Raw genomic sequence first — 144,179 nt, 5'->3', positions numbered from 1 at the left:
ATAATTAACTACATTACAATGTAACAAAGTTGCGGATTGATAGCAATAATTTAGCTATCTTTGCTGTATAATAAATGCACAAATGACGCCAAAGAACCGAATATTTTGTTTTTACGTCATTTGATCAACGTCATGTAATTGGTATTTACTGCAATTAGTATTCTACAATTATGTCAGTCGCTTTAACTAGTATTCTTAAGCTAATTTCTGCCATTAGAGCCTAAGTAGCTTCTCACCAACATTGATATCCAATATCTTAGGCAGCTAAGCACACTGAGTAGAGAAAATGAACATAGAGTACCATGCAAAAACCAAAATTCTGAGTACTTTTACTTCGTATGGGCAGTCATTTACTGTTAAGCGACTTTCTCACCATCAAGAAATATGGTATATAATATAAACGAATAAAAAATAAATACTCTTACTTTAGCAGTACATTAAGATTGAAATTAATGAAATATATTTAAAAATAAATAACGTCGACGGGTAAAAGTTTTGTTCCATCTTTCATACATATTTAAAATCAGCACTTTATTCTGTGTTTTTTGTATCTCGTTAAAAATTTTCGAATAAGTCGCTTAAGTCAATTCCTTTCACCCGTCGACGTGATAACAAAATGTCGCTTCTATTAAACTATTCTTTATCAAGACCGAATATCGCAGAGTGGCGACCATTGTTAAAATTAACCAACGCGTGTATTTACGTTTCAATTGTGCGTAATGGCGAATAAAGGATCTCTGTTGAGTTTTACACGAGGCATACCTCAGAGCAGCGGGGCGTCTTTATTGGTCATGATCTAAGTAATGCGAAAGTTTGCGAAGATGTTTAGATGTAAGAAAAGGAATTGAAAATTCACGCATATCATGTATTTTATAAAAAAAGATACGTAGGACTTTTGTGATTCAAACATGGGCGAAAAATACCTTTATAAAAAAGTATAGCTCGGATTTTTTTATTAAATCTCGACAGTGTGTCATCACTAGGGGTCGCAAACCGGTATCCCGGATTTCGAAAATACCGGAATACCGGACCAAATTCAGAACTTCGAAATACCGGTATTGTTTTTACAAAAACCGGGATTTTCGGTATTTTATAAAAATAATATTCAGTACAAAATGTGTGTATAATTATTAATTTCTCGAGTTTTAAATCGCAAAAATTTAAGCTGCTAGCAATTTCATTCATTCGTATAGGCGTATATTCTATAAAGAGCGAGCAAAATACATGGCTTATGGCTATATTGCTACTTTTATTTTGTTCTAAGAATAGCGGTGTTAACTGTTAATTGTTATTTTTATTAGAACTTATTAGAAATATTTTTTGTTCTTTAAAGTCTATCCTCATTATTCAAAGACGTTATTTATCTAAGGACGGAGCATTGCTGTGATAACAAGTCTGTTTCTCAGTGCTGACGGCATGGCAGCCTTCGCAGTGCATAGACGTAGGACCGTTCTAATTGGCTAATATTGTGATACAACTTGAATCTAGTTGGCTGTCAGATTAACAAAGCTAAATAAACAGCAAGCTGTCAGATAAACAAAGCTGAGAAACATAACAGGGGGAATAGATGTAAAATACAACCTGTTTAAAAGTCTTGAGCTGCCTACAATAATCGCCTGGTATTTCCTGGCAATTTCGCGGGGTTTACCGAAAGGCCGAAATTGTCGGACCAATTTTTGATATAAGTCAAGTTCTTATTTATCCTATCTACAGCTGCGGACACACAATCGACTTGCTCCTGAGAATAAATTTGCAAGTCATCAGCATACAGATGGTACGCACATTGAAGATTTTGTGTTAAGAGGTTTATGAAGATAGAGAACAATAATGGGGGGAGTATGCCGCCTTGAGGGACGCCACAGTCTATATCACGTTAGCTAGACGAATAATCGTCTGTTGGCGTCCCTGAAGATATGACGAGAACCAATTCAGTGCCGTGGGCGATCATAAGGTGGGAGAGGTTTGCAAGAAGAATGTCGTGACTGACTATATTGAAGGCGTTTGAGAAATCAACCAAAGCCAAAACAACGACTTTGGAATCCTCCATGCCCGCCCTAATATCGCCAGTCACTTTGAGGATTGCAGTAATAGTGCTATGGCCAGGCCTGAAGCCAGACTGGAGTGGGCACAGTAGGTTGTTTCGGTGCACATGCTCAGACAGTTGCTCGTGAGCACAGGCCACGAGCACTTTCGAGAGAAAAGGAAGAATGGATATGGGACGAAAATGCTTAGCAAGTGATGGGTTAGGGATTTTAGGAAGAGGGATAGCAATAGCTCTCCGCCACAAAGACGGAAAGATACCAGTGTTGAGGGAGGCGTTAATGATATGGAACATGATTGGTAGAAGTTGGTCCAGAATAGGGATTATCATGCGACGACTGATGTTGTCACAGCCAGTGGCATTGGATTTAATGGACAGGTTGACTTTTCTAATTTCGCCCAACGGCACGGAAGAAAAATGAAAAGTATTAATGTTAGGCCTGGATAGACCCGCTAAGAAATCCATGGTACGACGCATAGTTTGGTGATCAATCATGGTAACAGATTTGAAATGTGGATTAATGACATCCAAACCAATAGTCGCACCGTGGAGATCTATGTTTTTAACTTTGCCAATACCCAGAGTTCCGAGGAATCTCCAGATACTGGCTGGCGAGGAAGAAGAAATATTACTGAGAATGTGTCGGCGTTTAGCATTACGTACCATCTGGTTACACCGATTCCTTGCAGCCTTAAAAAGGCACCAGTTCACCTCCGAACGATCTCTATACTGGCGAAAAGCCCGATCTCTTCGTCTCATCGCCATCCTAACCCCATGTGTAATCCATGGTGCAGGAGGACGTTTTAATTTAATTTTCTTTAAAGGGGCATGGGTATCAAAGAGTGAAGTGACAGCGCGGTTAAAAATTGCGACTTTATGGTCAACAGAGGTGGCTGCCAATAGGTGATCCCAGTTAAAGTTAGCAGCGTCTCCTTTCAGCTTATCCGCATCAATGCGACCAAAATTACGCAAGTGCAATATCTTTGAGGGGAACTTCAGAGGTTTTAGGGCGTAAGACATGTAGATGAGATCATGGTGAGAGAAGCCAGGAGCGGGAAAATGACCATGGAAGAAAACAAGGGAAGGAGCAGAGGTGAGGATAATGTCAAGCCAAGAGTCATGACCATCCATTTTATGGTGAGTGGCTTGCAGTGGTACGACATGCAGTATAGCAGAGTCAAGGACAGTAAGGAGCTTACGAGTTCGGGAAGAGTAACTGGCAAGGAGATCAGTATTTAAATCACCCATGATGATGTGATGAGTCTATTCTGGTTTTATAGATTCCAGAACTGTTTCCAGACTGGAGAAGTAATCAAGAGATGGGGGACAGTAAATAACACCTAGTAAGGTTTTCACTCTCTTGATCCAAACCTCAAGATACAGAAATTTCGCATAAGCAGAATAAGAAGCAGAGAAAGATATTACAGTTTTATATTTCAGGTCGCTACGTAAATATATAGCGACTTTGCCCCCTCTCCTGTCAACTCGATTATTTCTAATCAAAATGAAACCAGGGAGGGGGTAAAGGGTAAAAGGAAGGTGAGGTTTGAGCCAGCTCTCAGAAATCAGAACAGCGTGAACGTTGGCTTAAGAAAATAGTCTCTTTTCATTCAGCCTTTAACTAATACTAAGCTGTCATTAAAATTTGACATTTAATTATTAACTTAAATGTAAGTATATTTCCTATTTTTCTAATATTTCTTCACATACCGGAAATACCGAAAATACCGGAATACCGGAATTTACTTTAGGTCAATACCGAAAATACCGGTTTTAAAAAATGGTCCGGTATTGCGACCCCTAGTCATCACTGACTCATGTTAAGTAAAATGAAACCTAAAGAAAATATTCTACAATTGATTAACGATTGATAATTGTTTGAGATGTTGTTTTTTAAATGCTCAAAGATTTTTTTACGCCGATAGAACCAACAGCAAAAACCTACGCACGCTTTAAACTGTAACGAATTGGTAAAATAAGCCGGTTGCATGAATTCATTGGTGTACATCCAAGAGAGTGGATGGGGATTGTGAAATGCTGAACTATTTCCCTTTGCAAAAGATATAGGATAATATGGTAATTTGCCTGTCTTCACTTGGAGCACACACACATCACGAATTTATCTCCGAAGGGGTATGCAGAGGCGCACCCAAGGCATGCACTTTTCGCTTGTGCTCCGTCCCATGATGTGATATGGGGCGAGCCTATTACCATATCGGGCACAAATTCCAGTCTCCGGGCTGATACTGAGCAAAAAAAAGCCAAATATTACTATGCTCGACTCGAGATTCGAACCCAAGACCTTAGAGCGCTGCCGTACCGCGCATACAGTCAACCTGATTTTAAAGTAGCCAGATAAAGTATAATGTGAAGAAGAAATGACAGCTCAGGTTTATTTACTAAATAGTTCAATACTTTAAACGTCTACTTAAAATTGTACACAAAGGCAGGATCGGTTTATTAATACGACTGTAAGTCTCAAAATGTCCAATAATGTATCAGTATTTAGAGACATATTTGTGCGTTTGTTTCATGCTCAAAGCAGGAAAAAGTAACAAATTATACAACTGCAAAAAAATCATTAAATTAGTAATTATTGTATCAGCTTAAGCAAAGTTTGTATACTTTCTATAACGAATGTGTAATTTAAATGTTTTTGGCATATTATTTGTTCTTAATCTTGCAATTAATTTCATGGTTGAATTTTGTAAACTTTTTGAAATATTTTTTTCTACCTTACATAAACACTGAATTACTTTTTAATGCTAAGCTTTAAAGAGCGTCAATAATATATTTAAAGTAGTATAAATAAAAACCTAAAATATTTTATTTTAAATCATTTATTCAATTTATCCGATTCTTTTCAAAATTATGGTCTCTGACTGACAAAGACTAAAAAAAAGATGTAAAAAATTACAAGTCTACATACGAATGCATATAAAATCTATATAAACTAAATAAAGAAACAGCACAAACACAATTATCACGTAATGTCTGTTCAAACGTTTGTTATAATTTGTTATTGTTACATTGTTGCTAAGTCTTGTTATGTTTGTTAGATAAATAGTTATTACAGTGTCTGTGAAAGTGTGATAGTGTTGTTATGGAATCCGGTTATATGTAGATTGTAACATTGTAATTATATCAGTGGGTATTTTGAAATACGCCTTTAAATCTGGGTAGGCAGAAATTTACTGCACCCAAGTTTAGCCGACATTACAACTTTCCTAAGATTGGTATGGCAAACATTGGCGAAGAGAGAAATTTTCCAATACCCTACACAACATATAGGTACTAATATGTATAAATGCAGTCTGCCAATCGTTCTGAAAATTTACATTATATAAATTATGAAAGAGAAGCCGGCAGGAATCGGGTTGTATTCCCTTCGCCACTGATCGCGACCCTATTAATGAGATGAGCGGAATAAAATATAATTAGGTATATATTTTTTTATTATTTTTTTTTAACAGAGTCAAAATCAATTCTAGTACAGCCGCTTGGTCATGGCCGACTTGAATTTAGCAATGTCTGTCGATAAAGCCATTGTTTCTGTGGGCAAGAATACAGTGGGTGCTGTGACTAACTTTAACGTGGCCAAGACGTAGCGACCACAAATCAAAAATTAAAGTTACATTTACTACCTATTCTTATTTTTTAAGCTTCTTCCGCCGTAATGTCCGTTACCATATGTTATACATGCAGAAAAAAACTTGTTATTAGAGAAAAAAATCGTAAGAAATTAGAGCCTTTTAAAGGAATCTTTCAGAGATCATCCAGATGAAACGAAAACAAATTTTCCATATTTATAGATTTACTTTATGGATGTACTAGATGTTACTCGCGGCTTCGCCTGCGTCGAAGGCTTTTTCCGGTATACTACTCCCATTATGTACTTTTCCGAAACAAATAAAAAAGTATCATCAAAATCGGTTCACCCAGTCAAAGGTTTTGGGGTAACAGACATAAAAAAATATAGTAGAATTGAGAACCTCCTCCCATTTTTTGAAGTCGTTAGTAAAAAGTCATCGAAAAACGAATGTAACTCGCTAACCCCTCTAACTGTTGAGCTCCAACGCCACTTATAAAAAATTAGATCGATATTTCCTATGGGAACAAACAAAAAAGTAGCCTATTTTCCTATCTAGGAAATTGCCTACGCGTGCGCCAAATTTCATCGAAATCTAAACAGCACATCCTGAAAAGGATGAAACAAATTAAACCTTTAACAAAACTCCATCGTGTCACAAGGTAGGGGCAATATGAGGTACCCCATCTATTTAATGTTGTATAAATGACAGCCGTAAAAAGCGGCGATAGCGTAGTTGGTTGTGGAACGAACTGCTGAGACGAATGTCAGCAGGTTCAAATCCCAAGGGCACACACCTCTGACTTTTCTAAAAAATGATGTGTGTACTCTTTGTCAATTATCGCTTGCTTTATTGGTGAATGAAAACATCGTGAGGAAACCTGCATGCCTGAGAAGTTGCCTATAGGAATTTCGAGGGTGTGTGAAGTCTACCAAACTGCAGCATGGTGGACTAAGGCCTAATCCCTCTCTGCAGTAGAGGAGGCCCGTGCCCAAAAGTGGGACAGTATATAATACAGGGCTGATGATGAAATGACAGCCAATGACCCAATTCCTCACCCAAAGCAACAAAGAAGCAAGAATACACGTGTATTACGTATAAAAACAATGAAAACGTATAACAGAGCGATGTCTGATAAAGCCCTATGTTTATACGAGAATGATGATGGTTTTGGAAAGACAAACACAGCTCGCTCTACTTATTTTTATAGCTGATTGTGTTGCAATAGTGAGGAATGGTAGTATTTATGAGTGACGTTTTTATTCTTTTTGCTATTTAATTTGTTGCGGTGTACATAGTACATATATCAATGGTTGTATATAACCATTGATATATGTACTATGTACACCGCACACACAATATTTTCTTTGCTTTGAATGACGAGACAAGCTTTCCCTTCGCCTGTTGGTAAGCAATACAATCATAAACAGTAGTCATCATCCAATACCTTGAATTACAAAGTATGTTTTGGTATTCCACTACGTTTTCCATACTGAGACGTGAGATGTTGAGTCTTTATGTCCAGTAGTTACACTGGATACAATGTCCTTCGAATCGAAAGACAACAATGACTACACGCTGCTGCTTGGCGGCAGAAATAGACATTGCGGATCACCGCATATCAATACAGGCGGACTCTCACATATGAGAGACCTACCACAAGTAGATGAATACCATGTCATTATCCGTGTGCATGTCAAAGGATGTCACAATGTTTTCCTACGGCGTACCTACAGCATGGTGTTTGCTTAACATCAAATTTTCATTGCGTTAGTACTGGCGTCCACAAAACTCATTTCACTTTAACCATCAGTGGTTATAAGCATACTATTAATTTATGGCGTGCGTGTTGTTCACAAACAAACGCTATTAACCTATCTAACCGACTTAAATTTTGTATTTAGATCCAACTTGAAGGTAAGGATAGTTTTGTATACGATAAAGGCGCTATTGTGGAGATATAAAAAGGAAGACGCAGTCCAAATAAAATGTGGTTTATGTAGAAGGTTGTCTGTGGTACTAGATTATAAATAGTTACATGACTTAACCATGAAATACTGATTTTTCTGGTGATAGGATATATTTTACATCCACCGGGATAGCGACAACCGTATACAAGGTATTAAAACCCTCCATAATGGCCCATGTAAGTGTGTTTCGTTCCGGGGTCAGCCTGTATATATCCGGTTCCAATAGACCGGCATAATTTTGTCAACCGCCGAGAGGTAATCATCTCTCGTCAGTCGATATTCTGTTGGATTCCATTCCACTTACCATCAGGTGCTGAGGAGTCACCGCCGTGCTAATATAAAAAATAATTAAATTGTAAAAATAAAATCACATAAATAGTTTGCGTCCGAATATACCTGCAACTACCAAAACAATGTGAACAGTTTGTTTTTACAGATATGATAAATTTATGTCGTTATAATTTGTTTAGCTCTCATACGAGTTAATGCTTGCGAAACCGTTTATGACAACACATTCTTGCAATTTTCAATCTTTTGGGGTAGTAATAAATGAATCTCATCTTCGAGTTGATCTTAAGTTGACATTACAACCGGCAAGCGCAGCGTTGGACCTCCACTTGCAACGTGGACAGACTACTTGATAAACGTCGCAGGAATATGCAGGCCGCTTTCGACAGGTCCGTCTGGAAATCTTTAGAGGAGGCCTATGGTCAGCAGTGGACTTTATGTGGCTGATTATGATGATGATGATGATGAACTATTTAATAATCAAAGCTTAAGTTGTTATTTAAGGACTTGTTATCAGCTGAGTCGGTGTAGTTTAATAAAATATATAAATTTGCATGCTGTGGTCTCCTATAATTGAAGAGGCACGTCACATTGTGAATTGTACAAATACTACCACATTGTATTTATTATATGCCGTGTATCTTTCGTTGGAGGTCCTTAAATAAATAAATAAAACTCAGCTGTAAGACGTCACACGCTGAAACTTAAGATATCGTTTGAGATCCTGTTGATTTTTAAAGAGCAAGGACTTTAAAATTCTGACTGATTTAACAGCATCTCAGCTGGTATCACTTCAGAGCGAAACTGAGCACCGATTAAGACGGCCTTTAGTAAGATTGAGAATTGCTATCGTAATGCTGGACACAGACCAAGAACTTAAGCACCTTTTGTAGTTGAAAATTTTGTCCCCCGTTTGTTATAGAGAGAAGTAAAAAAAAATATATTTCTAACTCCTCCGTATCTTTTTGATTAATATCTTTGCGGGTTGAGACTCGGCTCACAGACTGAGCTCTCTGTGTCTCATATTATCTCATAAGCCAGTTGCAGTGGCTGATGTGAGGGATGGGAAATCTGTTATACAGGCACAATGAATTTTTCCCACTGCATCTTCTGGTAAGTGGAGTACGGTTCAAACAGTGTCTACTAACGATAGATGATTCATCATCATTTCAGCCGGGAATCGTCCACTGCTGGACATAGGACCCCCATGAGCGCCATAGCGACCTGATGAGGGCCGTCCTCATCTATCTGACTCCGGCCACCCTCACCAGGTCGTCGGTCCATCTCGTAGAGGGCCTGTCTACGCTGCGTCTTCCGGTTCGTGGTCGCCACTCCAGAATATTTCCGACCCCAGATGATTACTCGCTAGTCAACAAAATTATAACGGACTGTGTGAAGTCTCTTACAGTATCACGAGTTCGAATGATGATAAAAAGAACTCCCCCCCCTCTCTTTAAATACTCGTGACTCGAAACACTTGTATAATCTTTATATCGAACTGTTTGCGTACATTTCGGTATTGTTTTAAAAAAACAAAAGTAGTTTTGCACACGTTTTTCAAAATGTTCAAACAATTTCACTGCAAATTCAAGGATTTTGTGTTTTGTCGTTTTACCTTCATTTGTATTTACGTACGAGCGGTGAAAAATAATTATTGTAATAATATATATTATAGCATTGTATTTATTATACTGTCAATTGTTATTGGACCTCATCTACCGTTGGTAGAGTTTAGGCCTTAGTCCACCACGCTGGCCCAGTGCGGGTTGGTAGACTTCACATACCTCCTAAATTCTTTAAAGAATTCTCTGGTAGTTTTTTTTATGGTCACGACAAAGTGACCGCACTGCCTGATGGTAAGTCGAGTGGGGTGAAATAGAATATCGACTGACGAGAGATGATTACCCCTCAACAGTCGATACAATTGTGCCGGCCTGTTGGAATCGGATATACACAAGCTGATCTCGGAACGGGACACATTTATGTGGGCCATGATGGCAGGTTTTAACATATTGTGTACGGTCGGATATAAAAGATATCCTACCACTAGTAAAAACAAAGCCTCCCTTGCGATATTCCTTCACTGTCAAAGTGAATAATAATTGATAAACAATAACAAATACTTTCATAAAAACACCCATACAAATTAAGAGTTCACTTTTCAACCTTCAAATTAATACGCAACAGATAACATTGTAGTTTCAATTTATGGAATATTAAACTAATTAAACATATTCATAGAACGAATAACTTAAATTGCTGTGAACCAGACCCTAAAACTAATTTGTAGTCGAATTATAAGTCGTAGTTCCTGTGTGTCGGTTAGGCTGTTACTTGGCGAACAAGGTAAAATAGGTGTTTTTATATGTTGGTTGCCAGTGACGAAGATTAAAATTTTCCGAAAAGGAACGCGACGCAAACTATAGGTACTAATATTATGCATAAGTATTGTTTGCAAATTGTTTTAATGATAATTATAATTCACCTAAATTACGAAAGGTAAGCCGGCAGATCTCGGACTATATGGACCTTTCACCATTGTTGATTGCCATACTGTATTAAAAAAATATTGGGTATTGTACCAGTAGAAATTCTACAAGGAACCCCAAAAGTTTCGAATCGAAATCCACAAAAATTAATTATTCTTATATTTTCTCAACTGTACAATAATATTTTATTTGCACAGACGTGGTACGCGGAACTTGTAACTTATATAACGAATTTCATTCTTATTATTTGTCAATTAAGGTGGTCATAGACCGATGGGGATTTGAATAATAATTTATATAAAATATAAATTGTGGCCTTGATGATAGATAGATAGATAGATGACGCCTTATTAGCCCCAGAGAGACACGCAGAAGCGCAACTAGTGCACTCGCGCTTATAATATTAATAATATCAGCCCTGTATTATATACTGTCCCACTGTTGGGCACAAGCCTCCTCTACTATTGAGAGGGATTAGGCCTTAGTCTACCGCTCTGGCCTAATGTGGATTGATAGACTTCACACACCCTCGAAATTCTTATAGAGAACTTTTTAGGTGTGCTTGTTTCCTCACGATGTTTTCCTTCACCGTTAAAGCAAGCGATAATTAACAAATAATACACACATATTTTTTTAGAAAAGTCAGAGGTGTGTGCCTTTGCGATTTGAACCTGCGGACATTCGTCTCAGCAGTCCGTTCTACAACCAACCAGGCTTTTGCCACTAATACTCGCACTTCGTCTAGCTTATAGCGGTAATAAAGACATAGAAGATTTAGATCTTAGGGATATAGGTTTTAGAGAACTATACACAATACTGTTTTGTAAATTTAAATTTTATGCACTATGTTATTTAAAAATTTCGTGATAAAAAGAGGCTTAAAGCCTAGAATGGCATTTGCAAAAACAAATACAATCCTACGGCTAAGGGTAATCATCTCTCGTCAGTCGACGTTCTAGTGGACCCCACTACATTTACCATCAGGTGCAAATTGCAGGGTCAATGAAAAAAAAAAAAACTTTCTCTCAAAACTACAGTTAAGTGAGTTTCGCGCCTAAATTCAATATAAATCAATAATCTATATAGGTATTATATTAACAGTAAGTAAAATAAGTGAAATTTATTCGACAATGTCGTTTAAGTTAATATTATTCTTGTCGGAAAATATATTTATTAACGACACAGCTGTGCAAATTGTATTCTGTGGAAATTTACAGAAAGCGCATCAACTAGCCTCAAATTAATAAAAATATTTTCACTTTCGTTAAATACAGGGTCATTTTGACACTGCGTTTCTAAATGAAAACACATACTTATCCACTTGGAAATAACACTTTACAAAAAGTTACATGAGTCATAGATGTAAAATAAAAAAGTGAAAATATCGAACAAAATAAATATTAATAAAAAGTAACTTAAATTTTACGCGCCCTAATGCCATTACTACTACTCTTAGATAATTCGTCGCAGCGGCAACATCATACTTTCAGTCAGAAATACACCCACGCACACGCCATATTCGCATTTAACTACAATATGATCTGAAAAATCAGAAAACTAAAACCAGGATTTTTGGGGAAAATATTCATTAATAATGGAAAATTTTTGACACAATGTCAGCAAAGGTGAAGACGAGTATGTGGTTTCATTTAGTAACGCAATGTCAAAATGACCCTGTATATTGTTGAACACCCTCGCTTCACAAAAGAACAGGCAGAACTGCACGCATCTTAGTACTAAGCCGCTCAGTGGCGAAAAGTTAAATTTATTGAAAGGTAACTACACAACATATAGCTACTAATATGATAAATGCGGTCTGCAAATTTCTCTAATAATAATTTTATATAAATTACAAAAGGGAAGCCGGCACGAATCGGGCTATATGGACCTTTCACCACTGAAGCCACTACTTCTGTTAGTAAGCGCTGACAGACCCTGTCGCAATTTCTACTAGGGCAAATCCTTATAATATAAAATATCTAGAAATGTATATAATAACAAATAACAACAAAACTTCTATTAGCTGTTGAACCCAAATTGAAACCCAAAAATATATTTCTTTTAACATAACTTCAGAAAATATTAAGTTTTTCCATATCCTGATTTTTTACATTTTCAGACATGAGCGTTCGAAATTGCATATTCAATTATATTTCAGTTACTTAATATTCGCCCTCTTAGTAAAATAATGACCCATTCCAAAATTGCCAATTTGTGGGAATCGTCAAACAACCAATTTCTGTTTGCGACCTTTTAGTTTTTTCCCTTTTTTTATCATGCTATAAGTTTCATTATTTACCTATCTTTAATAAGCTCAATTATATAGCAACTTCAATAAAAATGTAGCAAACAAAAATTAGTTTTCCGACGACTGCCACAAATTAACAATTTTGAAATAGGTCATTATTTTATTAAGAGTGCGATGTATTTCTCTGGGCCACCCAACTACAGCACGGCGTAATGACGTAATTCGCCGTATCAGAGCGTGATAGCGTCCGTAATCCGGGAGCTTTTGTCGCAGTGTGTTTAGCCCACCTCACACGATGAATAATATGTACTGGGTTTAAAGGGATTGATATTTGGTTATCACCTTTGGTCTCGTGTTTATTACCGGGAGGTCCTGGCTTCGATTCCCTGGTCGAAAATACTATACAGTTCTGATGGTTTGCCTGTGATTGGAACGGTGCTGAATTTGCTCTAATGATTATGTTTACCTGGAGGTCCTGGCTTCGATTCCCTGGTCGATAATACTACAGTTCTGATAATATTTCTGTGATTGGTACAGATCTTCAAGTAAAGCAAGTTGTCACGACCCCTTATATACTAAAATAAGTAAGAGAAATTGTTTCTCCAAGTGTTCTGCCGCTCTCAAACTGGTGTCGGATCTGAGCAGATCAAAAATGAATGCCTCAGTGGCGTAGTTTTATTACGGTGCGTCTGCAGTGCTGAAATCTCAGGTTCGATCCCCGGGTCGGGCAGTGATATTGGGATTTTGTGCTATTAGCCCAGAGTCTGAAATTTATGCCCGATATGGCGATGGGCTCGCCCCTATCACATTATGGGATAGATTACACACGGCGGAAATAGGTGTATTTGTTACGTCTCTGCCTACCCGGGGATAAAACTCATGTGTGCAATTCAATAAATTATAAAAATATACTTTATTACGATTGATTTAGTACCATATTTCAATGTTATTTTTTGTTACCACCGAAGGCAGACAAGCTAACACCTCCCCTCCCCATAATAGTAAGTGGTCATCATCGCTTTGGACATTGGCAATCTTAGGATTATAGCCACGCCGTTGTACACCTTAAAAATCTTTGTGCATATAATACTGACTATATTCCGCAAGATGTCGCTCGGCAGGCGTTGTACCCACTGCAAAGCGCAAGGCTCGCTTATTTTCAAATCAAATCAGCTGGAGATTTCCAAACCTGTCACCTTAAAAATACTTACACAATTCAAAATTATGTCCTGTGTTTAGTCTTTAAAATACGTTTAGAAGTTCATGGCCAATGTGATTAAGGCATTAGACATTTTTTTATAAAATGAGGTGTAAAAATATCGTGCAATCTTTTGATTCTATGTAGAATCATTATTTTTATTCACGTTTTAGTTATTTATGGCTAATATAGGTCTTTATATTTTTTATTACATTTAATAGGTAAGTTATTGTTTCAATAAAAAAATCTTGCAATCTTGCTTCTACGCAGATTTTTTTTCACACTGCACCTACCTACTTGCAATCTTTTGCTTTTATGTAGAATACCTATTTCTTTTCATTTCACCTGATGGTAAATAGCCTTAAATTTAGACAAAGTGTCGACTGGAGATAATTGTCTATCGCTAGTCGACACAATTATGCCGGCCTGTTTGAAAGTGATGGTGATCCCGTATTTTCACGATGCGACGGCCGATAACGTTCCAAAGCGACGCGGCCGACGGCTTAAGCCGACACGACGTCCTTTAGCAAAATAAGATTACCTGCTTATTAAAAAAAATATATAATATAGTTCATACGTTCTCAATTAGTAACAAAATGTATTTTAACTGTTAATTAAACACACATCACGCGTTTATCTCCGATGGGCTATGCAGAGGCGCAACCAGGACACCCACTCTTCGCCAAGTGTGTTCCATCCTATGATATGATAGGAGGCGAGCCTATCACTATATCGGGCATAAATTCCAGACTCCGGGCTGATACTTGGCGGAAAAACCCAAATATCACTTTGCCCGATCCGGTATTCGAACCCAGGACCTCACAGCGCTGCCGTATCGTGCATACAGTACAACTACGCCACCAAGGCAGTCGGTTTTATTTGTTAATTATTATAATTACTCGGTTAACAGTTAACTGTTAATTATTCGGTTAAAATAATGTTTACTCAAGTGCGAAATTTTCGCAGTTACTTTGATCGTTTTTACATAATTATTGTAACTGACATACTTCCAAATTAATGTAATAGTGTTGACCCCACAGATATGTCGTTGCTATAAAAACAATGGTACAGTATGTTTTCAAACGCAAATAAAAACATCTTACCATTTTTAACTGTTCTAGGATATTTTAATATTAAAATTAAATAACGGAACAGTATATTTTCAAACGCATAATAAAAAACATATTATGAAGTAACCGTTTTGGGTGTTTTTTTTATACGAAGAACGGAAAATGAACTCACGATCTTTGTTACGCAAGGCGCAGTGTGGCGGCTTAGAATCAAATCCTGTCTTAGAAACCTTCTCACTAAAAAAATACTGAAATGAAAAAAACGGGGGAAATATTTCACTTTGTAACATTATTCACATTATAACAACCTATTAAATATGAAAGAACATGTTATATCGAAAATAAATGATGATGTATTTTTATAATTTAAGAAAAAAAGGAACTTCAAAAGTAAATAGGTAAATGAAATGTATTCGTTTAACTTTAATAACGGAGGTTAAAAACAATATTCCTGGTAGTTATATTACTACAATAACTGTGTACACCGCAGTAAGTTTATAGAGATTAAAATTAAACTGTTTTTTTTTTTTATTTCAACGCGGTTTTTATATTTTAATTCTCCCTCTTTTGAAGACTTTGCAGACTTGGAGCTGAGTCCCGCCGTCACCACGAAGGCTGCAAACTCTTCGAAACGTCAAGAGAATACTAAAATATTAAACCCGCGATAATATCTGAAAAATAGTTTAATTTTAATGTCTAACATTCGCGTAAACATAAGAAATCATTAAGTTTATAGAGAGGTATAGTTAAATTTGTAGGGGTAATCTCGGAGTCTAAATACCTGTAATTACATAAAAATTCCTTTACTCACTGTATTAACACCATTTTATACACCATTTATCAGAATTAGATATTTATCTTTTTTTTATTTCGGAAAAAGACCGACGCAGCGGCAGTAAATTCAATCACAGTGATAAATGAAAATAAAATATACATTACAGTTCATATTATTTTATATTTATATCCTTATTGTTACATGTTACACAAAAATATACTACAATTATCATAACATTTGGATACATCGTGACCCACTAAATCGAATTCCACACATTTGTTCAACGGCAGAAAAAACGCAGCGTTTAAACGCGCATGAAAAAGACCAAGTTGCCACTCGCCTACACTAAATATTGCATAACTACTTACGATAAAAAAATATTTACAATGAGACTTACAATTTTACAATTATTGAACCTACTTTGTACATAGAATGACTAGAGATATTTAAACACTATCTTGGCATTTCTTTTGCATAACAAAATACATTTAATAATATGTATAGTGCAATTTCATTAAAGAACGCTTGAATTTACATTATAAAAACAAGTTTTAAAATATCACATAAACTGCAGCGAAAAATAAAAAAGAACAGTTAAATATTTAAAAGATTGTTACTACTATTTTCTTTTTAAAACCCCTTTAGCATAGAATATATAATTTAGCACAGTAATCTTAACCATAATATAACGGACGAATGTCTTTTTTAATTTTAAACAACATAAATTAAATTAAAAACCGTTTAAAACCATGCATTAAAGTATACTTACTTTCATACCATTAACTATTAAATTAACAAAATACCGCGGTAACTTTTCAATTTGGTCAATTTTTATGATTAATTCAAGAAACCGTTGGAAATCATTGTCTCTGATACAGCACGATATTAACACCTCATATCATTCATAGTTGGCACATCAGTCAGTTTGCGAGGAACGTAGAGTCCGGCGGTGCGTTTCAAAACGGCGAAGGTGTGGAAACTCCCCCGTTCAGATACATTCACCTGGCCCAGTCGTCTGGGGGGCTATTCCCCTGATGCAGCGGCGAGAACGCACTTCTTCTCGGCTCCGACACTGTGTCTTGGGATCCAATTATGGACTCTATGGAGAATCCATTCCTCGAGCGCTTGTTTCGCGGCTCTGTCATCTCAGACACTCTGGGAGGCAGGGGAACTGGACGCAATGCTGCCGGCGGCGGGCGAGGCAGGGTCAACAGCGGTGTTGGAGGCAGGTAGCACGGCAGAGGCAGCAGGGGAGCGTACGCCTCCCGCGCCAGCATAGCCACTACAGCATGAGCGTGCTGCAGGGACGGCGCTGGCCGCTTGTACCTCTTCCGACGCCGCAGAAAGCTGCCATTGTCGAACATGTCTTCAGCCAGCGGGTCCAGCGTCCAGTAATTTCCCTTTCCAGGATTCCCTGGCTCTCGCGGGATTTTTATAAAGCAATCGTTCAAACTAAGGTTATGTCTGATAGAGTTCTGCCAGGCTGGAAACTTTTCTCTATAGTACGGAAACCGAGTCATTATGAATTCACAAATGCCACTTAGAGTCAGTTTCTTGTGAGGCGATTGCAGTATGGCCATCGTGATGAGCGCTATGTAAGAATATGGCGGCTTAATCAACTGTGACGAGGACTTCTGCTTCGGCTTCTTAGGAGAGGAGGGTTTCTTGTCCGTCGGGCTGGAGGCGTCGTACCTCTCCGAGTCGCTGGACGGCGGCGGCAACTCCGGCGTATCTTCATCCACGGAAACGTACGTATCGTCCTGAGGATATTCAGCGTCGCGATCATCACGTAAATAATGCGGGAGATAGAGCCTCGGCGGGGGCCTGAGGTCCAGCGGCAGCTCGCCTTCAATGATCATGTCGCGGTATTGGGCGAGCTCACAATCTTCCATGTTGGGTCACATGACATGCGGTGGGTCGCAAGGCCCGGCGCTGACTGCGCGGAGGCCCGCCGCGGCGCCCTCTGGCAGCGGCCCCGCCCACCGAGGGGTGGCCCGCGGCCCGGCCACGTTTACGTTCCACTAAACACAACAATTGTCGTTATTATTACTGCGGGTCGGGGCTTTGTGCATGAATTTCAGGCCGACGACTAATAATTATTAGGCAGCTCGGAGCTTATCGATTCAAAACTTTGTTGCGGTATTTATTGTTCGCTTTGTGTCGGTTTTCGTTTTATTTTCGCTGTTGTTAATGTTTCGTTTGATTAAGATCTGTTTGGATTTTTTTGTAACTGGGGAAATTATGATAAATTATTATTATTCCGAATTTATGCATATACACTCACATAAGCTATATAAAGTAATATTATGTTATTTTAAACGAAACTAATGCTACAAAATTATATGTAGTCGAAAGTCTTTTAACTAAAGCCTTATCATTTACAAATACCATATTAATTTATATTCAGAAAAAATATTAAAAAATATTAATAGTTTATGCAATACTTAAACAGAAAAATCAGAGAACAAAATATAAAATGCAGTTAATAACACCATTGTCCAGTAGTATGCAGTACTACGATAGTCGGATGTAAGCGAATTAACGCAATAAATAAAAGTATCAAACATATTTGCCTCATCCTTCAAAACGACCTCAAAAACGCATAAACGCCAACAAGACAACAGCCAAGTAGGACATTAAACAGAATCCTAACGAATATCTCATTCCATCAAAGCGAATGTTTACACTCGTAATCCATTGCAAAAAAAATATGCTCATAAAAGCAAAATTCTACCACTCCACTCAGGTAGAATATCTTCAAATGAAACACGCGTAAAAAATATTTCTGAAAGTAGCGGATTGACAATGCGAACGGAGCTCTACAAACCCCTCGTATATGTTTCCTAGCATAATATTTACCCCTCGGGCGTTGAGGGGTGCGCTACGTGCCAGAAAGAGACAAAACACACCACGACAGAGAGGCACGACGGTAACGACCAATCGTAAATGGCCGGCGACTGGGTGGAGTCTCCCAAAGCTAACATGTCAGGGCGTGGCATTAGATCCTATTATTGTCTGGCAAGGCAAATAATATTTTGCACAATGTACACATTCGGGTAAAGGGGGTGGGAGCGGGTGGTGCGGGGTGGTTGCTAATTTATTCCCAACTTCGGTTACGGCTTGTTTTTCAGCTTTGCAAGCTTGTTATTTAAATTGGACGCTGGCTCGTGTACTATGTGGGAAGAAACACGCTTTTATGTATTGAAAGGCGATATGTCGGTTTTGCTTTAGGAGCTCTTTGTCTATTGCAAAATGGGTTTTGTTTGGCGAAGTAAAAAACTCAACATTGGTCATTGTTGGAATGTTTTGAAAATGACTCGTGAATTTTATTTTACAGATGTTTTTATAATTATTTGTTGGCAGTTTTTTTTATTAATGTTTTTAGTAAGTTTGTTCTTATTTGTTAGTTGAATTATGGAAGTCGATGGAGATTTTCATAAGCTCAGTCGGGCTTTACCATTTTGGGATTGTCTCGCGTTGAATCCACGCTCTTTCATTTCTCAACCGGGTGACAGATTATTATACCTTGTCTAAAACTAATTATTTACTAGCCTTGCCTGCAGCTTCGTTCTACTTATTAAATTAAATCAGAGTTTTATTTTATCAAAATCTTCGCACTACTAATTAGTTTATTTTATTTTATCAAACTCCAAAAAGGTATTTAGTTTTATTTAATTAGACTGATGACTTCGAAGAATAAATAAAGTAATATTGTTTAAATTATTTGTTTTATAAATACCTTATGCTCGCGGCTCTACCAGCGTGAACGTTCTTACGGGATAAAAGTCCCGATATATATCCCTTGGATAAATATAGCCTATTTATTACAAATTATATACGATATTTAATGTTAAATGTTATCCCAATGTACAGGCATTGCCTACTTTGGATACCCCTGGTAAATACTTTATTTTTGTTTATGAAATTTGTTTTGTTAAATCACTTTTTATAACTGTAAAACACATTATGTTATTTTTCAATAAAACTTTATTATTATATCCATTATTTCTAAGGTCTCAAACTATCTCCATTCTCAAATGAAATCCGTTTGGTAGTTTGAATTTATTACTTTCAGACAGACGCGTTGGAGACTTTGTTTTATAATATGTAAAGATAATTAATTTAGTAGTTAGTTACTTTACAATTAAGGGTGGAAAATTGTATGTCGTTTGAAATTACTTCAGCTATCAACAAAATCTGTCTTAAACTAATTTGAGAATAAAGTGACGGGTTACAAAGGTATTTATTATTTCATCATCTCAGCCACAGGAAGTCCACTGCTGAACATAGGCCTCCCCCAAGGATCTCCACGTCGACCTGTTGGAAGCGGCCTGCATCCAGCGACTTCCTGCGACCTTAGCCAGCTCGTCCGTCCACCTTGTAGGTGGGCGTCCGACATTTCGCTTGCCTGTACGTGGCCTCCACTCTAGAAACTTTCGACCCCAACGACCCAACGGTGTTTATTATTTAGGTTATTAAATTGTGTAACTGTTTGTTATCTCCAGATTAATAAATAAATTTAAAAACGATTAGGTTGGACAAAGAAGCGTAAAATTTCTCGACGCCTGTGCTTTTTGTATCTAAGTCGAGAACCCCACTTAATTTTTTTACCCGCCTGCGACAACGCTAAAGAAGGATCATTGCCACATATCTAAATTTTTTCATATATTTTCATAGCTTGCAAATTACATGGTGTAGCAAATAATATCCTATTATTATTTGCTACACCTTTATTATTTCCGACGCTCAGTAAAATACATATTATCACAGCACCCAAGTCAGATACAGAACTCCAACATCGTCTGCCTTACCTTAATTAATATATTTTATATTTATTATTATTATTTAGTAACTTAGTAATAATTATGTGTCAATATAGGACTACAATCTAGAATAAAACCCAATATACATGTATCTTAAAATATACTGATTGTAATGTATTTTGTTGCCCACATAAATTAATTAAATGTGTCTAATTCTTCAAGAGGTCCACTTTGTTGGAGACTAGCTGTGCTTACAAATGGTCTGCTAGGGCTTGTCATACCCCGATACACTCCCATATAACGCAGAAAATGCGCGACGCGTGAGGCCCGTTCCTGCCATGTTCCCATCTATCCCAATTTCCCCTGTTACGCAAAATAACGCTTAATATTTATAAGTAACTAGCTCTTACCTGCAACTCCGCCTGCATTTAAAATTTGTCCGGGATAAATGTTTTCCAGGGATAAATAATAATATTCAGGAGTAATGAAACTTCCTATTAGAGAAAAAAAATCAATATCGGTTTAGTAGTTTTAAGATTAGCGCGTTATAACAAACTCTTCAGGTTTATATATTAATGGAGATTAGACTTTAAATACAATGATTGGTGCTTGATACGCCAACGAACAAACGGAGAAATTAATATAAGAACAGACAAGAAAGTAAAAATATTTTTTACATGTTGGAATTAGGTACAAAATGTAATGCTGAAATGTTGAGACGAAATTTGGAGCAAGACTTAAATTATATTACTTACAATATTTTACTTATCTCTAAAAAAACATACCCTAATGATTTCTTATGTTTACGCGAATGTAAGACATCGAAATAAAATTAATTTTCGGGTTTTAGCGCGGTTTTTTATATTTCAATTCTCTCCCAAAGTTAGACTTTGCAGCCTTATGATCTCGGGGCGGACTGAGGTGTTGGTCGTCCGAAAAGTCAACGAAATAATATCTACGTTTACTTAATTAATTTAATTGCACAAAATGTGTGTAAAGTGTAAAGAGTATCGTGGAAATTTTATTCTGAGTAAGATTTTTTACGCAGGCGTAGCCATTTATAACAGCTCGCACATCTAATAAAAGGACTCAATTTAGACTTTACTTCTAAAAGAATAATATCAGAGAATTCGCTATAATCCGAAGTGGGTAAAAAAGTGCTTTATAACTTTTGACAGCTTCACCTAGTAATCTTTAGGGTAGACTTATGTTCGGCAGTTAACTTAAAAAAATAACGTAGTTTAATTTATCATTTTTTTGTACTTCCATTTGATAACATTTTATATAATATATTAGCGTTAATGTAAATAATATTTAACATTTTACAAATTCAAATAAATTATTTCAAGCAAACACACCATACCACTATCCCCGAAGGGTATGTAGAGGTGAAACTAGGACACCTACTTTTCGCCAAGCGTTCTGCCCCATGATATACTTAATGGGGCGTATCTATCACCACATCGGGCACAAATACTAAAATCTAAATTCTAGGGGTATCAAGAGGTGAAACGAGGACACCTACTTTTCGCCAAGCATTCCGTTCCATGATGTGATAGGGGCACGTCTATCGCCATATCGGGCACATATATCAAACCAGGCTGATACTAAGCAAAAAATCACTTTTCCCGACTCGGGGTTTGAACTCGAAACCTCAGCATTACAGTATCGTAATACAACGCCACCGAGGCTGTAATAAAAATTTTAATTTACATTTTACAGATTCAAATGAATTATTTCATTTCATTTCAAAACAATATTACTCTCGGAAAATCTTGCTTTCTACCCCTAGTTTAAGGATTATATGAAAGTTATAACTTAAAGAGCTTTACGTAGCTTTACATTATTTTTGAGCAACATTCCTCTACTTTCTCGACTTTTACTTTTGAACTTTCTCGAAATATCAATACTCTTTATTTGTATTATACAATTAAAATAATGTGAAATGTTCTAAACTTGTTACTGAGTTACGCAAAATTTTGATTCTCGAATGTTCTTTCTAATATTTTTTTTCTGAATTTTAGGAGTTGAAAACACAAACCAAATTATAGTCGTGTCCAATTTGGAACGTATTAAACTTGACGAAACGTATATGTAAAGACAGTCACAATATCTGAAGAAATTCAAAAAACCAAATCATCTATACACGATAAATTCCATTGAATTTTTATTTTTACCAAAATAAAACTCAATTCAATTTTTAATTTCGTGAAGATATTTAAAAAACGGTCACCAAAGTATATAGGCAATTTGAATATTGAATTTGTTTAATTATTTTTGCGGCTATAGTGCGCTAAAAAGTGTCGAGGTGCGAAAAGAGTGACTGAATGAAACACTTGTATACAACATATACAGAAAAATTAATACAATTATTACATTATAAAAATGTGCACCAATAGGCGATCTTATCCCTAAAAAGCATCGATATATATATGTACTACGTACTAGATCTGGCGGTCCGTACGCTAATTGTCTTCAATTCAAATGTACTGCAATCCGTACACCTGACATTAGTATGATTTCAACATCGACAGTGTGTGGTTATGTACGGAATGACGCTCATAATATAAGAACTCGAGTCTAAGTGTAAACCTGAACGTGAATGAAAAATATCAGTCGAATAAGTAAACTTATTTGTTGTTCAAGTGAATAAATAGGTAATAACAGTGACGTTTTGGTTGCCATTTTAGATTCGACTTTGAACAAATAGTTTATATGGACCTCAGAACTTATGGACGTTTGTGTCTATATAATATACGTCAATGCTAAAAAGCGATGTCTTTCAGACAACCTGATATTAAAAAACACTATAGATAGCCACTTTACCGATATTTTTATCCTTAATCCTTATATCCTTCACCGTGTAACCCAACAAAGATCGATGAAGCTAATATAAAAAACAAAGCATTGTCACTCTTAAGTTTTGTTAAAAAAAGTTCAATAGCAGTACTTACGTGGTATCTTACATTACTTATGTATAAAAATACGTTGAGAACATATAGGCTACATTAAACATTTTTTCCTTGACGAAAAGATGTCTAATATTTGTGAATGGATGAATCTCGGTGTTTACCTTTACGTAGTCTGCACTGACATTACAAAGAGATCTGTAAGAATTTAAAATTGTTTGTAAGACGTAATCTCTGAAATTACTTAAACGATTCTAAAAATGATTTCACTAATAGAAGCATACCTATCTCCTTAGTTCTCGGGGAATAAGATAACTAAGGTGCCCTAGGGTAATACCGGATCACGGGGTAATTACATCATTCATTCAGACTGACTCGATGGCGTAGTTGTAATTGTACATGGTACAAGTACGACTGCCGCGCTAAGGTCCTGGGTTCGAATCCCGGGTGTGACTGGGATTTTCCATCTTAAAATTACTCAGTCGCGGCTCGGAGTCAGGAAGTTGTCGGTGTGATACCCCCGTGCCTCGGAAAGCACGTAAATCCGTTGTTCATGCGCCTGATCTCTCTCCGGTAATGTCGGCTTGCCGTCTCACCGGACTATGATAGTGAAGGAACAGAGAGTGCACATGTGTATTATGCACATTTGCACTATAATATAAACTGCGTACCTGACTGATCTCCGTTGAGATTGGCCGCCGTGGCCGAAATTCGGCTAGGAGGGTTCATTCACATTTAAGATTCCTGTTAAACTATAACTAAAACTAATAATGCAAACAAATGTGGTACATTAAAAATAGCAGTTTACTTTGACCTGTGTCGTTTATATTAGAAAATATTGTGGATTTAGCAGTAATTTGGAAATAACGGGATTACTCCGTAATTCGGTATTACCCAAATGCGCCCAATTGATTTTTTTATTCAACTACGCAAAATGCCTGCACTGTACCTGACGTAAGCGCGATGCCGTCCAAATAAATCGATTGGCAACAGATGGCAATCTCATGCGATTGGACACAATCATATCGGCCTGCTAAGATGCCTTCTTCACGCTACGACGGGAGGATTTAGGATTATAGGAAGGAGGAAACATGCGCCTAGACAAACTATTCTAGAAAATAATAATAATTATTATTATACATATTTTTATATACATGTTTTTTTTTTAAACATTTACATATACAATGTAAAAATGTAAAAGTACCTTTAAAGTAAAGAGAATTGACCATAACTATACTAAATAGATTGGCTATTATTAAGAAAATGCTGCGGTCATCACACCGTAATACTTATGCTTTCGTATTCAACATTCATTCATTTGCTGGTAGTAGGATATATTTTATATCCTCCCGCATAGCGACGATCGTACACAAGGTAGGTATTAAGACCCGCTATAGTGGCTCACGTAAGTTTGTCACATTCCGAGATCTGCCTGTGTATATATGGCTCCAAAAGGTCGGCATGATAGTGTCGACTGCCGAGGGATAATCTCTGTGTCACGTGTCGAGATCAGCCTGTGTATATCCGGCTCCAAAAGGTCATCGCAATTGTATCGACTGCTGAGGAGTAATCAACTCTCGTCAGTCGACATTCTATTGGACTCTACTCCATTTACCATCAGGTGCAGTAGGATCGTATTGCCTTGCCAATATAAAAAAAAATCATCCTACATATTTCCTTCTACACCAGACACAACGATACGCTTCTTAAAAGTATGTTAAAAGTGCTGCAAAGACTTATTTTAAAATTTAAAATCACCTTGAACAAACAAGATAATCCATCAACTCGTCAGACGTGGACAAACATTTCAATTCGCAAGATAAGCAAGGGGGATTACCAGCCTCCTCTGTAAACTTTCAACGGCTTAGCGCCTAGATCTTGTAGCATGGAGGATACGCTTAGTCCTGCAGTTAGCCAATGTTAAAAGAAACTGTGTCTTACGTCTATGTTGTAATGTCAGATACAAAAGTAGCTGAACAGATTAGAATTTCAAATCGCCTTTAATATTTCGTGTTATTAAAAATCGTGTTTTTTTTCTCTGAAATAAACTTCAGTTTATTTAAAATAATTTATAATTTCATATATATAGATTGAAGTATTTCAAATTGTGTTTATTCCTTTAATGTTTCGTGTTATTCAAAAACCTTTTTTCTTTACTAAAATACTACACTTCAAAGGGTTTATTTTAGATAGTGAAACAAAATTATATCGATTGAAATTAATGTGTTAGGGTTATGAATTGAATTTGGTCATACGTACATACATTTTTGGCTGTACGTAGTGGTACATAATAAGACGGTTATAATAGACTAAGGGCTGATCATTAGTCATCAGAAAAAAATATTCATAGGATAAAAATACAGGACAAACAAAATAGGTGTTTTTATTTTAGTGCAGCAATACAGCAATTCGATGATCTTATCGTAAACGATCACGACATATACATCTATAAATATAATAAAACTATAGAACCTACTGCATTTAGTATATTGAAATAATAGTAATAAAAGGACTAATGAGCAATAACACACAATTCTGTGTGTCTGTTTCCTGTTTGCTTGCTAGCGAACATCTCCGAAACTACTGAATGCATTTTGAAATTATTAAAGGGATCAAAAGTAGGCTTTCTGTCTTTAAAATCAGATATCGGAAAAATTTACGCCATATTGAAAGAAGTATTTGTAATTTTCTTTACAACTTTCCAAGCTCAAATAAATCTAAATCCAGGCAGATAAAGTTATGGGCACAGTAATACGATATGCTTGCAGTGCGGAGGTCCTTAGGTATCGAGTTTTACTTTCGGCTCAAGTAAAATTATGTGGAGTTTTTTGCACAATACGATAAAAGTCATGTCGGGTAAAAGTCAGGAATTTTATATTATCATAATATTATGATGATGATAATATTATGATATTGTATTAATTTTCCTATGTAGTCGTCAATCAAAATAACTGATTTGATTTGAAATGTATAATATTTAATAAACCCGATACTTACGCCCTCTATTGCATAAGTAACTAAATTGGAATAACGTCATCTAGCATTTGCTTTGGACAACATTTCTAATGTTTTAAGTTATAACTTGTATGGATAGGTGGCGCGTATTTTTGGTGCCATAAATTTTCCTATGAACAAAAAAATTATAATCATGCAGCCTTACATGCAATTAATATTATATTTAATTGTTGACAAAGCGTTATGTTAAAAATGTATTATGAATATTGTTTAAGCGCCATCTATGCAAACACATGAGTACTAATTAGAGTAATGCATGGTTAGTTTTACTTCCCATTACTATAAAGCCAACAGATGGCACTAAGGACAATTATTTTACACGTAAAATTAACACGATGAAGGTTTATTTTCTGATCATCACTCCTCATACACTCTCCAGGAAGCAAGACAAGGCATCGTGAAGGCGAGAGTATTAACACCCTTGCCTGTTTTGATCTTACTTGGCCTCAGCTCTTTCACGCTCCATTGGCTATTTAGTGTAACATTTTCCAGAGGCCCTGTATTCTAGAGCTTAAATTGTTCTCATGATTATTGGAGATTTAGGTATACTTTTGGAATTTATAAAAATCAACGTCAAAGAGAATTATAATATATATGGAAAATCAACGTCTAACATTCATGTAAATACAAGAAATCATTATTATAATGATACTTTTACTGGCAAATATTGTATTTGATTACGTCAAAAACTGCGTAGTAACAAGCAAAAGTTTGATTTGATATGACTGATGGTTTACGTACTTTGTCTAAAAGCCGATTTTTCAATTGACATATAAAAGTTTTTCTAAAAATAAATTATAATCTGGCTGAATAGAAAAGTCACGTAATTGATTAACCTTTTTTTATCCATGCAGATGCATTTTATTTGTTGTATTTTTTCCTATACGATGATTGAAGATTAAACCCTTGGTTTATAATAACACAGTCTTGATCGGTTACTCCACAATCAACAAATGTCCTCATTCTCGAGTCGTGGATAATATAAAGAAGTACTTCGAAATATAATCGGTGGCAAGCAACTAGAACACACTACCACGTGGTGAGGGCTTTTTGTACGTTAGTGCAGCTCTACACTTAACAAAAGAGATTCCTACTACGCAGTAGTGGATTCAAGTGGTTTGGCATCTATTAAGTATATCTTCTGATCCTACAATGCCCAGACTCGAATGGAATTTGACCGAGCTATACCAAAATGCACTTACTTTTAAACATTTCTGGATTCTTATTTGTTAAGTACAGCTTGATTTTTCAATGTATAAAAACATTGTGTGGATAGGTTCAAACATACTCATTTTATTTATTTATTTTATTTAAAGATCGCCAGCATGACAAACAATCAAATTAGTAATGAATGTATCAGTTAATAATAGTTTTAATTTAAATGTTGTCACAATTTATAGGCGCATACGGCATGCACACGAAGAAGAATAAATGTTATATAGAGTTGAAAATGATTTTTTTTTTTTTGTCAGATATGAATAAATTTTAGTGTGTTTTGAAGGAACAGTAAAGTATGGAAATCGATCCCGTGGAGCCACATTCACAGCCACCTCACCAACCGCTGCGCTGCGGTGACTATACGAATTCCCTTACTAGGTTTGAACTATAATTGTATAAAAAAATCTCTACACGTTACTACACGTTCTATAACACCGCTGTAGTGTCGTTTCAATATTTTTTTGCAAATCAAGAATATTACTTAAATATTATTATATCAATACTGCATTTACACGAGCAAATGGCCTTATGTTAAAACTGATTCGATCCTCGGAAATATACTTAATATTAAAAAGTCACAAAAAAAATTGTTTCTTGTTTGTCCCGGGTAAAAAACTGAAGTCCCGTATTTTTTTACTCATTTAAGCATTTGTCCCTTATAGACTGAAAAAAATCTGGCAACCCTAGTGTCAACGTACTTATTGCGTGCGCGATACGACACTGCCGTGAGGTCTTAGCTTCGAAAGGCGAGTCGAGCAGAGCTCGTTAAACGAGGTATACCACCCATATTACCGATACCGAAATTAGGGAATTATCTTCTTCCCACATGCTAAAAAAGGAAAAAAAAGTGATGCTATGGAGTCAGCAATAAAAATCCTAAGAAATTCCAGCTTAAAAATACAGTAGGCAATAGGTAGCATTTACTTTTCGTCGACTTTAGCCGGTTAATCAACCAACCAGATAAGTAAGCGCTTAAAAACAAATCACATTCCAATTAACCAAGTTATTATATCCAATCTCTCTAGTAGTCTTTAATCTCCTACTTATGTAAATAATAAATCCACAGGTGTCGCGTCTTAGCTACCGACGCGGCATTCCTTTGCCGATCTTTAAAAAAACCTTTTGTCATATCAAATCTTTAGACAGCCCTTTGGAAACTGAAGCGAGAAAAATAACTCAAGCGTTATTGTTACGGAAGCGTAAAATGTAATCGATTTACTATTTTATAAGTATGGCTTCATCCTGTCAAAAAAGATTTTTGAAGAAATGGAACAAGTTGGAATTAAAAAACATAACCTCAAATCCAGCTTTGGTAAATAAAAAAATACTAGTTACAAAAAAAGTTTTTAATTAAGAAAAGTTATAATTAAAAGTGTGGATGTTTACAGTGAGTATATTTTATGTATACATCTCAGTTTGTTGTTTATAAGTCATAGTGACGCGGTATTCCACTATCCCCGACTTTAACTGATTCATTATCTCACGCACTTATGATTTTTATTCCCAGAGGGATAGGCAGAGTCGCAGTAGCACAGTACGTTTTTATTATTCCTTCTTACCGCGCACGTGTAAACTTTGGAATGAACTCCCTGTATCGGTGTACTCCGAGTGCTATGATTTGTCCTTTAAACGAGGCTTACAAAGTGCTCACCTCCCGGTAGGCAACGGCTTGCTGTGCCTCTGGTATTACAAAGTCCATGGGCGGCGAATGCTGCTTACCACCAGGCGGACCGTTAGCTCTTTGCCTTCTAAGGCAATAAAAAAAATAATAAGTACTTACATTTATAATTCGCTACGTGTATTCTGTCCCATGAGTCCCCTAGTTTATCGGCCAATTTGTCATAAATATATAACACAAATATTGGGGTCAGGCTGATATTGAGCTGAATAACTTAATAGTATAGTCTATAACTTTCGACCCTGGATCGAACCCGACACACGATCATGGCAATCGTACCCCAATACAACAGCTACAGAACCGAGGCAATGTCTTATTTATTATGAATACACAACAAAATAAAAATATGAGGTGGGTGGGTGCTTGCTTATTTAAAAAAATTATAACGAATTAATTAAGTAACCTTTTATTTTTTTAAGTTACCTATTAAGTATACACATTAGAATTAAACCCTACATAATATTGTGATTGTAATAAATGCAGAAATTATATATGTGTAATTAAACGGCGCACTTTTAATTTGTATGTTTTTACTGATAACCGACCTTAGTCATTGGCAAAACGCAACAAATTTAAAACACGCAGCTGTCATTGATGGTGTGAATTTAGTAGCGAGCTCTCTAATGTAGCGGAGCCGGCCCGTCCGTTTCCGAACGAACAGTTAGCGCGCGCATGCGTTCAGTGTTTGACGTGTGAGTAGTGCAATTTTTTCGTCCGTCGTTTCATAACATCGATAAAGTGTACCGTGTTTATAAATATTGTATTGTTTGATATAAAATAACTAACAAAATGGACAGAAACGAGCGTAAAACGAACTCTCGCAATCATTCGATCACGATTGACCGTGATTCTATGGTGGTACTAAGGAAAATAATTGCGGATTTCATTATATTATTTTGCGGTAAGTTTAAAATAATTGTTTTAAAACTTCAAATATAAATAAGAATTCGCTTATCTTTTTTATGTTTATATTGTGCACAGTAACTTGTTTGGTTGTTAAGTTAATTGGAGCGAATATTGAACATTACCTACCTACATTCTCAAAAAATACAAAAAAACGAGTTTGGCAAAAACGTGTAAATTTTTATCGCTTGGTAATCATCATTACTGTATCGTAGGTAATTGATAGATATATTGTGGTTAAGAAGGAAAAGGCATGCGATTAATTAACAACATAATGATAACTCCGCTTTTATATAATGGAAAAAAACAACATTTTTAAAGTTGGATATGAAATATCTTTAGTAAGAAATAATATAATGGAAGTTTGAACCTTCGGCTTTCGAAACACTAAAACCTCTTTTTGCTTAACATTATATTTAGACCAAATACCCTCAGGTTCAATATAGCTGCTTTACTATCCTTGGAAAATAAATAAAAATGCAAAATCACTTCTAAACTATTACAAAAATGCTATCATTTTGTCTTTATTCAGTTAATCTGTCTTAATTTCTCTAATAATATAAGGCAGTTATTTTATATCTTATCTCATACTTGGAATGTGTTCTTAGTATCATCATAACAGATAACAAATTCATGGTTAAATTGTATCATTTTTACTAATATAACAAACATGCCTTTACATCATTCATAGCAAAGAAACAGACATCTTTATGTTTGTATTTTAAATTTAGACCATGCACACATACCATTAAATTTCATTAAAGTAATATATTTTCTTAATTTTCTTTTTGTCAATAGGTTTTAGAAAAGGAATCATAAGTTTTTGTCTAATTAGATTCTGTATTAGCTTTTACTCAATTTTTTTCACTTAATTTTTAGTTATAAATATGTGTATGTATTGAATATTTATTTTTTAAACAATTCATTTCCATTTATTATATTTTTAAAATCATTTTATTTGTAAAAATAATAATATATTCATAGTATAAACAACAATGGCGATGATATATATATGATATATATATCATATATATATATATAATCATATATATATATATATGATATATGGCGATGGCGGCGATAGCCTAGTTGGGTGTGGAACGGACTGCCAAGACGAATGTCCGCAGGTTCAAATCCCAAGGGCACACACCTCTGACTTTTCTAAAAAATCATGTGTGTATTCTTTGTGAATTTATCGTTCGCTTTAACGGTGAAGGAAAACATCGTGAGGAAACCTGCACATCTGAGAAGTTCTCTATAGGAATTTCGAAGGTGTGTGTAGTCCACCAATCCGCACTAGGCCAGCGTGGTGGACTAAGGCCTAAACCCTCTCAGTAGTAGAGGAGGCCCGTGCTCAGCAGTGGGCAAGTATATAATACAGGGCTGATATTATTATTATTATTATTATATAAACAACAAAATCAGACTCCAAAACCAATTCAATCAAAGAAATAATTAAACTTATTAAGTACCAATCAAAAAGAATTTATTAAAACACAAGCAGTGATTTCTTTTAAATTTGTTATTTTATCTTTATATACATATTAAGGTATTTATTGAAGTCAGTGCCTTACTTAATTAATTGTTTAAAAATATTTCTTCGTTACTCAGCTTAACTGGCAATTTAAATTAGGCATTTACTTAAAAAGTCTAATCCATACTATTATATAAAGCTGAAGGTTTGTTTATTTGAACTCTCTAACCTCAGCAATTACTGTTTGAAATTGAAAAAATCTTTTAGAGTTAGATACCCGATTTATTGAGGAAGGCTATAGGCTATATATGCTATGACCAATACGAGAGGAGCACCAATGTGCATATAAACATAAAAATACGATTTGTAACTAATAAACGAACGATTCACATTCACTAACATGTTTTGATACTACAATATGTACATTATAGTGGATGTAACAACATTTACACATTAGCGCCTGGATGTTGTCATGAGCACAGCGGATCCATTGATACAGCCCCATCTGTTGACCCTGTGACCATTCTATCGATGCTGGGTTACGTATCATTGTGATGGGTTAATTATTTCAGTTAGAGTACCTATGGCTCAAAAATAATTGTAAAAATATTAAAAAAATACAATAGCTTATGTTGATGTGAATATTAGATATATAAATCAATATATTTTTCAGATTTTTCGTTTTTTTTATAATATTTTCAAAGTCTTTGCAGACTTCACGTTAACGGTGGGATCGAGATGTTAAAACCGTGATAAAAATCGAAAAATAGTTTATGTCACACACAATAATCTTGATTTTTTTAAGTGGGTCAAAAAGAAATTATAATAGCACTTTGAGTATTATAGTACATAATATAAATGTTTTTTTAGGTATACTATTTTTCCTGTGACATATTTTTATTAATTTCCCCATATTGATAATGTAAAAATTATTAAAATGCATGTAACAATATTAATATATACATTAGGCATTATGTATTATGGCGTTATCAAATGAATGTTCGGCATGACTTAATTAGTACATAATATTTCATTTTTGCATGCATTGTAAATTACGTTATTGCTAATAAATGAATTCACAAGGTCGACATAATGATTGTACAATAGAAATATTTAATTACAGTGCGCTATTTTCGCTTCAAATTTTTTGTTACATGTATAAATTTTTTCCATATTTATAATCAATGCTGTACTATGTCTGTTTGTCTGTTGTGCTTTGAAAATTGGACCAATTTCAATGTATTTTGGTAAGGAGTAAGCTTGAACCCTAAGAAAGGATATAGGCTATTTTTATATTTGTCCATATCCAATATATAAATATATATTAAGTATGTATTATATACATGTAGAACTTCATTACCCACTGCCTTCGTTAATGGCCCCCAATGTGTGAACCCTCTGGAATGGACTATGACTTCGAAAAGTACTCAACGGAATGTCGATTAAATCATGTTAAAATTACAAACAGATTACTCAACCTGGGACTCGAACCCAAGACGTCCTAGTACCCGTACACGCACCAGACCATGAAGGCGTGCTCCTAAGTCCTAACGTTACACTATCTCTATATTTTTGAACGTAAATTGCTGAAACAGAGGCTTACTGATTATAACATTGTATAATTTATCATCACTGCAACAGTGCTGGTACAACACCGCCGTTGTGTCGGGTGCATTGACAGCGATACTTGGAACTGATTGTCATGATGTATAGAATGTAGGGTTGGAGATCCCCATACAGTATTTCAAGGTACAGGCAGCCTAGTTTGGGTAACTCTGGTAAATACATTTTTGTTAGAAATTCGTTTTGTTAAACCACTGTCTGTGAATATTGTGTAATTTTTCAATAAAAAGCTTTCTTACTTATTATTATTTTATTAGTGTAAAAAATGCTTTAATTTAGCTCACATCAAATACTTAGATATATGTTGTTCGACTGGACAGCGTTCACAAAGAAAATGTTTCAGATTTATAATTTCTTTGGCCACTCCTTCATGGTCATAAAATTTTCAGAAAGTTAGGCTTATTTGGGTCGGTACTATTTTAAATATATCGCCCTTAGCCGCGGGCTATAAGGCGTATTGACAAATCCAACACTGGGAATAACGCCACATAAGAAATGGTTTTGATGATTGACCTTCCGAATTCCATTACATGAGTTCACGCCCAAGCAGTCTGATTGCAATGACAACTAACAACGCAGGATCTTAAAGTAATTGCGAAGAACGCGTCGTATGAAATAGTTTAACGAATGACGTTCTATTCCATGAAGACGCGCCCAAGTAGTCGATTTCAATGAAAACTAACAACGCGGGATCTTAAAGTAAATTTTTCCACCAAAAACACGAAAACAAAACTTATTTTTAACGGAGTATGAGGCATAGCGGATAATGCGTTGGTTGTGAGACGGAAGGTTGTAGATTCGATTTTCATACTGAACAAAACGTTTAATAATAATATCAGCCCTGTATTAGTAGACCTCACACACCCTCGAAATTCCTATAGAGAACTTCTCAGGTATACAGGTTTCCTAACAATGTTTTACTTCACCATTAGAGCAAGCGATAATTCACAAAGAATACACACATTATTTTAGAAAAGTCAGAGGTGTGTGCCTTTGGGATTTGAACCTGCGGACATTCGTCTCGGCAGTTCTACTCCCAACTAGGCTATCGCCGCTAACATGTTAAAAATTTTGTATGATGAACAAATATCTGTCCTAATTATACAAAGTTAAGTGGTCTTATAACTCATAATAGGATGCCACAAAGTGCGTGGATTAAGTGTGTAACCGGAAACGGAACGAAATTTCGTTGAATGTCTTCAACATAGATATGATTCACATAGATTTATCGCTGGTCCACTATGACAAGGTTCTATATTATTCACTTATGTTGCAATGAGATTAAAAAAGAATCTGTTGGTAAAAATTTGAAAAGCCTACAATTCTTGGTTCTCCTTTTATTTATCTTTCGGGATTATTGGAAGTTTTCTTCGAAAAAAAAAGAATCTACCTACTGACTAACAAAAAAAACAAAAATACAGTTGAATTCAAAACTCTACCTTTTTTTGAAGTCGGTTAAAAAGTTGTAGAAATTAGAATCGTGTGATATATTCGATTCGCACATCACTACATAGTATAAAGCAAAGTCGCTTTCTCTGTCCCTTTGTATGCTTAAATCTTTAAAACTACGCAACGGATTTTGATGCGGTTTTTTTTAATAGATAGAGTGATTCAAGAGGAAGGTTTATATGTATAATAACACCCATTAAATAGTCAGCATTGCACCCGTGCGAAGCCGGGGCGGGTCGCTAGTTAAATATAACACAGAACCTTGTAATAGAGGGCCAGCGAAATATCAGTAAGTTTCGTCATAACCTTTATGAATCTCTTATTATAATGACCGATATCCGTGATGGATAAAAACTCCGAACTAAATAAAGAATAAAAGTAACCTATTTCGATGCAGAGATAAGCCGAATGCGTTTTCATTCTACGCTTTATCTGTTATCAGAATTTTTATAATCGCATTGATTTTCGATTATAGAGTACGTAAATCGATTACGATTTGATATACATGTTGGCTGATTCATGTTTTTTTTGCTAGAATTATGATAATATTGGTGGTAGGTCTTTCGTATGTGAGAGAATGCCTGGGTAGGTACCGCAATGTTTATTTCTGCCGCCAAGCAGCAGTGTGTAGTCACTGTTATGTTCCGATTTGAAAGACATGTCTCATGTCTCAGGATGGCGAGCGCAGTGGAATACCAAACAATACATTGTAATTAAAGGTGTTGGATGGTGATTCTACTGTTTACATGTGGTCGTATCGCTTACCATCAGGCAAACGGCAAGTAGTCTCGTCATTCAAAGCAATAAAAATATATATGTATATTTGAGATCAAAGCTGCCAGCAAAACGAAGATGTAGTAGATGTAGCTAATTATTGGTTACTTAATGTTAATGCCTTTCTGCTAAAGGTTCTTACGTAGTCCCAAGAAAAAGCCTCTAATTACCATCTGCAATCATCATTGAATATGCAATACAGAATTGGATGTAAGTATGCGAGAAGAAACCACTCTGCAGAACCCTGTTGATAGTTGAAATAATTAAGTTGGATAAAGCTAAGGAAACGTGTTTTATGTCTCCTTAATCTTATTATACAAAGGTTTAGTAGTTTTGGTGGTAGAAAATGCGATTTGAGCCTGTTCTGTATACTTGTTTTACTAGACGAGCGTTGGTTCTTTTCAGCATACTACATCCAATTATTCATTAAGTTAGGGCTACTTATTTGTTTCTACGAAGTGAAGTTTGTTTATTTTATGTTTCTTCGGCTTGGTTTGTTGATAAACATTAGAAACGCCTACCGGGAATACCCAGTGGAAATGTTTTTATGCCGTGCGATGACCTATAAATGTCATTCTGTATGGCAGTGTGTCAGAATTTCGGGTGGAGCTGATGGTTATTGGGATCATAGATTATTTGCTTAAATACCATGAAAAGGTTAAGAATATTACTTAGTGCGTATTATATCAGCCCTGTATTTAATACGTTCTTACTACTGGGCACGGGTTATTTCCACTATTGAGTAGGCCATAGTCCACCACGCTGGCCTAGTGACCTAGCAGACTTCACATACCCTCAAAATTATTACAAATTATAATTTTTTATTTTACTGATCGTAAATGGGTTTTGATGATTGCAGCAAAGAATTGTCAATAGTCGTGCGTTTGTAGATTAATTTTTGCTGTGATTTTGTGGATTAATTTCAAGTCTGCGTTTGGTAGGACTGCAATGTTTAGTACGATCTGTTACACGATACAAGACTTTCACCTTATTGTATGATCAGGAGCACCTCATGTATCACTATTAGGTGTAATTACTGGGCATTATAAGACTTAATATTTTGTAATAGGTTGACGTGTACTCCACACTGCTTTGTAGTCCAATGTTGCTGGTATTGCTACTAATGATGGATAGTTGTAACGCTTACCATCAGGCAACTTGCTTGTCTCAACAAAAAAAAAACTACATCCAAATTCCAAAATAATTCAGCCACGTCCAAGGCAAGACCGAATCTCGTCCAAGCAGGATGTGAACCGCGGGGCACACGCCGCCAGGCCAGCAGGTAATTGCCGCGCTGTCAAAACATCCGACGACTCCCGACCTGTCGGATTAGCCGTATCCGTTAAGCAGCCTGTGGGCCGACAGCCGCTCTCATGAAAAATATCCGACGCGATCTCGTTCCGACATCAGTTACGGTCGATTTGCGATTCGTTGGTTTTGTTTTTGCACTGTTGTGGTGTATGTTCTTTTTTTTGAAGAAATTGCGTTTACTGTTAACGGTTTGAGTAAAGAGTACGTTACTTTGTTGAGAATCTGACATTGCTTCGTTTAATCGTGCTGCCAAACAGCAGTGCAAACTGATAAAGTACTAACTTCAGTGCTAAACATATGTATTGTAGCTGGTGTAATTATTTAATGTCTCAAGGCTGCAAGTGCAGTACTTTGTTATCCAAAGTCTTGTGCGATGTTTATAGCGATAGTGAATGGGTGCTTAATAAACGATTTATCTTTTTGCATTAATTTTGAAAGTAAAAATTATAAGTCTGACGGAATTTCATGTTAAGGTTTCCATACTTTGCCCCCTTCCTTTAAATTCAGCTAAATCTCAATGCCCTTTATATATCAGATGACATTTAAGACGTACATTACTAAATACCTCATAAGAATGTTTTTAAATCGTATTCCGCTTATCATTACATTGTGATGTACCATTAAACGTATTTATGGTACCTCATTAACCTACTGCAAGTAAGTAACGTTAATTGCGTACGCAGTAATAGCGTAACATTTAAAGATTATTGGGAAAGGGAAATCAGCAATATAAAAGTAATGACATGAAGAGGATTAGGAGCATGCCTATAATATTAGTATTGGTGTTAATAGTTTAGCTAAGATTGTGAAATTAGGTACTAGTGTTAGACCATTGCTCTGCCCGTGTTGAACTTCGTACCCAGGATAAAAATTAGCTTATAAAACAACGTATTAGCAGTTTTGTATCATATGATGGGTAAGACTGTGTGGAATTTTTACAATAGAATTTACTCTGGGACAGATTGAAGGGTTGATTTTCGGTGTGCCACCAGTCGCAAAAACTCAGCTTTTCTACAAACACGTTTCGTAATATGAATGAGCTGCATCGACCCTGTGTTGGAATGGAAAAAGAGCATTGAAAGAATAATAATTTAATTGAAACAATTTTGATTTATTTATAATTAGATATCATTTCTTCATATCAACCTTTATCCTCTACATACTTGCAAACATCGTCTACGATTCTCAACTTTGATTTGGCAATAAACTCGACTTAACTCACCCCGCATTAAGCGGATAGTGTGTTTAAAACACCGGTTAAAGCCTTTTAAGTGGTTGTTTAATGAGCTTAAGTGGCCAGAGCATTGCAAGTGAAGGCTCGGCTATCTTTACTGCGGGAACGCGACGCCTTGACGTAATTAGGTGTTGCATTGATGTGCATTTATTTGTTAAGTAAGGATTGGTTTTATGTATGGAGGAACAGAATAAAATTATTAAGCTTTGTATCTGGGTTCCGTTTGCGTGAACTCCACAATGTAAGACACTGCATTTATTCTGGGATACGTATGCCTAATTAAATCCATATTCATTCAGCTGTTCTCGCGTTTTTTTTTTCTTACATGTATTTGAATATAAAGACATTCGCGTAAATATAATATTAGTAAGATTGTTTTTGATTATCCCTCTTTATTTCAGTAAATTACGGTTGCACTTTTAGATAGAAGTAATCATACAAACACATGGGTAAATGATGTTTTATTTACAAGCTATTTTAACTATAAAATGAAGGTTCCGATGAGCAATTTACATCTCTCTCACAGAAAATCTACATGAAGTGAAAATGTTGTTGTTTCGTAAGGTCAGCGTGATTACCAGAGGCCAAAACGACCAGATCCCTTCATTAAAAGTCGCAACTTACCCACGAATCGTTATGGTCGTAATGAGCTGTGGTTCACTTACCATCGACTGACCCAAATAGTGAGCTAGAAACTTTAGGGACTTTCTCGCCCTCACACCCAACTACAACTCCTGTAAGCCAGGATCAGCAGTGGCACGCATTTTATAACACCGAGAAGTGAAGCTTGGCGAGTCTCAGGGAAAACTAATTTGTCATTATCCCGCAAAGACATTAAATAGAAAGATAGGCAGGAGTTGGAAATGTTAATTGTCCACTTCCCTCCACAGCAAAAGCCCATGGTGATCTACTGAGTTAGACTGATAACATATTAAACCGGTGGCTCGAAATGCAATTTTTGTTGCACAAATTCTTTATACAACGAAAAGAAAGTGTTTTGCAAACATTGACTAAAGATGTTTATGAAATTCCAGATATTTGCAAAATGGCAACTTTAAAATGGATAGAGTACAAGTATTGCTTATAGTTACGCATCTCTGATGCAAATTATATTATTAATGGTAATATCTAAATTACTTAAAGCAATTAAGTTCAATTAACCTAATAGAAATGAAATAAGAAATAATGAATTGCTTTTATACAGTAATAGTTATTACTGAGGCGTGGTCGTAATTGTGTAGTTATTAAGCGGCCCGTTGGCTTAAGACATAAATATTAGTTATTGTAACAGTTTTGTTATATTTTCCATATCAATTAACATGGGTACTAATAGATAGGTCCCCGCCTATTTGTATACAGGGCAATTCCATTATCCAGTAGTGTTTCCATTCTTAAGGTGCTTCCCTATTACAGGGTACCGGACTCATTTTTGTTCTTTACTATTATCAAATATTTACATCATATAAATTATAACACACAGGGAATTATTAAAATCCGGTAAAATATCAACAAGTTATAAGTCTTTGAATTTCGGTGGAAGGGTTAATTTACAAGAAACAGAAAAGAGACGAAATACCCACATGTGACGTCATCGGTAATTACGACGCGTGCAAAAGAAAGAGATGAAACGATATCCCCACAAGGCGCCCAGCTCTGCATGTTACAATATTTGAAATATGAATTACTCGCTCATTTTTTAACCAATTTTTATGCAAATTTCGCAGGCGTGCTTCTTTTTCGTATTATTAACCATTACATATAGAATAATATACAAAATCAAACGTAGGCCGGTCCCCTATTATTAGAAGCTATCTACTCGAAATTAATAATACATATAGAAGAAAAAAAAAACATATTTCTACATGTTATCTTAAATTTGATAGTTTCAGTTTTTTTTATTATGTGGATATTGTGCCCGTTTATTCACGATAAAAATTACCCAAAAAGATTGATTTCGTGCATCTCCTAACGTATAACACATTATTTCAATCTGCAACTATAAAATAGATAATTTTATTAGGAATATTTGCGGTAGTTTAAATTTTTCGAAAAGACCTAAAATTATTTTCTTTTTTCTTAACAAATTATTCGTAAATCTTTACATAACTCCGTAACTCGTGCGCCGAAAATGTATAGAACGAATGCTCAAGGCCAGTTGCTCGGGGGATGGTCTTAATTTGTTCCCTTTAAAAGCTGCTTAGCGGCTTCTTTAGAGTTATAATGGTCTTAAACTTCTTTTTAAAGCTTTCCATTACCATAATCTTTGTTTCTCTTTTTCACTTCTTTTGTCTTTCTCAGCTTACCGGCATCTTTGAAGACATTTAATATGTAACAGATGTTACAAAAGTAGGTTTATTTATATCTGAGTTCCCACGTCTGCGGCGCTATCAGTGTTTGCATCTACCTTGCATTATCAGTTAATAAGTATCACTTCACGCCAGCTGCGTGGCCATTTATCAGCGTGCCACTTCTGTACCACAATCTGAATTAATATTGAGATGAAAAGTGATGATGCTATTGTGTTTGTTATTGTCATGGAAGATTTTATGTATATATTATTAATTGAAGAAATGCATTAATTTCAGTGCAGTATTTTTTAGTTTAATTATTGTTAAATACTTAACGTCTACTTTATCAAATGATCAATTTCTACGAAGAAATCGTTAAAATGTTCATCGTAACCATTATCAGACCTTTTAAGGATTGCTAGATCTGCAACTTCCGTAAAACACACCATTAACCCGGAACTTTACTCGTCTCGTCCAGCAGCCACCAGCCTTAACGAATTCGCCCATAAGTCACCCACGATTAATGACTGTACCACTAACAATAATTCCGTAACGATTTATAAGTATAGTATTTACGACTTAGTTGGAACACCAAACAATAGGCCAGTCGTGTACATTACTTGTTTATTAACAACGCCCAGTGAGGGAACGTTAATGGATGTAAAACGTGCCTTTCTTTTAATTGCTTTAGTGTGACCTCATTTGTTTGCGCGTTTTCCTAATGCAGCAAAATAATCATCTGTGACTATTATTGTAACTTACAGATTGTGCCAGTGTGTAAGTTCAATGAAGAAAAATAGCAAATTTTTAATGTAGATTTATAAACATCTCTGTATAACATCAGGGACAGTTCCTTTACAATGTTTGCAGAAAACGTTAATTAACAATAATGTTATATTGTTGAAAATCAGTCTCCGTGACGGCATTCGTACTAAATTGTATGTAATCATTGAAATACCTGTGGCAACTAAAAGAGCTAAATCTATTTAGTTTTCAACGTTGTTTTGACACGTTCGATATCATATTTCCAGTTCAAGTTTTCGGATTGTTTTTTGCGGTACAGTCTTTGTATACTATAAGCGATTTTTCATTTCATTGAAATACACTGCATCGCCCTAGATTACTTTTTGTAATGCATTACACAATATCAATGGTTTCCTTATTCGTTCTAATCAATTTAACATCCACGGAGACCGATTGCTCCCAATTGAGGAATTGTGGTTCAAACGATGTCATCCGTCTGTAGGAATGTGGGCGGGCGATTTCAGGATATTGCTGCAGTCTAAAATTAGTGCGCACCAATTAATAGTAAAGTGATGGGAGGAAATTAAATATCCTTATTGCAGTGCCAATTCTGGATTGCGAAAATTAGAGCAGTAGGAAATGTTCCACATGCAGAGTGTTTAGTTCGTTTCCGTTGTTGAAAATGAAAGTATGGGGTGACAGATGAATTATGTAGAATGGGGCAACGACCTACGGACAGAACGGATAGGCACGTGACACAAATTTATGAATGGACTAAACATAGGTCCCTGATTATCCAATAATTGTGATAGTAGGCTGATAATATTAAATATCATAAAGACCTTCTTTCTCATTGAGAATAATATGTTATACTGCAGTTCCGGCGATGTTGAACGAGGACCACCCATCATTTTGAATACTCTTTAGATCCCATTCTTAATTTTTGGAAACATTGCATTTCATTGCGTTAAAATTTATCTTCAATCATCAGATGGATATGTATTTCAATGTGTTCTATATTTAGTATCTTAATTTTTGTTACTTGGCTACTCATTAGTAGCACTTCAAATGCACTGAGTACCGTACTGACTCTGGAAGATAAGAATAGTGCAGTCCGGTTTTACGTACAGTGGTACAAATAAAAATAATATTTGGAGTCTCATATTACTGCGCAGTGTCTTGTTCCTTCATTTATGCACTTTGTCATTGGCGTCGTCTCTGAGCTAAAATTAGGATGAGTTTTATAATTGCAAACAACATTTTGCTTTTGACAATGTTACAAATAATAACCGTACTTCTCACATTGTGCGGAAAGAATTCAATGATATTTGTTTGGTCACGTACGCATTAAAATAGCTCTTAATGTCAATGTTATTTAGTGTTAATTTCTTGCACGCAAGTCTTTTGGTGTAGAATGAATATCACTTTTATTATCATCGCAAACTCACGAATCCTCATCGATCCACTATCCGTAAGCTATAACTTGCGCTCTAGAATCTTCAGCTACAATAACACGTTTCAAACACTAGTCTACTATCAATTACGTGTTACCAAACAAGCTTCACGGCACGTTATCGTGATGCAGTGCACCGTAGTTAGGTATTGTTACTGCTGATTTCACTGCGATGCGCGATCTCGGATTATTCTTAATAAGATCTCGTGCCAGGGTTGTCACGTTTGCAGTTTTTTTAAATTGTACTAGTTCTGACACGTAATTTTAGGTAATATGTCTCACCAAGCCCATTAGACAAGGGTCCAATTTGGCCATATTTAATTTTATTCGTTCCTCAAATATAGTATGCTCGTTTGAAATAAATAATATTTGGATACACGTTACATCCAAAGTAATTATACGCAGTAACAAGTAATAGGTACTAATGAGCCAAGCATATGTCCTTGTACAGACGCCTACACCTATAACCTATTAACTTCATCTTATCTCAATCTAATTGATGAAGTACGGTAGCGCATAAAATAAGAACAAACATTGATTTTTATACATTAGATATTGCACAACGTAATCCCGGTATAGTACACATCTCTTGTCTAGATCAGTTCTTACGAAATCGCTGGTAACAACAGCTTGTGTAACATAAATTTTACGCGAAGTCATTGTGGTATTCGCAGCCCATTGAAAGCGAACGCCACTTCCAACCACTGGCAATGGTCCAACGATGTTAGATACAATTAATTACTTGACCCAAACTCAAAAGCAATGCTATCACATTCATCAGGATCTCTGATGACAGATGAACAAGGTCAACATCTATTAACGCTACAAAAGACTAACTTCAATTAAAATTCCATTATTTTCATTCCAAATTGGCCGTTTAACAATAATTGTCGCAGATGTGTGTTATTTGCAGTATAAGTTATGTTATTAACTTCTATTAATACAATTTATTACCTATTACTCGTTAATGATACTATCAGTACTGTATTATATACTGTCCCACTGCTGAGTACAAGCCTCCCTCTAATATCCCTCTCAGTAGTAGACTAAGAGGGATGATTACTTGTTAGCCTAAAATATTACGAATATTTCAAAGGTACGTTTCAACATTTTGTACAACATTACAATGCCGACCCTGTTCAAGCCACTTTACTCCAGAGGAAGTTATGAAATTATTACATCCGTGCTCGCCATCTAATTGTACAATACGGCGGTACGCGATGTAAAATGAGATAAATACATAGCTGTGCGATTTTCTGGATTTTCTAACACAAATATCATTTCAAATTCCCATTTAAAACTGATCATTATCTTAATTTGCAAAGTAATGAAACAATAATCATTAAAATCCATTATAACTTTCACAATAATCGACGTAAGTGGATCTATTTTATCGTAATGGTTAGCTTTTATTTTAACTTGAGTATTTATTTAATCACATAGATTTGTGGCAAAATTACAGGGCCTAGAGTTCACTTTCTAAGAATCAAATTCGATATAAATGGTTAATAGAAGTTTTAATGTCAGCGAATGTCTTCCCCGTTCCCTCTTGATAGATATTTGTTTCAATTAAATCATTAATCACTGCAATTAATCCGCCAATACTATCTGATTTATGATTCTGAATGTATCTACCAAACACTACAGCAAGAACAGGTGTAATAACTTGTTTGACAGTATCTATAATATCAATAAATTTATTCGTTTGATGCAATTTTTTTTAAGAATTTATACATAAATCAATAACTTCATTTAAATATAACAACATTAAAGAGACTACGATATATTTATGACCCTTGATTTGTAAATATAACCAAACAAATCGAATTTACATTCATTCATAACTCATTTTAACAGCTCAATCAATGCAATAACTGACCGACCAACAGGAAAAAGTTAATAAAAAATAATACTGTTATTCTGAATCGCGAATCAACATAATATACTTGTTGTAGTTTAATCAAACCGGTTAATCAATAAGCCTATTTTAATATAATTTATAAAACAGATATGACGGTAAATCTTTATAATGTTAGAACTTTGTCGGCAGTTTGCTCTTATGCTTATAATGTTGAATAAGTTTTACTTGGGACGATAAAAAAGCAGTCTTGATCGATAAAAAACAGCCTTCGACGGTTAAATGATGAAATACTATTCCACAACATCTCTGATAACAAACATCTTTAAAACAAACTCTGCAACTGCAATTTACTAAATGCTCACTTACATCTTCCCAATTTACTCATTAAGTTTTATTTGCTTGATTGTCCTGGTCAGTTGTTAATAAGATAATCATATAAACGTTTTCATGATCAAAAATACGTCTGACCCGTCCTCTTTTAATTACTTTTGTAAACTTATAGATACGTAAAAGCCAATGTTCTATTAGGCCTCTTAAAATTCCCTCGCACCCGTTCCAAAAAACTAACAAATATAACACGTTGAACTCAACACATACGCTGAAAGCAGGAAGCGTCCCTAATAATCGTCAAAAAAACCCAAAGGTGTTGATCAAGATCCATAAATCAGCCTCAAACATTATCGCTCAGTGTAATGAAATAAAACGCCTTACATAAGACTCTTCGGAGGAGTAATAATTAATGCCTACACAAGATTTATGATTTCTTAATGCTACACCCACGCGATTTGAAGTTATCGCAGTCGTAACTTTATTCGAAGCGACAGGTACAGCCAGAGGACCCGCAAGGAATTTATGAAAGTGATCCTTATCTAAATAGTAATAAGGATTAGCGAAGATTGTGGTGATAATGTATGGGTTTCCAACTCGGCGAGGTGTAGCGTGAAATATAAATGGCCTTCGATGACATAAATGAACGAGCATTAATGCGCCCGGCGAGGCTTTGTTCGTACCGTGGTGTTCATTTGCACATTTTGATTTGATTGTATTTTTCATTTGGCTATTTGCATGCATGACATGTTGTTTATAACTGGTTCGTATTTACATGTTGAGTTTAAAGAGTTGGTAACAGTTTCTTAGTAGGTAAAAAGTGACTTTTTTGATAATTTGTAACAATTAACTACGTCCGTTGCTATGATACGTTTGTTATGATATGAAGTACAGATCTCTTTAAATACGTTGTTGTAGATATTTTACGAATCTTCTAAACTACATTCGACATCAACTATAAGCATTGATTGATCGATGTAAAAATTACATTTTATCTCAAAGAGAATACCACCCATACAAAAACATACATAATCTTGTACAATAAAATTGTCTTTAATAAACCATCCGGCCGATACACCATCACAAAAAATAATTCAATTCGTACAATCGTCTCTCGGGACGTTATCTGCGATACGACTGTTTTTATTAATGGGTTGGGAGGTGCCTCGCCTGCGCTTGCGCCGCCTCTGCTCCGCTGTCAGGTTCGTGCGTGGAAATATATTGCATTTTCATAGCTGCATTAGCGGATGTTAAATGCATAAAGTTTTATTATTACCATAACTGGTGTTGTGTAATAAACCATGGTGTCATTTTGGTTAATGTATATGGGATGGGAAAAGATATTTACGGATTTCGTGTTTTGGAATCGGCGCATGCAACACGTGGTAGCTGGGTAACAGAAATACTGGTTTTATTTAGGGCTAAAGAATCACGAAGGATGAGAAAGAATAAACAGAAAAAGGTAACAAAACTTCAGTTTATTATACGTAAGTAAAGAAAAAAGACCAATGTATTCTCCAGCTTTCGATTGGCAATCACAAGAGTCTTGTTCTTTCGAAACTGTTTTACATTTGAAAGTAGTGGACGATAAATAGTATGTAATAAACTAAACCAATTACATTAGTAAGTGACATTTTAGGTTACTATAAAATATCGGAACAGTAACATAAAATGAAAATAGAGGTATCAAGCGGATCTTTATCGAAACAAATGAATCCATGCAGTAATATAATAAACAGTTAATGGAAACAAATTTAAATAACGAGACGTAAATACATCTAATCAAATTCTATTTTCGTGTTTAAGAACAGGTTGTGGCAGGAAGGAAATACTACAACAACACTAAGGACAAATTTACAACCGTGTACAGATAATCTAATCTAAACCACGACCGAATCAAAAATAACTGGCACCAAATAATTGGACGCAGGGCAAAGGGAAACGATCGTAAAACGCATTTGATTAGTAATGATGATGATAAGGAGCTCTGACGAGTAAATGATAATATGGGTGTCGTTGATTTATGGCACGGCGTATTACACGATGTTAAGGGTCTGGATGTGACGGAATGTTTAAAAAATAAATTCGATTCTAGAAATTGTTTAGATTAAACAAACAGCTAGAGTAGTATAAAAAGTTAATGGGCAAGCGTTAATGGAAAAATTCGCGTTAATTCGGCCCATCGCACCACCAAGCATTTGGCATGCCATGCAACTTAACAATAATTTGAACAAGTTATTACTTTGCAGTCTAAGTGCTTTTTATTATTAATATAATTTATCCTATAGTATCATAAACGTAGACATCATATAGTAACTACAGAATCTTATCAACATTTAAAGGTAGTGTAGTGGTGTTTCCGCCAAAACAAATCGGTGACATGAACTTCGTCACCAGTGCCTTAATACAATTTCTAATCACAGCTGTTTATCTCTCACGAACGCTTTGTAAATAATGACTCATTAATGAAGCGGTTCGATTGACCAATGTCAATGTCGCGTCCACGCCGACGGGAAAACTCATGTTTACCGTTGTACTAATGTGTTTCGAAACATGCTTAATTTCTATTGATACGATGGGAGTGAAATTTATCGTGTTGGAATTTTAATGTTTAAGTGCCAGGGAAATGTGGCGTTCGAGGTTTGTGAACTTTTTCGTTTGGGTCAGATGTCACTTTCTTGTAAATGTCGTTGGTGGTGTGGAGTTTCGATGGATATTATAAGTATTAAATAAAATATTGTTCCCGTTCCTTCGATGATGTTTTCTATTTTGTTCTAGAGTATAGAAATAAGCGAGTGCACGATGAGCCATTTTAATAGACTCAGCTGTCAAACTGTCCAAAATGAGTACTAAAGCAACTTGTTCAAAAGCACATCCATCAATAAGTCAGTTTTGGATCTTATTCCGTCTGAAGCACTCATTATTCAACTGTCTGACCTTGTGAAGTTAGTCAATATGACACATGTATGTCTTTGTCTGCCATATTTAGTTTGAATTGGAAGGATAGGGTTTGTGCTTCATGAAAACATAAATAAGCGCGCGCCGATGCTCTCTTACATTTATGGTTATCTTTTCTAGCTTCCGTAGTAGCGTTTTTTAATCATCAATATCAGCCTTTTGCAGTCCACTGGTCGCCATAAGCCTCTACTAAGATACGCCAAAGTGTCCGGTCTGCTGCATTATGTATCCAATCCCTGCCTGCCCTCTTGTGTAAGTCGTCCCGCTATCTAGCCTGAAGACGTTTCGTCCAATATTTTTTGTGATACTAATTAGGTTTAAGTCAATTAGGTTTATCATGTGGACTAGTTGAAAGTTGGTATATTGAAAGCAATATACCAACTTTCAACCAAGATTGAAGTTTACATTGAAGAGATTAAGTTATTTAAGATTGAAAATTTTACCTGCTAGAGTAATGTGAATTGACAAGTCAGGTCACTTTTGTGAATATTATTAGTATCTGTGGATAGCGTTGTAGATAGCACATTATTCAATCTCAAAATATATTTATAACTTAACTTATTTATAATGTACTATGTTATCCTGAATAAATAAAAAAGATATAAATATTTTCCTTAATTATAGGGTAGTAGACAAAACTATTAACGATTTAACTCCAAACATAGATATTAAAACATCCAAAGTCGTAAACGAATGCAGCACTACTAACAATAGTTGTATGTTTAGTACTTGTTGATTTAAAATCACTAAATCATTCGTTTCAACTGACGAGATCCGTGTCCCCATCGCCGTGGAACAACAGTCTCTATTTTAGCGTTGTCTTTTAACAACATCCCATAAGGGTGTAAAGCCGGCAGATTTACTGCTTTACGTTTATTGTGGTGTGAATGGAAACGTTGATTTTGATCTAGTACTTTTTATTGATGTGCAGCGGCTTTGTGATACTCTATTGCAGCTATACTCTAAGTGTGTTCCGCGGAACCCTAGGGTTCCGTGATACCTCTGTCGGGGTTCCGCAAGAATTTAGAAAAAAAAAATCAAAACACCTCTCTCAATAATAATTAGTAACTGTGACATTGTACTTTTATTATGCTGATTAATAAAAATACACTTATAAAAACAACTGTTTTATTGTAGGGTTCCATCAAGTATTTTGCTTCCCAAAAGGGTTCCGTCATTTAAAAAGTTTGAGAACCACTGCTCTATTGCATTGTTTAAAGGGTATAAATTTGAAGGCTTTTTTCCTTAATTATGATGTTTAACCTGTTTTACCTGTTTGTTAGCTGCAGCGACTTTACAACTCGACTAAGAGTACTTTTAATAGTTGTGGTTCTGAGTTTTCGTTTATGTATGTGTTTTGGTATATAAGTGGTTAAAAAAGTATATTTTAATAAATATGGTTTCAAGGACTATTTTACACATGAACGTGGCACTACAAAGGCTTTACTGATTATATAAACAAGATCGAAACTACTATAAGCGACTGCGTTGTAGCTAAAATTTATAAACCAATGTGTCGATAAACATTTGTTTATTTCTGTTTACGGATTGTTATATGGTGCGAATTTTATATTTAAAATTATGAATATAGCTACCGAGACCATCTTGGACCGTTTCCTTATCTTCTAGATTTATCACATACATTAAAAGATAAAGGTGAGAGCTGTATGGACTCCATTCGTCCCGCTTTCTATAGTTCCCTGTATTCTTTATAACCAATAATCATATGTATGCCAATTTGAACGGGATCAGCAAAAAGACGAAACGAGTTTTCTCTCCATATACCAAGATCATTGCCATTTACAGTCCCCGACTTATGAAGTCATTAAAGTTGAACCACAATATAAGTTTCTGCTATCATCAGCCGCAGCGGCTAATAAAGTTTCACTGTTTTTTGCTTTGCGTTGACGTACCTTGAGAAACGCCTACAGCTATGAGAGATAGACTAGGTAATGATTGCAATTTAATAAGAATATTTATTGCATCTTTATTCGAATCTTGTTTTTGCTAGGATATGGAGAGTTAAAAATAAATTATCGAATGCTGAAAATGCAATCGACTTACAAAGATACAGTCTTGGAATTTTTTCGTCATGTTTAATTTAATGACATTAGTTTCTAACGGCTTATGAAAAAATTCAATGCCACACCACCAACGTCGATTCAAATTACATTTAATTTTGTACACATTTGACAAACAAAAGGCGCACGTTCGATCCGTATGCTCTGAATTACAAAATGGCCCCTCGCTTAAAGTTTGAATTTTAATGAAACGCTATTATTTTCAACGTCTAATTTACAATCGATGATTGGAATTCGCGACAATTACGTATTCTCACCGTATCATTGTTTCGGTGGGTTTTCAATAAAGGTGTCAAACTATGGACCACCCAGCTATGCAATCTAAATGGGATTTAGTGTGGACATTTGGCACCGCTCGCTGTGTGAATACGTAATGTCAAATTTAATTTAATTATTGTGATTTTAAATGAGGAATTTTGTATTACGTTAGTATTTACGGAAAACAACATTCCGGATGCGAGGCGTAGTGAATCAATTAAGATTTTTTAATGTGTCGCGTCTAATGGGACGCCATTATGTTTTGGCATGTTGATGCAACGTTGTTATTTAATTATATTATTGCCTTTTTATTTCTTCTTTCCAGCTAGTCCGAGATGTTTTCTTTACTTACTTTTGTACTCTTATTTTATGTCCAAAATAAATTGTCTGTAGTTATATAAGCGACTGGAGGAACAATTATAATTAAATATTCTCATGTAGTACCTTGACTTATAAGCGCAACTATATTCGCCTACGTGGTGAATAAAGAATTTTATTTTATTTATTTTATTATCGTTCCTTTTATTATTTGTGGTGCTTAATCGAAATTTTAAAATTAAAAAAATAGCTCGGGTTAAATAGATCGCAATGGATTTGGCGAAATATATGCTTGTCAGGTAATGCTACCGTTGGTTTGATTAGTCGAATAAGAACCCTAGATATTTGTACCTTCAGCAGCTGAATTAAAACGGCAGTGTTCTTATATTCTATATACATAAAGCAGATAACTCTGATTAGTTCCGGAAATACCGTTGCAGTGATAAAATACACAGATATCATGCAATAAAATATCACCTTAATAACCCGTGTAAATTCTAGCGATATGATGGCGATAGGCTCGCTCCTATCACATCATGGGACGGAACACACTTGGCGTAAAGTGGGTGCCCTGGTTGCCCCTCTGCATACCCCTTGGCGGATAAGCGCGTGATGTGTGTGTTTGTGAATTCTGCCCACAAGAAACATGTCTCGGGCATAGCGCTATTTTGATTTTATTGGATTCTAAAATTCTTATGTCTAATTGATTGCGTTGTTTAGACGCTTCAAAGGGGCTTTAGCAATGTGGAAGTGCCACAATTAATCCATCAAAGACTATTTATAATGGCATTCAAATCGTTTAGTGTTCAGATCAATGCTCAAGTTCGCGTATGGTGGCGCCACAGTCGCTCGTTGTTCGATTTTCAAATTTTTAAAGTTTATTTCAATTATTTTTAGTTAGTTCCAAATTGTGCCGCTCATCGTCTTAAGAACTTAATGAGTATTGGATTGTAACTATTAAAATACTCATAAAGACGAATGTGTGCGTGCAAGCTTTGACATTTTAACCAGCCGCTACGTTTGATTAATTGTTCGGCTTTAATAGAACAATTATGCTTGTATCGAGCTAATAGGTTTCACTGGCCTTGTTTGGTACCGCTACTGCGCTGTTGTTTTTAACTGAAATTGTTTTTAGTCTATTTACCAGGCTATTTATTATCTAGTCACAAAAAAGATTCCATGAACAATTCATAAATTAACCTATTAAAGCTATCAGAAGCCGATACGAAAATGTATTCTTAAAACTATGTAGCTATTGACGAATTTACCATGACATAGCCAAATTGACACTCGTGAAGTTGGTTATCAATATGACCTGACGTATATCATTAATCGCGTTTATATCTAGATACGAATAATCTGTTTATATTATTGATATTTGAATGCCATGACGGTTACATCACTTATTGATGATGCTTAGTTATATTGCCCGCGTCACAGTTCGGTGAAATGCGGAAGCACGTGTAGCGCTTATTACTATATCTTTGTTAACATCTTATAGATATTTAACGACTTTTCTAGGGACCTCTGGATTAGTCCAAAATATAGGAGGTCGGGGAGTCTCTATAAATTGGTAATTTGAGGGAATTATATAGACGGCAGCGCTTCAATGCGATTTGCGGGTTAATGAGATGAAAATATAGGTGTAAACTTGCCAATGCCTTGGTTGCAATCGTCATTTATTTCTCCTTTTTATCGTGCACGTCAAAGGGATCGCACTACACCTGATGGTAAGTGAAGTGGGGACCAATAGAATGTCAACTGATGGGAGACGGTGGCAGTCGACACAATTATGCCCGCTGTTGGAACGGGATATACAGTCTGATCCCGGAACGCGACACACTTACGTGGGCCCCTATTGCGGGTTTTATCACCTTATGTACGGTGGGCGCTATCCGGGCGGATATAAAATATATCCTATCGCCAGCAAACTAAAACCACAGCCGACTTGAACTTCATTCCAAAGAAAACTTTAGTTCAGTGATAGGCAGAAGCTTTAAAATTAAACTATTTTTCGGATTTTATCCCGGTTTTTTAAAATCAAATGCTGATAAACTCTGTCTTTAATTCATAGGATATAATTTCAACACAATTATTTATGTATGGTCGGATCGTGTTTCCTGTATGGTAGCTCGTAAGAGTTTTGTACTCGCCTGGTTAAGAATTTTAGCGCTTCCTCGTATGTTTTTCTTAGGTGATAGCTTGACACACGTAGGGATGAGATTGTGGTCACGACATCTCTTGAAGAAATTCAATGATGTGCAGAATCTTGCGCGCTTAGTTTTCAAATTCTTCAACCGGCGTATTTTGTTGGCAAGTTCCAGTCCGTACTGGTTTGCATAATGATTTCTTATGTTTACTCGAATGTTAGACGTTAAACGTAAGAAATCATTAGGCAGAAGCTTTAACCAAAATCTAAACACATCAGCACCTGACCTTTTAAATATAACAATGTAGAAAGTTATGAAATGCATGTTTTCGTCTCCTATTCCTCACATAAGTCAAGAGAAAATCTTCGGTTATGTTACGTTTGTATTCATACAAATGCATTGCACTATTGTTATTATAATTTATGTTAAACCTTGTTGTGTGAGTAACGCCCTGCGGCCGATTCATTTGCACCATAGATTTAGGGTTGTCAGTATTCTTATAGGTGTAATAAGTCATTTCAATTCAATATGAAACAATGATGAAAGCGTTTAAGTAGAAATGAAGTTATATTGATTTTATTTGGTTCCTCCTTTGAATGAATGAAACACTTTACTGTGTACCAAATACAGAAAAATGAATACAATTACTATATCATATAAAAAAGTGCACCAATAGGCTGACTCTTCGCTTAAAAGCCTTTAAGTGTGATTATAGCATATAAAAATCTTGCAGAATTAATCTTTGTAAATAAATTATGTAGATATCGATCTCCGAAATAGACGGCGAATATACATAATGTGATAAGACGTGATAATACGTGACACATTCTTATAGAAGCCTATATCAAGACTGACTCAACCGGACTAATATTACTTAGTTATAGATAACTGAAGTCAAAAAGATTACAAATTGACTCAACGCAACGACAATTCTTTTGGTTTTGTCCGTTAATGATAATTAAGCTTCAAATGTACGTATGCTGGTGACAGCGACCACTGTACACAAGGTGTTAAAACCCGTCATAGTGGTCCACGTCAGTGTGTCGCGTTCCGGGATCAGCCTGTGTATATCCAGTTCCAACAGGCCGGCATAGTTGTATCGACTGTCAAGGAGTAATCATGTCTCGTCAGTCAACATTGTATTGGACTCCACTTACCATCAGGTGTAGTGTAGTCACTGAGGAGCACGTATAAAAAAAAATCCTGCTCGTTTGAAAACCTGCTGTTCCAAAATACACACAATAATCAATTTGTAAGGTTTATTTTCGTTTATTCCTAAGTTGTTGCGTGATAATGAGCTATCGGACACCTGGCAGCCCTGCCACCGGCGCTCGGTGCACGCTACAAAAACAAAGCACTGCTTTGTTTGTTTATTTCGCTTTTTGAACGTACGCGTCTATTTTCTTTTAGTTTCATTTCGAACAGGCTTTATGTGTAATGCGTGTATTGACGTTGAAGTGTCTTTGGCGGATGATCACTATAACTTGTTTAAGAGTAATTGTTGTCATTTTGTTGTGTGTAATAGTGGGTTTTAAATTCGAGTTTTACTCGTTTATCTATACATATTTTAACACAGAGCCCCTCAAAGCTATGTGTCTGTATGTGATCGAATTTCTAAAAATCTACTGAACGGATATTTGTACGGTTTTTACTAAAGGATAGGGCAATTCTTGACGAAGGTTTAGGTTAATAGTACATTACGGTTTTATGTTAATTGAATGAAATATAACGATTACTATTGAAGTGGTTGTAAAAATCTCGTGGGTAGAGATTTACGCGGGATAAACTTTGTGAAACATTGATTACCACGCAGGCGAAGCCGTGGGTACAGCTAGTATTAAACTAAAGAAGGAAGTTGGACTGAACTATTTCTACTTCTATCGTATTCTATTGGTATTAGTAAGGTTCAATCAACGTTTTATTTAGAAAGCTTTACAGTTTAACATAAGAGGCAAAACATTACTCAAGATTACACAGTTCTCTGCTTTAAAGGCGCCAACAAAACTCGCATTTTCATCGAACTAATTCCTTTTTCAAAAACGTCGGGAGAAAATCAAAATATAAAACCGCAATAAAATCCGAAAAATAGTTTAATTTTAATGTGTAACATTCGCGTAAGCATAAGAAATCATAATTCCTTTTTAATTAGCTCTTTATCAACAAACTTTACTCTTTATTATAATTAATACCCATAAATCGAATTAGTTAAACAATTGTTAATTATCAATCTATCATTCTTTTATGGAAGACGCTATACGTAAACAAAACAGTATCTTGACTGATTGACCAGCTGACAGACAACGCACAGTGTGAGATGGAAACGTGTTTAATAGATTTATGTTTTGACTGAAGGATAGTAAGGAGAGTAGACCACGTGTGTGATTATTCAAAATTGAACCCTAAAGGTGAAATGTTTATATAATTGCAAATTGCTTGTAGTAGGATGTATTTTATATCCGCCTGGATAGCGACCAGCGTACACAAGGTATCCGCTATAGTGGCCCACGTAAGTGTGTTGCCTTCCGGGATCAGCCTGTCTATCGGGTTCCAACAGGCCGGCATAATTGTGTCGACTGCCGAGAGGTAATCATTTCTCGTCAGTTGACATTCTATTGGACGCAACTCTACTTTCTATCAGGTGCAGTGGGGCAATTTTCAATGCCCGTTTAGAAAAATATATTTTGTAAGACATATAATTGATAGTTACATAGAAATACTTCTTTACATAGAAAATTTTTTGATGTTAAAATCGTATATAATATTCAAACGCCTATTTTAATAACTGTTTTTAATCTGAACTGACTGCAAAACTAAAGTCTTTAATTTGTTTCCTAGGTATTAAAATTGCAGTATAAATTAACGTCTGTTAAAATTCAAAGTCAAAATGATGTTTATTTAAATTGTATTTTTTCAAAACACTTTTAAATCGTCATGATTATACCACATTTATTGTTATAAATTAAAGTCCTGAACGTTATCAGTCGTAAACTTTATGTCAGGCGTTTACCATCGGGAGAGCGACAAACCTTCATTCGATAAAATAAAAAATACCCATAAGGTAGCGAAGAAATTTAAATAAATACCAGAATGATATCAATACATTAACATAATGGAAAACGTTACACTCCAAGCGTCTTAACCCTAAAAGGCGATATTATTTATGGGTACAGTTATTGGTCGTTTATACCCAAAGATAAGTGGACGATGAATCCAATAGATTTATTTTTCGGTTGTAAATATATTTTTTTGTTTGATCGATTAGTCAATTTAGTTAGTATTGGCATATTTTAATACATGCCTAGTTTAAGATGTGTCTGATTTTTGATTGTTTATAAGGTATAATTACTTTAACATTTTGTTTGACAATAAAATGTTAAATAAAAAATAAAATACTTATATAAGGCTAACCCGTCGCGATCCCCACCGGTGAGGATATGAGCCCTAACCGAGCTACCCAACCAAGTTAAAACTGCAAAGTTATTTAAGTTAAACTATTTTACGAATTTTATCGCGGTTTTAATATTTTACTTTTCTCCCGACGTTTCGAAGACTTTGCAGCCTTCATGGTCACTGGTGGGGGGGGGGCTAGTCTCTCATTACTGCAATAATACTTATTACTGCAAAGTTATTTTCCCGATTCTATATTAACCCTAACTAAATAATAAATAATCAGTCTTAATTATAAACATGTTTTAGCGTTAAGAGGTGGTTAAGAATTGCTTAAGTAGCTGTCAAAAACATCGCCGGTTTCCTAGTTTATTAAAAGCAAGATGGCGGGTTTTGACTTACAGCTGATCGAGTAAATTTGTGTTTTAACTAAGCATAAGTGTGAAATTTTTATAAGGAAGACTATATGTTAAAATTTTGACTTAATCAAAGAAGACATTTTATATAAGGTACTTATAAATCCGCAAGCATAGCTTTGCGAGTTTTTTATATATAAGACTGTAAATGTTAAATGTTTAATTTAATCAAGGAAGCCATATCGTATTAGATCCTTATAAACTCCTCAAACAGCGTCCAAATGTAAGTCGCGCCCATGTTCCCATCCCAGCGGCGGGGTCATTGCGCGATCGGCACCATTAAGTGACCACCAACCCGCTCCCGATTACGTGTCGCGATGGATATTACGGATAGGAATGGGACACGTTTTATTAAAGTTATTGACGGGTCGAATTGATCGTATCGCGTGCGGTCCTGCGAGCTCACGGGTTGAAATTAATTGATTTGAGTAGTGGGAATTTGAGATTCTTAAGTCGTGTTAGTGTATTAGAATGTTTAAGATGCTTTATAAATATCTCTCTCTCTTCACTCAGCCCCTTATTCTTAGGACCGTGATTCCGTCCAAGGTCATTCAGTAATCTTCTCCACGAGGCGCGATCTTCTTGGTGCACCGCTACGCTCATTGGCATATTTAGGGAGTTAGCGACCTGGCCCGACCAGCGCTTCGGTTTACGCCCTCTTGGTCTATAAATATTTAAGTAGGGAAATTATGAAGGAGCGAACCTGAGTTTATCGAAGTAAGAAAATTGTGAGCAAGTCTCCATACCTGAAATTCTTCGAATATTTTAGTTTTCAATCAACCAACCCGTGGTAGCGTGGTTTAAAACTTTATCTATTTCGATCGTGAAAAATGCTTGTTACATGTTCTGCAGCAATGTGTAAAAGAGATACTAGTGTTAATTTCTCGTTAGGTAACGTGGATTTTATAATAATTTTGTAACTTCCTTTAACTGATGAAATCAACAGGGCATAGAAGTTGTTTTTCGCAGTGTATGCCTCATATTATTGAAGTATCCTGCTAGGTATGTTCGAATGTAATGTATTTCCGTATAGTGGTTACACAAGGTAATTTTGACATTGCGTTACTAAATGAAACCACATACTTATCTTCTTGAAAATAGCACCACAATTACTCAAACCATAGATGTAAATTAAAAAGCGTAGCTCTCTAGCAAAATAAATATCAATAAAAAATATTTTAATTTTACTCGCTCTAAAGCCACTAGTCACTACTACTATACTAAGAGAATTCGTCGCAGCGGCAACATCACACTTTCATTCAGAAATACACTCACGCACAAGCCGTATCTCACTAAACTACAAAGTGATAAAAATCAGAAAACCTTGATTTATGGCGAAAATATTTGTCAATTATGGATGATTTTTGGCACAATGTTAGCAGAGGAAAAGACGAATATGTGCTTTAATATTAACGCAATATCTAAACACTGTATAATTTAATGATAGTATACCGTTATGTAACATAGATTATAAATTGTCACAATCATAATCATACTAATAATGTATTACAATATCAAATTACTTAAAACATCTCACGTCATGAATATCTGAAATCATTGGCAGTTTATCATAGATGCGTATAACATTACATGGGTGAAATATAGTGATATCAATTAACTTGTGAATAATGAATTAGAATACAACTATAATTTTAAGTTAACTAGTTGTGCGGTTAAGTGAAGCGTTAAATTTTCGATTTATGTTATTGGGTATGATAAAGTTACTTCTTTGGAGATTTTTGTGTTATTTTAATAAAAAAAAAGTGTTTTTTTTTTCATACGTTCACGGGAAAGTGCCCCCACTGCACCTGATGGTAAGTGGAGTGGGGTTCAATAGAATGTCGACTGACGAGAGATGATTATCCCTCGACAGTCGACACAGTTATGCCGGCCTATTCAAACCAGATATACACAGTAAATGTATTGTATATGTGACTTTCTTATATGAACAAAGTAGAAAGACCAGCATTATCCTTGCGAGAGAAGCAAATCTCTTGTTAGTCGTTAGTTAAGCAGAAAGCAGTGTCTCGGAGTAATAGTTACTTGTGTATACCGTCTAGAGTAATTTAGTGTTCGACATCAAATCTTGATTGTGCATTGACCTGATGAATTCTCGTGTCACGTTATTTAAAGATAAGCTAATCAGTACTATACCTACTATCATCATTAAAACGCAAACCAAATCGAATATTGACAAGTGACTGATTTTATACATATTAATACATAATTACATACATAACTTCACACCCTTATTCCTGAAGTGGTAAACAGAGGAGCATTGTTTTTATCTCTCGTAGGATATGATGCAAAGCTAATCGCCATATCAATAAATTCCCATTCCGTCATGTTATGTTATCAAATCAAGGACTAACTTTAACTACCCGTCTTCGGAATCAAATTTTAAATCTCACCCAGCACAGAATCTCAGTGACTACGTAAGTAAAACAGTTATGATGAGTAAGCAGTAAATAAATTAATCAGTATTCAATACTCATTAGAAATTCTAAATTAATTCCAAATCGTCGATACATAATCGTTCAGTTGTGGTCTCAAACAGCCGTCCATTCATGCAGTAATGTTTTTATTTGAACGCAACACATTCAATAGCCTGGACACATCGCATGTGTAATCTAACACCACAATTGTACGTTTGACTGATACAAAAGGACAGATTTTAAGTTATATTAATGATTTGGATGAAGGGAATAGAAATTTGTAGTAGCTTTATGTGTTGGAAAGAATGATCTGGATGAAGAAAGAAATGAGTAGCAGTTAAATTTATGTGAAGAAGTATTGTCTTAAAGCCTAGAAATTGCTGTTCTAGTTGAACTTTCACGTATTATAAAGGTTGTTAAGTCCACTAACGATAGCTTCATAATATCTATCTATTCGTATAAAAAAGGTCCCTTTTCTGTCTGTCTGTATGTTATCGATTTTCTCAAATTCTACTGAACGTATTTTTATGAAATTTGGTATGAAGATAGTTGAAGACCCTGGAAAGGTTATAGGCTACTCTCTATCCCCGGTAAATATATAGCGGGAGTTTTATCCTGGAAAACGGTTCCACGCGAGTGCAGCCGCAAGTAAAAGCTAGTTGCTGATAGGATGTATTATTCATACTCGTCTGTAATCCAATAAAATATTATGTTTATTTTGCTCCCAGCTTATTTGTCACTATTTTGGTGCTATTTACTCCTAAGTTTGGTAGATGTGAAACATATTAACATATAACATAATCTTGCCATAGGTTAATATGAAAATACAATTTTAATACTGGTTAAAAATAAGTACGAAACCTAAGACAATGATTCACACAAAGGAGACGACGACGCTTGTTGAACTAAAGTACGAGTGATCATGAAGGGTCGCTTGACGGTTGGAATCTGTCAGTATACATTTGATATTCTTAGACAGTCTCCTCACAGTTTGAACATGATGCTTTCATATTTGAATAATTTCTCGATAAAGTATCCCGAGTCGCCACACCAGAAGCTTGAATTTATATTCAAAGTTATCAATCCAGATCATTTGTATAATGTTATATCAATAATGTTAATACATAATCATGGTTATTACTGCCTCGGTTGCGTAGTTGTTCTGCTTGCGCAGCGAGTACTGCTCTGAGGTCCTAGGTTGGAATCTTAGGTCGGGCAAAGGAATATTTGGGTTTTCTTTCTCAGTATCAGAAGGGAATCTGGAATTTGTGCCCGGCATGGACATAGCATCGCCCCCTACCACACAATGAGACGCACCTCTGCCCACCATTTCGAAGATTAAGGCGTCATTTGTTTGTGTATCGTTACTACTTACAAACTCTATACACATTTCGGGAACATTAAACAATTTGTATTTGAGTTTTCCAGATACCGTCTGCTTTGTTAACTTGTGAATAACTTATTGCAAAATGCTTACTATCTTTATTATATTAAGGAATGTTTTTACTGTGTATATTTTTATTCCATTTATAATTTTACATTGTACATTTTCTAGAAACAATAACTGCTCTACGTTTACAATAATGATGATATCATCCAGATAGACAAATGAACAGTCTGTTGTATTCATCGGTCAATTTTAATTGACAGCATAATAATGTCTCTTCTTCGTCCTTCCCATTTACTAGAAATGAAAGGTGTGTTATTTTTTGTTGCACTCCGTCGACATTGGTGAGGAAAAGTACTGCGTTTTAATTATTTATACTGTATTTATTCAGTTGTATGAAATTTCATTAGTTGTGCAATTAGCAGTATCAGAATTGTAACTCTGAATGCCGCAGGTAATAATTAACCTTGTTAATTTAGAGGTACCATACATTATGCCTTATCACGCTCAATATTATATAAATTTAAATAAATTATTAGGAAAACATCCAGGTATTGCTAGCATACTTCATGTTAGTTATCATTTTTAAATAAAAAGTTGTTGATATTTTTTTTTGTCTCCATATGCATTAATAGGTTTTTATATACGAGTACGAAAAAAAAATGTTCTTTTTTAATTATTGTGTGAGTTCATGCTCAGGTCGTGATATTGGGTTTTATTCTATTGAGTATCAGTCCGGAGTCTGGCAATAGGCTTGTCCCCTATGACATTATTGGACGGAACTCGAAAAGGGTGGGTGCACCAGTTGCGCCTCTGCTTACCCCTCCGAGGATAAAATGTGTAAGTGCGTGTATAAGTGGATACTTAAACATTTCTTGAATTATATAACCAAGGACAAAACCAATGTTTATCTTCATTACATTCTTGCTAACCATATATGATAGTTGATACCAAGGTGATAATGTTAAACTGTAAATATTTTTCAAACCACCTGGTTTGAACAAGTGGTTTCGTGAGATCCACTTACAGTTGTATATTTTATACGCACTCTTACATAATTATCTTATTGACTATTAATCTTCGATTATGCCTACCGTTCATCTATTTATCGTTTTGTTGTCCAAATGATTAGCGTTTTAATGAATAGGGGACCGGCCTATGCTTGATTTTGTACATTATTCTATATGTAATGGCTTTTAATACGAAAAAGAAGCACGTCTGAGAAAACAGCATAAAAATTGGTTAAAAAATGAGCGAGTAATTCATATTTAAAATATTGTAACGTGCAGAAGTGGGCACGATGTGGGGATATCGCTTCATCTCTTTCTTTCGCACGCGTCGTAATTCCCGATGACGTCACATGTGGATATTTTGTCTCTTTTCTGTTTCTTGTTAACTACCCTTTCCACCGAAATTCACAGACTTATAACTTGTTGATTTTTTACCGGATTTTAATAATTCCTTTTGTGTTATAATTTATATAACGTAAATATTTGATAATAGTAAAGAACAAAAATGAGTCCGGTACCCTATTATTTACGTGTTTACTGATTTACTGCATCTTGTCATCGTTGAGTGCAACAAATGTTTTTTTTTCATTGGTTTTTCTTAAGTATTGATTTCTGTATCACAAGGTGTTAAAAGGCGCCATAGTGGACGTAAGAGTGTCGCTTTCCGGGATCAGCCTGTGTTTATCCGGTTCAAACAGGCCGGCATAATTGTGTCGACTGTCGAGGGGTAATCATCTCTCGTCGGTCGACATTCTATTAAACTCCACTTCACTTACCATGTGCAGTGTGTTCACTTCACCGTGCTTGTATAAAAAATCCCATCTTTGTCTATTCACATATACATTTTAAACTTCATCTTCGCTATTCACATCACAAACAAGCGTTAATCAATAATTTGAGTTATTCTAAGGCGCACGCACCTGCCCGTCAGGAACGCCCGAAACTAGTTGACAAAAAAATTGTATTGAATGAGACCAAAGGAAAATAATTCTTTCGAACCTATGCAATTCGAGTTTTTGCGAACATCAAAGCCAGGAACCGGTCGTGCAAGCCGGCTGTTCAATACGTTATTTTATTTCTACTTTTATAAGACGATCTTGTATGTTTGTTCAGATATAATGATCTTGGTAATTATGGATTATGCGCTGTAATTATACAGCAGTGGTATAGAAGATATAATGATGTAAGGGGTTCAAATTAACATCTGAACGTCTCAAGCCAACTTCGCCTGATAGCAACTTGCGACTGAATTGAAAGGATCTTTAAGTATGGGGCAATTAGGACATTAAGAAAGGACTAAGGTCGAATAAATTACTGATATTCGGAAGGTCGGCGAGTTGTCTGTGATCTATCTTAAAGAAAAAAACTTCAAGTACACTAAACAAGTTCCACATAAAAATATCAAATTCCCCAATCAACTTATCCCTGTCAGTATTAACTTAGTTTTCATCACTAATATAAAAACAACAAAAGCAAAATATTATGACACAGTTTAGCTTCCGACGTCATTTGACTAATAAACAAAAAATCAGTAACACGACACCCACAACGAGCGCTGACGCGGGCAACGCGTAGTTTTTCACAAGATGTCAACGACCCCTGTTTGGCAACTACATTTCCGAGATTACAGCACCGAAAGTTTTTAACGAGCTGATAAACTATAGATAAAGCATTTTATATCCTAACACTTTGAAATTAAAAGCTTTAATACGAGGACAGTAGGGGTTGTGTGAGTTGACAGGGTTGTCGCGTGTCAAAGACTGCTTTGTGCCCTTGAATATTTTTATGATTAATGAGTTTGCAAATTCAGCTTCAATTACTGTTGGACAGTAGGGATTGTTTGAGTTGATAGGGTTGTCACGTGTCAAGGACTGCTGTGTGCGCTTGAATATTTTTTGATTAATGAGATAATTTAGCTTCAATTATTGTTGAATGCATTTATGGCAATCATTATTTTAATATTGTTATAAGTCCGGGAGGTAAAAAAAAAATCATCACCGTATTACATTTCTGTCCACGCATTTCGGGCTATTAAAGTTCACTTATTCATACTTGATTGTTTGGAAGATGGTCTAAGCCGTTTTCTTTGCTTATGAGTTAATCTGCTACCCACTGTTATGAATTCAGGATTGGCAAGGCTCTAATTAAAACTACAAAACAAAGATCTTGACAATTTTAAATTAGTGTTGTTCCTATTTTATCGACATTGCAAAATTGATGTAGTTTTGTGTATTGTCTACAATGTATTACACATACCTTTAAACATACAATCACACATAAAATTTATTAAAAAAAAAACAAACGTGACAACCCTAATACTGTTATGGTGTCGTTGCTCCTGCGGCACACTTCACCTGGCTTTGTGCATTTACCTTATCAGATGCGTGTGGTCACGATTGTTTCCTTATGGTTAATTAGAAGAGTTTGTGAGATTGTTAGGAACTATCGATAACGTAGAGTTTGTAGAAGAAAGCCGTAAAAAAAATTGCGATAAATGAGGCAGATTTAAGAGTAGCCTTGCTAAGACTAAGAGACTTGCTCTATTTTGAGCTAAATTTACCACATTTGAGGGATAATAATAAAAACAGTTAATATTTTTGGGTTCTCAAAAAAGTTAGGTTATCTTAGATCTACTCACTTAAACATTCCGATCAACGTTTTCCACGTGAGCCAACATTTCGTAATTTCAACTAAGAGCAACAACCAAATAATATAAGGACAATTAACCATTTGGAAAATATAACCTAAAGGTAACGTTCCAATTTACAACGTAATCCGAATATTATTTTGACTGTATTTGTAATTCCGTATTTACTACTAACGACTTTATTGAGACTAAATACGATTGTTTTGAAACTAAAAGCGGTAATGTAATAAATCTGGCAATGTTATGATGTCTGCTTGTAACTTTATCGTGCCGAAACTGTAATAATACAATTACGTTGTTTAGTATTATCACCCTGATACGGGCATTTGGAATTAATTAAGCAGATATATTCTTGTTAAAAGCTAATTTAGCAGTCGCAATAAGGTCCCAAATTTGAACTATTTTAGCAATTTTATTACAAGTTATTTTAGAATTAACAGAAAGTTTGTGGTTCTAAGCTGCAGTATTATAAGGTATTTCTTAAAATAATCCACTATCCAAGGTTGCCAGTGTATATCTAGTGAGTTCAACGTAATTGTATCCACCATCAACGAGATATTTAATGTTTCTCGTTGGTTGAACTTTTATTTAGTCTACAATGTCAACCTAACCAAATGATATGTATATATCATCCAGCCCAGTGACGTTTTCCGTCCTGAAATAATAAAACATACCCTATTTGGACTAGGTTTCTGTCTTGAACCCCCATTAGCAGATCCCCGTGGAGCAAAACAGTAAATTACTATCAATTACAATACATTATGCCTTGGGATGTGATAAAAACTCGACCCGTATCAAAGCAATTAACGACTTGAAGTATTAACCACTCAACCCACTATCACTTTCAATTCGCAACATCAAAACAAGGCATTAGTAGAATCTAATTAGCCGGTCTAACAAGCGGTCTCCATTAAAGGGTTATCAAGGTTTATCTAAACGGAAAAGAGAATGTAGATGATGTTACTAAATTGAGATTAGTAACTGGACATGACAGGTGGCGGAACTTGATGTTTTTACATAAGATGATAACGTCCCTTGAACTATGTTATGCAAATCAATATGCATCAGAGCCTGCTTTGTTAATTGCTCTTGGCTTGCTTGAAGTTTTGAAATTATTAAGCGATTCTTTCAACAAATTTATCGTTCCTGCTACTATCAACTCAGATATTTTGTATTCGTACGAGGATTTATTTGGTTTGGAAAACACAATTGAGGTTTTTGAGATTTGAAATAGCTAGTGAAGTCGGTTAAGACTACGCATGATAATAGAAGCTTACGTAGAAATAAAAGGCTTCCTAAATAACAAAATATCCAGAGTGGTAAATTAATCTTCTTCTAGTAAAGGTCATGTCTGCTCTAATCAGTGTTATAAGTTTACACAAATTAGAAAATACTCCTTTGCTAGTGTACTTCCAACCTTATGAGAACTAAATAGAGTCTATTTTAATATGAAACGACGAAGACCCTGTCAAAAGAATTACTTATAGTCAGTTGCTTACGGCGGCCAATGCATATTCAGTAGCTTTGTAGGTAAAGCCATTGTGACTGATGAAATTCCATCTTTCCGTCTCGATGCTCTACCGTCAATCATTGTTATCATCTATGATATTCTCTTGATAGTTTTGATGGCGCAGTGGGATATAGGCCGAATAATAAGCTAAACATTGCGAGTTCGATCTTTCGAGGATAAATTTACGATTTGGAAATATTGGTTTGATTCACGGCTTAGGACTGGAAGACCATGGTTATTTATTGTGACAAAACTGCTTTAAAAGTAATTATTTTTCGGTTTTTTAAATTACAACTTCCTTCCGATGTTTTGAAGACTTTGCAGCCTTCATGGTCACGGGGCAGATCTATGGTCGACCGAAAAATCAAACTTACAATATCCACCTACATTTTACAATTATTGTTGATGGTCCGATCTACGCAGAATGAACTCACAGTGTCTTGAAGTCTAGCTTTAAAATTCTGAATCAATCAAGGGCTTAGGGATGGGCATTGGGCATGTGGGGGTTATGGCCAATTTTATACAATCAAAGCATCACGGGGTACCTTTTGGCACCTGGATTTACATATAGACTACTTTTTAACCTAAAAAATACTAAGGCTTTTATTTTAGGATTCCCGCATTGAAAGCGGTCACCTAAAGCTTGCATCTAAGAAAAAATTCTATTTGACATAGTAATCTCACCTCACGAGGACATAGAAACCTGTCACCTATCTAAGGTGTCGAGCTGTGGATTTCTATGCATTGTAACATAATATTATAGTCAGCAGCTAGACTGTTATGCAACTGACAGTTCATTGGCCTAATTTGTTGAGACAACTGCGGTGTTGCCACACGCTCGTGGTTTACCAGACATTCCGGGAATTTCGTGATAGCCGGATTAAGTGACTACTTAGATGCGGTTTTATATGGCATGCGTGCGTAATTATGTGTGTAAATCTGATTATGATGTGTTATCTGTTTATAATTGCTGAATGAAAGTTGTTTATGCTTTCACATGATTATCTTTCCCAACCTCCTTTTAGTTTTTTCAGAATTGTGCATCACGATATCTCTGGTATTTCTGTTATTTGTGGGCAGTCGTAATAAGGCATTATCAATTTACCTACTAGTTAATTGTTGGTCCTCTGTAATCTGTTATATAAAATCATGAAGTTACATAATACGCACATGTTATGATGTAGAGATATGAGCACCTTTCGGGATGAGTCGAGTTTATTTCTCCTATTTTTTTTTGGACAAGCATAATCTCTTGCAGGTACAAATTCCAATCCTAATAACTCACAGGTTTTTCCGCTAATATCAAGTAAATTTTATTGGACTGTTATCGAATTAAATAGCTAATGTAGATAGTACTCAGTTTATTACCATTCATTTTGGAGTATAGATTAGAATGACACTTTTATTTTTATTCAGCTTATGCATTTATTTGATGAATATCTCAGAAGTTGTGAAATATGCCTTACGTATTCTATTACTAAATTAATGAACAAATGAAGTTTAAATATTTGCACAGGTTTACAATTTCTAGTATAAAGTCTCGTGCTAATTGACAATAAACAGTAAATGTTGGTGGAACGGGATTCCTATTACATTGATTTACCGATATCATTCGTGTTCTAACGAGAATGTAATTCGTGACAAATGTTCCTAGGTCGTACGAATGTTGGCGTAAGGTAGCTTGCACGACCGTTTACTTCACAATCACATTTTAGTATTCAAATAGAATTAGTATCTATCATATTGCATTGCAAGAAAAAGATTTTTTTTAGAAAAGCAAGGGTGTTTTGAAACTTTAAGTAGGCAAGGTTTTTTGTAAAGCAAATATCCTTATTATTTATTTCGCAATTTTTCGTCTTTGTCAAGAGCAGTTTTTGTATTTCATCTAATAAACAATTAAATATCTTTATAATTTTTTACATTCATTGAAGTTAAATTTTGATACTTGGCAACCCTAACCGCAAGCGTTCCGGGATGATTCATATTTCGTTTCGATGTTGAATCTTTTATATTTTACGACTATGATGTCTCCTTTACATAACGCTTGTGACATTGGTTATTGAATAATTCATTGAACCGAATTCCCTATATGGTGCCGGCGCGGCGTGCGATTTATTGTGTGTGGATATGATACTGGCGGTTTGCTTTGAATTCATCAAAACAAGAAGCGGTGACAATGCAATGTTGCGCTCCAAAAATCACAGATGTTTGGATAAGTTGCGACTGTCAAGTCGAAGTTGACGAGTCGTGTATTTTGAATGCTCCCGGAAAAAATATCTATGTCAGTTTTTTTTTTATTATTGCTTTGAATGATGAGACGAGCTTGCCGTTCGATGATGGTTAGCGATACGTCCGCCCATAAACAGTAGAAACACCATCTAACTGCTTGAGTTTCAAAGTATTGTTTGGTATTTCACTGCGCTCGCCATCTTGAGACATGAGATATTAAGTCTTATTAGGTCCAGTAGCTCCATTGGCTAAAATGTCCTTCAAACCGGAACACAGCAGTGACTACACACCGGTGCTTGGCGACAGAAATAGACATTGCGGTGGTACCTACTCAGGCGGACTCTCACATATGAGAGACCTACCTACAGTGAGAAATGGTTTGGATCATTCATATTTTGGACCAGAGTGGGAGGAACCGGCCGGGACCGGAGACAATGAAAGAATTAAGAAGAGGTCTTCCCCAGCAGTAAGGTACAGATATTGATAAAATAACGAGCGGTCTTTAAAGTGGATGACAACCTTACAAAGCGCAGACTAATTTCCACACCAATATAAATGTTACCAGTGTGACTAAAGTACTTTTATTTCCTCATACGAACCCGTTTACCGTATATCTTCAGATGTGTAGTTCGACCTCAAGATCCCGTTTTAGGATCCGTACCTTTTCCAATTTTACTAAATAATTTAGCTAAATTTGCTTCTTGGTATTATTGACGTCAGACATGTGAATATATATATTTTTGCGACACAAAAACATCTTGCTCTGACCCTGCTGTGCCTACAGGTAAAATGATGATTAGTTATCAAGTTATTTTTTGCTTGCTTTGACCAGGTAATTCCCGTGACAAACATGTGGATTCCCGTGCTTAGAAACAACGATCGTTGATGTCACTAAATATATACCCTAAATTAAAAAGAACATGTTCAAAAATTTCGTGTTCCTTATTATGTCTTTTCGATTTTTTTATACATACACACATTATTTATCTCCAAAGGAGAATGCAGAGGCGCAACCAGAGCACCCATTTTCGACAAGTGTTTTCCGTCCCATGATGTAATAGAGGGCGAGCCTATCGCTATATCGGGCACAAATTCCAGACTCCGGGCTGATACTGAGCAGAAAATCCCAAATTTTAGTTTGCTTAACCCGGGATTCGATCTCAGGACCTCAGAGCGCTGCCGTACCGCGCATGCAGTACAACAACACCACCGAGACAGTATTGTTTTTTTCATATTTTTATACATAGTATTCAATTATAGTATTACCTTCTGACATTGTTGCATATAAAGAAAAAATCGTGCGAAATATGTGTCATAAAATTTAAGGTTCTGGAATGTCTATAACATTAATCAGATGTCAATTGTGACATGACGCAACGATTGTAAGACGATGAACCCGCACCAGACTTGCGTCAATCATCTCTGGCTAGTTGCCACTCCTGGCGCAGTGTTGACACACGGCAGCGCGTGGTCTCGGCTTGTTCCGGAATTAATTCCACATAGAACATGGGAGTATTGTTCGTATTTTCCGATTTTTATGCGTGACAAGACAAGCGAATCACTTTATGATAAGATTAACTGCCGAAGAAAAGTAGTAACATCTCAGAACATCAGGACATGAAGCAGGGTTCTCATTATTCTAAAACAATTGATGATAAGTCAATTAATGCCTAAATATTACACTATACTGTATGTAGTGGACAATTAACATTTTCAACTCCTTCCTATCTTTCTATTTGAACAATTTCGTTGCGGAATAATGACATATTAGTTTTCGCTGGGATACGCCGAGCTTCACCGCTTGATGTCATAAGATGCGTGCCACTGCTGATCCTGGCTTACAGGAGTTGTAGTGGTGGGTGTGAGGGCGGGAAAGTCTCTTTACTGTATGTTTTAAACCTGAACAAAATGGTGCCTTCTGTAGTAGAAGTATAATCGTTGGAAATATTTGCGTGGTAGTCATTAAAATTTATGATTTTATTTGGACCAATATCCAAAATTAATGTAATTATCTCGTATGTAATTAACTTTAATGTAATCTGCATTCTGCACTGATTACAGTTTGGTTAATATTTGTTTTCTTGTTTGATTTTATTTATCTCGCATGTTTTATTACGTTGTAATTCCTTCTTTTACATCAGCGATCAATGTAATTATAACTACACGTAATTTTAATTCTTATTTGTTCCGCCTACGATTGAGGAAATTCTGTTTCTGCTTTAACTCTTCTTATGTTTTCTTTTGCAAACTAAACATTTTACTTTATGAAAATATTTCTGGTAAAATATGTTTTTGGAGGTAGCTTTGGTTGCCGGGCATTATATTACAATGCATTGCTTAGTAATATTTCTGCCCTATACTGGGTTTGTTACTATATAGCTACAACACGCTTGGTAATATAACAATAAAAATACCCAATATTTACTTCTAGCACAATTTAATATGCCAACTATATTTTCACAAGGTGCAGCTGCAAGTGCTCGAACCGAAATCAGCCAAGATATAATCTCCAAATCTGATAAGGTTACACGGCACTGTAGAATTCCTTCTTGTTTACATTACATTTAATGCGTAATGTACGCAACAGCTTAGCGCTCAAGTCATGTTGGTTGACTGGTACGTGTCAGAACCTATTAGCTGCAATCAGTTAACGTCCACTTGCTAGACGTTTCCTTGATTCAATTTAGCATTGTAAGTTATTGGATTCGGCGATTAAAAGTGATCGTGTGTCCTTAGCATAAAAATTGCATTCCTATAAAAATATTTTGGTTTCAGCAATTTTTGTTTAATTGTTGGAATGTTGCAATACGTTCCTAATTCGTTCGAGCACCAGACTAATGTTTTTGAAAATGTTCATGCAGAAATTTGATCATCTATTCAATCATTTCATGTACGATCCAAAGGCGATAAATGTCAGAGGGTATCAGATTTGCTGATAAAGATATTCAAACCAGTTTGAGTTCTAAACATAAGACAAGTATTGACCTAAAACCTCTTGTAATCTCTGATAAACACGCATCTATAAATTAACATGAGATTGAAGTACATACGTGACCGACAGGTTTATGTATACAAATAATCAAATAGGCCTTTTGCAGAGGCTACGTCACAAACATGGTTGGCAACAGTCGAGTATAGTTAATACAATAAATAAATATATTCTCGTACAGGATTTATTGCTCAGTGTGTCCGATTTGCCATTTCATTGACCCGGTTACTGCCGCTTTACGCAATGCTCACGTAATTTTAATCGAGGTACCATTGCATTTTATTGCTGTTATTTTGTTCATATTTTGCGACGCTAATTGAGTTAACTGGCTGTTATGTTATACCACCGCAATGTAGATATAACTGACGATAAATTCTTTGTGTAGAATTAGCAGCTTTAGAGTAACCTACTATTTCTTTACAGCCTAATCCTTTCGTTTTATTGTGGAATATACCAATACATTTTAACTATTTATTTTGTTATAAGATATTTTTTGTCTATTTTAGTTTTGAATTTATAGATTATAGTAGATTAGTCTATAAATAAATTAAATATTTTTAAGAGTTCTGTAATCCATATGATTTAGGAAGTCCTTTTCCTTTAATCCTAGATCATAGTATTATTTTAAATATCATGTGTATTTCCTCCGTCATCCTTAAAACCCAATATCCGAGATTTGAAGTGCCAAAGCACTCAGTATCTAAATATCATGATTACAATCTGCACATTTCCTGAACTAAATATGTCTTCTCAATAATATCGCGTATCATCTTAAAAATTTAATTAATTTTATACTTTATGTCTGCTTTCACTGATTAGTTCTCCATCAGTGAACGAATGATTGACGCATCATGATTCATGTCAAATCGATCTGAACGCGCGGTACCTCGTATACGATAACTTCGTGCCCATAAAACTGTGTCCATGTTATTTTTACATCAATAACATACGCTGCTTTTACGGTTGGATTTTAACCTGCACGCTGTACGATTGCTGTTTGGATTATAAGCGTTTTTGTGTGTTTGATTTTTCTTTTGTTTCAAACTTGTGCATTTATTTGATTATCAGCTTATTGTTTAAGTTTTAGTATAATATTGTTAAATAGCTTTTACTCGTGATTAAGCCCGCAGGAAAGGAGTTTTTGTGCATAAAAGTCCCGCTATATATTTTTCCGGGATAAAAAGAAGCTTATATCCTTCCCCGAGTCGTATCTACATACCAAATTTCATCGAAATTATTTCGGTAGTTTTTGAGTTAATCGCGTTCACACAGAGAAACACACGTGGCAAGGAATTTGGCTTATAATATGTAAAGATATCAATATTATGATAAATTTTATCATCCTATCTTTAATATTACAAATTAATAACTTAAGAATAAATCATAGTAATAAAAGACGCTACTGTGTTATTTTCATTGCCATGTATGTAATCAGCACTGTCGAAAATTAAAACATACAAACCGCTTCGACGAGTCAATTCCGTTAGTAATTAAACTAGTATTTATATTGTAATTTGACGAAGAAAGTGGAGCAGGCGTCATAATAATTAAATATATAGCAACATATTTTATTACAACAAGGAAAACATGTATTAATCATGCTTTTACTGCTTAATTAAGAGTTTATTTTCATAACGAGTTAAATATTATCTGGCGTTTTAATCTTATTAATATTCCTATTTTCGTTACTACCTCTTCAACTTAAATTCCAAACTTCGTCGCTAATATTTCAATACGATTTATTTCTCTTGACAACATTTTTAGTGCCAGCTTATAATTATGTTTTTATGTATAACAAAGATTTATTTCACAACCTTATACTTCAATTTTCTTTACTTAGTTACATTTATTATTATCTGATTCAGTGATATTGCTTTTTTGTTATTAGTTTCTTTAGCACCCGTCGTGATACCTACTTCTTTTTGCATTGTCACTTCTTGTTTATTGTGCTTCTGTCCTATTCATTTACTGTTGATACATTTCATTCTAAACTGATGTTTCTAATTTAAAATACTACGCTCAAAATATACTTTTATAATGGCCTTTCCATATGATCTATTTCCATTACGTGCCCTTTCCGTACCTGCTGTTTTTTGTCAGTCCTCTTCACTGTTTGTTGAAGAAACAATCCGTGAAACAATAGTTCGGTTATTTGTGGGCAGTTGTTTCGCTCCAATTTAAATTCCTTTTTTGACGGCTTCAAGTCTATCATTAATAGCGTTTTTTTCGTTGCGTAACTTTAATTGGCCGTATGATTTATTGAGTGCATACGTTTGTTATGGTTTTTGTTGCTTCTTTTTCTTATTAGTATCAGATGTTTGCTTCATGATTTCTTCTTTTATGATTTACAGTGATTTTAGTTTTTACCAGTATCTGGAAAATTAAAAAAGGTTTCCATCTGCAATCTAATGTAGTACAAATACGTAATATATTTTACTTGTTTTATAAAATAAATTTCATTGGCTGTTTTTATTTATTGCTACTTTCACAATGTAGCGTTTATCTCTCATATCTTTAAGCTTTGTAATATTAGAAATATAGTCAATTTGTTGTACCGAACCTCCTGACCACCGCCAATATAATAAACTGTTCGTTCCACTTACCAAAATGTAATTTGCATACGCTATTCATCCGTGAATTGTCCAAGGTTCGTTGACGTGCGGGTTACCTCTAATTTCAGTGCGTGCAGCATAAACTAAGGCCATGTTTAAAAATAAAATGGAACCAATTTTCCGCGTTCTATTTAAAGTTCAACCGCTGAAATTGTACCTGGAAATAAATTAGAAATAATATTTTGCTTTTCCTTTATTATTTAAAACGTTTAATTCTTATTCTTTGGTATAATTTATTATAATGATAATAAAAAGTATGTAGCTGTATTTTGACAGAGCAGCACATTACATATCATAATTTATTAAATATATTTCTGAAAGTATATTTAGGTCATGCACTTAATCAATACATACAACAATATCTAACTTTACTCTTCTGTTACAGTTGGTTTCCTCATCTTGGTGTTCTACTTATGGGGCGCGCCGTACGAGAGAGGCTTCTTCTGCGACGATGAATCTCTCAAGCATCCGTACAAAGATTCAACTGTCACCAATGTTATGCTCTACGTCATCGGTCTTGGTCTTCCTGTGTTTACGGTAAGAGTTATTAAAGTATTTATATATTATAGTTTAATGCAATTGTGGGTACGTATTTTTAGAATAGTTTGACCCCACCAGGTTGATGTACAACTGTTGCAGAAAATAGATCTAAAGTTAGCATTGTGTTTCGTGTCACTGAGATTTAAGTAACACGTTGTCGTATTTTTAAACCATATAAAAAATGCCTACGTATCAATGTAGGTGTTCATAGCACTGACACTTTATATGAAGACATCCACTTGACCCCTGTGGGCCATCTGCTACTAAAAGATCAACATAATTATGTCCAATGTGGATGCTAATATGCATTCAAACAAGTTATTTAGAATACTAAATTGCCCTGCAACAAGTCATAAAATCTATTGTTCATTTACCACGTCTTATGAAACTGAGCAATAAATAAGATGCTTATGAAACAAACTAGTACCCTAGCGATTTTGTCTTTTAATTTAATTGCACACCCACCGAGTCATACATAAATAACTTAAATAATATCCAAGACTATTTTACTGCTATGAATATTCTATTTTAAGGAGCGGGAATGTGAATATTGACACGAAAATCTGCTATAAATAATACGGTGCTACGAGCTGGAATACGCTGTTTAATAGTATAACCTATAAATAAAACAATATTGGCGCAAACATTTGCTATTTGCTTAACGTATGTGAAATAATAGTTATCTATTTATTGTAGGACACGTTGGTGATAATTCTATGAATCATAACAGAATGGATAAACTTTTTTTACTGATTCATCACGAAGTGTGGATTTTAGACACAATATTGTGTAAAAATATTTTGTTTGTACTTAAACTTAGAACTCTAGAGATGCATCAGAACTTAAATTACGTAATTTTGTCTTTAGTATGGAATTATGATTAAACTAATATGAATAGCTACAAATATCTTCTTCATACACAATATTTACGATCAGGAACCTAATTAAGCGCAACCAAAGGCAACCACTAATTTAATGAAAAAGGTCCTTACTATACGCTACACGGTCAATCTAGGTCACTATATTCCGTACTTGGTCTAACAACACACAAGGCGTTGCCATACTAACTTATCCGATTAAAGATTTATTTAACGTCCTTTCAACAATATCACGATCATTCAACGCCAGTATCCATTCACATGACGCACGGTTATATTTATAAACGGGCCAATTTTACACACCGGTGACATTAGACGATATTTAGGTGATCCACATTTTTGTGTCACTGACCGACTGCGACGTGTGAACTGTTACGTAAAAAATGTCCAACGGTACACAATGCTTGGTAAACGTGGATTATGTGTTTGCCGTCGTCCATGACATTGCTTGCACTTATCTGTTCGTTGTTGGTTTAAGCTCGCATTTCCATTTCTTCGATTAGATTTGGTATGTCCGAAATGTTTGTTTTAACTCTTTATTGGACAGATAACGGCTGTCGGCATTCAGGGTTGAGGGCTCACGCTTTTGCCGTGTTTAGAATGTTAAAAGGTTTACAAATTTGCTTTTTTATGGTTATTGCTTTGTTTGGGTTGCGTGTTTTCTTGTAATTGTCTTATAGAAGGATCGTATTTAGAAATGCATTAAATTTTTTTGTTAAGTGGAATTCTTAGTTTGTGAGAATTTTTAGCGTCCTCATAATTTTCAGTTTTACTTTTATGAAGGTTTGAAATTTGTCCAATATCGGTAATAGCATTGATATAAATGCAAATATTTAATTAAAATGGAAATGACATTTTCTTCTATATGAAATTATTCCGAACATACTACGCATATCTCTATTGACTTTAGGCGGTATTTCTCAATTAAATTATCAATAATCCATAAATAATTAAGTATTTTACAAGTAAATTACCAAGTTTATCGGCAATTTCTGCATAAATTCTATGAAAACACCCGACATTCCTTTATAAATTAGTATCATTTTATGCTATCGTATCAACTTAACTACGTTAATAACTATCAAGAAATGCAATAATTTTGATACGATATTTTTTCGTCTCAACATATCGTCAACATGAATTGGAAAATCAAATACACCATTAATCGTTGCTGTTACACAAATGCTCATCGTTTTGAGGCCAGTGGACCAATAGAAAATCACTTATCACTAGTTCGATTCCGGAACACGATCCAAATTGTTTTATTTTGATATCGACATGTTGAAAGAAACTGTAATTTTCTTTTGATCAACTATCATTACCCACATCATATTTGTATTGTCGATTATCTGTTAACGAATTATAGTATCGTTTGCTTTCTGGTCCACTGTTGATTGCAAAATGATCTTGTTCTTATTTTTTGTTCGGATAATCATGTGTATGCTTGTCCAACGTAGCATTAGCTGGGCACGATTTTGTTTTTTTTTCTTCAAGTCTGTTATCTCAATTGCATATTAGAACGTCATATACGGACAACATGTTTACCTTAAAAAGCTGCGAAAGCCGAGTTGGATGTAGAACGCACTGCCGAGATGAATATCCGCAGGTTCAAATCCTAAATGCACACAACTCGGACTTTTCTAAAAATCATGTGTGTATTCTTTGTGAATTATTGCATGCTTAAACAATAAACAGTGAAGGAAAATATAGTGAGAAAGTCTGCATACCTGAAAAATTCTCTATAGGAATTTTGAGAATGTGTGAAGTCTACCAATCCGCACTAGGCCATCGTGGTGGACTAAGGCCTTATCCCTCTGAATATTAGAGTAGGCCAATGCCCAGCAGTGGGAAAGTATATAATACAGGGCTGATATTATTATGTGTCTTAGAAAATCTATAAGGTATAGATTTCTATTAACCTACGGTCTTTTTTATTAACTGCTGGTTCGTAGAATATTTTTTTAAACAACCTGTTCCTGATAAGTCTGCAGCCTGCACCTTCTAACACTTATACGGTAAATCACTGCATAACTGTAAACACAATACCGTTTTAAAAAGCATACATAACAAAAAAAGACAATGACAAACTTATCAGATTAACCTGACTCTTTTACTTCACTCGTATAAATAAAACATGTGGACCATTAATAAGTCGTGTCAACACTTTGATTTGTATCAGAGAGAACACACGGACACGCTTTCTTCATACTCATTTCCTATAGTTGTCGCCGTACTTTCTCTAATTGCATTGTGTCCCCCGTTATTAGTGGACGCGTTATTATAAACAATTGCGCTAATAACTATTCACCTTCCATCCATTATATCGGGAATGTTTCTTAACAAATTATATTGTGCGTCTCCTTTTATATCTGTGATGTGGTCACTTTCAGTCTCATTAATACTTTTACTGATGTTTATTAGTTTTTTTACGCCAAAAATACTTGAGTGGTGAGATTAATGTAAATGATTATCTAGATTGAAAATCTTAACGCTCTTTCGTCTGTATATTGATTTTAAAGTGATTACATTGATTGAAATAAAACTAAAAACTATTTAAACGGATTTTATCGCGGTTTTTTATATTATGCGAAGTCTGCAGTCGCTGAACATTCTGAAGGAGGCTCCAATCATTATTTGCGATTAGACAAGCCACAAATCCTTGCCAAAGAACAACGATTCCTGCCTAGGATGATTCGCGAGGCTATTGAAATTAAAAAAACACCCAAATTTCAATAGGGAAGATGGTTGGAAGCTTGCACAAGCCTGGGATCCTGTTCTATATTTAATTAAATCGGATGCCAAAAGACCGGCTGCCAGACCTCAAGACACTGTGAGCTCATTCTGCGTAGATCGGACCGTCAACAGATAAAAATTTTAAAAAGTTGTATATTTGAAAAATGTAGGTAGATATTGTAATTTTGACTTTACGGATGAACAACACCTCAGTCCCCCCCGTGACCATGAAGGCTGCAGTCTTCGAAACGTCGGGAGAAAATAATAATATAAAAAACCGCGATAAAATCCGTTTAAATAGTTTTTAGTTTTATTTCAATGTCTAACATTCGCGTAAACATAAGAAATCATTATGATTACATTGATTTTATTGCGATATCAATAGAGTTATAAACGTATTGATTTTTCAAACGATAGCATTGAAGTTGCTTCTTGTCATAGGAAATGGATTTATTAAAATCTTAACAGAAGAAGAATGCAAAGAAGTAATAGAACTTTGTCTTAAGTACTTTTGCGGTAACACGAGCTTAGTTTGCCATTTTACATACGAAGATATTCCGTGTAGTTACTTTAAATTTCCTTGTCCAGTCAAACATCCCATTTTCTGCATTCCTTCATGTGTTTAGCTAGTATATGTCATTACCATTTGTAATGAGTCCATTAGCTCTCGTGACCTGTTTGATACGATGCCAGCGATTGTCACATAAACTCGGGCTTGCATCCTCACAAATAAAACTGGTTATTTTTTTTCAGTATGAACGCTTTCGACTTTTTGAACTCCATTCTCTAGTATTTTTATAACCAATCACTACAATGGCGTAGGCTCAAATTTTCCGCAAGAGAACCCGAGACAGCATATAGGAACTAATGCGTAAATTTTATTGAAAATTATTCGTATGGTAATTAAATATCACATAAATTACGAAAGGGAAGTCGACAAGAATCGGATTATATGGACGCTTCGCCACTGAATCTCTAGATGTTTTGCAAGGAACTTGATTTCGTGACATATATTTATTTTTACTGGCTCCAATAACACCCTGTCTCATAAAAATCTTCCCTGACATTGACCGTTAATACTGTTTCTTTGGCATTTCGCCATTAAATCGTGTCTGGCATATTGTTGCCAGTTTAATGTTTACGGGTTTACGGTGTTCTATTTTATTTTTTATCTTTACAACACCTGGTTATGTTAACGACAATTGTAATTAGAAGCAACGTGACGGATCTACGTGGTATCAAAGCATGTACAAGCTAGATTAAGCCATGGAACATCTTTACAAAGATCAAAAGAATTTGTCTTATAAGATATTTTTATGGCAACTTTCATCGTCTCCATATAGGTCACATTGTATTTCTAGTTCACATTTAAAATTGGCACGATTTTATTATGTTACTAGGATATTTTTTCATTGGATGCTAACATCCACTGCGACCTTGCATGCTGTTGATGGTAAGTATAGTGCAGTCCAAATATGGAGCAAATATACCATCGGACCCTGGAACGGTACACACTTGATCATTGAGCAGTAGCGACCTTATTACCATGTGTGGGGTGGTAAGTATCATTTGCGTACAAAATATATCCGGTGTCCTCCCACTAGGTTCAACTATCGTAAATCATAAAGAAATATAGTGCATTCAACTTAAACTCTAAACTGCTATTTTAGTTTCGGCAAATTATCACGTTTGTTTCACTGACGTCTTCATTTCTCAAAACATATTATTTTTAGTTTTTACAATCGAACCGGTCTTGAAGCTACACGAGAACGTCAACGATAATAATCATTTGCGCAATGTTTGCTATTGTATCAACTTCAATTGTTTAATTTCTTTGCGCAGGAGTGTAGCAATAGTTCTATGAATGACATTGTAAATATTTTATACATAATTCATAGGAGTCACTTTGATACTATCTACTCAACATGCATGCTTTGAATGTTCTTATCTCGTATCATAATTATTTAAATCAGTTTGCTAACGAGAGAAACTTGCGTCAATATTTGGGACGCGCGTTGTCGTATAATTTGTTAAGCGAACATGCAATTTAATTTTATTATGTTCGCTTAATGCCAGCGTGACATTGGATGTAATATCGAAAACATTGCGAATGTTGGAATTTTGCTATTTGTTTTCAACGCGATACGAGGTTATGATGATTTAGTGCTAAATGTAAGCGCTCTTGCATGTTATAACAAATCAACTGTTGTAAGAGAAAATATAATGGTTGAAACATTGCCTTCATAACTTAGAAATGATCGTGATCAAATTAACTTGAAAATTTACAAAGTTTTGTAAAAGTTTAATGTTACTATGACAATTATACTAGAGGTACGGCACATCAAAACCGTTTGTAGAATATTTATTACAGTCCAAAAAATACACCATCCTCGAAGACTGAAAAGAGTAATACAAAAATATGTTTATCGCATCAAAGAACCTAAATGCGAATGAAAACAGGCTACAAAGGCCAAAACCGTGTCAATTTATTTGGTTTAAGCGCCCGTTATACTTGTTTATGAGCGTTAAAAGTCTCAAAACATCCAACTCGTTGGATCAGCGAATGACTACAGTAGAGAAACGAGCCGTGTCCACGATTGATGAAGATTAGAGGTGACACTAAATGTTTTGAAACGATGTATCAAACGGAATTGTGGAATAGTAATGAGGTGCAGTTGAATGGTGCAAACAAACCGTTCTAAAGTGTTCCTTGCGTTGAAACGATTCTGACATTTTGGTAAACAAACACTATTGCATACAATTGAAGAAAACATGTCAGTTTTATCATGTTTGATGAAGTTGATTGACAATAGAATTTGAGTTAATATTGACTCTGAAAACGCATCTGTCTGTCTGTAGATGATGTGTTTGATTCTATGCTACTAAGATGTGATCACGAAGAATTATTAAATGTTACTTGTAACAATCTCATTAATCAGATACCTACCTTAAAGGTAAATAAACGAAACATATATTGTAATTTAAAAAAACTAACCGATTGAACTATAAACTCCCGAAAAACAATAAATAGACTTTAATACACTTCTAATAAACCCTACAATACTATAAGCTCGATTGTTTTGTATTATAATTTCAATCTATATTTTGCGTCTCTTCGATAGATATTGTAACTATGACTTCTCGTACAACAACCAACACTTGAGTCCGTCCCGTGGCCATGAAAGTTGCAGTCATCGAAATAATGGGAAAATGTATAATATAAAAAACCGCGATAACATTCGAAAACAGTTTAATTTCGATGATAATTCATCGCCAATTGACACAATTATGCCGGTTTGAATTGTCATCTGTAGAACTATCAGCATCTACTATGTAATAACAGCAAACTAAATCGGAAGTCGCTAACTGTGTCACAGCGGCATTGGATTTAAATATAGCATGCGGGCGTTTACAGCGTCTGGTTTTTATAGACTTCCCATATAATTGTTTATACTATAAATAGAACTGTGTTTTATTTGTATCTTCAACTCTCGCACTGTCCTCTCGGTGTTTTCTTGTTTGCGTGCGCGGTTTTGGTTTCGTGTGGTTTTTAGGATTTGCAAAGAATGAGAGTTCAACTTATTTATCTATATAAAAATGAATCTCTATTTCCCTTGGTCATCGCATCACGCGTGAACGGATGGAAAAATTTGGCAAATTTTTTTTCTGTTACGTTAATTATTATCAGAAGGAGGTTCTTATAAAAGAAAACATTATGGAAGTTGAGCGGAACATTAGAAAATTTAAGGAAACTTAACGAAAATATTAATTTTATATAACTGTCAATTGTTTGAAATAACTGTCGGCAATTGACAGAATGCGCGCTGCAAATTCATAGTTAAGACGGGACAACGTCTGTCGGGTCTACTAGTAATGGATAAAGATTCCGTGTTCAATGATAAGGGCTATTATTTTAGTTAGATTGAAATGTTTTAAACCTAACTGTAAAGACTTCAGTGAAATATGTATATGTTATTTTGTAATCTGGCTATTTGTAAACCGTGGTTTTATTTTCATTGTTCTGAGCTTTCATATATTTACGAATATGAGTTAGTTTTAACTGACTTATAGTTAAAGTATTCAGCCATTGGTGCTTCTTGAAATATTATTAAGCCATCTTAATATTCTTAATGTTTACTCATTCCTGACTCATCTGTGACAGCAAAATTTATTTTAGAACAAAGACAGACAAAAATCAAAAAAATATTATTTTATCTGTATTTCTACTATCTACTAGTTTAATGTAGTCTTCGTAAATTGCAGCGTACTCCTTTTAGGAATGTTGCAGAAAGCGTTAAGTACAAATCATTAATATGAACCTAAATAACTCCTTGACAGTAAACAGTTATGGGTTAACGGTTGACATTTCGTCAGAAACAACTACGGATGTTGTCTGAGCTCTTAATATCTTAAGCACTTTCTTCCTCTGCATTGTGGTTGGCTTATGAATCGGCTTAGCAAGATTTAGATCGGAAGTCTAATACAGTTTGAACGTAAGCCAAAGTTATAAACAAACATTTCGACAATATACTTTAAAGAATATTCTAGTGTATTACTGCCAAGTGACATTATGCAACCTTCCGTGTGTTCCGGAGAGGACCTTATAGTAAGTGTTTAATTATTTTATGGCATCTCTTATATCTTCCACAATTTTTAGTATATGTGGAATACATTGTATTGCAGTTGGCTATAATATACCACTTATTCTTTGGGTGTTTGCAAAGCTATATTTTTATTGCTGGTTGATTCACTTTTGTTGAAGCAATATTAATAGCAATTATAATATTATCACGATACCTGCAGTATTCGCCTTATCTTTATTAAGATGAATAATACAATATTTACATAGTTAACATAATGATTAAATATTTTCAGAATTCCTTATCTATCTTTCTTATTGTGAAGTAAAACGTCGTTACGCTTATTATTTATAATGCTTCCAAGAATATGGAAGGAAAATGTAATGATTAAAGAAAATCCGTGAAGCTATTAAAACCGCCTGAAACGTATGAATGATTCAAATTGTATTCAAGAATGACAAAAATCAGCCCGCAGTCTGGAATTTGCGCCCAATATGGCGATAGGCTCGCCCTCTATCACATCATGGGACGGAACATACTTGGCGAAAAGTGGGAGCCCTGGTTGCGCCTATGCATACCCCTTCAAGGATAAATTCGTGATGAGTGAGTAACAAAAATCGGTACTATTCAACGTCTGGATTTATTTATACGGCTGATTTACGAAAGGGCAGAAACCTAAAAATATAGATGTAAAGTTAAGAAACGCATAATCAGTAGCCTTATCCTTCATACGGAAGCTAAATCTTGGCGACTTTATTGATGAAATGGTCTTCGTAAGACCAACCACGTAGTAAATATAATGTAGTTAATTTATCCCAAATCATAAATTTTAATACCAAACATGACTACAAGATCATTCGGTATGCTAAACGCTAATACATTCTACGGGAATAGCTAAATAATCTGGAGTTATGTGCTCCGACTGTCCGTTAATCCTTTTGGGTTTTTACTCCCTATAGGAATGCTTAGATAAGCCACCACTAAATGTAGAATGTTTTGAGGAAATATCCTATTACGGAGCCCTCGGGTTTAGGTATTTATGGGTTAAGGCAATCAAACTTTATGTCATCTGCTATTTTCGTACATCTTTAGACTTAGAGATTATGGTTTCATGAATCACATGTTTATTATATTCGTATTTTGTAGATTATTCCAAATTTAATAATTTATAAGATCAACTTTTTAGGCTAGTCAACGTTTATATCTAAATCTAACAATCACGCTTTTATTTAAATCATCGTCAACTTTCGACTTTAATATAATTACTATAACTGTTAGTTTTCCAATGATCTAAAGAAACTTTAACTGACAGATTCACCGACCGAATTTACACTCCATACTTCACCAAAGCTATCGTGGTGAATGTAATCAACGTCATAAAAAACTCAACCAACTCCACATTTGATTGATGCAACGCCATTTATAAAGCAATTCAGTCGATTTACATAGACATCAATTATGAGAACAAGCGCATTAATCATAACATCGCGTAGACTAGCGACGTGCAGCGATTTCCATTCAGCATCATCGTGTACGGCTAATTAATTGTATTATGGTAATGTTACTGCTGAGAATTCAGTGTGACCACTGTTAGGAAACGAATTGTCCTGGTAAATAATTGTGTGATTCATTGGTAATTACTTGTCTTTAGTATTTGTGTTAAGGCGGTAGTGGAGAATGTGTTGCATGCTTGAAAAGATGTGCCGACGCAATATAGGAGTAAGATAATGACAAGTGGAAGAGATGCTTGTACTTTTGATGGATTGATTGGGCATTAAGACCCGTATTTAGAAACGTTACTTAACCAAGTACGGCGCAATGCTGTAATAATAAGTTTGGTTTTTCAAGATTGGCGAATGGGGATAGGAATTAATTTCAGTTTGTTGTGGGATAAACAAAGCTAAACAAGGCCAAAGAAAACTGAAATTATCTACACTATGCATTTGGATATAACATGCGTCCTTATTGTATTATTTATGAATAAGGGTGTTAGTTACCGTTTAATAAATTAAAAGTGAAAACATTTTAAATGCACAATAGTTTTATTATCATAGAAAACATTATTTAGCCCTGCTATACATTCCATGATCTAGAATTATGAATAAAACTAAGTTTCAACCCAATCAAAATTTCCACGAACTCCTCGTTTTTTCTAAATAATGGTCAGAAAATAATTGCATAAAATGTATGCGTGGTTGCATCGCCCTGATGTTTTTCCACACATAACTAGAGAGCAATGGAGCAAGATTATACAATAGACACGCTTTCTTATGACATAGATGCTATTGACTTGTTTGACTTACAAATGTAATGTTTTTATCTTCTACGACAATGTTCAGATAGATGAAGACATTAATGATGCAAAATGACTTATAGATCTGTATTCGAAAGACGAATAGAGCGATTATAAAGCTATTATTTAGTAAATGGTACATGATGGATGACTTTGTTTGGAATTTCAAACGATTACTAGTTAAGAAGAATCGAAAATTGTATAGTAATATATTTTTTTTAATGAAATGTATATTTATTTATTGGTATTTTTATGATTTGGTTGGTCGAAAATTGTATCAATACCGACGATGGCCAATAATAATATCAGCCCTGTATTATATATTATACTGTTACACTGCTGGGCATGGGCCTCCTCTACTACTGAGAGGGATTAGGCCTTAGTCTACTACGCTGGCCTAGTGCGGATTGGTAGACTACACACACTCTCTAAATTCCTATAGAGAACTCCTCAGACGTGCAAGTTTCCTCACGATGTTTTCCTTCACCGTTAAAGCAAGCGATAATTCACAAAGAATACACACATAATTAGGATTTGAACCTGCGGACATTCGTCTCGGCAGTCCGTTCCACAACCAAGGCTATCGCCGCTTTTTTCGATGGCCAATATAATGGTGAAATACCGACAATGGCTCATAGGTACCTAAAATTTGCTTTCTCGATTCACCTTTCTACATCCAGTTTTAAACAACGCAATAATTCTGGTTAACTGAGATGGACGCAATTTGACGACTTATTCAGAGTACATTGTATTTACCATGAGTAGAAGAATAGTTACATTGCGTGCACAAAAAGAAAAGGATACCATTAAAACTGTATTACCACGTTGTCCCCATCATTTATTTAATAAAATATATTTTAAAGATAATATTGGCAATAAATTAGAGAATGGATAACATTTCCCTATTTATTCTGAATGTGATCAAGTTAACCACGTTAATATTCATTTAAGACAACTCAGGCTTCAAGGATGATTCTAAATCCCTAATAAAAATTCAACACATGGCTCTCCTGTCGGATATAAGTCGCACACATTACTGAGTGACGGGATTATGCATTGTTACTGCGCATACATAATGATAGTTAATCATTTACGTGATTATTCGTGTTTTTGTAATTTGCAATGAAGGTTTTCTATGTGATAAAGGCTTGTGAAGGTATATTTTTTCTTTAATGTTTCTAAATAGGCTTTATAATATTCAACATATGAAAACTGTGTCTCACATAGAGCAGGGGGGGGGGGAGGCGCTATTTGATACGTAATTCGTCCCCCCCTTTTGAAGGTATTTGGTTGGTAGCCAACCTGCCATAAGCCGTTAACTGGGTTTTAGTTGAATCAAGAAATTTAGCAAAGAATGTCCTGAAGAGACTTTATAAGTAGTCTTCTTTCTAGAAAAATATTATCACTTACATCGAGCCAAGTGGCAATAGCCTAGTTGGTTGTGGAACGGACTGCCGAGACGAATGTCCGCAGCTTCAAATCCCAAGGACACACACCTCTGACTTTTCTAAAAAATGATGTGTGTATTTTTTGCGAATTATCGCTCGCTTTAACGGTGAAGGAAAACATCGTGAGGAAACCTGGCATACCTGCGGAATTCTCTATAGGTATTTCGAGGGTGTGTGAAGTCTACCAATCCGCACTAGGCCAGCGTGGTGGACTAAGGCCTACTCCCTCTCAGTAGTAGAGGAGGCCCTTGCCCAACAGTGGGACAGTATATAATACAGGGCTGATGATGATGACATTGAACAACTAGAATCCATTTCATAAGTTAGCGAGAAAGATATTTCGTGTCTTTAAAAACGTGTTGACGATTTTGTTCATAGCAACAGACTTAAAATAAATTCGGACACATACGTCTCGCAAATAGTTTTTTGTTAGGAAATTACGAACCTAGAAGAACAAGATTAACATCATCTCGAATCTAGTAGAGTACATAAGAGAATAGTGAAAATCATAATATATTCAGATTTGATTGTCTGTTTAGACAAGGATTATAATAACAATGAAAGTGATGCGTTCGTTAATTATGGTAATTAATTGTAATGACTTTATAACAAGAAACTAAATACTGAAGCATGTTGTACCACGGATCGTTAACGTTGTTTTACTTAAAGAGAAAAATGTTCATAAAGCGTTGTTTAACTGCGTTGATAATATGAATCGCTCGTATTTGCCGTTTATGTAGATTAATGTCTTTATCATGTTTGATATTACGTTCCGCATTCTTTTGATGGTTTCTTTATGTGGGAGATGATTTAACTTTCTATTTTAATAATTAGCTGTGCCTTCGACTTCGCACGCATGGAAATCAGTGTTCACAAACTTTTTTAACCTCAATACAACCACGCAACCTCTATAACAGTAATCATAATATTTTACTTGATTTTTATAAAACCGTAATATACTATTAAGCTAAAGCGTCCTCAAGGTTTCCACTATCTTTTAGTATAAACCGTACATAATATCAGTTCTGTAGATTTTGAGAAAATCAATCACATTTAGACAGGCAGTTTCTGGGGATTTTTTTTATAATATGTATAGATATCAAACTTGAAGCATCATAAGAAAATTTAAGGTTAATGAATCAAAACTGATAAAACGAATTCTCGCATGTACTATAAAAGTATTATATCAATCAGATACTAACTTAAATAGCTATAATAACAAATGATATAAATTCCTATAACACTGTTACTCGGAACCACGTCCATAAGATAGTTATCGTCTACGTAATAACACATGTAAGTGTCAACATCATGTAAAAAACAGACTCATCGCACACCAAGGCGAATGAAGTCACAAGAGATGAAAAAAATGGTAGAGACATGGCTCTCAATAACGCTATAGCTTCAAATTCTACCGCCGCTAACAAAATATATTTCTATCTGAAGCTGTACGGTCCCCGCCCAGTGTGTCTCCGGCTTAAGATACAATCAAATCTAATTAAAAAGAGATTTACAACGTTTGTATATTAAGGTTTGCCACCTGTCGTGTCTGGGGTCCAAACAGATCACGGCGATACCTACACGATCTTAAAATATCTTCACATACACCTTCAATTTTGAACTATAACTCCAAAGCAGAAAGGTTCACATTCCTGCCTGATAGCACGTCATCATCACAAAATTAATCGTAAACTGACAATGAAAAATGTATCCTATATCATAATAATTAAAGTTGAAAATGTCAGTTTCGTCAATGATTTAAAAAGCACCTCTAAAGGTACAGACAGTGTGATTGTACCCGATGCTAAACAGCAAGGCATCTTGTTTACTTGCGTTATCGCGGGTCCCATTAGTATCCTATTAGCTCTCATTTGCACTGTTGGGAACGTTCTTCTATCTCTTTCTGGCCCTTTATCGTATTCCCGTATGGGTGGCCGGTCTGTTTTGTAATCACGAGGTGAAGGGTTGCTTTTTCCTTATACAATGTGTGCTAAAGCTTAGCACACAATGGCTATAGAGTCAATGAAACCAATGCTTTATGATGCGGGCTTGGTATATAAGATGCACGGAATTGAAGACATATTGGCACTTACGTGATGCGATATTCTTAAGTTGGTATCGTATTCTGAATTGATTTAAAGTTTGCTTGAGTTCCCTGACGTGGCATTTACTAATTCATGATTATTATAGCAACATTCATAATTAACGATTTATTAATGATAATTTTAAATACATACAAAAAGTGTAAAGCATACATCATCAGCATGCCTACCAAAAGTCCAATATACTCTATAAAATCATGCATAGCATAATGAACTCTATTCTACACCAATAAATCATTTACATCAAACAAATCTAGACCACCGTTCCACTTTTCCCCACCAGCATCACAAATACCATCAGAGCTGATAGCGTGGATCCGCAGGAACTAAATATGGATCGCAGATATAGCGAATGTGGCACGACATTCGGTACACGTATCGACGGGTCGTACAAGGACGTTTGCAATGGAACGTTAGATAGTTTTGCAATTATTTGTGATTTTAATTCTTATTCAGAGTTGAATACGATAGTTTATCTATTGTAATTTTACTACATCTTCAAATTTGAAAGTTAGGCTGTGAATATTTTGAATTCCTTTAAAGAGCGGAATGCATTTTGTTCCGTATGTTTCTTCACCGTGTATTTAATAAACGTCAATGTCAATAATAATGAAGTAACTAATATGGGAGATCTTATTCGTATCCATCAAAAGTTTTTATAGTTTGAAACCATAACGATATTATCATCGTCAAGATGATAATTATCATTACAACGGACAAGCAATAACTAAACGTTTAGCGAACCTTTAAGGTCAACATAATTTCCATTAAAAAATAGCCTCATCCAACCTTGACAGGAAAAGTCAAAGATCCGTGTAACTACCAATTATCATTTGAACAAACTGGACCCAATAAAAAAACTAAAAGCAACTTTCCACACGATTATCATAAATTTGTTTATAAACATGGAGTGTGGGCACGTGCTGCCTGTTCTAAATGAATTAACACATTATAAGTAATGTTTGGACTCATGATTTCAAAAAATGCGTAGGAAGTGGACAGGTTTTTTCGAGGGAATTGGGTAAATGTTTGGTGATCATTCTTGTGATGAGTAATTGGTTGGTCAATCTTATGTGGTTTTGGGTGTTATTTTTTTAGATATATCCTGTTGGAGAAATGTTTTCAAACCTATGCTGGAACGTTGTTATTCTTGTCTTGACTTTTGATAGTATATTAACGTTCTATAATACTGCACTGAGTAGGGCTTCCACAAGATTTTTTATGGATCTGATAAATCTATGTAAATATTTATTTATTTATTAGATTTGTATACATAGGTGGACTTAATGCCGAAGTCATTTTCTGCCAGTCAACGTTTAGGTGGTGCAGAGACTAAAGAACATGGCTTATATCAAGTTCTTGAAACGACATTTAAGATAAATTGTTTTGTATTCCTTCGGCAATATAATAAGATAAAATATTTATTCAAAATAAAGAAATATTTTTTTCTGCCATCAAAATTATACAAAAAAACACAATTATTAACTCGTTTTATACATACTTATATACCTTATATAGTACTGCTTACACCATCGACGTATTTACGTCGGATTATAAAATGTATGAAGGTTAAATCAATTCTCTGCAACATCAAAAAAATCAAAAATATTTCTAATCTTTTTCATACAAACTTCAGTATTATGAAACGATAAAAGCTCAGACTTGGGCCACCAAAGCTCACGCGTTAGTTCAAATATTTGTTCTACTGCGAGAACGGAACCCACTTTATCTCGCAACGGACTGCTAAGCAGGGTGTTGTTCAGTTTGTATATCATTGAATTAGTTGTCTTCCGCGATGTCAACAGCAGCGAAATAATCTTGAATCGGAATTACATTGGTATGCAAACGTTTATCAATCTCACTAATCATTATTGTAGTTAAATTTCAACTCTGCTCAGCTAAAACAAGATCTTAGCGTCATCGCTTCTAGGGATCCAATGGAAGCAAGCGATGAACCAAGTTGAAAACGTAATAGGCGATTTAAAGAACTTCAAACACAAAAATCAAACAATATACCTATAGAGTTTACGAACCTGTAAAGAAACTTTTCTTTCCAGATGACGCTAACGGAATGGATAAGGCTGCGCGACTACAAAGGTGGCCGGTCACGAACGATCCTGGGCAGGGAGTACCCGGCGTGGCTGTGGGAGGCGTACCGGGTGATAGGCGTGTTCCTGTTCGGCTGTGCCTGCCAGCAGCTCACCACCGATGTGGCCAAGTATACTATAGGAAGGCTGAGACCGCACTTCTTTGATGTGAGTACTTGAATATAAAGAAAAAGTCAACTAGATATTACGGATATTGAACGTGTGGAATGATAGGGTTATGGATATGTGATTGACTTTATATGGTTAGACAGTCTCAATCTTGAGGATGAGCTAGCCATAAAATAAGATAATAAGATCGTGGTTTGACTATCGTAGCGTGACTAATTTTAATATATTAGCAGATGTTTGTTACGATCCTAGGCTTTATAAGTACGATACTTTTCCCCACAAAAGAAGACTTGAGCCTTATTATCAACTGTTAATGTATTTATTTCAGATAGAATTAAAAGGATGTTAGTCATTATAGTCAATGAAACTTGATAGACTGTTTTAATAAGGATCTTGATACATAGGCGTAGGTTGATCCACTGCTAGACGTCACCTAATACGGTCAGCAGAGCTATATCATAAAACATATTGCAGGTGTGTTGATTAAAATCTCGTATATGAATTAAAAGTTTTTATTCAGTGTTCGTTGATACAAATAATAGATACCTGAAAATTCATAAAAGTACAAGAAACAGCTTCACTCGTGGACTTCTCAAAATCAAGAGAAAGAATACCATGAACAACCTAAATACAATGTAAGGAACACTATGCGAGTTATTAGAATTGAAATTTAAATCGTTGGACGTCGATGTAATAACACACTAGAAGCAACACCTGTTATGCCTATAAAAATGCAAATACAAAATGTAAATGTCTCGTGGAAACATAAAGCCCACACACAATAACATAACGTATGTACGCAAGGAAATGCTGATGTATGAGGTAATCAACTTGGGAGTATTCATAACGTCCTTACTGACAGCCAGGATTGACGACATTATCCATACGATCCTTACAGTCATTGTTACTTTGCTTAAGAGGATTTTAAATTAGCAAATCTTTTTGGTCATGGCAGATACGTTTTGGAAGTTACGTCTTTATTGTATTGATCTAAGTATAGTTAAGATAGTAAATAAGTAATTCTGAGATGAATTATTAGTTTTTAGGTATCGCAAATAATGATGATATATTTTGATTTTCTATTTTGTATATGATTAGTTTATTTGAAATTTTAGTTAGGTTAGGCTGCTGATGGGCTATCTGTTATACCTAATATTATCTCTAATCTAATCAATAGAGGAAATTTCATACATAACTTTGCAATGACAGTGTCCTTTAAATCTGTAATGTAATATTTATTTATTATTATTAATCAAATTGCGTAGACTCATTAAGATTAGTAAAGGATGCTAATATTTATAATGTTAGTAAGATAACGGGGTTAGAAATAGCAGATAACAATTAACGATAAATATGTCTGGCGCAATCTAATTCTAGGAAAAAATATCTTGTGTCTAGAAGGTCGTATGCAATGGCACATGAAAATAGATTGTTACTCAAGTGACAACATACTACTATTGTATTTGCATTAAACACGCGATTGCTAACTTAACAGCGGTCATTTTCAAGGAGATACATTCTAGCGAATCCGCTTACAATGCAAATACGATTTTCATTATGTTTCGCTCTTTAAGACTCCAATTATATTTGTTTCAATCTTTAATAAACTGAAAAATTTTACTGGCTCATTATAAAGTTACTTACTGATATCCCAAATGCTTTAAGTCTACTACTAAATCTGGTCCAAAATTCTTACAAAGTTCAGTCATCATAAAGTCGTTCCCGAACAGAACCATCAGGCGGGGAATACCTTATCACAAACCCGTCTGATTTAAAATAACGTCTGCGAAGATTCACATCTGTACATTATGCCATCAAAATAATAAAGATACATTCGATATCAAAACACTTACTGCTGCTGTGTAACAGACTTTCAAATATGGTATCGAACCCATTACGAATGTTTATTGACGGTGCGAAATTTATTTGTGGATGCCATTAGCGGACGACAATGGTGGAATGTTGTGCTGCGTACGAAATTATATGATTTAGTAGAATTATTTCTTTTTTATTCGAAATATTTTTGTTACAAATGCAAATATTTGTAAGTATGTTTGGATTTGGATGTCATTTGGAAAATTGATGAATATCTCCTGGTTTGACATATAAGTGCGCATCCATAAATGACGGCACACGTAAAAAGGGAGGAAGGGTTCAACGAAGTTTGACATTATGTGACAAGAAGGCGGTGGGTCATAAGTTTCGTGATGTCACATGACAAAATCTTTAGTATTAAAACATAGAACATTCATTGGAGTCGAAAACTTTAAAAAAAATTCTATCTCTGTTAGGAGAAGTCCCGGAAATGTGACCAGGAATGACAAGCACGGGGAGAGGTTTAAATATTATGAAATTCATAGCCCTTAAGCTATTTTCTCTCCCGGAACATTGCACAGTCCGACTATCATAGAAAATATTTGTCAAGCGATCAGAGCAGCAACTAATAATCTTTTTTTTATTCCACGCACTTTAGAATGCTAATTACGTTTATAACATAACATAGTTCTCATTGTCTATCTGACCTGATATGAAAAGTACAGTAACTAAAATATCCGCCAAGACTAAAATAGCATCGGCCACCGACGACAAAACGTCTGCATCACAACATGATGTGTCGTGGTAGATATTTCGGTTGAATGTTTTGTAAATAATGTCGCTTTTTTTGTTGTTGTAAACGATCGTTAAAGTAGTCGCATTGAACTTTATGGCGACTCCGGTGATATTTTATGGATTTTTATTAACAGCGTGGTTTTCCGTATTTATGATGGTTATTAGGTTACCAGTGGCGAAAGGTGAAATTTTCCAAGAGAACCCCAACACAACATATAGGTACTAATATGCATATATGTACAAATACATCGACGGTCCTTATTAAAATGAACTGCGTTTATTTAATACAATAAGGATCGAAGTGCTTGGCGCCATGGAATATAACACTAAACAAGCGATGTATATTCGACGATCCCTATGTAAAGTATTGAATCTACAAAACGCAATTTTGCAGATTCGATACTCTACGTAAGGACCGTCGACATGTAGGGAAGCCGGCAGGAATCGGGATCCTTCGCCACTGTAGGTTACTAGTTTTTACTCGCAACTATGTGAAAATGTTTTCCGAGATACAAATACCACTATATATTTCTGAGGATAAAATTTATTCTATATTTAAAGTTAGATCTATAGAAATATATCGGTGAAACCTAATTTGAAAAAGTGTTGTAATGTGATTGTTTTGGGATTCCCTTCTGGATGATTTTTTTCTGTTATTCATCTGTAAAGTTTAAGCTCCGTTTTCCCCGTGTACTCCACACGTTCGGGGTCTTAAGGATAAAAACATTAATAATTTACAAGACGTTAAAATTCTTTTATTTTCGTACCTGAGAATGTTGCTCTACAAAAACCCATATTATACAAATATATGGAGGTTATTTAAGTTTCCTTAAAGATCACGAAAATGAAAAAAAAAAAACAAAACTTATGCTTAAAATAAAATTAAATAGCGTGTAAATAAAGTCGAAAATCATCTACGTAACCTTATAATGAAAGTATGAAGAAAACTAGAAAACGATAATAATAAACGAAAAAAGCCAACTCCTACATTAGCGACAGATACGAAAATAACCACGGATCGGAAGACGAAGATCGGAAAGATCGTACGTAATTCAATACAAGCACTTTAAATAGTTTTATATTTGACACAAGTATTTTAGTTGATACAAATGGATTTTAAGATGGTGATATGTTTATTCGGAGAGATTTCGGATTAAATTTGGATGTAAGGATATGTGACAGAAGATTGATTAAAACGTGGAAAGTAAAGGATTTTCGGATTCAGTTAATATGTAAAGAAATGTGTTTGAGAATGCGTCAAAAGATTGATTAAGGCGTGGAAACAAGGAATTAATTGACAGGAGAGCGAACGTTTTTATTTCTGTGTTTACTGAAAAATCTAAAAGAGTTGTGATAAAATTTTAAATGAAAATAAATGCATGAATATTAAATCTGAAACTCGATGTTGTTAAATATGTTTCAAACCTAATAAAAGTTTAGTTTTTGCAAACCAAGTTTTCCATAAGCGTGTGCAATAAAATTACTGAAGCCTTTTTAAGATAGTAAATTAAAGAAGTGATTTATTGAAGTAGTACAAAATAAATCAGTGTCGTTAGTAAAGTGACCATAAATGGAAGGGTTTTATTATTCAATATGCGTGCCATTTCGCTATAAAGCTCCACATTCGACCTTACAGCACTAATGGATATTGGTGTAGAACTCTCCTGACAATTGACATTTACATGATAGAAGCTGAAGGAAGGGTGTGTAACCTGATTTGAACCTTGAACTAACTAGTATACTACTTTATGATCTAATTAAAAACATATTTTATTTGAAATTTAATGAGAAACGATGAATTCGCTTTGGTCTAGATGAAACAAATGAATATAACAAAGATTATGATAGAAGTAGCGATAAAAAGATGTAATATGTAATGGACTTTGATCTTAAATTAGCCTTGCGAGCTTTTTTAAAACAGACGTAATTCGCTCGCTTTCAAATATTTATGAATTTAAAACAACAAAATATTATTATACGAGTACAGACAAGTTCAAAATCAAATTAGATCATCAGTTTCTTTAAAATTACCGTATGAGATACATATGCGTATGTAGTCAGTGTTGTCCAAATATTGGCCCCAAGATCCTTTAGCAAATCGTGACCATGTGCCATTATATTAACATTTGCTGAACTTTGTACCGCTTTGACCAATTGAATTGACCATTTATCTAATTGGCACTACTTATGCTATTATAGTTTCAGATTGCACATTGCCGCTAGTTCTTAGATAATATTTTAGCTAGTTCTGTTTTTAGCTCGTGGTTGACCTAAATAATTTTTAGCAAATATTTTAAAATTTACTTAACTTATTTATCTAGTATGTTTTAGTACTGTGCTATGTTTTTTTTTAAAACACTTTAATCAGTTATTGTCGTCAGGGTAGTTTCTCGAAATGATTATATATGTTTACATTCCTTTTTGCTAGTACTATTTCCATTTTGATAATACCTTTTGAATACCCTATCGGGGTTTCTTAACGATCTTGTTGTTATTATTTCTCAGCAATAATTATTATTACGTTAATTTAAATGTAATCCTGAGAAAAATCTTGCATAAACACAGAGTTACTTATATATTTTCGTTGCAAGAGGAAAAAGCAATAATCGTTAACGATATGATAATTTTGGTTGCCTGTTGCTTTTATGCAAATCTTCATTCTATATTTACACGCCCTATGTTGGTTTAAAGCGACGTTTTTAGTGTCTGGGTGGCTCTTCTTAGCCGTCAATGTAAATTCGGCGACATACGGTCGTATATTATGCTGGCGCCCGTCGAATATCATTAATAAAAAATCAATCACATAGATTACAATTCGACAATGCCTCATGCAACGCCATTTGAATGTAGACAGCTAATTAAAATGGTATGTGGTAACATTTTTGTTTTATAGTTACGATGCTGTCAATGAGATTTATTCCAGTTATCCGACATTGACTGGTCTAGAATATTAAGTGTCGTTTAAAGCACTGTAGTGCAAATTAGAAACAATTGAGGCATATGTTTTTGGCATTTTTATTTCGTATTTAAATATGTTATAAGTTATTCATATAGATTTTCCGGTGCGGAATTTTTTAAACAATTTGCATACTATTTTTAAATGCAAATGTAGAGGCTATAGATGAGTGTTATTTTTTTAAATAGGAATAAACACTTTTTAAGATGGATATTAATTACCCTACAATATAGACCAACATAATTATACAAAAAATAATAATAGCTATATAATTAAGTTTTCAAGTTGCTACGATTTATTCCTTCTTAAACCTAGTAATGTCACTCGCCAAATGTACGATCTATAATGCGCATTATCGGTGTTAGGAACTGTGACACTACGGTCTGCCTTTAAGGCTAGCAAATATCACAGTTGCGGTCAAAAAAACGTCACAATGAGCGTTCACGTGCCGCCCGTGTGTTGCCATGTTTAAGTAGGTGCAGCCGGTATAAATAATGCAAGCCGATACGGTCCGCCGCTCACGCTCTCGTAATTTTGACTTATTGGATGAACGGTGTCGACGTGAGGATCGTTTCGTACTCCTTTTATTTGCACTTGCCGAATTTCCGTTTTCTCGTGATTACTTGACGGGAAATGAGATGCTCGAATTTCGTACTTGGAATTGAAAAAGTAAAGAGTGGGTGTCATTTGATTTTTGCTTTATTCGAAAAGAACTAAATAAATTATATATATTTTTTTGATTGCTTTGATGACGCGACGAGCTTGCCGTTCGCCTGATGGCGATACGACCGCCCTGTACACAGTAGAAACACCATTCAACACCTTGAATTATAAAGTATTGTTTGGTATTCTACTGCGCTCGCCAACCTGAGATATGAGATGTTAAGTCTTATTATTTGATCTGATTTTCCTATTTCTATTATAGTTATATAAGTATAATAGGTATATACACCTCTGTCTGATCTTTCGGGGATAATAACTTGTACTTAATGTACAATTGTATAACGAAACATGAGACAGATAGAAAATCTTATGATGCGGGATGCTTTAAACAAAAGAAAATTTGTTTTATTCATACTGAATATGGAAGTTTTATGTGACTTTAATAACATTTCAGATAGCTCAATCCGAATATCAATTCTAACAAGCCATTTAACAATACTAAACACACATTCATTCGTCGTATTGTGAGGGTAAACAGGGGTGTGTACAAACTGCTCCACGCTTGACCGGCCGTGCGGCGCGGGCCGCGGCGCCGGCGCAAAAACTAATGTCGGAATGGGTTTTAAATAGCACACGTTTGTCGTTATTTAATGGTTTTGAAATATGGGATTAGATTAAGTTAAAAGATGCGATTATGCAGTTGCTTGCTTTCATAGATATTAATTATTAGAAATTTGAAGTAGAAATTATTGTATTTAAATATGTATATATGGCTTATAATCCTTTAATATAGTTCAATGGCGCGAGAACACTTCTACATAGGTATTAATTATTGACAGAAAGAGACCTAGCAAATGTTTAATACAATTCTAGACGGAACGCTTGCAGGCAAGAGATAGTCTAGATATTGCCAAATCCACAGAAAAAATTACCAAATTCCAATCGAAAGTATTGGAATAAGCGGCGATAGCCTAGTTGGGTGTGGAACGGACTGCCGAGACGAATGTCCGCAGGTTCAAATCCCAAGGGCACACACCTCTGACTTTTCTAAAATCATGTGTGTATTCTTTGTGAATTATCGTTCGCTTTAACGGTGAAGGAAAACATCGTGAGGAAACCTGCACATCTGAGAAGTTCTCTATGGGAATTTCCAATGTGTGTGAAGTCTACCGACCCGCACTAGGCCAGCGTGGTGGACTAAGGCCTAATCCCTCTCAGTAGTAGAGGAGGCCCGTGCTCAGCAGTGGGCAAGTATATAATACAGGGCTGATATTATTATAATCGAAAGTAACACTAGCATGAAGGAAGCCTTCCAGTTGTGCTTTGTGACAGTTACGAGTAAAATAGGGTGTGAACAAAACGATTATCAATACACAGACGCGGCGCCGCGTCGTTGCAAAAACTGATCTCAGGCTGTCCATAAATAGCACGCGTCTGTCACGCTTGGAGTCACACTGTCTTTCAAAATTGATGAAGTTAGACGTTTCAAAGCTTTATAACATTATATTACCCCCTTATTCATAGACGTTATTTATATAAGGACGGAGTAAAGCTGTGATAACAAGTCTGTTTCTCAGTGCTGAAGGAATGGCAGAATATTGAGATACAGCAATAGTAGCCAATACAATGGCCCTATGGCTACGCTGTGCGAAGGCTGCCATTCCGTCAGCACTGAGAAACAGACTTGTTATCACAGCTTTACTCCGTCCTTAGATAAGAAACGTCTATGAATAAGGGGGTTAATATTTGTTTGTATAATAAATGCTACTTGCGTGAAAAACTTATACAAAACCCACAGAATTTTTTCTGGTTAAAAAATATCCTGTATCGAATTCTCTTTCTAATCCATGTTGCAGAATATTTAACATTCAAATACCTTCGCACACATTATAATAACAGTACGTAAGATAAACTAACATTTCCATTCAACATTAATTGAACAACCTAACTAACGGCTAATAATTCTATACAAGGAGAATATCCAATTACAATTCCAATCTAATGATGGCACTATACTTGGCGTGTTTGGCAAAATGTTTGCGTTTTGCAAAACAATATCGACTTTGTGTTCATTATATAAGTTATTGACGTTGAATTGGCCAAATAATCCAAATATTTGCTCAAATACGCCACGTGTATTGCCAGTATTGTACCAAACATCTTCATTAAACTTACTTTAGTTCAGCTTCTAACGGCAAAATATTAAATACTGTTTATGCCTTCGAGACCTAGGTTCATTCTAATGGCCTATTGTACAGGCTCATGTTAGCTAACATTTCAATGGTAATAAAGGTTTGTTGGATGTATATTTAGATTTCTTAGCCAAGATGGAACCGGCTATGAAAAGGTTCATAAGATTTGACAGGTCGAAAGAGAGTATAATTATAATTATTCAACATAGGAACGAGCACTAAAAATAATCTATTGTGTTATCTGTTTTATTAAACGTCAGAGAATTGGATAGTGATTCGCCCGTTGTTTGCTTATTTAATAAAAATACCTGATCACCGTCGCCTATGAACAAACGTGCTTTTATACATATGTGTAACTAACTGTGCTTGTCTCTAACGCATCGCGGTTAAACAACTGGACAAATTTTGATGAAATTTGGCAAGGAGTAAACTTGAATCTGTAGAAATGCCATAGGTAACTTGTAAAATATTTAATGATTTCTTATGTTTACGCGAATGTAAGACATTGAAATAAAACTAATTAGGATTTATCGCGGTTTTTGTATCAAAGTCCCCCCAAACCCCACCGTCCTTGACCATGAGGGCTGCAGTCTTCGAAACAACTGGAGAAAATCATAATATTAAAAGCGCGATAAGATAAAAATAGTTATATTTCAATGTGAAATGTTTGTCATAAATCGAATTCCACACGGGTGAAAACGAAGCCGCGAGGCGGTCTACAATGCTTGAATAACGTTCGATGAAACTCGCCGACATACAACGCACCCCCAAAACAAAACATTGTTTACACTCCCCAACTCATCCATGCGCTATCGTACAATATTGAATTTTAATCGTGGAACGTGATAAAAAATGTCGACGTGCGATACCGCTGTTATTAAATTCCTCACTCGATATAATTTCCAATGTTGCGTCACGTAGGGACGCTTCGTAATGAATAGATACCATATGGGTCTACAATGAACCACTTTGGATTTTGTGTCAGTTGTGTGAGAATTGAGGTAGTTTGTGAAATATACTAGTAAACGTGATTCAGCAACTCTTGAGGATATCTTTAGATTGTTTTCAGTTTAAAATTTTATGATACCTCAAATATGTATGTAAACTTTAAAATTTTCGGTTAATTTAATATTAGACTTTAACAATTAGTGTGGGTAGTTATATATTCTTTTATCATGTGTTTTTTCTCATAGTTGAAAATTACCATTGTTATTTTATTTTTATTTTAATCTAAAGAACTTACAACCCTAAAATTATTGCTATTCACGGTTTATTTTTAGCATTCTTCATTTTTATTTAGAACCAGCCAACGACAGTATATTATAGCACGGGTATCTTCTGCTTTTCAAACTTGACTTAGGCAGAATTGTCGTAAAAACAACTCAGCCAATCACAAAATGTTGGAATTGGATTGGAATATTTTAATGTTATTATTTTATTACTATACTTTATTAAATTGTAGTTTTGCCCACTACTTCATTGCCCTTTTAGCCTACGTTACTCAGGTAATGTTAGTACTGGAATTTAAAAATCGGTTCAGTTATTTCAGAGATTACCTCGAACGCACAGAAACTTATAATAAGATCTAGAATTCTAAACTAAATTAAACATCCATCGCATTAACCATTTTCTAAATTATATTCGAAAACATCGCAAAAATCTTACCACAAAATATACCGTGACATAAGTTTATTTAAAGTATATCATATTATTCATAACAGCCATTGTGTGGCTTTCGTCCCGTCCACTCCAGATCATTTCGGGAGCATGTCAGCGTGACAGGAGCACTTTGGAGTGACGTTGCGTGACATGCGCCGTTTAAAAATCAGTTGTGTCATTCACCGCGGTTTTGGTTTGAGAATGATTTGCGAGATGTTTTTGATGTTAATTGTTTGATGATCGATAATTTTTTTTGCGGTTATGTTCTTGTCTGTCGGTTGAGAATGTTCCTTGAAAATTTTAGTTCATTTTTCGAGGCATGTAAATCGATTGTTTATAATAAAAATAACTTTAAATATAGCATAATATCTGTACTATATTGTCTCTATGTTTAGAGGCTCATATTGACACAGCGCTAATAAATTTAGCCATGTAGGTGTCTTCAAGAAAACAACACTACCATAAGTATTGTTATAGATATAAAATAAAGTAGTATAAGTTTCGAACAAAATAAATGGAATTTATAAGCCGCGATGGATTGAATACGTCGGTTAGTGAGCTTATAAAAGCTCTCTCCCTTTATTCACAAATTACTCTCATAACTTAAATCCTCCGCAAATCGAATATTCGTGTACTCTCGAGTGAATATTAAAACAGTTTTGGCATCGGAAGCACTTTGAAGTGCTTAAGTGACGGCCGGAGTTTAAATCAAACGTGTCGTGTCATGCATTTGGTAGGTTTTTATTTGCTCAGTAAAGTGAGTTACGAATTGTTCCTCGTATTTATGTATTTTAAATTTAATAAATGTGATTGAAAGATAATGAAGTGAAATATTTATGACATGTTTAAACATTGAAGCCCATTATTAAACACACCCACACACAGCTTTTCAATTAATTTAATGAGTTGTTGTGTCTCTCGGCAGTCACCGGAATTTGCCGGCCACTAGACAAATGACTTATCCTTCACGTGTAAGAGGCCTTTGGAGAAGGCGGACCGAGCAACCGCTCGGGGCCTCGCGCAGTGCCTTGGAGGACCTTTCTTAACGAACTTACCGACGAAACTTTTAAAACCGCGGGAATTTGTTTGTTCTATCTGGGGCCTGGCGTTGTTTTTTGTTTGCTTCGCCTAGGACCTCGCATCGGTTAGGGCCGCCACTGTGTGTGATTCCAGTAGACATATTCTTTTAGGTTAATTTTGGACAATTATCAACTGTTTTTAAAATTGCAATTTACTAGTGCAACATTTATTAAATTATTGTTTTAATTGATAGGTAATGTAGAATGGAATATTCATTTCGGAGCCACTATTAGCCAGTCAGTTAAGCCCTGAATTCACCTGCTTTATTGCTACTACTGCTTGAGGAAATATCATCTTACATACAGTTATTATACAGTCTTACATTCCTAACACGCTCATATTCGCCATGTTTAATTCGTCGCATTTCACAAGTAAATCGAGTTTAATTTCGTCGTACATTTGTTCCCCGGCTAAGTTTAGCTTCCGTCTCTTTATTAACGGTATTTACCTCGTCGAGACTATAAAAACTCGTCTTGTTATGTCGAGTCCTGTCTCCTTGACAAATGATGTACTCACCCGCGAGTCTGAGTACGCGCCGCTGTTTTAATTAATTTATGAAGTATTTTTGGATGTTATTTAGATGTTGTTCAATTATGTTTCGTATTGCGATAGGGTTTAAGAAGATATACGGGAGGATATAAGCAATTATATTATTAACGATAGTCACATAATAATAATATCAGACCTGTGTTTTATATTGTTCGATTGCTGGGCACGGGCCTCTTCTGCTGCCGAGAGGGATTAGGCCTTAGTCCACCACGCTGGCCTTGTGCGGATTGGCAACCTTCACACATCCAAAATTCCTGTAGAGAACTTCTAAGGTATTCAGATTTCCTCACGATGTTTTCCTTCACCGTTAAAGCAAGCGATACTTCACAAAGAATACAAGCATAATTTACAACACTTAAAGGTGTGTGCCCTTAGGATTTGAACCTGCGGATATTCGTCTCGGCTACCCAACTACGCTATCGGCCTATCACATCATGGGATGCAAAACAAGCCCTAAGATATGTGACCGTACTAATTGCGGGATTAAAGTCTTTAAGGGTGAAGTTGCAACTATGCATGTATTTTATTTTTAACAACGCGTAACTTCGTATTACTGAGTATAGTATAGTCATGATTTATAAATGTTCATTATTTATTAGACGATGTGTTATTATCTGAAAGTACAGACTGGTGGCAGATTTATTTCGTCTAAATCTTCTGCTTGGTGATTTACGACTGTTTTGGTCCTTATTAATGTACGTAACAATAGATTTAGGCCAGTGACAGTTTACATTTGCGTCGTACGCAGACGTTCTTGCTTGTAGTACGTTTAAATCTTTTATAATCACACACACACAACATAACGCATTTATCCCAGTAGGGGTATGCAGAGGCTCGACCAAGGCACCCACTTTTCGCCAAGTGTGTTCCGTCCCATGATGTGATAGTGAGCGAGTCTGTCGCCATATCCGGCACAAATCCCAGACTCCGGGCTGATACTGAGCAGAAAAACCCAAACATTACTCTGCCCGACCCAGGATTCGAACCCAGGACCTCAGAGCGCTGTCGTACCGCGCATGCAGTACAACTACGCTACCGAGGCAGTCAGTTTATAAAACAACTATAAATATTATATAACAAATTCCTCAAAAACAGTCCGTACGTTATCGATTTTCTCAAAATTTACTGAACGCCTTATTATGAAATTTTGTATGGAAACAGTTTCAGACTCTAGAAAGGTTATAGGCTACTTCTTATTCCGGGAATATATATAACGGGACTTTTATCCCGGAAAACTCCTCCACGTAGACGAAGCCTCAAGCAAAAGCTAGTCTACTTAACAATACGACCTCGGACGATTTAATTTCGTACAAAAACTCATGGCAGTCACAAACTACTTTTATAATTAACGTAAAAATTGTAAAGAGAACACGAGGAATAATGATACGAAACAAACTTACGTGCTGAGGCTTATCATCGTCACCTTGACTCCTCAATCGGCAGTTATCAACGCTGGAAGAGCAAAAACAATCACACGCCAACCATGTCATAACAATGACATATATGATTGTTAGGGTTGTGGCTTTAAAGCGCACGCACACACACGCACATACGTACGCACCTACATGCGCGCGCGCATGCTTTTTTCCCCGAGCGTGTAGGCAGTGCAATTAGTGCACCCACTTTTCGCCATGTCTATTTCGTTCCATGATTTGACAAGGGTGGGCAAATATTAAAGTTTATTTTAAGTATAATCAAGCTTGATATAGCAGGCCTATGTCTACAAGTACTCTACTAGTGAAGTTAATAAGTTGTTGATTTCACAACGCTCGCTTAAAGCGAGTAAGTAAACTTCGAACACATTCCTTCGAAATATGTTTGGGGACTCCCGTGTATACGCTTTTCCTCCTTCAAATCTAAAAATATTTTAGATTATGTATAGGCAGACAGTCCTATATTTAAATGTTCCAACCACGACCCTATTACTATTACCATAAATTTTATTATATATAACTAGTTATCGCAATAAGGAAAGAGAATAAATAAATGGGAATTTTGGTACGATTATTCTCACTACTACAAATACCGAGTTACAAGTTACGACGACCTAGTTATCATTTCGCGCACTAAACAATAATATTTTGTATGGAACTCGGGTCATGTCATATGAATGTAATTAAACAATATATAATTATCTTTGCCAATAAACACATGAATTCGTAAGAGTAAGCTTTGAATTCATAATATTTTTTATCACTACTGTTTTGTTCTGAGAATTAAAAGGCATAGTCCGGGAAGACCCTAGTGTCTGTAGAGTTGTCTGATAAAGACTGATATATGGAATTAATGACACTGAAGGACAAAGGTCTAGGTGATCAAGGTTCAAGGTTTAGTGGTATTTGGTATAGATCTTTTGATCACCGAAAAAACTGTTTTTTTACTTATGTTCATATTATTTCTTATCAGATGTTCATATTCTGTGTACCCATATAAATTTAATTGTTGTTGGACCCTTGATTTTGGAGATACATCAGAAAATTCCGTAATTTATGACTTCAACGTCTACTGACTTTTACTAACACAAGCAAAAAATATAAACTTTTAAACAAAAAATTATACCCCCATAAAAAACCACTACAAACCAAAAAAATCATTTAAAATTATCTATATACTGCTTACCAATTTTGGAGTCGGTGACTAAATAAAATTGCTAGTTTTTAGTTTGTAGTGGTTTTTAAAGGCGGTATATTTTTTTTATTAAAACACAACAATATCAAGTAAAATACTCCGCCATTTCCATATAAACGTACTAAAACAAATATCGGACACTATAGACGGTTTTTGATTCAACTTTAACATCCAATAAAAGAGAGTATTTAGTTTAAGTGATCAGTCAAAATTATTGGCACGACTCCAAGACCACTTACGCGAAATAATGTTGAATTTATGGACCAGGCTTTAGTAAAACATCTGCGTGGCGAAGAACTAAGAATTATACTTAGTTATCCAGGAAGACCTCCGCCTTAAACGCGGGTGAAGCCGCTATCAACAACTAGTTACTACTCCAAGGTTGATTAGTAAAGAATGCCTAGACCCTAGGGAAATAAGTCCGCCTATACTTAACAATGTATATAGCGTGTTACATAAATGCCAATGGCTAGGAATCAGTGACGAAAGGTCCATATAACCCGATTCCTGCCGGCTTCCCTTTTGTAATTTATACCTAATCTAATTATTAATATAACGATTTGTAAATCGTTTTTATGCGTATTTACTTATTTATTAGTTTTTCCAGCAGACTTAACACTACGATTACAATAATTTAAATATAATAACTCATTCCCAAGTTAGTACATACACATTGTATCCCCTTGGCTTCCTTTTTAGAAAATTTAACTGTTCGCCGCTGCTAGAGATGAAATTTTCCCAAAGGAAACCCGACACAACTTATAGGTACTAATAAAATGCGTAAATGCTGTCTGAAAAACATTCGAATGATGATTAGAATTCACATAAATTACGAAAGGGAAGCCGGTAGGAATCGGGTTATATTGAAGTTGCGCCACTGATAAATACATTAAGAATATTCAATGCATTCGTCACCACACAGTAAATACATTTTGTTAATTCAAAGGATATCAGCACAATTGAATATTAATTCGATTCGCATTGTCCTCTATTGTTGGATTTACATTGCGGTATCCTTTCATGGATATTATCAGTGGGTCGTAACATTGACACTATTATATTATTAACTGGTTGACACAGTCATTTACATCATTTACTAGTTTATGAATTCTAATGTCAATTTTCGACCGAATCCAGAATCTGAAATCCTTAAGGATTTCAGATTCTGACTATTTTCTTTTTAGCTTCTTTATCCGTAGTCCAAATACCATAAGGAAGAGGTTGCCTTAAAGATAAAAAAAGTTTTCGAGTTGATAGGAACACGTTAGAAGACAACAGTTGTCAGAAACTAAGGAAAGAATCTAGGTTTGAGTATAGCATGCCTTTCAGTTTAGCAAATTGATAGCTTGCGTTAATACCATCAACCATAAAAGTGGCTAAACAATTTCATAATTTCAAAACATAGCTATATATGTACCAACTTCGTTCGAAATATTATTTTTTTGTTTATTTAATTAAAGCTTTTAAAATTAATTCAACCCGTTTATTTTACTTAAAAACAAACTTTGATACGAACGCGAAACTTAAAATTCGATTAGGAATTTAATTAAAATTTACATTTAACTGTATATTTAAGTTTAGCTGTTCTCATAAAGAAAATAAAGTGCTTCATTCCCTCTTGATGAACATGGATTGATTTATATTCTAACTAGCGAACCGCCCCAGCTTCGCACGGGTGAAATGTAGATACTAATGAGGCACAAATCTTTGAATTTTAAAGCTTTTCTGTAATATAATATGAAGTTATTATATATAAACCTTCCTCTTGAATCACTCTATCTATTGCTAAAACTGTATTAAAATCCGTTGAATAGTATAAAAGATATAAGCGAACAGACAGCGGAGGCGACTTTATACTATGTAAAGATAGTTTCTTTGACACCAGTTGGCAGTGGTGAAGCGTCCATACAACCGGATTCCTACCGGCTTCCCTTTTAGATTTATTTATGTTTGTCTTAGTTTCCGATTTCTGTTAAATTGGCATCTATACCATTACTAGGGCATTTTTTTTACATCGTCTTACCTTTTGAAAAATGTCACACTTCGCCACTGCCAGTTGGTAATCTCCACGATTTCCAAACAGTATAATAAAATGACGTATCTAAAATTATCGGTCACTTAACCTTTATCTTCTCAGTTCGATAAAGCTTATAATTAGTGAATAGATTAATTATCTGAATGGTATCAAAATGATTTCCATGAACATGGATTTGTAATTAACAATTCATCTGAAACTTGTCTTTTATCTTGGTTTGTTATACCATAGTAATAATCTTTGGGGAAGAATGTATAACTGTGGACATTCTGAGCCTGATGATAATAATTAAAGCGGGCCTATTGAATTCATTGAAGTGGTTGTAATTGTACAAGGTACGAGTATGATTACCGCGCTGCGTTCCTGGGTTCGAATCCCGGATCGTGCAAAAATAATAATAGGCCCTATCATGGGACCCAATACATACGGCGGAAAGTGGTTGTACAAGCCGTGTATGTTTGCGTGATGGTCAGTGCAAACGCTCAAGTAAGACCCATTTTAAATTATACTATTTCAATCAACTTTAACAGTAGAGTAAAAACATCTTTAGCTTATTATAATTACACATCAATAATATTAAAATGTCAACAATATGAAAAAGTCTTTGTCACTATCATACAGTCACATTGAACTTGGACGAGTCGATGTCGATCGGATTTATTGCGCGCGCGCATTAGCGGCGCGTCTCAAACGACCAATTAGCGCTATCTATCCGGCGACGATTGAAACGCCATCTGAACGATTTGGTGGTGCAAGTTGGGAATGATGGCGGCAAAAAAAAATTAGGTAATGATTTTGTTCGCGTATGAAGTAGACATTTTTCTTAAATTTTTCTGTCTATCGACTCTCGACTATATCCATTGCATATTTGATATCCATCGAAGTTGTGAGTATATTGCTATTTCATAATTATGAATGTCAAGTTGTTTTACCATAATTTAATGACCCTATAATTCCTTGTAGTTGAAATTGTTCTTTTTCTTTTTAATTCTACCAATGCTTTTATTCATTACGGTTGTACACATGAAACAAATATTTGCAGTTTTCTACGCGAAAACATCGCTGGTTCAACACACACTACACAGAACCAACTCAATAAAATATAACAGCGTTAATATCTGAATGCATAATTTCTAAATAATATACCTAATATACCATTGTTAATTGTACAAATGCTACGACATTGTATTTATTATATGCCGTGTATCATTCGTTGGAGGTCCTTAAATAAATAAATAAATACCTCATGCCGCTTCAGCTTATCGCTCGTGCCATCCGTTTTCGGTTAATTGGATTGGTTTTGTGACATGAGTTTGTAATTGAATCAAATTGGAAACGAATGGGACACACAGCACTTCTCTTTCAATACATACAGATTTAGAAACGTCAACATTTGATAAAACGTTACGTAAACTTAACCATTTACATTTAAGTATACGTTTTGAGATATCGTATTGGTTTCGGAATAAGGTTTCACGTGTGTGGCATTACTGAGATAAGTTTGAAATGCGTTGAATAGTTTACACATGAAAAAGGTAATAGTTATGCTAATAGAAATAAAACAGATCGTAGAATGCAATAACAGAATACAAACTCGTATATATGGAAAAATACCAATAAATAAATATCTAGTTTTCGAGACCACCCAAAGTTGAATAAAATGTTGTTGACGTGATTTCTATGATAGCTTTAGTATTCAGTATTTATTACTTGTATTCTTAAGTCTTTTTTTTGTATATACTCAGAAAAATAAAAATGACTAGAAATCTAATAAAAAACATGAAGCACCATTTACACAATTTCACATATATGTATGTGTATTTATAGAAATTTTACCTAATATAAACAAAGAGAATACGATGTTTATTTGTAGGTTTATGGGCTCATTAGTTCTAGAAATTACGATAACAAACAAGATTCTATAGGCGATACAAGACTTAAATTATTGAACTGAATAAAAAACAAATTTATAATGATCCCATTAGCCTCACTTAAGCCTTAACAAAAAGTTTACCTAAAACACGTTCCCCTTATCAAGTTAATTTAGTACACAATATGAATTAAATTAACAGATTCAATTAAAGTAATGGTACAACCGCGCAACATTTTCTTAATCTTTATGCTTTACATTATTGATGGTATCATCTTATGTCCCCTACGGTGCATTAATTTCTACATCTGTCCAATAAAGATAAACAAGGACATGCCCTACGTACAATTCAACTTTATACTTTAATTATAAGGTTTCAATTTGATTGACTTGTGGCATTGGAAAAGTCCGTTCTTCGGCTCAGTGGTCAGGGTTCGTTGGACCGCTGTTTAATAGACATTTTCGTCCCACGCTTATGGTTTTTAATGTGTAGCGAAAATGTTTTCAGTGTGAAATACTTGGACTGCTTTTCCTATTTTAATGGTTGAGTGATTCATAGATTTATTTGATCGATTTCTATTTCGGAGATAATGATTCCAGAGAAACGCATACCTTAGATTTGACCTGTATTTTCATTTAGTTCTGACAATGTTAATTCGACAAGCGTCATTTCATGATACTTTTGATGGAAATATCTTGTGAGAAGAAAATAAGTTCTATTGTTTTATGTAATAGGACAAAATACGGATATAGACTGCCTAGAATCTATTGCTGCCGTCCATCTTTCCTATCGAATATATGACTGGGCTGATCCACAAATATAGTGGATGTATTACTAAAATTAGTCATTTTAATAACTTAACTAGAAAAGTAATACATAAATTTATTGAAACTGTAGTATCTGTGGTTTATGCCAGTTTCCTCTCAGCAAATGCCCCGTCCTATTTATTTTCATAGATTTCTCGGTTTCCCAAAGTCCTTAAAACGGCCGCCTCTGGTACTTCTTCCGCGTCAACGACCCCGTTTCGTACAGCTCGTAAAATGTTTATTGTCATTAAAGTCGAAGCAATTTCTTTTTATTAACATCCACACCCGTTTCCTGACTTTATTTTTTAACGTATAATCTGGGTTTAGGATTAAAGATGCATGAAGAACTTGACTTGCCCTAGTTTATTTTTTTTAGTTGATTATAATTTGTGGAGGTGAAAATTATTTCTTGCATATTTTTAGCTATTTAGGGCCTAACTTCAGCCTTAGCAGTTTTTCTTATGAGAGAATCTTTTGAAAAATCTAGACTATTATTTCTTTGGTTTTAAAATGTCTTTAAGAGTATGGTATGGTTCTTTCAGGCAAGCGTCTATTCTATGATTCGAAACCATACTCCATAATACTGGTTTCTGTAATTACTTCGTGCCCGATTAATTAATTTCTCAGTCTAAAACTGTACATCAATAAGTTTTCTGTTTCACATTATTTTAAGACGCTTTCTTGATCATTAAATTATAATCTACAAGAAGATCATTAAACTCGAATTTTATGTCTTTTCTCTTCGAATAAACATCCAGTTTAGACAACAAATCCATACTTATTTTAGTTTCACTAGTCATAAATATAGACGATTAAAGCTCGTCACACATGGAAATGTTACTATCGCACAGCTTTGCCGACATTTAGTCAGACAGTGATTTTCGTAGGTGTGATTTGCAAGGAATTTTCTTCTGCATCGTTCTCGTGGAAACATCTTTTGCGTGTACAGATCGTTACATTTTGAGAATCTTCAGGATAATAGACCATTCCCACTTTAAAAGCCACCGAGGCTAGTAATCCCTCTGCTATTAATCATTTATCATGTTCACCATCAGGTGATCTACTTGCTCGTTTACATTCAATTGTCAAATCTTCCTTTTTATTAGAAGACAAGGCATGCCGATATACATCTTTAATCCAACTTGTCCAATAACTCGTAAGTTACCACCGCTTATCCTTTAGAAGCCATTTCTACCGACGGCATCACGTTAAGTCTACTTAATATTATGCTTTACCACCATCTAATACGCGATGAACATTATAAAACTAGGAACATTTCTCGACTACATTTAACAGTTAAACTAAACCGATCTATTAAATCCGAATAACCATAAAACCACAGTCAGTTTACGCACCGAGAGTGTATTTATACTGAAGATTATAACTAAAACCGTTTGTTTCCAAACAGACGTGAGTTTAGTGCTTTCGTGATTGATTTACTGTGTTTCGGTATTGTGTCATTTAATGTTAAAGTTAACGATGAGAAAACACGGTGCCGTAATGACAAAAGTTTATTTTTGTTTTACTATTGGATGGAATGGATTTTGTTGGATGGAAGAGCCGGTAGGGGTCGACCGCACCGAACCTTCGAGTTTCAGGTATCTGACATTCTCAGTAAAGTCCAGGTCTAAAGTACCCAGAACCGGAGGAAATGCATGAAAAGATTAATGAAGTTGGAGGAAGCGCGAGAAGTATGCCAGAATCGTGCAAAGTGGCAATCCATAGTCTCTGCCTACCCCTATGGGATAGAGGTGTGATACTATGTATGTATGTACTATACGTATTACGATATGTCTAATGGTTATAATGATGTGTGTGTTGGACTTTGTTGAACTACGTTGAACGTAAATAACATTGAGAAAGTTTAATCTAGTGCTAGGTCTCTCATATGTGATAGTCCGCCTGGGTAGATACCACCGCAAATCTATATCTGCCGCCAAGCAGCAGTGTGTATTCACTGTTGTGTTTCAGTTTGAAGAACATTGTAGCCAGTGTGACTACTGATCATAATAAGACATAACATCTCATGTCTCACGGTGGCGATTGCAGTGGAATACCAAACAATACTTAATTTAAGGTGTAAGATGGTGTTTCTACTGTTCAAGATGAATGGTGTTTTTCTGTTATGGGCGGTCGTATTGCTTACCATCAGGCGAACGGCAAGCTCGTCTCGTCATACAAAGCAAAAAAAATTGAGGTTTAGCTGCTAATGAAAGATGTATTTTATCTTCATGAATTTTGTATTTTTTTATAACAGGATTTCTGGTAAATGGACGTGCACATTCCTGTATGTAGTGAAACTAAACTCCATCGAAAATTACATAATTATGTTGGAACACTTTCTATTACGGGGCACGTATTTTGTAAATATCTATTGTTACTTTCAAAACGTAATCCAATATCTTTGCCCTAATTGTGGCTTTCCATATACGAATATTTCATAATCATAACAAACATTGGTTTGGTTTGTATTGATTTCTCTTGGATTGTATTGAAATCTAATAATTTGCCTTTGTGTATAAGAATGGCTAGAGATTTCATTTAACTAATTTCAAGATTCTGCGACTGTTGTCAATTTATTACTAAATTGCTATTACGGTATCTGAAATAGTTTGTTTCCAACTAGTCAAGGAGCTGTCATTCTTATCAGAGATGTAATCAACTACATAATACTCTTTTCTGTATCAGAAAAAAAAAAACAAATTCTCGCTTGCAACAGTCAAAGGCATCTAGTACCTTCGCGCTTCGCTAAGCTTATTCAATTCTATGGTAATACGAGGGGCTCGCCTATCTGCATATCAGGCATCAGTCAATTCATCAGTTTACTTTCATACTCAAACTCGCACGTCAGTTCATTTGCACTGCATTATTTGAAGTGACTGGTTGTCACGTCTTCGCTGCTAACCTAATGTTTAATGCTACACATAAATCAACATCTAGAAAACTGACAGCTTAACAACGCTTTCACAATAATCGTTAGTGAGTCGTTAAGTCTACGCGCAAGACCTTTACATTTATTGTCAGGTGGGCGCGCCTTAAAGCGCTTTAAGCGATAAAGCCAATAGGCTAACCTGCCAATTGTATTCAACGACAATAAAATTATAGTTGTATATTTATTGCGTTTCCAAGCGACGACAGCCGTATAATAAGTGTGAAAACATTTCCACCGCCGTTGATGAAATTCGTTTTGATGTTTCATCTCGCTCGCTCACGAAATATTACACACCAATAAACGATTATATTAGTACATCTGTCTCTTTTCAGCATTTTTTTCTCAAAGTCACACTCGCCCTAACTTAATGTACCGTTTTAATTAAAAGTTATGAATGTTCTCCCCTATGGAATTAACAAAACGCTGTAGGTTGATTTGTTGTAGTCCCCTAGCGTGACCCACGGAAACCAGTTTATGATGAGCTTTGGGATTTATGGGGTTGCTATTAAATTGTTGTTAAATTAATTGAAACCTTAATTAAATAAGTGTCTATAGCAGTGGCGAAGTGTGACTTTTTCCCTAAGGCCGTCAACACATACATATACTACTACTACTGATATGCATATCGTTCCAGTGATTATAATTAGATTTAACAAAAGTTACGAAATTTTTTTTTTAAATGAATACCTAATTACCAAGTTTTAAATTGATAAAAAATGATGGAAGTTATTAAACAACGATTATATAGTGTACTGTATTAACAGTAAACTAAATAAAAAAGTTAAACTTTTTAATGTTTGCAACGTTTAACTACAATTGCGGAATCTAATGGAAACAACTTCTAACAAGACTTTTTGTAAGCAACGAGCAAGATGATTGATTATTGTATTACCTGAGGATTTCTTTGTAATACAAGCTAGTTGATCACTATATGGAAAGGTTTATGGCCAATGCCAATATAATTACAAACAATTGCAACAAATCTTATTACAATATGCATGGTACATTTAATTTATTCTTGAATGAAAGGTTAAAGTTGCAAGTTATTATTAGAGCGAAATGGTGTTGCGCCTAGAATCTCGAGATTAGCCCAGCCCTAACGATGTAACCTATCAACAACTGAGTATTAGACCATCACATTATAAAGCAATACTAAATTAAACTTAGTCTTTATTTATATTTACATTAAGATGTGTATTCTAATAGCATTTCACTCGTAAATAAATAACGATTTTACTCAAGTTTACAATCTCCTTATAATACAGCTATAAAAATAATATATTCTTATGTACCACATTAAATATATCTGCACATAAACACTTCCAAACATTATTCTCACATTGAATACGTCGCAGGGGTCTTGTTAAACTGGTCGTCGTAAACCCAACAATAGATTTGTCCACATGAATGAGTGCCGGTTCGTATCCATGTCCCTTTTATCACGTCACAGCTTTCATGTGAGATTAGCGGGAACGGCGTTAAATTGCCCATCTTTATGTCTATTGGGTTGTAACCACACTAGAGATATAGCTTGCGATTGTTTGACTTGAGCGTTTCAAACTAAAAACCTTTCTATTTTTTATCACTCAGAAATCTTGACTTTTTTTTTGTCCCTAACTTTTGATGTAGGTAAACATATGCTTAGACATATGTAAATATTTTTTACAATTGTCACATCAGTTCAAAAATCTGCGCTTTCAACAAAAAGACAATTTCACCTTTATGGTAAAGTATGGATTACAAATACAATGTAAACGATAATCCACAAACTAATTCTCATCGACATACGCACAATCAGTAGCAATCTTTCCACCCTGTCTCGCAGCATCCTCTCAATACTAAACTGCTGTGACAACCAGGGACGCGTCCCTTTGTGCGTACCTGTGGATCTTTTGTGTATTTTTTCTTTGTGTCTGATATATAATTTTGTTGTAAAAGGTGTTTATCCTTTATTGGTAGCTGGTTCTTTTTATTGTTAGGGGCTTTGGTGGGAGTGAATGGATTTGCCCAATTTATGTGATCTGGTTGTCTGATAACATTTAAAACCTGTTTCTGGTGAACCTTTACAAATAGAAGAATTTTAATGGTGTAATTTATACCTTAATCAGAGGATATAAAGTATTCGAAAGAAGGAAACGCCAATAACATTAAGGGTATATAACATTTAAATTTTGTATGATACGACAATAGTAAATGTAAAATCTAAATTGTATACAAATAGATGTAGATACCTGTAGCTGGAGATGAAATCGATCTACGCTTATCCTACGATCAAGTTCAAGCTGCTAGTGAGAATAACTCAGTGCTATATAATGCTTCTAACATCGTATTAATAATGAAAATGCAAAAAAATATGTTGATGGAAACGCGGAAAAAGCTGTAAGTGTTTGGATAAAATTTGGCACAAATAAAACCACGAATTTGATTAAAATATTATTATACACTATTTATCAGTGGGAATTCTATCCTAGAAAGGTCTTTCACAAGAGCCTAGCTGCTAATCAACCCAACTCTATAATAATACTATAAATTCCTACCCATATACTACGTATATCAAGCACACTTTAAAACTCCTTAACGAGAAACGTTCAAACAAAATCGTAATTTAAAATGCCAGTTGTTCCAATAGCGTCTGATTGAGTGATTGTTGACGGTGCACTTTCATTACACACAATTGGTTGTGATTATTGTGCCGTAGGGGAGTTCGTTCGATGCCCGTTAATGGTTCACCGGCTTTGGAACAATCAGTCCGGGATTCGTTTTAAGTGTCAATAATATCGGCTATTATAACTCCGGTCACGTGACAGACCATTCCCATTATAAATTTCCAGCAATGCACTTTTCCTAATGAAATGCGCTGGTGGTAGGATATTTTATATTCGCCCGGATAGCGACCGCCGTACACAAGGTGTTAAAACCTACCATAGTGTTCCATGTAAGTTTGCGTTCCGGGATCAGCCTGTGTAAATCGCGTTTCAACAGGCCAGCATAATTGTGTCGACTGCCGAGGGATAATCAGCTCTCGTCAGTCGACATTATATTCATACACATTCCATCAGGTGCACTTTTCCGTGCTCGTAATAAAGGCTCCAATATCCATGATGTTTACTGTATGTACGACACTATACACTAACCAAAGAACTCACTTGGCTTTACGAGACTGAATTTCTAATAAAAGCGTGAAAAACAATGTCTAATAAAAGACAAAGGACATTGTTCTGTGCCCATACATAATTCGCCCTGGAACCAACAGCAATGGAAAAATGTTTGTAATATTTAGAATCATTAATAAATTCTCATGACATATTATTTATAAAACGGACAAGCTGCGATATCGCATCAATCCAAAAACGATGAGATTTTGAGGTTATAATTGATAGTAAACATTGAAAGCTTTTCAATGTCAAGTAGTGAACAATTGATGACAAAAAGCCCGGAGTTTCTTTCTGCCTTTCTTCTTCGGGTAGTCATCACTTAGGTAGCTAGTGAAAGGCTGGTAGGTTAGCTAGGTTAGGGCTCATGTCCTCGCCGGTGAGGATCGCGACGCGTTACCCTTCTATTTCCCCTACTTGCCAGCCCGAGCTGGTTACTTCGGTTTGTACCTAGTCTTTTGTATAAACTTTATCCCTAATTTAAAATCTCCATAGTTATATAAGTGATTTTAATAGTTGTTTAGAAATAATAATTATTCTTATTCTTTGTTTTGACGTATCATAAGTGCAACTTTGTTCGCCTACGTGATAAATAAAGTATTTTAATGTTCAAGGTAGATTTATAGTCCTATCATTTACGCTTTAAATATGCTTTTTATTGACATAAGTACCTATCTAATATATATAAGCCCTAAAGATTCAGCACTATGTAGGTATCTTGATTATTTTTTACTTAAATCAGGCTATTTTAAGACTTGATTCATATAATTTTTTATAAGTAAATAGGTACCTAATTATGTAGTTATAGTATTTACATCCTCTAAGAGTACCCATGTATTTTCTATAGATACGTACGTCGTACGTATTCCCCGAAGAGACAGACAGAGGCGCACTGTTGAGCATTCACGCTTTATCAGAAGCATGGCATATTTTACACACTTTTGGTAGACTCTTAGGGCATGTAGGATAAAATTACACAAATAAAAAAATATTTTTAGTTCATATTATTTATTTCCTCATCACCTACATTGTTTTATAAAATATTATCTGAGTATTGTGCAGGAGGGTTGTTATGGTATTATTTATCAATTCAGTTTTGCCAATCACAATCACCGAGTCCGGAATTCCAACATTCTATTACAGAACACGCAGCTTCTACTAACATTGTTACAGCTGAAGTATGTATAGGCTCTTGGGCCGTGGTCCAACATGCTGTACATATAAGTTCAAGGGCTACAACCTGAAAAAACAAACGCATTATGCTCAAATTATAATGGCAATATATTAATATTGTGTCACACGGAAAGCAGATTTATGTATTCAAATCTTCCAGCTGAATTAAATGTAAGAAACCTTCAAGCATATGACACACATTTTTAACTAACAATATACTTGCTAGTTTGCTCTAAAGTTGCCACAGCCACATGCTAAAGTGTGTAGAAGGTAGTATACAGACTCTGTTTGTTGTCTTCACGCAGTTACCAAGAACAGGAACTGAGGAGCGAACTAGAAGTTTGGCAGCAGTTAAACTTGTACGATTAAAGAAAAATGTGCTTACCAAACGAGGCGCTGTCCATTGTTGTATACAATGGCGAATCTGCTCGTTCTCCAACACCATGGATCCGCCAGCAGAGCCACAATTAAGGCAAAAGCAATTTCCATTTCGTATCCGTAATCAATGCCAGGTAAATTGTTCCATCAGTTCACAAAATCCAGAAATCACAGCCAGTGTATGTCGATATTGTAATCAATCGCACAGAGTCTTTATAATAGCCGAATCGTCAATGATATAGTGAGAGTCAGAGAATTATAATATATTATATGGAAAGTGAGAGTCTAGTTTATTTGTCTCTGATGAGTGAAGTGTAAGTGACATTAAATTAAATTGAAAAATGAAGTAAGAATTAGGGATACTACTCGACTAGATTCTGGATCGATTATATCGATCATTTATACAAAAATCGATTTTATTCAACATAGGGTTATTTTTATTCGGAAAAATATTTAGCGGACCCTTATCCCGGAAAATCTTTCACACGGGCGGATCCGATATTAATTTCATATGGAGAGAGTTAGAGGCCCCCCCATGGAGGGAGAGAGAAGAACGCTACTTTTATATGTATAATTCATAAATATTTTGTACGACAGAAAAATAAATGTTCGCATAATATATTATGCTCTGCTATCTGTACGAAGCCAGGGCGGATCGCTAATATAGAATCTAAATAAACAAAGTAAATCAATATGAATTAAAAACTAAAATAAAAACTTTTTTCATAGACGACTTGATCTATAATCAATTTAGTCCTAAAACTAACAACTTATTTATTTGAGACGCATCCACTGCTCGATTAAATATTATTATAATAATTAAAGATATATTGCCTCACAAATCGAATATATTAAAATGTTTCAACAATTAATTATCGGTAATTAGATTTATCGTTTTGTCGAACCGGTACATCTCTATACACAATTAGTTGTAAACATGTCGGCGACTTTGACTTTAAGTCGTTACAATATTTTTATATATTCATTTTGGATGTAGCAGCTTGTCCGTTTTATACACATATTTGCAAATAGTATAAAAAAATACATAAATAATTAGGGTGCTAGTTACACCTTTGTTGGTTCTGGGGCCGTTTTCGACAATGTCCTTTGTTAAGAAGTTCCAAAATTTATATTAACATCATCATTCGACATCATTTTTTTTTTTTTGTCAAATCCCAAAATCTATTTGAGTGTGTCGGTGTATCACAATGTTTACGAAGCAATACAACGCAAATAACGGGATTTGTTGGCTTTTAAACTTGCTGGTTTATGGGTTTAAGTTACTTGCTAGATTTTTTAAAGACAGACCGATTACTAATCGTTTTAATAAAGTTGAATTACTTAACAATTGCATTTCAATACTCCTACTTGCTATGCGCTTGTAATTTTTTTTCCATCGCTGCTTTTGTTAGTCTTTTGAATGTTAATATAATTAACTAGTTTAACATTAATTTAATAAATATTATAGTAGAATTCGCGTTTCACCAAAATGTCTAATTACTGCCTATTTTAATTACAAAATTAACGAGTACTCACTAATAAGGTTTATTATAAATTCTAATTATTTTGATGAGTTTCTAGTTTCTACAAGTTATAAATATTTGATTTAATTACCGCCCACATGTTTACTTTCCGTTAATTATATTTAATTGGTCAGTACAAATTAAGTTTTATCGTCTTTTTAATCTAGTCACAGTGTGTATAGACTCTTCTGTAAGCATAACGAGGTCCCGGTGTCGATTCCCTTGTTACTAACATTTTATCTGTATTTTTGTAACACTAATTACTCAGGATATGTTATTATCATTGCTCCTTTAAGTGGATGATAGTAACAATTTGTTAGTGATATTTGCTTATTACTTTAAGCGTACAAGTGGTTACAACATAACTACAATAAAATTTAAATTTATTTAATGAAACAATTTTCTATTTTCAAAGGCGTTTTATTGGTCCTTCGAGCCCGACAACGCATGCGCCCCAGTTGTAAACAGTAGTTGTAATAGCTGTTAATATTTTCGATGACTACTCCGTGAACTTCGTTAAACTCACCCACGGGGTTCAGAAATTGCTGAACTATAAATATTTATTTAGCTTCTATGTTCAGTATTTTAAACTAGGTTTTTACGATATCTTCGGTTGCGAAGTTCTCATTTATAAGAATTCATAATAGTAGATAGGCTTAATAGTAATAATGCAGTGATTTAAAAGGAATTAACATCTTCAACTTTTTGTATATTCTTAAAATGTAATCAAAACAATAGTAGTTAACACAAGGATCCAAATTATAAAGTAAGTAGTGAAGGGTCAAACTGACCAAGTTTTTGTTTAAACCAGATATTGTGATTATCTTCTATGCTGGCGCATTTATCTAGCGATCAGAATATACAATACAAATAAAGTCAAGTTGTTGCGAAGATTACTCATTGAATAGCAATTTATCAGTTTTCAATGTGTAAATTCTACATGATTTTCACAAATTGAGCGAAAAAATAAAAATGTTTAAAATACCTACATCATTGCGAAGAATAGACAACAAAGTTTATTCAAAAAGCTTAGCTAATATAAGCGTAAAGAACTAAATAATGATCTCAATACATTTTCACAAACATCAGACAAATATGCGGTTGTCTTGCGAAGGTCAAAAAGATTACAATAACGTTATAGAATTTAAAAACAATGCTAACGAAAACACATAACATCGTTATTTATCGACGGATAATATTTTTATGAACATCCAAATGTATTTGTACAATTTGTTCAGTGTTTAATATGTTCCTTATGTCTGGTATTATCTTCGCCCACACACATCGTAGTCCATTTCAGTTTATTATTAGAAAACCACTTTAATATTACTAGAGGTACTAGAAAATAATGTAAGTGAAACTTGAGGATAGAAATCGTTCTACTTTTTCTATTATTTGAAAGTATAACTTGAGGAACGAAAGACATTTGAACGGGTAACAAAATCTTCTTGTTAAGGAAGAATTTGGTAAAGAAATTAATGGGTCACCTGGCTATAAGTGAGCTAAACTGCCGATTGCCAGAGTAATTGTGTCATTGCCAACCGTGAATCACTAGATGAAGGAATAGGGAAGGCGAATTCCAAATAAATATAAAGATTTAAGGACTTATATTAACAATACAACCGATTAAACAAGCTAATAAGACGACGCGAGAATATTCAAAAACTGACCCTGACTAGACAATGATAAAGTATATTTTAGGTGTCCAAAAACCTCCAACAGTACAATCTTAGTATGCACCATACCAACTCTATTAACTAGCGATAACACACAACGGTTATCCATTTGTACTAATGTCCTATTGAATATGCCAATAATTCATCAATTACAATCCATTGTTTCATCTTGCGTCATAGAAATTATCTAATAATGGTTTCCTATTGTATCGAAATTGGGTGCCACATCAAATTAGACCCTATCAATTCTAAGGAACCCTGATTTATTTACTTTGTGTTAGTCTGTTTTATGTAGATATTTAAAATGTATATTATTAGGTATCGAGCAAAATTGTTGATAAGTGCAACAGGCAATATAACATTGTATTCGTTATCGCTTCTCGCAAGAACTAGCAACTGGAATTCAAGGTGGGTGATCCGAGTCACATTTGACTTACCACCCGAGATAGGATACAGAAAAAACAATTCACAGAAACAACTTAATTAGATCCACTAATTGCAATAAAATTGATATAAACTATATTTTGCAGAGGTCGATGATACTGATAACGCTGGTAACGACCACACAAGTTGTTTTAATTAAATAAGTCGCTGAGGAATTTGGTAAAGTGTAGTGATAGAATAACACGAAGGTAATACTAATGTTGTTTTAATAATCCCAGGTACCAAGAGTGCGTGATAGTTGTATGCTATGTTATAGTCGTCATAATATTAGGTGCTTCACTATACAATTGGAGGCAATTGAATGTTTTATTAATTTGTTTTCGACATTTGGAATCTATAATGGTGTAAATATTGGGGTCTCATAGCTGGTTCGCAAACGTAATAAATTTGTTTAAAGCACATTGTTCTTTTTTAACAAAACATTGTTCTAACTGCATCATGTAATTATTTTTTATAAATATTGTATCTGGGAATTTTAACATGCAATTTTTTAAAGAAAGTTATGTTTTGATGGTGATAAGAAATTAAAAGACATTAAAAATATTTTTGATAATAGACAAAAATAAGATTTCTAAATCAATTGCAACAGCCAATCACTTGTAAGACTTAGAGTTGCAATAAGCGACTACCAATAAGAGTTAATATTATTTTGTACTGTATCTACGAAAGTTGCTCATAGCACCTTCGACAGATAAGTTATAATTTATTGCGAATTTATCTCTTCATTTTCATACCAAGAGGGCTTTACCAAATGCTCTATCCATGTATAATCCAGTATAAACCAATTAAACTAATTGAATCTAGGATATCATTTATATCATAAATACTATTCTAGGTTGCGATTTCTATATGTCATTTATCCATATTTAGAATTATTTGTTCACTAATTATGCTTTATTGCTTACTTTATTATATGTAAGTAAATTAAACAGACTCCAACTTGTAATTTTTGTACTCTTAAGATGTATACTCTAATTGGATTAATGTTTATTAATTATACTTGATAATCTAAATGGACATTTCAAAGTGACACGACGTTTGAATTCTTTACTTAATAATAATGTAAAAGGCTATATACAACTTTGAAATTCTCCATGACAAAATGCAAATGATCTCAGATAAGTCTAGAAACTCCAAAGAGCACAGTTGATAAATCCATTTTAATTAAAATCATTTCGTGAACCATACATTGTGCGAGATTAACTCCAGCTTTGAATGCTGCAATTGCAATAACCCCAGCTACAACCGGTCCAACAACTACTCATTTCAATTGCAACTCTTCATAAACGCCATAATATTTTCACAGTCCATCGCACGGTGTGGCAAATGAGATATTTACATATTTTTTTTTCGCATTACCGATTTCTAAACTGATACGCTTTCGCTTGACTTTTTGTTGAGTTCGACAATTGGTTTGATGAACGAGCTCTTATTTGTTATGATTTGTTTTTTAATGCCAGAAGAGTTATTTTCGCTTGTTTTTTATGCACATTGATACAATTTAACAAGACTATAAAATTACCTTTAATTGATTGGAAGACGTCATCCTGATTTTCGAATTAACATTACTTCAGTACTAGAAACCTGACCAGAATACTGAGTAATAAGTGCCTATAATGCTCGAGGCGTAACGAACTGGAAAATAAATAAGGATGTATTTAAGGATAACAACTTAATTACAAAGTAAATTGCAACAAAACCTAGTTTCCTTGCGAGTGTAATTGGTGAGAATACTGACAGTTCCAACACATTATTATGTTTCCCTTCGCTTTAAAATGTAAATTGCAAAGCGTTTGCGAAAAAGGCTTCATTGGTAGGTTTTACTCTCACTTCAATAGGCATGTAAACAATTTTGGTTTTTATTGAGAAGTTGATATACGAGGTACTTTTCATTTTTGGAGTAAAAGATAGCCTAAATAACTTCTTATGACAACTTTTCAGTACATGACCCATCAAAATCGGTGCAGATTATTTGTATTAGTCAGACAAAACAAACAGACATACAAAATCTAAACTGGTTCTTGGGTGTATGTTATTCAACTGTACAGAATATGATTCCTGCCTAACCGAATTTTCGTGTTTTCCGAGGCACGTAGTGGCCAACTTCCTGACTCCGAGTTGCGACTGAATAATTTTTGTATGATGAAAAAACCCAGTCACAATTATTTTGGCCTTACCCGGGATTCCACCTTGTACCTTGTACTATTACAACTACGCCATCGAGGCAATCAGAGTACAGAATATATTCATATTATAAAGGTAGGATAATCTGTTATTAACATAACAGGCCCTTCAATTGTACTTATGGGTTCATATTTAAATGTTTCCATTACACTTGGCCGCACTTTATCACTTCCGATAGAATGTCTTCCGCGGTCTATCTCTGAACTATTAACTACGAGCACACGTCTGAACACACCGATAGGATCACACTCCTCGCCTATCTAATATCTAGAATTCGCCTCGCTTTGCGTCTGGTAAATCAATTCACTATGGCGTTCAACAACACCTAAAGTTGATATGAAATGTTTGATTATAATAAGTCGGAAATGTTTTGATTTTATTCCTTTTATTTTTTTAACAGCCAGTATGTTCATTGACGATAGTCGAGTTACTTTTGCCTGCATTGGAACGTTTATTGTAACTCTTATGGCTTTTACTTTAATGACGTCTGTTGAATTATCTATATTTACTTTTTTACTACTGACTCTCATAATAATATTATGCGAAAGTTTGTGAAAATGTTTGGATGTTTGTCAGAAGTAAACTCCGAAACAGCGGAATTGTTTTGGATGAAATGACATATTACGTAAAATCCATGACCTAAATTAACACATAGGGTACTTTCTATCCTGGTAAATTGTTCCCGTAGGAAATAATTAAATTTTTAATCAGATTTCTTAAATAAATGGCGCTGGTGCGCAGAAAGAGCTTTAGATTGCTACTGTTATTTAGGGACTTAACGCGAGCAAAACTTAGTCATGAAGTACTTAACTATTAATTACCACATGTCAAAACTAAACCCTTAATATCGCTTCGAATTTCAAATGTCGGAGTCAAAATATAACTAAAATATACAGAATAAAAATTTTGTTGTTCCAAATATCTTGCTACAATGATTACTGCCAGTTCGTTAGTCGTTTTGTAATTTCGTTTACAAATTGCCCGTGTTTGCGAATAGTCTGCCATTAACCTCGAAGTCACGTACTACTAGGCTCATTATGAGTTTCTTTCCTATATTTCATAGTTTTATTATCGGTAGTTAGTAGAGAGTCGAATTTGGATTCGTTTTCTAATGTAATGGTTAATGATTTTATTATCATTCTAAAATTGTTGGTGCATAAAATATTTTAATTTTAACTTAACAATAATGGTAATTGATTCAATACTAATATTGCAAAACTAGAGACTTTGTTTGAACGCACTACGCACGCGCGCATGTTTGGAACTACTAAAACGCTTTTTATTTTTTTTTCTCTAATAGGAAGCTTCATTTCTCCTGAATACGATAGCCTTTTAACCCTGAAAGATATTTATCCTAGAAAAACTTTTTCACGTGGCGAAGTCGCAAGCTAAAGCTAGTATTTAATAATATCTCGAAAGTATACATTATTTTATCAAAGTGGATGACAGCTCTCACTTAAGAGTACTAGATTTAGACCCTATGCCTAACTAAACATCATGAGACTTCGTGCTTATGAATATCTTACGAGTATTAGTTTAAATAAATATTAAATATTGCATTAATTATAAAATAGTCATTATTCCTGACCCAAGAATTGCGTTATATTTGATTAAGGTTCCTCGATATATTTTTGAATGAAATAATATCAAGCCTTTTGTTGGTACCTCAACATTCCAAATATACACGAGCTTTATTTACAAAATGTAATTGATTAATTACTAAATTTACTATTTTTAAAGAGTAGGAAATATGCAACTGTTATGACAATGGGTTTATCGATTATCTCTCCCCCATAACTACATAGAAGTAATCACTGCGTGAACAGCCTTTAACTAATACACTATATTCTGGAAGGATCATATCTACAAACTGTATTATAACATCAACTGTCAGCAGAAACATTAAAGCTGTCTGCAATTATAATGTCCTGTTTTAAAATCACGCCTGTGGGAAGAGATCGAGTGATACAAAGATTATATCGATATTTTAAAAACAGTATCGCGTGCGCTTGCGATGCGTTTCGTGGCAATAAAACAATGGTGTAGCAAGTTCGGTCTTCGGCATTCGGTAGGGTTGCCACTTGATTGTAATCACTTGAATGTATCTAAATGCTTTTGGCATGATATAAATATTTCTGCGACGTCCATATTTATTTCTAATTCAATAAATAACGTTATTTCATTTTTTGCATATTCATTACTAAATTTTAAATTTATAATGGTCGTTTTTTTGTTCTCTAGTTGTAATCCCATTTGTATACACTCTTCCCTTCCCATTACTTTTATATCATTTACATAATGTTACTTTATTGTAAAATTTAAGTAGAAAATCCGTTCCATCATTTCACTCGACATCACAAACACATAAAAAAAAATTCACGTTTATTATACAGGTTCTTTATGTTTGGGTTGATATCTAAAATATCTTTAGTAACTAATGAATCTCATATTAGTTTATTAATTTAATGACAAATAAAAACATGACAACCCATTATAAAAAAGAACATTAAAAAGAAAACTACAAATAAACCTACTTGCTAAAACTATCGTGTTTGAAAGAATTCCTCTGTCAAATTTAATCCCCCAAAATATATCCGAAGGCGATCTGCAAATCTGGTAATCCTAACACCGGCTCGATGAGTCGGCCGGTCGTCAGCAATCGTCAATAAGCGGCCATGTGCCGTCGCGCATGATAAACTACCGGTTCCGATGATCTGGACTCCTTGTTACGCATGGCCGGTGGGAGTTGTTGAGAAAATAAGGCGTTATATCAATTAATAGCTTTTGCTTGCGACTGCGTTCGCGTGATAAAAGTTTTCCAGGATAAAAGTCCTGCAATATATTTTTTTGTATAATTTGTTATGTTTACGCGATACGATAGCCTAGTTGGGTGTGGAACAGACTGCCGAGGCGAATGTCCGCAGGTTCAAATCCCAAGGGCACACACCTCTGACTTTTCTAAAATCATGTGTGTATTCTTTGTAAATTTATCGTTCGCTTTAACGGTGAAGGAAAACATCGTGAGGAAACCTGCACATCTGAAAAGTTCTCTATAGGAATTTCGAAGGTGTGTGAAGTCTACCAATCCGCACTAGGCCAGCGTGGTGGACTAAGGCCTAATCCCTCTCAGTAGTAGAGGAGGCCCGTGCTCAGCAGTGGGCAAGTATATAATACAGGGCTGATATTATTATTATTACGCGAATGTAAGACATTAAAATAAAACTATTTTTCGGAATTTATTGCGGTTTTTATGTTTTAGTTTTCTCCCGACGTTTTGAAGACTTTGCAGCCTTCATGGTCACAGGGCGGACTGAGGTGTTGGTCATCCGCAAAGTCAGTTACAATATCTAGCTACATTTTACAATTATACAACTTTTTAAATTTTGTGTTTATCGCGTTTAGACAGTACAGGTGGAGCGGCAATAGAGTCTAGTTGGGTGTGGAACGGACTGCTGAGATAAATATTCGCAAGTGCAAAACCCAAGAGCACAACTTTGACTTTACTAAAATGATGTGTGTATTCTTTGTGAAGTAAAACATTGTAAGGAAACCTGCACACCTGAGAAATTATCTATAGGAATTTTGACGGTGTGTGAAATCTACCTATTCGCACTAGGCCAGCGTGGTGGACTATGGCCTAATCCCTCTCATTAGTAGTTAGTAAAGGAGGCCCAGCAGTGGGATAATATATTTATTATAGACAGGTAGGCAGATACGGCTGGGAACTTTGTTGTATAATATATTTTTTAGAACTTTTTGAAAGCTCAATAATGCGACCAAGTCCTATAATCACGAAACGAAGCTAAACATATTAAGGAAGAAATTATATCGCATAGTTTTCGTACCGACTCGAACGTCAGACGCCGGCCTAGTCACGACTTTTACAACATGTTTAATATGCAAGCCGTGTTTATATAAAAATGTAAAATCGTGTTAGCCGTGTAGGCAAATACTTGGATTGGGAATTCTGACGAGGCTCGGGTTATGATTTTTTTTTTTTTATTTATTTAAGGACCTCCAACAAAGGCTTATAATAAATACAATGTCGTAATATTGGTACAATTAACAATGTGACGTGCCTCTTTAATTATAGGAGACCACAGCACAGCATTTAAGTACTTGTTCGATGCAGTACTTGAATATAAATGTTTATTAACATTTTGACTAATATGTAATGTTTGTGGTGTTTTTTTACGGGCATGGGAAAGCAATCCCACTGCACCTGATGATAAGCGAATTGGAGAATGTCGACTGACGAGAAATGATTATCCCATGGCAGTCGACACTATTATGCCGGCCTGTTGGAACCGGATAGACACAGGCTGATCCTGGAACGCGACACACTTACGTGGGCCAATATGGCGAGTTTTAGCACCTTACGTACACCTTACTATTCATTTTTTTATCATTTTCTAGTTAAGAGAGAATATGGCGTATGTGTGAGTATTTCTCACTAAAAGTACGATGTTGCCCGCTGCAGAGTATTATCTAATAGTTAAATGACTTTTTATTGATATTTATTTTATACGAAACTTAGGCTTTTATATTATACTTCTACGGTTCGAGTAACTTATTGTAAAGCGTTATTTTCAAGAAGATAAGTACGTGATTTTATTTTGTAACGCAGTAGTCAAATTTATTTTATTAAAGTGTTTTTTAAAAAAAATGTTTTTAAAAATGATAATAGAGTAAGGTATTCTAGAATTAGGCCGTAGAGATTACCAGAGTGGGAGTATAATGAGTTGAGACGTTGCAATTTACGTGAAATATGATAGACTTTATAACCTTCAAGAGATAGTGCACTCCGAAAATCTGTTCAATTAGTGAATACTCGATATCCACTTATCTAGATTAATAACACTTCATAATCAAAAAATTGATCAATAATTGAATACTCGAAATCTTATTACCTACATTAATAATACTTAACAATTATTATTAACTATAGAAGTATGAAATTATGCATAGGATTGCAAGACGCTCTAAGAAATTATCATTAATATTATTCCATCAGGGACTTCAATATATGGCACGACTATTTTAATACAAATTCTTGAATTCATTATAATTCTTCCTTTATCCAATGAAGTTATAAATATTTAATCTAGGGAAATACTACAGAAATGATGTACTGTCAGCCACAAAAGTAGCTGAACAAATTCCAAACTTTAAAACGCTTTTACATATTAACTTCGAATTAAATTTTATTTTTCCTTTATTTAAAATTACATAAAACTTTTGAATTTTATATTTGTAAAGAAAAAAACTATCAAAAGTGGCACAAAAGTTTAAAGGCGATTTGAAATTTCGAAATTGTTCAGCTACTTTTATGGCTGACTGTACATGATAATATAAAGACGTTTACAGCAATCATAACTAAAGTTAAACATATTTATAGTGGAAGGAACAGCACGCACGCGCTGTTGCGACGTGAGGTGCGTTGTTCAAGTATTTATAATCTAGGTTTTCCCGTGGGCCCTTATTTAGAATCCCAGGAACAAAGGTCACGATGTAGTAAAAATAAATAGGCGTGTTTTTCGCTTACCAAAAATTTGCTCAGTAAAGCAGTCAGTTTTTGCTAGTGGTAGGATATATTTTATATCCGCTCGGATAGCGACCACAGAACACAAGGTGTTAAAACCCGCTATAATCGTTCACGTATAGCGTGTCGCGTTCCGGGATCAGCTGTGTATATCCAGTTCCAATAGGCCGGCATAACTGTGTCGACTGTCAAGAGATAATCATCTTACGTCGTTGTCGACTTATAACTTTTTCTCCGTATAAAAATGAAGTAGAAGTAACGATTGAAAATAATTTACTAGCAAAAGATAACAATATATAAAAAGAGAGGTAAGAGAACTGAAAGAAATAAGAAATACCAATGAACGAAAATATATATTTTTTTATTGCATTAAATGACAAGACGAGCTTGCCGTTCGCCTGATGGTAAGCGATACGACCGATAAACAGTAGAAACACCATCCAATACCTTGAATTACAAAGTATTGTGTGGTATTCCACTGCGCTCGCCATCCTGAGTACTATACAATCATAGCAAATGTCAGGCCTTGACTGTGAAGGATATTGATTTATGTTCGCTTTCTTCAACGCGGCCTTCGTATCTCGACCTTTGCGTATTTGCCTGTAATTACGCCCACGCTCTGTAAGTCAAGTAATCGATCGTGTATAGAAATCTGTTAAGGTGCTATTGTCGTGTTGTATTGTCAAATAATTTTAGGATAGCAGTTTTAGAAAATAATTCCTTACGTGTGATATTATGATTTTACCTGACTACGGCGAAATAAGGAAGGAAACTCTGTATTATATGTATGCATGCTCTAGCGTCGCTCCTAATGAACCATTCTTGAAAAATGAGGTCTATAGACGTCATTTTTCAAGATGAGGTCTAAGGTTGTGGGATGGTTAAAGGCTATATATTTTTTCCAGATTTTTTTATTTATTTTTCAATAACATGTAAAAGAAGAATAAGATTTGCATTGTAGCCAAATTTTAGATGCGTGCTTTAATGCAAATTATATACATTTTTATAGAACATTCAAAGTGGTATATGTTATTACTTATAGACTTTTCCTTAGGTACAGATTTTTTAATTCAATATTTAAAAGGAAATTTAAAAAACATATTTTTCTAAATTTGAAGCTCACATAGCAAAAACTAACAATTGTGATGCTACAGTAATATTTACCTTATCCCATTGCAATAAATTCTTTATTAGGTGGAATGGCTAAAAACTCAACCTTTTCTCAATAACTTCACAAAGCACACAACTACCATTTTATTTTTCATGTATAAACATTCATAACCCACCCCTATTCTCAACTCGACTTACAATAAAATGAAAATACAACATAATTATTACGTGCAGTTAATTTAATAACATAATAAACACGGCATAAAATTGCTATCACGTATACAATATTAATTCACACATCGACAATTCCCGGTGCGGTCGATAAAATTGTCGGCAGAGTTTATCGAAAGCGAAAGTCGATTATCGACAAGCCACATCCGCGTATCGATAATCGATAGATAGTAAAATTGTTTAACAGTTACCTATACTGTTAGTTTTATTAGCTAGTGCTTGATATATTTAATTAAGATTGTAGAATAATGATTTATGTTTATGAATTTTAGACGGCGGAATGAAACTAGTTTTCGGATGTTATCGCGGTTTTTATAACATAATTTACTTTCGCCGTTTCGAGGACTGCCTTCATGTTTACGGGGTGGGCTAAGGTGATGGTCATCCGAAAAGTCAGAGTTACAATACCTACCTACAGTCTACAATTGGAGCGGACTGGTGTGTTGGTCGTCCGAAAGTCAAAGTTACGATATCTATCTATACTTTACAAATAGACATTTTTTTTTTAATTTTAAATCGGTTCCTCAACAGCTCCGTCCGTCTCACTGGTTAATTTTGATAGAGAATTCAAAATGCAGCTATTAACTGTGAACTCAGATTTAATAGACACACTCAAGCAACGTTAAAAAAAATAATAATTATTATATTATCCTTCATCAAAATAATAATATATATATATATATATATATATATATATATATATATATATATCCTTTATTTAATACCCGCTGTTTATTGCACCATTCGTTATAAATTCGAAATCGGATTTAATCTAGTCTCTAATAGGTAATTATAGTAAATTAGGACGGAAATTGATCTCTGGTGTTAGTAAATCTATCTCAATTCATACCGGTGTTACGATATTGTAAGCTTTTACCGCGTTTATCGTGTTATCAGGTTTGTAAATCAATTATCCAATTAACCGGTGCGTGAAATCTGTTTACTACTGTGGTAATCAATAGGGCAGAAAGAAAAGGTAAAGTAAGGTAAGGTAGGTAAAGGAAAAGGTAAGGTCATATAGTAAAAGAGCAGAAGCTCTATTACAGGTTGCCAAATGGCAGAACGTGGTCCGCATCCCGACCGCCGGCCCATTTTGTGGGAATCGCGAAAACGTAGCAACTTGCACTACAGAGTACATTATTTAATAAAAATATATTCTCGCATTGTCTTTGTTGACGTAAATTCGAAATAACAAGCGAGAAAGAGTTCACGGATTGCGAATTTTATTCCAAACTGGAGACAGATATTCCGTCCGCAACAATGTAATTTTTCTCATTGATATATAAAAATATATATTTTTTTTTAATTGGGTAACATGACTTTATATTGGATTTAGTTTTCACTGAGGTTACAGCTTCTTCGAGTATCGCCACTTGGATAGGACTTAACAATTTTTCGACATTCTTAATTTCCAAACTATCGTCAATGGAAAGTCTTCAGTCGTAATACCCATACAATTAACATTTATAAGTCACGTTCAAACTCTTTCACATCGTCGCGCTATAATCAAAATTACATGCTTGCGTTCAATCTCTATATTTTAATATTGATAGGCGCTCATTATTGTCGTAATTGTAATCACAATGACGGCCGAAATGGTTGTATCGTGAGCTAATTTATGAATTACTGTTATTATCTAACACGTCATTAGGTGGGTAATATGGGGTTATTAATTGGAGTATAGAACTTTGTAATAAGAAGAAAAGGTGTTACCGTTTAAAACAAAATATGAAAAAAATAGGTGCCTATACAAAATAATAAAGATCGTTTAAATATTCTACTTAATGAAATTCTTAATGAAGGCAGAGCTCTAATGAAACCTTTCGGTTTAGAAGTATGAAATTTTCCTCAAGAGTTCGCTATACCACGCGGATGTTATGAAAAGATTTTTGTAAATGCATCGTTGGGAAAGCGATCAGGCGGCTCTTTGCTGGTCTAACTATAAAACATCTAAATAAATCGGTATCTAGATATTCATGAAAGTCTTTTCTGACGTTTCTAGCTTACGTATTACCTGAAGACTCGTACACGACCCAGACACGACAAAAGCTCTACCATAACTATAATATATAACTCCACTTCCAAATACAAAATGTTAAGAAAAAAAAAACGGCTTCGATTGTGGGAAAAGACCCTTCGACCCGATTTATATGTGCATCACGTAGCAGTTACAATTCTACAACTAGAGACGTACAAGTTTTTTTAATGTATTGACACGTGATTGAATTTATATTGTATTACACCTTTCACGGTATGTTGTGTTTTTCCTGAGAAAAATGGTCGTGTTTATGCAATGTTCAAGAGTACAATTAAATATTTTATATTCACAAATATTGTACTATCAGTTGTGAGAAATTTTATTAATCTAAATTTAAGAGAAACATCTGTTGATTGGTGTTTAGTGAACACAAACAATTGTAGGTCGGTGTGAAAATCGAACTCACAACCTCTCAACTATTCCTGATAATTTTGTAGCAGATTTGCTAATTAATATTCCAATTCACTTATTCTGATAAACTTAATTCAAGTTTCTTTATAGAATTTTGAGGGTATGTGAAGTCTACTAATTCGCATTAGGCTAGCATCGACTAAGGACCAAACCCTCTCAGAAGTAGAGAAGGCTCGGGCCTAGCAGTAGGACAGCAACTTAATGTTTTATTAACCGAGTTCAAAAACGGAAGGAGGTTCTTAATTCAATTTTTTTTGTTTTAACTTCAAAGTACAATTATCGAGATATTCTTTTTTCTCAAACAGCCTTTAGCCTAGTATGATAGGTTTTAAACGAAAATATAACACATTTACCAGGTAAACCTAATAATGTTACCAATTAATAATATACCATTTATGGATGCGCACCTAACTTGTTATCTCTGCACCACCCTAAGGTCGACTGGTAGAAAATGTCTCTGGCATTAAGTCCGCCTACATATACTTCTCTGTATATAGTGTATAAATATTTAAATAAATAAATTTTAAATCTACCAATAATTACCGGATTTTTAATCTCATCGGAGAATTTTTCGTTTTCAATCTGGGAACACCACACGTCCCGCCCAGCACCTCGTCAACATAATTGCTAAATTACCGAACCAATTTTGCATGCAAAACTCGAAAAATAAATACTTTGCCCGTTTATGAAAGCGGCGGCTTGTTATAACAACCAATTTGGTCGAAGCACCTCGTTTGCGAAATAGTGATGTGAAAATTACACTTCTTATGTGTTTTTTTTTTTAGTAAGTAACTGATGTTTAAATGTTAGCCCGTTTTCTGTGCTCTGTAGTTAAAAAGTTATAGTTGCCCAGATCTAAATAAAACTTCTTTTCTATGTTAATATTTTTAAACAGTTTTTTATTTATATCAAGAAACATTGCTATTTCCTAATAATATTAACAGATTATAACCAAGTTCTTACCAATTAACGGCAGTTTTCAATACTCGATCCCAATCTTAATCTCTGCTCATGAGACTAAACCAATCAAAATAAGTCATTTGTAAGCATTTGAAAAGAAACTGATCGGATTAATCCATTTCGTATCCGGATTAATAAATGAGATTGAGATTGTTTATAAAAAACGGCCGTAAGAAGGAGCACCAATATCGATTGCAGACTGCTTTTTTTATCATAGGGATTTGAATTTAATTAATTGAGGTATTTGTAGATGTCAATAAATGGAAGAGTCGTTCTGTAGACATTCGGTTTTAAGAATAAATGTAATAAAAAAAAATTCACCTGACGCAAAAAAACACTGGCTTCACAAAAATTTCGCCAATAAACGCGTTTCGATTAAAAGCGCCTCGTGATTGGATGATTGACGTAGAAAATATAACCTGGAGTAATGTATGGTTGTCTTGAACATGAGCGAGAAACTCACTGCGTGAATGTTAAGCAGGGAACGTGGGGAACGAGGTTATTCTGGATCAGATTTGTTTTTTATTTGAAGATGGTAGTCTTGAGAATTTGTGGATAAAATTAACATATACACAACAAACACACGTAATTTTTAAATATATTGAAAAAATCGATAAAAATACGATACAATACTCAAACCCATTCAAATCTTAAAAAACAATATTGTAAATTATACTACGTTCCTTATATTGAAGATTTTTTTTATTTTATCCGGAGAAAGTACTGCCGTCCCCTGCACTCAATACATATCGATTCATCGATAATGATCATACAATCGATATGACACGTCGATGTTAAAACAATAACTTCAATAAACGCCAACAAACCCACAATCACATGCTTCACGATTATTGATTGACGCGACCCATATAAAGTTGATGACTGTTGTACAGAGGAGCAATAACGTGTCGACAGCGTGATCGCAACCAGCGCGGGCTGACGTGAATGTTAAGTAGGAAGGGTTTGAGGATCTGATGGGTTGGGATTCTCTTGTTTGGGTAAATTTGTAGTATATTAGTGGAAGGTTTTGTAACTTTTACGGGCTTTATTGTGATGCTAATTGATTAGGTTTAAATAATTGGTCGATTTTAGCATAAAGGGGGTGTATTTATGATTGGTTATTATTAAATTGTATGTCCATATTGTATTTACATATTTTGTATTTCTTATTATACAAGATTTTATGTAGAAATTACTATAAAATTGTAGACGTCTGAATATTATAAAATGAAGTATATACAACCGATCACAATTTTATAATGAGTTTATTGCACAAAATTATATACATCTACATTTTTCATCCGATAACCTTGTTTGGTTTAATTGTATCAAGAAAAAATCCTTGAAATTGCTTCCATATATGACCTTTTTACAGTTAAAATACATATATAATTTTCACATGTAAGCTCTTCCCACGATTCACCCAATCTTTAAGTTTGATCGGCTGTTATTGAAAATGCAAATAAGAGCTCTTTGTAGCATCAGCTAAATGTCAAACCGGTGTTTAAGCCCGCCAGCGTCCGACGAACGATCCGAAGATTGTTTTCAACGTAAAAAATATTAATTGGCATGTAATTTATTATGCTGTAGGGTTGTCAGACGGTGATGGAGTCCGTTCCCTATTTGGAGTTAATTGACGTGACTTTTGTTAAATGTAACGGTAATCATATTTTATCTGAGATTGAGTTAATTTCTACGAAAGGTAGTTAATTTGACGCTAAGAAATAGATAGAGATTTAAAATTTCTATAGCGTCTACCAACATGGCTTCCAGAACAGAGCAAAATACTTTACTAAGTATTTAATACTTTACTACGTATTATAGTATATTGAATTCATAGCCCTATTTTGCACAACACTTGAAAAATAAAAACATTTCATCAACTAAACAAAACAACTAAAACCAGAATAAAAACTATTCAATAAAGTCTTGAGGCGATATCTCAAACGTGACAGCCCTAAAGCGCCAGCGCAAGATAATTGGATACCCTTATACACACAAGGCTCATTGTAATTTTTTTCGCATCGTGTACGGCATCGCGCCGCGTTTGTTTATATTGCGACTGAATTACCGCTTACCGGCATTGTATCGGATGATATCTTCATACGGTGCGCAGGCGGCGTCTGGACTTGATATATGAACTGAGCCACGATTCAAGGGAAAATAAAACTTATTGTTGAGATGACTTCATAGCTTTTATTTTTGTAGTGGACGTGATTTTTACAACCACGTGATTTAACAGTAATCGTTATATTTCAGTCGATTGACATAAAACCGTAATGAAATATTTACCTAAACCTTCTTCAAGAATTGCACTATATTTTAGTAAAAACTGTACTAAAATCCGTTCAGTAGGTTTTGAGAAAATCGATCACATACAGACAGTGGGGACTTTGTTTTATAATATATACAGATAGATGTAATTAGCAAGGCCATACGTGTGAAGTCAGCATTGATTAATGACCATTTTGATTGTAAAATGGATGTATAAACATATTATGATGATATTACTCTCTGGGTTAAAAATGTAAGTTAATTGGCCATTTGATAAGAATGAAAGCGTGTTCAGTTTAATGTGGTAAAGAAGTTAATCCTTAAAAAAACTCAAGAACCCGTTAAGAGGGTGAAGGGGGTCAACGAAGTGTAACCTAGGCCTTAACTTTCGTGACGTCACATGGCAGTATTAAAACACAACATTAATTGTTAACAACACCTTAAAAATATACTTTAATCTGGCTATACATATAAGGTATCTGAAAATGTGCAAAACATGTAACGACATGCTTAGGGCGGTTTCGAAAATGCGACCACGCTTGGCAAGGACGGTGGTAGAGGTAAAAAAAAAACATGAAATTTGTGACGTATATCGATAGCCCTATAGTTAAAGCCCTTCCCTAAAAGTGGAGCATACAGGTAGTCAAATTTGAAACTATGATAACAGTTTCTGTGTTTGTTACAGGTGTGTAAGCCAGATATAGACTGTTCGTTGCCAGAGAACAAGTGGCGGTACATAGAGACTTTCGAATGTCTGGGAGTGGACAAGAAACTTCTGAAGGAGATGAGACTATCGTTCCCAAGCGGACATTCATCCTTCTCCGCTTACACCATGCTGTACTTCTCCGTGAGTATAAATTAATCAATAAAGTTTGTGAATTTAGTTTGTTAATTTCAATCATCCGTTTTCAAGAATTCTTTGATTAATAGAAAGCAACATTATCCTTCGACCCTGAGTGCTATATTATGGATTGTTTTTTTCGAAACGGAGTTTTATGCATTCCGTCGATCATATGCTAGTAATCTTCTGATTTTGGTGGTATGGTTAGTACTAAAAACAGCTTTATCACTTGCTTAAAAACATAGTAATATCAATCCTCTTTATAGATTCCCGACCCTTCTTTAACCTGGACTTTTACAAAGATACCGATTATATTCCTCGAAAGAATAAGTACTATAGCTCATCATCATTTCAGCCCTTGAATCGTCCACTGCTGGACATAGGCCTCCCCCATTGAGCGCCACAGGGATCAGTTCTGGGCCGCCCTCATCCATCGGACTCCGGCGACCCTCACCAGATCGTCGGTCCATCTCGTGGGGGGCCTGCCTACACTGCGTCTCCCGTACTATAGCTATTACTATTCATTGCAGATGTACCTCCAGAAACGCTTCACCTGGCGCGGCTCGAAGCTGCTGAAACACGGCGTGCAGTTCGTTCTGATGCTGTTCGCGTGGTACACCGTGATGACCAGGGTGTCGGACTACAAGCACCACTGGAGCGATGTCCTCGCCGGGTTCAGTATAGGAACGCTGTTTGCGATCGTTATTGTAAGTATTTGAGTATATTATTATGCTAACATTTGCGTAGTCGACTTTTAACATTTTTGGAAGATCAATTGTTTCGAAAGCCCCCTGAATTAATTGTGTAGTCGATAGCCTTACAATTTTTGAAAGGTCAATTGTTTCCAATACCTCCTGACTAAATTCAAGTCGATTTTTTATAGCAGAAAATTGATAAGTTCATTTGATAATAAATGATCTGATGATGAACCAATACAAAACGACAGAAAGATATGTCTTTATTTTGGAACTGTGGTTATGTAAATAGGGATATAATCGAAGGCATAGCTAACTATTCGATACGAAACAGCACACTATTACTTCACGTTGACTATTATTTTGGCAATGGTACTAATCTGGTCAATTCATGCTGGTCTTTACTGTAGTACAAAATTGTTTTTTTTTTTGTTGTCTATACGGCTACGGCAAAGTGGTCCCACTGCTGATCGTAAGTGGAATATGGTACAGATAGTAACAGATGAAAGATTACTCATCACATAAAATGTAGGTATAGGGTGTCTACTGATTTTTAACTATAACTTCAGCTCAGACATTAAACAACTCCTTCCAGTTCGCATTCGTCTCGAACCTTCGCAAGACCCCTCGCTCTCGCATGCTGAGCCATGAGGCCGAGCTCCACGCGACCAACGGCAACACCAGACCCAGGGTGCAAGTCTGACGCTCGTCCTCTGCCAGCTCCGACGGCGACGAAGAACCATGATACCAACCCCACGTGTCGTGGATCTCCCACGAGTACGTAGACATTGTGAGGACTTCGAACATAGTGAGTGATGAATGAAGTGATATGGACAATATAAGTGTTAACAAAAATATAAGTGAAAACTTGCACAAGTTATCTTGCCGGCAAGACGACTTCTACAACTTTGAAGACTTGCGGCAAGTCGCATGTTTATACATTTGAAATATTGTAGCTAGTTTAAACGCATCTTGCTTGCGTAAATTTGTTGCTTTGAATATGTTGTAAAATATTCGCAAATGTATCCGTAAAGCAGGTACTGCGTAAACACGAAGTACATGCACAGATTACAAAACAATACTACGTAGTAAGTGTATGATTATTGTAATACGTCGCACGGATTCATTTCGCGGTGCCGTTTAGTCCTTACTAATAAACGTTGGTAATCAGGTATGTCCAGAGGCGGCCTTAGGAGGAGACGAACCGGGGAACGTGGGACCTCGTGCATACAGGGGCCTCGCGCGTTGCCTTGGAGGACATTTATTTAAGATCTTACCGACAAAACTGTTAAAGCCGGGAAATAAAAGACAAATTAGTGTTCCCTGAGACTCGCTGACGTCCACCGCTCGGTGTGTTAAAACGCGTACCACTCAGCAGTGATACGCGTTTTAAGACAGACAGGATCAGCTCCTAACTTACAGGAGTTGTAGTGGTGGGTAGTGAGGGCGGGAAAGTCTTCCAAAAAGAAGCCGAGGAACATTGTTTTTGCTTTTGCCTGGGGCCTCCACTGGTTGTGTCTAAAAATTTCAAAGTCTAACGAAACTGATATAAATGTATATTGTTAAGGTTTTTTACCATTAAATTAGTTTAAAAAACACTGTTCAAAACGATCATATCTACTTAAGTTGTTTCTAAAACATTATGTGTGCGTCTAAAACTTAACTGAGAAGAAACTACTAATAATATTTAACTTTTGACTGGATTCGCACCTGGATTTAAGTATAATGCGGGGTGCAGACTGAAGGCTAAGGTAAATCATCTTATCTTAGCTCACATAGGCTAGATATTTTTCATAATTGTGTGCAAACAGCAAACTATAAACTGGTTATCAGTGGCGAAGGATCCATGTAACCCGATTCCTGCCGACTTCCGTTTCCTAACCTATTTAAACTAGCTTTTGCTCGCGGCTTCGTCCGCGTAAAGGAGTTTTCCGAGATAAAAGTCCCGATATATATTTTATATATAAAGTAACCTATAACCTTCCCAAGGTCTTAGACTATCTCCATACCAAATTTCATAAAATCCATTCAGTAGATTTTGAGAAAATCTATAACATACAGACAGACAGAAAAGGAGACATTGTTTTATAATATGTATAGATAGATCTATTATCATTGGAACGATAAGCTTTCCATATTTATGCATATCAGTAGTACCTATATGTTGTGTCAAATTCGCTTTCGAAAAATGTCGCCCTTCGCCACTGCCGGCTATGTTTTTCTTAGCTATGCGAGCTAAGCTGATCTAACTGAGCTTAGTTTTCGGTTCGAAACCGGCATAATAGTGTTAGACGTAGAGCAGCTAAGAATTAGTTTTAATATGCTACGTTAAATATATGTACAAATACAATATATATAGATCGTTCCACATTAGGTTTTCTGATTGTGCGATGTGATAGAAAATAATCGATATAAGATCTTATCTAGAAAGTTCGTTGCTTTATTTTCTAGATTGAACAACGTTCGTTGATTCGATGGTCACCTCATCTATAATTTACCAAAGTAATTCGGTTTCCTTCGTGTTAAACGACTTATAAGAACTGCAAACTATAACTATTATAAATTTTAGTTCGGTTTTTATCACCACACTAAAATAGTTTTTGATACCCACAAAGAATCCCACTGTGATCTCGACAGGAATTTTGGGATGCACAACTAATTATTAACTCTGACTTAACTTTTGTGGATCCAAATTGATTCTTAATTTTTGATATTCATATGGCTTCTTACTGTAGTGTATATATTTCATAGTTTTGTAGCAAAAATATGAGCTATATTACAAGCTAATAACTGGACCTCGCTAAACCACTTTCATGTTATTAGAGAATTGTGTAATTTGTATTACGATGTATGGTGTCAGGGCTGAATTTATGATAAGAAGGGACCTTTGGGCCCCAAATACCGCTTGAAAGGTCGATCAATCAGTAATTGACAACATAAAAGTATACATAAAACAAAATCGTAGGTTTTCCGTGTTTGAATATTTAATATTTTTGGAATAAATACTTGGAAGCCGCGAGGTACAGGTTATACTTATAAAAACCAAGGCCAAGTAAAATAAGTGACTGTAGACTACACCGATTTACGCACGGGAATAATTAAATGTAAACAAAGACTACCTTATTTTCCAATACGTCTTTTGTAAAGATCGGCATGATTTTGTCGACTGTCGAAGGTTATGGGAAAGATATTTCCACTCCATTCCCACTCCTGCATGTAGGAATACTTGAAATTTTAGTTACTGCTTCATTTCTTACCGAATATTAAATCTGTTTTCACAGAGGAATTTCTTTTTTGTACTAATTTCTATTACTTACATATTAAAAAAAATCACAAAATCAAACATAGTTAAATCATGCCTTACTTCGGCCCTGTATAAAATTAATATCGAATAACAAGAGCTTGTTTGTAATGTAATTTTGAGATAAATAGAGGCATATCATTGTTGGTCTGTTTAGGTACCTATATATACACATAACTACAGTAGAAACCAACATGACTGCCTCGGTGGCGTAGTTGTATTGCATGTCCGGTACAATAGCGCTCTGAGGTCCTGGGTTCGAATCCCGGGTCGGGCAAAGTGATATTTGGGTTTTTCTGCTCAGTATCAGCCCGGAGTCTGGAATTTGTGCCCGATATGGCGATAGGCTCGCCCCCTATCACATCATGGGACGGAACATACTTGGCGAAAAGTGGGTGCCCTAGTTGCGCTTCTCTGCATACCCCCTTCGGGGGATAAAATGCGTGATGTTATGTATGTATGTACAGTAGAAACCGGGTCTCGTGAGGTAAATGTAGATTCATATTAAAGGCAGTTTAATCGCGCAGCATAGCATTGATCTTGTTTGAAAATAGTCGACGCGTTGTTTCAGAGATTTACCGCCGTTTTCAATAAACGATCCCTATCGATATTTCAATCCATCGCGAAAATAGACCAATAGAGAAATGATTATGATTGGTCCTCGCTTACAAATTACATTTGGATTGGTTTATTGAGATGGTATCAAAGATGAGGATTTGGATTGCTTTTTAGAAGCAGTTAAAGGTGATAAGAGTCTACGAAGCAAAAATGTTCAGATACAATTTAACAATGCATTAAACACCTGAATGCCTCGTAGCGTACCGTAACACGTGGTATATGGAGATGTCTCCATATACATTCGCTCTCGACGTCTCAAATTTCTAATTATTTAGTGTGCTTTAACACTTGAAAGCATCGGAATGTTTGCCGGCAAACATTCCGATGCTTCATGGATTAAAGTAAGAGTAAAAACGTTGTTAAAATCGAATTTCTTCAATACGTTACTATTCAAGAATACAGTTATTTTAGTGGTACATTTCATTTTGGATATAAAAAAATACAGTAGGCGATTTTAAAACACCCTGTAATAGAAAGGCTTATATTATTTTAAATGAAATTGCGATCGTCATTTTAGTGAAATAAAAATTTATATTTATAGGTACAAATAATAGATGGCGCTATTTACAATATTTAAATATTTTCATCTGTCTTTTAGTAAATTATAATTAGCTGAAAAATTAATCTTTGTAAACATTTCTATAATCTAGTGCCTTATATCACGAAAGGTAGCGTCAAATTATGTAGAGCCCTTCGCATATAGATTTAATTAAAATATAGTCTATATTTGTGAATTTTTTATGGTCTGTATTCCTTACGTTATTTCGCGCCAAAACTTACTGCCACAAAACAAATATGGCGGCCAATGATATAAAAAATATCTTTACTTGTTACCGGTAATTCAAATTATAAGTGTTGTTCGACTATTCTAAATGTTTAAATACATATTAATAAATATTATAAATTTAAAAATCACAGTAGGCAGCTTCTAAAGCATTTGTAGGTAAAAATATATTCATATATATTGTAGACTATGTATTTAATATATTTGTATAAAAGTACACATAAAGTACATTGACATATCGTTTGTGTTTAAGAAATTGTAGTTATTTTATCATAAGTACATCAATGCAACTTATCATTTATATTATCATTGCCTTAAAATATGATTAATAAAAATACGCGAGCATTTATTTTTTTATAAAATATACATTTCAAAATATCTAGATCTGCATTTTTATATTAAAGGCTACATTTAACCCCACATTTTAAGGGAATTGATGTTGGGCAGAGAACATAATAAAAGTCAAAAGAGGTCACTGGATGCGGGCCGCTTACAATAGGTCGATCTGGAAATCTTTGGGAGAGGTCCATGTTCAGCAGTGGACATCCTGCGGCTGATGATGATGATGAGAGGACATTTGTTTACGCCGTACATAACGCGGCTTATTGAAACGAGCTATCTTTGTTGAGCTTTATCATATTATGGCTTGTCATGATCATGATCCAAATACAAAATGTCGAGTCTTCTCGCAATATCCACTGCCTAAGTGCATAAATCAGACATTTATTTTCTATAATAATTATAACCAAACAAGGGAAGTAATAGGTAACAAAAAATGGAAAATTTAAAACTTAAAATCCCATATAAGACTTAGCAACTTTTTTGTCTCTTCATTTAAATTAACAAAAATACGTGACGTTTAAGAGAAGTCTACGATTCGAAGTTTTGAATTTCGAATAAAGCTGACTACAATTATACGTTAGGTTACCGTTTAAAATCTAGACGGCTTAGGATACGATGAATAATAAGTGTCATTCGCAGCTAGGTACCCAGCATAGACATAATAACTGGTGGTTAAACGATATTGATACATCAGTTGTAAGTGTTTCCGTTGTGTTATTAGACTTGCGCCATGATAACTCGTCTACCGTTATGTGTTAAAACTGGATCGAATTAAACTATATTCATGCAAGAAAAAAATGTTAACAATTTTTTCCACTTTTCAATTATATTTAGTATTCAGTTATAATATATTTCAAAATAAATGTACGCAACGAAATAGTATTTACGAAATTTTGTTACGAAGTTTTCTGTCTTATTTTTTGTTTTTTTTTTTTTTAATCTTAATACTTACATTCATTCAGTCGCTCCATTAAATAATTTATAGAATTTATATGTTAAGACCAACAAAAAGACACACAGAATATACAAAAAAGAAACGTTATGTTTCGGAAAACTACTTCGTTACATACATTTATTTTGAGAAAGTCATTGTAATAATCTAACTATGACAGTTGAAATAATTGCTTACATTTCTTTCCTGTAAAAGAGTATAGTATATAGAAAACTACGGTATAAAGTATGATAACCAAACGTATCATAACGTTTGAGTATTTTGTAAATAAAAAACAAATATCTAATTGTATAGAACTATTACTCGATTTATTTTCTCCGCGGTTTTACAGCTGTGTGAGATAAATGCATTTTTTAACTATGATCTTACCATGCATTATATAAAGGTCTGATTTTTAATCATACTTTAATACTAACATTTACCTTCGTTTCTATTTATTTTGTTATTTATTTTACAATTTTAGTTTCTTTTTCTTTTTTTTGCAATCATAAAGTACAATTATATTAAGATGCAATAAATATTTTATAAATGTACAGTGTAAAGGGTCCATTTTACCCCTTGTTTGTAAGAAAACTAATACTTAACGTTTTTATAATTTGGACACTCAAGGAAGGCCGCATTTCCTTTCCGTTATTGCTCAATTGTATGCAAAACAAGAAATTAAGAAAGAGTTCCTAGCTAGGAGTTGATGTAGGAAGATACTTTTTTGCATATTTGGTGACGCTTAGTAAAATAATTGTCATTAAAATTTTACATAATTCACATTAAAACATATTTAGGGTTTATACAGTAATATTGCCCTGTCATTGCATTTTCAATCTCATAGAAAATATTTTATTCACACTCAAAAATCAATTCGGAATTATTTTTTTTATGTTAGGGGTTTTTGTACATCACCACCATGCTAACCCCATCGTGTCCTAAACATTATGTTCTTATACAAATTGCTTATGAAATTATTAAATATAGCGACTTCAGATAGAGGTTTCGACAAAATACGTTAGGACTAGGCCCCAAAGTCTAATAAGCCTCATTCAAAGCCTCTCTCATAGGACTCGTCCTGACACATTCTTCGAATAAATGGACACCGTCCAAGTAATATTTTTTTATGAACTGAAAATGGACCCTACGCTATATAAAGCTATTTTTCGTTACACGCAGCTCCTTTATTTTTATTTATTGTAGTCATAGTGCACACTATCCGACCATTTTATTGGAATTCCCGCCATTCGCAGTCTATTTATGTAATCGTAATCGATCAATTTAACGCATTTTATACGGAAACTAGGTAATCGATTGTTATAAAATCATTTATCAACAAATCGATTATAGTTAGGGGGCCTATTACGTCTGCGGTGATTAATCCATCTTTTTGCAGTTACGGGAGTTCTATTAAAAAACAGTTTTTTTAGTCATATGGGTAAATAGTTAAAACAACCCCTATTTACTTTTACGGCTATCAAGGATATCCTTCGATTAAAACGCCCGTAATTGCCCCTTTAGACGCAATAGGGCCCCTAACTATAATCGATTTGTTGATAAATGATGATAATATATAACAGTTTATCTGCTTTTAAATAGTAGGTAGGTATATAGATTTGTATTATGAAAACAATTGTATGTTACGTTTCACGGCTTTTATTACTGCTGTAAAAAATTGCAATGGCGGGTTTAAAATAAAATAGTCGGATTTTCACAT

At 34.8% G+C, this 144,179-nt stretch overlaps 2 protein-coding genes across 2 annotated transcripts; one reads left to right on the top strand and one right to left on the bottom strand.

Annotated features, from left to right (window-relative positions):
• Nucleotides 1-15,841: 15,841 nt before the first annotated feature.
• Nucleotides 15,842-17,643, bottom strand: LOC115449108 (forkhead box protein D3). The gene has a single exon (XM_030176820.2). The coding sequence runs from the start codon at nt 17,559-17,561 to the stop codon at nt 16,668-16,670; it is 894 nt and encodes a 297-aa protein (XP_030032680.1). The 5' UTR covers nt 17,562-17,643; the 3' UTR covers nt 15,842-16,667.
• A 12,242-nt stretch (nt 17,644-29,885) lies between these two features.
• Nucleotides 29,886-139,870, top strand: LOC115453787 (putative phosphatidate phosphatase). The gene is made up of 6 exons (XM_037439084.1): nt 29,886-30,153; nt 73,466-73,617; nt 89,712-89,909; nt 135,633-135,794; nt 136,319-136,495; nt 137,079-139,870. The coding sequence occupies exons 1-6, from the start codon at nt 30,042-30,044 to the stop codon at nt 137,184-137,186; spliced, it is 909 nt and encodes a 302-aa protein (XP_037294981.1). The 5' UTR covers nt 29,886-30,041; the 3' UTR covers nt 137,187-139,870.
• The last annotated feature ends 4,309 nt before the right edge of the window (nt 139,871-144,179 follow it).

Source organism: Manduca sexta, chromosome 16, assembly GCF_014839805.1.
Source record: "Manduca sexta isolate Smith_Timp_Sample1 chromosome 16, JHU_Msex_v1.0, whole genome shotgun sequence".
Taxonomy (NCBI): Eukaryota; Metazoa; Arthropoda; class Insecta; order Lepidoptera; family Sphingidae; genus Manduca; species Manduca sexta.
This window is presented reverse-complemented; position numbering and strand designations above follow the sequence as displayed.

Bases quoted from the DNA above. Each gene is read 5' to 3' on its own strand.
- LOC115449108 (XM_030176820.2), bottom strand. From the start codon at position 17,561: ATGGAAGATTGTGAGCTCGCCCAATACCGCGACATGATCATTGAAGGC.
- LOC115453787 (XM_037439084.1), top strand. From the start codon at position 30,042: ATGGACAGAAACGAGCGTAAAACGAACTCTCGCAATCATTCGATCACG. The intron at 73,618-89,711 runs GTAAGAGTTATT...TTTTCTTTCCAG, and splicing joins TTGGTCTTCCTGTGTTTACG to ATGACGCTAACGGAATGGAT. The intron at 136,496-137,078 runs GTAAGTATTTGA...AACTCCTTCCAG, and splicing joins CGCTGTTTGCGATCGTTATT to TTCGCATTCGTCTCGAACCT.